Below are 123,409 nucleotides of genomic sequence, written 5' to 3' on the forward strand. Positions count from 1 at the left end.
CAGTGGAGTAGAGGAAAAGGACTGAAGGGGAGGGAAGAGGGGCAGGAAAAGGGAGGAATGGTGGAATGAAATGGACTAAACTATTCTATGTACATATATGAAAATGCCACAGTGAATTTCACCTTTATATACATCTATAAAGCACTAATTAATAAAAAAAAAAAACTGTAAATAAATAGAAGGAAGACCAGTAGAAGAAAGAAAACAGCAGGAAAGAAAAGGGGAGGGAAGGGAAAGTACTAGGGACTGAATTGGGATAAATACTATTCCATGCTTACATGATTATGTCAGAATGAACTCCAATATTATGTATAACTATAATGCAGTAATTTTTTTTTAATCAAGTCAAATAAATCCCACCATTCTCCAAAGAAAATCCAGATTTCTCTCTGCCTTACAAAGCCCTGACATGGGCCTTGCCTCTCAGACCTCTTTTCCCACTCTTTCACACCTCTGCATGGCTTTTCAGATGGCCACACCTGTTCATTTGTCTCTTATCTCTTCACCTGGAGTGTGCGTCCTCATCCCATGGTGGACTCCTTGCTACTCAGGTCTGGGCCTTAACGCTAACCCTCTCTTCAAGTGGAGGGCTCTTCCTACACAGACCCAATCAGACAGTTAACCAAGCTGTCACTGTGGGCCCAATGACAGACCCCAGGTGCTGTGGGGTTAAACAGCCCTTCAGTCAGGTGTGGTGGTGCACACCTGTAATCCCAGCAGCTCAGGAGGCTGAGGCAGGAGGATTGCAAGTTCAAAGCCAGCCTCAGCAAAAGCAAGGTGCTAAGCAACTGAGACCCTGTCTCTAAATAAAATATGAAATAGGGCTGAGGATGTGGCTCAGTGGTGGAGTCCCCTGAGTTCAATCCCTAAACAAACAAATAAAAAAACTAGCCCTTCAGAATCATCCTGATTTGGGGCAAGGATGGCTAGACCCCTTGTAAACCTGCATTGATCAGTTTGCATGGAACCTTTCCAGGTAATCTCTGGCTGAGATGGCAGCTAAGATCACCCCCAGGGGCTGGAAGCCAAAGGCCACATGCCAAACACATTTCCAGCAGCTCTGGGAACAGGTCCTCAGCAAAAGTGGGCTGTGCAGTATAGGACAGCATCAAGCAACCATCGCTTTCCTTTGCTTGAGAGTCTTCCTCACTACTCACATGGCTCCCTTCTAGACTGTAAAACCCATAGAAGCTGGACTTTTTGTCTTGCATTTTACTATAACTTTAGCCTAGCATGTAGTTAAGTGTCAAGTGGATGCTTTGTATCCAATTCTCACAAACTCCTGGAACAATTGGAATTTTTATTCTCACGGTGCAAATGAATTATAAGTCTTAGATTAAAAAACTTATCCAGGAAGTGGCGGAACCAGAATTTAAATGCGTCTTTTCTTAACTCCAGAGCCAGCATCCCTTCCACTACACTGGGATGAGGGAAAGGAGTTAATCAGGTAGTGGGTCCTGTGTTGAAGGATGAGGGTGTACATTCCATAAGTGGCTTTGAACCAGATTACAAGTTACTAAGGATGTGAGCCGTTCTTCACAATTCCTCTAGGTCTCCATTTTTAATACAATGCCCTGTTAACACAGAAATAGTGTTTAACATTGGTTGTTAAGAACTTCTGCATACCCTTATGCTAGGCGCACAGGTGAGTGGTCAAAACTGAATAAGGAACAATTCTTATTTCAAAATTGTTTCCTGTTTTGCTCTCTTTACTTCTTATTCTTTGCCAATTCCTTCTCGAGGAAGCCTGGCAAAAATCCCACTTTTGGTCTCAAGATAACTCTGAAGTATTTTCCTGGTTCACTCTGCTGAAAAAAAAGTCTTTTAGCCTGTGGGGTTTCAAGAATCCCCATCTCTTCCAAAGGGCATCTTGGATTTTTGTTGGTCCTGCCCCCATCCAAAATGTATCTTGGGAAAATCACTGAGATGATTTGACCCAACAGCCTGTTCTTGTCGGGGTAGTCTGGAGAATTCAGAATCTACCATTATATTTTTTAGATGTAGAAGTCATTATCAACATGAAATGGCACATGGTTTTTCTTATTCAAATAAACCACCAGCCCTGTTACTGGGAGAGAAGAGGAACACAGGAAAAGAAAAAATCTAATGAAGAAAAAGAAGTTTTATGCCTGAATTTAAGTGTGCAGTGCTCTCTGGGGGAGATGGGGACATTATTTATCTCCTTGGCAAGGAACAGAGCTTGACTCAGCCCAATTTCACCTGAAGGGTAGCATTCCCACTGCTCTCCAGACACATTTTTCTATAGGCAATATAGTTGGACTTGTGTATGTGATTTCTGGCTGCCAGGTCTGACCTTGATACCTCTGCACACTTGAAGGATTTATAAGACTTTTAAGGATAGAGCCTTCTTGGCTCATCTGCACACAACACTTAATCAGGCACATAGGCATGGAGGTAGTAATACTGTGCATAGTTAACATTTTCTATATTACTATATAAGTCACTATGCTAAGATTCTCATGTCCATTATTCCATTAATTCCTTGTTCAACCCTATTAAATTATCCCTATTTTACAGATGCGTAAACTGAGGGGTGGTCAATAACTACCTAAGGTCATGAAGGTGGGAGGTACTGGAGCTAGTGTGGGCCTGTGGCCGGCCTGGACCCTCTATCATTCCTCTAGATGTAGAAGTTATTTTAGGTATTTCTTGCCTTTGGTCTTCTATTGAAACAATGTTCCAGACCCCAGTGATCCCTAAATGGCAAAGGTCAATGAGAGCCACCTATTCATCTCATAGGTGGGCGGGTAGGCAGAGAGGGGCACCTTTGAGGAAACTCAAGAGGAGGGCCTTCAATCAAACTGGGAGGAGGGCAGGATGGCCAGCGTTCTTAAGAGATGGTAATTGGATTAAATCTTAAAAGGCAGGTAGCATGAGCCAGTAAAGGAGAGTTATTCTGGCCCAGGAAACATCACACATAAAAAGGTATATTAGTAACAGTATCAACCACTAAAATAGTCCTTTCTACATGCCAACCATTGGAATGAGTAACTTTGTAGATAACATCACTTAATTTCACAAAACTGCTCAGATTTCTTTTTTTTTTTTGGATGCTGGGGATCGAACCCAGGGCCTTATGCTTACAAGGCAAGCACTCTACCGACTGAGCTATCTCCCCAGCCCCCCAGATTTCTTGATTCCCAGATAGAATGTTAGTTGCATGAGGGCAGAAACCTTTGTGACTTCAGTATTCCTAATACTCACACAGTGCTTAGTATAGAGTACAGATCAATGAAGTTTTGTCTTCCCACATTCTCCAAGTATTCATCTGAATGTTTAAGTCCAAGAATCTGATATCAAACTGACTATACAACCTGAAAGTTTTTCAGTGACATACAGAAAGCCAAAAGTAAAAGTACTTGCACAAATACAATGAGATTTGATGCTTTTTCATAGAAAAAGAAACAAGGAAACAAATATTTGAGTATGTACAATTTTCAGTAACTACTCCCAGAAAAAAGCATGTCCACTGAGATTGCAAATAACTGGATTTCTTTGAACTTCCAAAGATTTAAAAAAAATTTTTTGTTTAAATTAAGAATGCCTAAACTGTGATTTTATATATAGCATGCTTTTAAAATTTTATTTTACATTGATTTCATATCTATTTTACTTCTATTCCAACTAAATCTGAACACTGGTCTAAGCATTAATCTAAATGCTGGGACCAGGTATACAAGGCAAGGATGTTTAGAGGTTTTATATATAAAGTATTTTGAGTTTTTTAAAAACCAAATTTTAGAAATTGAACTTTTAAACAGGAAACTTCACATCGAAGATTTTGAAATAACTCTTTTGAATAGTTCAGAAGACTCCTGGGATCAGATCACTGAGCCAAGCTGGGCCAGCAGTTCCTTGGACAATTAGTCTTGGTTGCAAAGCTCAAGTCAGTCTCTAAACCTGTGCAAGGTATCTCAGGAGATGCTGGGATGGTTTACAGTATGTATTATGGACTAAATTGGGTCTACTACCACCCTCTTAATGTTCTAATACCCAATAACTAGGATAAGATTGGTGTCCTTATAAGAAGTAAAGGATACCAGGGATGCTCTGCATCAAGAAAAGGCCATCGCAGAACAGTGAGAAGACTTCCCTCTGCAAGCAAAGGAGACCAGCCTCAGGAGAAACCAACACAGTTGACACCTCAGTCTTGGACATCCAGTCTTCAGAACTGGGAGAAAGAAATTTCTATTGTTTAAACCACTCATAGTCTGTGGTGGTATTTTGTTATGGTAGCTAGAGCTGACCTGTACAAGGAGGAAGAATAAAGATGAAGAGCAGAGAAAATGTTTTTCTCTGACTTCATTTAGTTTTAAAGCCCAGTGATAAAATAATTCCTGTGCTTAGCTTCATATTTTAGGATCCTTATAATATACTTTGCATTTAAACAAATTCAAATTTGGTCTCTTTCATTTGCAAATAAATAGCACACCAGGCCCTGCATGGCTCAGTTTACCCCTGAATATGTTAAAAAAAAAAAAAAAAACTTTAAAATCATTTTAGCTGGGTATGATGGTACATGCCTATAATCTAGCTACTTGGGAGGTTGAGGCAGGTGGATCACAAGTTTGAAGTCAGTCTGGGCAATTTAGTAAGACCTTGTCTCAAAATAAAATAAAAAGGATCTGGGATGTACTCAGTGATGGAGTACTTGCTTAGCATGTGCAAAGCCCTGGGTTCAAACCCCAGTACTGCAAAAAACAAAAATAAAAATAAACCAAAAAACAACGACAAAAAAAATTTATTAGGGGACTGAAAATATAATTTCATCTCTGTCTTTGTAATATCTTAAGATTTTTTATTATACTATGAAGATTGAATTTGTGGTCAGTTAGGAAACCTGGGACCTACCTCTCAGCACCATTTCCTTCCTACAGTAGTTATTTCTGCTAATCACAAAGCTCCTGAAACCTTAATTCTTAATCATCTTATACGAAAAGGTGTTAAATTATTGTACTTCTCAGGATGATTCCTCATCTACAAAATGAACCTTTCTCCCAATACTAATCATCTATTTATTCTAGGACTAATACTCAACTGGCCTATTGGGCGACTTGGGTTTTGCCTCCAAGAAGCCTATATCCTCTTTTGTGTATTTGTGCCTTGCTTTACAAGCCTGCCATTCCTGCCCCCACCTTTGCCTCCCCCACCCAGTTTTCTCATCTTTATTTGGTCTTCTTGCCATTAAATACCTCCTACAACCTTGCCTCTAGTTGACTGCTTTGTTGAATAGGTCAAGTTTGTAGAGGCTCTAAGTGAAGTCAGAGCATGAATAGGCCCATAAGGCTCTCCTATGAAAGCAGACTTACCTTGAGATAGAACCTTAGGCTGCCCTGAGGCCTTCTTCAGCCCTTCACTCCAGTCCTCAAGGAGGGATTACAGGATTGAAGGAAGGAGGAAGTGTGGCAAATATGTGAACACCTGCTTACTTTTGGAGGATCACAAGGGGGGAAGACCCCAAAGACCAATATAGTTATGAAAATCACTGCATTTTCCAAAATTCAGGAGGCTTTTCCTTTTATTTTTTTAAAAACATCTATAAACTTCTTGGTGGCTGGCACAGACTCTTATCTTAATATATGGATAATCTTTTGTCATCAGTAACCTATCTTTGTTATAGTAATTTAATGAATATAGTTGCAACATGGCTAGGAATCTTATTCGGTGTATATTCTTCATGGTTCTCAAAATATCACAGCTCTAAGTGATCTTATTTTCTTTAGATAAAAGGTGAATGAAGATGAATTACCACCGCATAGCTGATTATCATGCATTTTCTACCTTGATCATCATCATATATTATAAAGAGTGAATTTGGAGAGATCTCTGGCACTCTGCAACAGTTTTGAATCTAAAAACAATACAAACTTGTAAATCATTTTTCACAAGAGAACAGTAAGTAGTAGTATACAGGTCAGTGATGAATGTGGTGATAAGATGATAAAGCTTCCCTTAAGAGAAGGGAAATGTGGAAGCTTTTTAAACCGTTAAGACTATTTATAATTCCTTTCAAATTATGGCTATTGGTTAGATTTTAGAAATTTCAGGAATAGCGATCATAGTAATTTGGTATGGACTGTGCAAATCAACTTGGAATTAACACTGGGAAGCAGAAAGCAGAGATTCTTGCAGTTCCTTCTGACTGGCCTGCCTTGTGGTGCTCTCACCAGCTCTGTTGCCTATGCTTGGGTAAAATCATCAATGCTACCTCAGGAAAATGCAGTGCGAGCATTTTCCATGTTAACCAGTGGTAAAACTACTCTTAAAAACATTAATTCTACTATACTGCACAGATGACTTTTTGTGACATACCCAAAGGTAAACTAACTGAGGCACCTGAGAAGGTCAAGACATAGGGAATCCTAAGGGAGGAAACAATACTAGTAGTAAAATGCTAAAAAAAAATGTCTTTGAGGATGTTTTATACCGCACACAGACAACCCTGGAGAGCAGGATTGGTCGGTCCATTTGATAGGTTTCCAAAACCCAAACCAAATAAAACAAACCACACCAAATCTAAATTACAACACTTTATTGCAGCATCGGCAAAGGTCAGATTTCTGAAGCTGGTGAAGATTGGGCAGCATTTCCATGTGAAATGTTACAACTTTACAAGTTTTGTTTCTTACTTAAATCTACATGCAGAAACTGAAACGTGGTAAAAGAAAAATGCAAAATAGCTAGAAAAAAAGATGTAATCAAGTTGTAGCATACAGATGTGCTCTTTAACTAAATTTACTATGCCTATTGGAAAGCAAACGAAAGACAACTATCCTAATAAATTAACAGATTGTCAGAAACAGACTAAGAACCCTCTTTTCTATTTAGTGGGGGGAAAACAAAACAACAAAACAAAACGAAAACAAAAGCAAAAGAAAAGCTCTACTTGTTTCCATATTTTGTTTAGAGACAGAGGCTGTAAACCCATGAAGGTCAACAAAATATTCTGATCTATTTCTTGTTGTCCTTCGTTCATTTTCTGTGACATGCTGACTGGCACGTTTTGTTTTCAATGATACTTACAATGGGCTCAACTATATCCCTGTTCTTAGGCTGGTATCAGACTTGTCTAAGCCATCTGAATGAATGTTCTTTGTACTAATGTCTTCACATTTTTCTTTCACTCTAATAGGCAATTTTATATCACTGGCTCTGATGGATAAAGCAGATTTTTCTCCCTCATCCCTTGTTCCTTTTGAAACAAATTCCTAAACAAAAGCCTTCCTGGTGGATTATCTGGTATTTAGATATCTTTCATCATTTTGTTGTCCTGCATGTAAGTTTTTACTAGAAGATTTTACTGCTTGCTCTATACTTTTCTACTGTAGTCCTGGAGCCCCCAAATGTATCTTCTTCCAACATGGGATGTTCGATTCAGAGACACTGTAACTCAAATCAAGTTCAAAACTCAAGTTCATTTCCCCCATACCATTATCATCGCAACCATTTCTTCTCTGGCTCAGTCATCTCATTGCTGCTCTTCCTGGTGTAACTGCTCAGTAGTCAAGTGAACCATCTCATTTCTTGACTGCCATTCTCAAGAGAAGATTAACCCTCACGTGATTTCCATTACAAAAGGCCTTTTCCGCCTTGTCTGGAAGCGTGGGCTTGTTCCGGTGTTGGCAGAGGCTGCTGTTTCTGCCTCATGGCCCCAGCCTGTCCCAGGTTTAGATTCGCAACTCTCTAGACCGACATGCTGAGATGTGTCCACTGCTCTCATTCAATTGCTGGAGGACTCCACTATCCACAACATCAGATACAGGACCTAATGAAATGACACGTGCTGCTGGATCAACGTCTCCTAAAGGTACAAACAGGGTGATGTTAGAGACCTTACTGCTGCAGGGAAAAGATGGGGCAAGAAAGTGTTTCTCAAATACTACTAACTATCATCTGGTGAATTCTCTAAGAGCAAAACAGGAACAATTCTGACATTAACTGCCAGGGGTGGCTTCTGTATCTTCTCTGTGACTAACTGCTAAAGTGTCAAGAATTCGGTTTGTGTTATGGTTGAATTGTGTATCCTCAAAATTCACTTGTTGAACTTGAACCCCCAGTACCTCAAAATGTGACTTTAGGGGCTGGGGTTGTAGCTCAGTGGTAGAGCGCTTGCCTAGCACGACTAACGCACTGGGTTCAATTCTTAGCACTGTGTGTAAATAAAATAAAGGTCTACTGACAACTAAAAAAAAAAAAAATTTTAAATGTGACTTTATTTGGAAACAGAGTTGTTGCAGATGTAATTAGTTAAGATGACGCCATAGTGCAGTAGGGTGGGTTCGTGATTCAATATTATGACTATGTCCTTATGCACAGGATGGGAATGTACCTCAGCAGCAAGAGTGCTTGCCTATATGTAAGAGGCCCTGTGTTCAATTACCAGTACTGCAAAAAAAAAAAAAAAAAAAAAAAAAAAAAGGAAGGAAGAAAGAAAAAAAAAATAAGGCACACGCACACAGAAGAATGTAATGTGAAGAAGAAGGCAGAGATGCAGAGATCAGAGTGATGCATCTATAAGCCAATGAAAACCAAAGACTGCCAGCAAACTCCAGGAGCCAGAAAGGAGGCCTGGAACAGCCTTCCTTATAGCCTCAGACTCCTCTGTCTCAGCTTTCCTGCCATCAAAACTTTAAGACAAAGAACTCCTGTGGTTTAAGTCATTCAGTCTATGGCACTTTGCTAGAGAAGTGAAAAGTAAACTCATACAGTTTGTTTTAAACAGAGCAAGTTACATGAGCAAGACAATTTCAAGAAATAAAATGCAATTATAGAAAAGTATATCCTTAGCTGTCTGTATCCATAACTCTTCCAGAACTGAGGTGAATGTGAAAAAGCATCAAGGATACAATCATGCCCCCAAAGAAAGAATGAGAAGATGCAAGTTTCTCCTGAAGTCAAAACACAGCAGCTGTCTAAAACAGAATACTTTAAATAAACAGTGGTTGACAAGAAAAAATACTGAAAATCTTTGCTAAGTAAGATATGCTTCTATCACTAGTTATAGTGTAGGGTGTCTGTCACGTGACTGGCTTGTAGGCAATTACTCTAAATGATTAAAAAACTAAGAGCTTAAAAAGCACTTACAATAATACATTCTGGATTATATGTTATTCTATGAAGTATTCAACACCAAAACTATAACTTATTTATCCATACAGTAAGGGCAGAGATATTCTTAAAAAAAAGAAAAAAGCAAGCTGGATGCAGTACCATGTGCTCGCAGTGTCAGGCACTTGTAAACTAGAGGCAGGAACATCTCAAGCTTAAGAGTTTGAGACCAGCCTGGGCAATACATCAAGACCCCATCTCAAAATGAAAGCAAAACATAATGAAAATAACAAACAAACAAAAAAGCCACCAAAACAAAGCAAAAACCTGACAGCATAAACTCTTGCTATTCTAATTGTGATCTGCACACCAGCAGATTTGACATTACCTGGGAGTTTGACAAAAACGAATCAGAACCTACCTTTTGAGTCCAGATGATTCATACATATTTTAAAAGTTTGAAAAGCACCAGAATAATCTATATGAATTTGTAGCATCTAAACCATGTAAGCAGTAATACTTGCCAAAGATGCAAAGTTTGTTTTTCAACACTACTGAAGAAGAAAACAACCTTGTTCTGCACTACAGAAAACCTGAAGAATAATTTTACTTAGAGCACTACTGCTTACTCATTGAAAACAAATACCTGTAATTTGTTAAAAGGCTTAAGTTTTAATTTACATTCCTCTGATTAGATCCTCTGGTTAGAAAACATAAAAATCATCATAAATACTAAGAGTCTACCAACATCCACAAGTAAAAAAAATTTCAACTACTTTAATAACTAGTTTTCAAACTAATTTACCTTTAACTGACACCTAATATTACCAATGTTAATTGATTTTTTAATAAAAGCACCAGTCGCATTAACAATCAACTTGAAAACGGTTCCTCACATTTACTCATAGACTCACGGTTCCCCGCTTCCCACAGGACCCCACCTCTGGCGTGTTCTCCTTAAGCTACTGATGATGCAACTACTCCATACATCCACTAAAGCTAAGACTGGCCCAAGGTAAACAGAAGAAAATAAAGAGTCAATCACCATTCCATTCCATCAGTTTGTTTTTCAAATGACTGTATTTTTTCACTTAAAGTAAGTTTAAAAGTGGCAAAGAACATGTGGTACTCCAAAAGGCTCAAAAACTCATGTTTATGTATTTGACTGTTCTATAATGCTTAACCATACCTATGTTTCAGAAACACTGGCTATGAAAATAGCATTCATTATTCTTTACAGAGTGCCATTCATAAAGATGATGGACAGGTTAGGATTTTTTTTTTTAAAGTTACAATTTTAAGACAAGATTTAAAACAGGTTGAAAGGTTAGCTCAAGGGTTGGAACTCACAAAAATAGAAAACAACTTGGGAGCAGAACTGAAAGAAGTTTATTAAATGACTAAATGTAGACTGTAAATAGTTCCTTTGTCCATTCAACAAATATTTACTGAGCATCTTCTAAGTGCCAGGCACTAAGAGCTATGAAGGATATAATGGAAAACAAGATTAAGATGCAGTCCCTGCCCCTACGGTCTTTAGTCTCATGGAGGATGGAGATAAGCCAGCAGGTAACTAAGTAGGACACAGTCTATGGAAATACAGTGAGTTAAGGCAATGTACTCTCACTGACCTATGTCAGAGTTTTAAGAATACCAGTTGGGTCTCAGGGTGCAGCAGGAGTTATCCAGGGAGAAAAGCAGGAGAGTGCTCCACAGAAAGGCAAAAAACCAAGTTAATTAAAATACCAGCTTGGTTGCGGGGGAAAGGAATTGCAAGAGATGAAGCCAATAATGTAAGTATAGGCATATATGTCATACCTTGCTAGCCAAGCTGAGGAACTGGGAGTTTATTCTATGAGCCATAAGGAGCCACTAATGAGTTTTAAGCAGAGTCAGATGGCAGATTTGCATCTTAGAAAGAACACTGAGAATGGATTGAAAGGGGTTGAAACAGACTAAGAAGTAGATGAGGTAACTGCAGTTATCCACACTTGATCTTACCCAAAGGCCAAGAAGGAATCACAGCAGTAATCTAAATGTGAGGTGATGGTGGCTTGATCTAGAGTCTTGGCCATGGGGTGGAATAAAACAGGCACCTATGAGAACAATTTAGTATTGGAATGCAGAGAGTTATTACCCAGAGTGGGGAATTGAGGAAGGAGAAGTCCAACATGAAACCCTCTTTCCTAGTATGGACACTGGGGTGGGTACCGCTTTTGTTCACTAAGCTAGAATAGGGATGGACAGGGCACACACTGAGGTTTCTGTTTTGAAGAGGCACACCTGGACAGGCAGAAAACTCAAGTGTGAGGTCTGGGCTGGAGATCTCGACAGTAATGGAGTCATGGAAAGGATGATACCCCTTACAGATAGCAGAAGGAAAGAAAAAGACAGGACTGAACCCAAGGGATCTGGACATCTATAGGTAAGGGATGTGCACAAAGGAACTGGAAGTCAGGTAGGAATCAGAGGGGTCAGAGAAAAGGGAAAAGCCGGAAGCGAGAAGTCACAGAAGCAAAATGAAAGAGTATGTGGAAGAAAACAGGAAGACCCACAATGAACTGCTACTAAAACAATGCTCAAGAGATGGAAGGGACCCAGAGAAGGCAGTTTGAGTGGAAAAGGTAGGGTAAGTCACACAATGTGGGAGGAAAGGAAAAGAGCAAATGTGGCTGGTTCTTTCCAAAGGGAAATTAAAGGAAGAGAAATGGAAAAACAGAAAGTTAAAGAATTTTGAAAGATGACTGAATAACACTGGTAGAAAACTGAGAAGGGTATATCACATATACATCTATTGGAGTAATTATGTTTACACATCTGTTTCTCCATTTTTATCTTTGTTCCCTACTGCCTGAGAAATGCTTTGAACAAACAGCATAAATGACATATTTGAATAAATAGAAATAAATAGGACAGAATTTCAAGTACATATAGTTTGTTTTCTCACTGGACTCTAATGAGGATTTTCTTCTCCTTTTTAATTTTTTGTAATGAAGGGCTGGACCTGGTAGGTACCAGATGAATATATGCTACTGAAGATACCCATTATGTCATCAAACTTCATACTTATGGATTCTGTAAGAATTCTGACACTCCCACATTTAAAAATTAAAAAAAAGATACGAATATCTGAATTGAGAAGGAATTAGATATAAATGAAAACAATGTGCTATTAAGAGATGTTATAATGCAATATGGAAATGTGAAACTGATAAAAATATCAAGATAAAATATTCTAATATTTTTGGTTTCTGATGACAAGAGGGAACATGCATTATCAAAAACACTATAGCACATATTTAAAGCTGTCTTTTTTTTTTGAGGGGGGGTGAGGGTAGACTGGGATCAAACCCAGGGCTTCACACATGCTAGATAAATGCTTTTACCACTAAGCTACATAACCAATGCCTAAAGCTACTTTTTAAGATTATTTTTTTTGAGGGGTGTGGGGTACCCGGGATTGAACCTAGGGGTACTTAACCACTGAGCCACATCCCCAGCCCTTTTTTGTATTTTATTTAGAGACAGGGTTTCACTGAGTTGCTTAGGACTTCGCTAAGTCCTGGCTTTGTTCTCATGATCCTCTTGCCTCAGCCTCCCAAGCCACTGGGATTACAAGCATGCACCACCATGCCTGGCTCATATTCATGGTTAAAGCTACTTTTAAAAAATGCAAAAGTAAGAAATTAACATTTGTCATTGACTGTTAAGCTAACTAGTTTGTACATTTAGCAGCAATAAAACAGGTTTCAACAGAATTTTGCTAATCTTTAGGCTTCTGTCTATAAGTATAATCCAGAATTCTCTAATTTATTCATATGGATATTAGAAAAAAATGAACAGCCAAAAGAGAAGCAAGTAAAGACTGTTTTACCTCCCACCAGTCTTAAAGATTAGATCTGCATTAGGCGCTCCCTTTGGATGCTGGTAACGAGGCCGCCGCTCACGATTGGTGTTTGCTGGAGCTGGGCGCTGAGCAAGAGACTGCAACATTTCTGTGATTAGGAGCAAAAGAGAAAACGCTGTTAACTCTTACAAATGTACACCTCGATGAAGCAAATAAAATGTTAGGGAGATCAAGTTTATCAGCCTATTATCAGGTAAGTGACTACAGAAAAATGACCATTATACAAACTACCATGATTACAAAGTACTAAAAGAATCTATCAAGAGATGAGAATCTTTTAATATCCAGTGTTCCCAATAGTGAATTTGCTCATTACATAAGTGTCTTAAGAGACAGTTAAAAAGCCTAAGAGGCAGTATAGAATGACAGCTAATAATATAGTGTTTGGAGAGAGTTTACATTGGTTAAAATCCCAGGTCTGCCAATTACTAGTTAATGGTTCAGATTCCCTAAATATAAAATGTAGATAATAATGACATTCATTGCACAGAAGTGTTGCAAGGATAACATACTTTGAAAGAAACACATAAAACAGTGTTTGGTCATAGTAGGTACAGTTAACCATTTTTATTAAAAATGTTGCACATGAATTGGGAGAGGAGATTCTGGAAGTGGGATTAAAAACCACAAATTATTGATAAAATACAGCACCCCTTCATGCTCAAAACACTAGAAAAAATAGGGATAGTGGGAACATTCCTTAACATTGTAAAGGCCATCTATGCTAAGCCCATGGCTAATATCATTCTAAAAGGTGAAAAGCTGAAAGCATTCCCCCTAAAAACTGGAACAAGGCAGGGATGCCCTCTTTCACCACTTCTATTCAATATCGTCCTTGAAACTCTAACTAGAGCAGTTAGACAGACCAAAGAAATTAAAGGGATATGAAGAGGAAAAGAACTCAAACTATCCCTATTTGTTGATGATATGATTATATACTTAGAGGAACCAGGAAATTCCACCAGAAAACTTTCAGAACTCATAAGTGAATTCAGTAAAGTAGCGGGATATAAGATCAATGCACATAAATCTAATGCATTTTTATACATAAGTGATGAATCTTCAGAAAGAGAAATTAGGACAACTACCCCATTCACAGTAGCATCGAAAAAAATAAAATACTTGGGAATCAATCTCACAAAAGAGGTGAAAGACCTCTACAATGAGAACTACAGAACACTAAAGAAAGAAATTAAAGAAAACCTTAGAAGATGGAAAGATCTCCCATGTTCTTGGATAGGAAGAATTAATATTGTCAAAATGGCTATACTACCAAAAGTGCTATACAGATTCAATGCAATTCCAATTAAAATCCCAATGATGTACTTTACAGAAATAGAGCAAGCAATTATGAAATTCATCTGGAAGAATAAAAAACCCAGAATAGCTAAAGCAATCCTTGGCAGAAAGAGTGAAGCAGGGGGTATCGCAATACCAGATCTTCAACTCTACTACAAAGCAACAGTAACAAAAACGGCATGGTATTGGTACCAAAATAGAAAGGTGGATCAATGGTACAGAATAGAGGACACGGACACAAACCTAAATAAATACAATTTTCTCATACTAGACAAAGGGGCCAAAATATGCAATGGAGAAAAGATAGCCTCTTCAACAAATGGTGCTGGGAGAATTGGAAATCCATATGCAACAGAATGAAACTAAACCCATATCTCTCACCATGAACGAAACTAAACTCAAAATGGATTAAGGACCTTGGAATCAGACCAAAGACCTTGCATCTTATAGAAGAAAAAGTAGGTCCAGAGCTTCAACATGTCGGCTTAGGACCAGACTTCCTCAACAGGACTCCCATAGCACAAGAAATAAAAACAAGAATCAATAACTGGGATAGATTCAAACTAAAAAGCTTTCTCTCAGCAAAGGAAACTATCAGCAATGCGAAGAAAGAGCCTACAGAGTGGGAGAAAATCTTTGCCAATCATACTTCAGATAGAGCACTAATCTCCAGAATCTATAAAGAACTCAAAAAACTCTACACCAAGAATGCAAATAATCCAATCGACAAATGGGCTAAGGAAATGAATAGACACTTCACAGAAGATCTACAAGCAATCAACAAACATATGGAAAAATATTCAACATCTCTAGTAATAAGAGAAATGCAAATCAAAACCACCCTAAGATTCCATCTCACCCCAATTAGAATGGTGATTATCAAGAATACAAACAACAACAGGTATTGGCGAGGATGTGGGGAGAAAGGTACACTCATACATTGCTGGTGGGGTTGCAAATTAGTGCAGCCACTCTGGAAAGCAGTGTGGAGACTCCTTAGAAAACTTGGAATGGAACCACCATTTGACCCAGCTATCCCACTCCTTGGCCTATACCCAAAGGACTTAAAATCAGCATACTACAGAGATACAGCCACATCAATGTTCATAGCAGCTCAATTCACAATAGCTAGATTGTGGAACCAACCTAGATGCCCTTCAATTGATGAATGGATAAAGAAATTGTGGTATATATAGACAATGGAATATTACTCAGCCATAAAGAACGAATAAAATTACAGAATTTGCTGGTAAATGGATGAAGTTGGAAAATATCATGCTAGGTGAAATAGGACAAGCCCTAAAAACCAAAGGTCAAATGTTTTCTCTGGTAAGTGGAAGATTATACATAATGAGGTGGGGTGGTGGGGTGCAGTGGGAAGAGAAGAATGAAGGCACTTTGGATGGTGTAGAGGAAAATGGGGTGGGAGCGGGTGGGGGACAGAAAGACAGTAGAATGAAACAGACAGTATTACCCTGTGTATATGTATGATTACATGAATGATGTGAATCTACATTGTGTACAACCATAGAAATGAAAAGTTGTACCTCATTTATGTACAATGAATCAAAATGCAGTCTGTAAAAATTAAAAAAAAATTTTAATAAAAAAAAAAGTGGAAAAAAATGTGGGAAAAAAACCTCACACAAATTATTTATTTATATAACACTCTCGTATAAAGAGCAGTCTGTTCAATCAGTGCTATATAAATAGCTGCTTTCTGGCTCTAAAATCTGGACACTACAGGAATACCAAAAGGTTGGCTTATGAAATATCCATGAATTCTGTAAGGTTCCAATTAACCCAAGAACACTGGCTATGTATACATATAATTAAGAGTCCTAATTTGAATATGTGCTCAAATCTGAAGGAAGATAGACGAGGTCCTCAAGACCAGGACTCCAAACAGACAAATTTAGTGTTTGTTGAATTAATTTCCACAATTGGCTAGCAATGTAAAGCAATTAAAAATTATCTCACTTGCAAACACAGCTAACAGCAGGATCTAACTGAATTATGGAGTTAGAAAAATAAGATGAAAATTTATTATTATTTTACAAATAAATGAGAGAAAGTGGAGATAGAATAAAAGAATAAAAGTTACCTAATATAAACATATACAAATGTATGAAAAAAGAATAGCAACTTTGATAACTATATTTGAATGTTTTCTCTGATAAGTGGATGATGATACATAATGGGGGGTGGGACAAGAGGGTAAGAGAAGAAAAGACAGCAGAATGAGACAGACATCATTACCCTATGTACATGTATGATTATACGAATGGTGTGAATCTACATCGTGCACAACTATAGAAACAAAAAGTTGGATCCCATTTGTGTACAACGAATCAAAATGCAGTCTATAAAAATAAATAAAATTTTAAAAAAAGAACAGCAACTTTGATAACTAATCTGAAACACTCAAAAAGTATAAAAATTTCCCATTTCTTTCATAAATGATTTCATACCTTGATAATCTTCTTGTTCTTGCCGCTCATTGATATCTAGTGTGAGCTTTTTCATTCTCATCCTTTCTTCTTGTTCTGCCTGTTGCTGGTTCCAATGATTTGCAGCAAGTTGGGATGACATGGGCACATTAAGTATTTTAAACTGAGAGAAAAAAAAAAAACAAAAACAAAAACCAAAGGTCACAAACAGCCTGAGGAAACTGAAAGAAAAAACAGACTTCAAATAAAATAGTAAGTAAAAAAATGAGTTTAGAAAAATAATGTTTTTCTTTCACTGTAAATCAACAATTTATAAGAACATTTAAGAAGAAACAGTAGTATTATTCTAGTAGACAAAATCCATCAGATTTAGATGAGAAGTAAAAGTCTACCAAGTTCAACCTCCATGAAAAGCAGAAATTCTTCAGTGTGTCCTATTTGGAAGCATACCTCTAACAACACGGGATGCCTTTTTATTCTGTAGACCTCAACATGTAGGGTAGTCAAAATACTTCTACAGAAAACGGAATCCACCTCCTGTCAGTTCCACCCACCTCATGAACTACACAAAATAAATCTAGTCCATCTTCAGCATTACTAGGACTTCATATTTCCGAAGACAGCTGTGATTTTCGAAAGGAGGGAGAGGTTAAGTAATAACTATTAAGTAATAGTTCTCTGTTATAGGGGGAGAGTGAGTCCTTGTCTAGGAATGTCTTTGTTTTTTAGTGGGATGGTCCTAGCGTAGGACTGCATATGGCAAACGAACCTAGATGTAAAAATCTGTGAATTTACAGGTCATGGCTCTCTGGAAAATGTTAAGTAAGTTATGCTCACATCTAAGCACAACATGGAGGTGTTTTATAACCTAAATTCTCTGCTGTGCATGTCTCACTGAGAAGAATTCATCTGGACCATATCTGTGCAAAGTCAGGGTTCAGGAAGCAGTAGAACAACCTAGGTGTCATTCAACAGATGAATGGATAAAGAAAAAGTAGTATATACGCACAATGGAATATTACCCAGCCATAAAAAAGAATGAAACTATGGCATTTGCTGGTAAATGGATGGAGTTGGAGACTATCATGCTAAGTGAAACAAGTCAATCCCCAAAAACCAAAGGCCAAATGTTCTCTCTGATATGCAGATGCTAACACACAACAAGGTGGGGGGCGGAGGGGAAGAACAGAAGTTCAATGGATTAGACAAAGGGGAATGAAGGGAAGGGAGAAGGGATGGGAATAGGAAAGACAGTAGAATGAACTGGACTTAACTTACCTATGTTCATATATGAACACACAACCAGTGAATCTCCACATCATGTACAACCACAAGAATGGGATCCTAATTAGAATAAGTTATACTCCATGTATGTACAATATGTCAAAATACACTCTACTGATGGGCACAATACTACCTTTTAGGGTTGTTTAGAGAATTAAATGAGATAAAGTACACAATATAGCAATAGTAGCAGTTCACAAAAATATCACACAGTACTAAGGCATTTAAATAACTTTTAAAAAGTTCAGAATAAGTCTCACTGTTTCATTTACATTTTGAAAATAAAACTTAGCAAAATAAGTCACCAACTTAAAAAAATCATCTTAGAAAAATGAGATTTACAACCAATAATTAGAAAATTAAAATTGTTCATTACTTCTGATGTACCTGTCCTTATGCCTACTTCGTAATCCACATTAGGAGTATATGTATATAATACAGGACTTGTCCTGTTTTTATCCACAAAACAAAAATAATTAAAACATAATTAAAATAGTCATCATTCTTGGAAATAAACTTTATTTTTCAAAATTTAGGAAGATACACAAAAAAATAAGTAAGAGAAAAAGTTCAGCTTGAAATCAATTTCCTGTCAAACTCTTTACATATATCTCTAACATGTAAAGCAAAAACTTCGTAATTGATTTATTCTTCCTAAACAGTAAGGTTACTGACAATCACAGTAATTTGTGAATTTTTTTATTTTCAGCACAACTCATGTTGAAAGCAGTCTGTTATACCTGTATTTCCAAACCCAAGTGCTATGAACTATTAGGAAAGAAAAGTTCCACTAAAGGACATTATAAACAGAACTGGGCCAAATTATCACGACACACCAGGGACAGAGTTTCAAATTCTAGGGAGAAAGATTGCAACTTTCCCTCTTAAAAAATGAGAACATCCAGAATGAGGACTTGAAGCAAAACAATTTTCCAATCTTCCCTTAACAGACAGTTGTGAAAAGTAGTTAGCAGTACAAAAGAGATTATCTGTCAGTCTAAAAGCAACAAAGAGTCATGCAGACAAATACACTAATTTTAAAGATATGATTATATATAAAAGAACAATATCTGGAATATATTAAGAATTCATTCAATTTTAACTTACTGTTTTCATTATTATTTTTATTATAGGCTGAAATTCTGGACAATGTTAGTCTCAATCAAATATGAAATACCTTTGAGAATGACAGCTCAACTTTAGGTCATTTTCCATTCCAACTATCACATAAGATGCATTACTTGAGGTGGCAAGGGTAAAGAAAGAGGTGGGGGATGGGATTGTAGCTCATGGTGGAGTACTTGCCTCATGTTATGGTTTGGATGTGAGGTGTCCCTCAAAAGCTCACATGTGAGACAATGCAGGAAGGTTCAAAGGAGAAATGACTGGGCGGTAAAAGTCTTACACTCAGTGAATTAATTCCAGATGGGATTAATTGAAGTGGAAGGATGTGGCTGGAAGAGGTGGGAATTGGGGGCGTGGCTATGGGGTATATATTTTGTATCTGGAGGGTGCAGTCTCTCTCTCTCTGCTTCCTGATCACCATGATGTGAGCTGCTTCCCTCTGCCACTCTCTTCTGCCATGATGTGCAGCCTCAGCTTGAGCCCTGAGGAATGGAGCCGGCTGTCTATGGACTAAGAACTCTGCAACTGTGAGCGCCCAAATAAATCTTTCCTCCTTTACAGTTGTGCTGGTCAGGTCATTTAGTCACAGGAGTGAAAAAGCTGACTAAAATACCTCTCATGTGTGAGGCACTGGGTTTGATCCTCAGCACCACATAAAAATAAATAAATAAAATAAAGGTACTGTGTCCATCTACGACTAAAAATATTTTTTAAAAAAAGAAAGAGATGAAAGTTTCAGTGTAAATTACATACACCAACATTCCAATCCTCGGTTAATCAGTTATTGGTTTTCCTCTGAGTAGCTATGACTGACTGGTCTCGAATACTTATAAATTTATGCAAATAAAGGTCATATATTCTTTTACAAAACATTTAAGCAAACCTGACTGCTTAATAAGAAATATAGGTAGATAATAAGAAATATAGGTAGATAATTCCTTGATCATCATGAAAATGAAGGCTACAATTCTAGGTACTATTATCTGTCACCAGATCAAAATATTCTGAAATAAAACACTGGTGGTCATTTTTTCCCCTTTATTAGGTAATTGTGATAAAATTTGTGATTTGTCTTAATTCAGTTATGATAAGTCTAGTGATGATGGTGTTAATTATACTAAAGAAAATATAAAGAATACTTCACAATGAATTTCATTAAAAAACATGGAAAATATAAGTTGGATTTTTTTGGTTTTTTTTGGTACTGGGGACTGAATCCAGGGGTACTTAACCACTGAGCCATATCCCCAGTCCTTTTTTATTTTGAGACAGGATCTCACTAAGTTGCTTACGGCCTTGTTAAATGCTGAGGCTTCTGATCCTCCTGCCTCAACCTCCAGAGTCACTGGGATTACAGGTGTGAGTCATCATACCCAGCTAAAATATAAGTTTTCTATTCACTATTATAAGACTGACAATTTCCTCACTTAAATATTCCAAAGGGAAACAATTATAAGTAAAAGATGAACAAAAACACATTTTGTGACTTCTGAGACAAGTTTTAGAAAAGAAAAAGTTCTCAAGTAGTATGTATTTCAAAAGAACAGAAAATGCACAGTAGTAAACACAAATTTCCTATTGTTTCCCCTTCCCCAAAGCCTTTACAATAAAGCTGCTAAGCTACTGTTAGAAAAGAGATACTATTTTATATTAAGTTAGATGAAAAAATGATTGAAATAACTCAAACTAAACTTCCTGGAACATGTTAACAGCAAAGGTGATTTAGGTTGTATAAAAATTTTGAAACTATATATCTATGGGCTGGAAATGAGGCTCAGTGGTAGAGAGCACTTATCTGTCAAGTACATGAGGCCCTGGGTTGATTCTCAGAACCACACACACACACACAAACATATATGTATAAATATAATCTCAAGTTATGATAGATAAGTATCTATCAAACATTCAACAAATCATGACTCTTTATAACTATTAATTGCAAAACAATGATTTGTCTGCGAGTATTAAGCTGTAATACATATATTATGGATTTCATTAAAATAGTCTCAACATTATACAATGGTGCTATTTGAACTTTTACTTTCCACCATCAAAATATTTTATTTCAATTAATTATTCTAATTCACATTTAAATTGAGAAATAAATTACAAACGGCATTAGCCTTTTTCTTTCTCCTAACTACTCTGAAATTTCATTGGTGTAATTTTTTTCCCCTATGCCTAGAACAGAAAGTTATTTCTAAGCACACACTGGGTGCACAAAGAGATCTTTCACCGAACTTAAGAATTAAAGATTCCTATAAGGCAACACATTTCTCACTTGTAGAAAAACCGTTGCACCTCAAGGGCCAACACCCAAAAGTCAAATAAAGAAATAAAAATCAGAACAAAATACACTTTCTTTTTCAGACCACAAAATACCAGTGATATTTCTTCAAATAATGTTCCTAATATTGAACATTGTCCAAAATTCCAAACAAAGTTTATAAGAGTTGAAAATTTACTTTAACCAAGAACTTTCAGTTTTTATTTCATGTTTGCTAATATTTTTTAAAGCTCAACAAAAATATATTCTCAAATTTCACATTTTAAGAAATAGGACTTGAAATTCCTTATTTTGTATAAAGTTAAATGAGACACGCAGTGTTTTAAAAAAATAATCTATCCACTCTGAACCCAAAATAGTCCATACAATTTAGAATTCAGATTACTGAAGTGAATTTATTTTCAAAGGTCCCCAATTTTTTAAGATACAATCTTGATTTATTTTCACTTTTTTTTCTTGTGGTGCTGGGGACTGAACCCAGGGCCTAGTGCATGTGAGGCAAGCACTCTACCAACTGAGCTATGTCACCAGCACTTGATTTATTTTCAATGCCTACATTTTCTATAAGGATCAAATGGCATATACAATAATGAATATTCACATGGACCCCACCAAAGGGAGGAAGAAAGAGGAACACTTACTGTTGTGTAATTTGATCTACAAAAATGTTATTGCAAAGTCCCTTTTTAGTTAACAAAACTCAGGGGTCAAGTGTACCAATGTCACACCATTATTTTAGTAGCTGTGCATGAATGGTAACCAAAGAGTATCTAATTGTAATTGCCATGCATTACTCAAAAAAAAAAAAAAAAAAAAAAAAAGCAAGCCTCAGCCTCTGCAGCCTACAACCTGGGTCTAAGAGGATGGGCAACTGTACAGTGGGCAGTTTCTTACCTGCTGTTTATTGCCTTTTCTCGTTAACATGACAAATGGCATAGTGTCTGCAGACTCTGCCTCTCCTTCCCCGCCACCAAGTGGAGGTCCTTTCCTCAGCTGGCTTTTGAGATGCAAAGGAATAGCAACATCAAGTTGATGTACTTTAACAGATTCGCCACTTCTTTGCTTAAAGACAGAAATTAAAAAGTATATAAATATTCCAAGATATACATGGATATATGTAAATGTAAATTGCAAAGAATTCATTTGGTGCTATATTTCTTAAAACACAACAATCAAAAACGCTAATCTCTTTCTAAAATACAGGTGAACCAGGGATATTTCTCTTCCACTACCTAAAACCTTTACATATATCTTAGAAGGAACTATGTGGTTTGGCCTTGTTTATCGCTCTATGCGCTCCCAAGCACTCACTGCTGCACACCCTACAGAATATCCCTGCTCCTCAAACAGTGCCCTTTTATTTGCCCTCATGGCGCCACATCTGCCTTCATTCTTACAGTCTCATAATGACCTATTTATCAGTCTGACTTGCCCACCAGACTATGCAGGGTCAACACTCTATTCCTGTTCCCCAGCATTTCCTAGCAGTGCTCCATAAATGTTCAAGAATGAATGGAGGGCTGGGGAGATAGCTCAGTTGGTAGGGTGCTTGCCTCATAAGCACAAGGCCCTGGGTTCAATCCCTAGCACTGCAGAAAAAAAAAAAAAAGAAAAAGAAAAAAGAAAAAAATGAATGGAATCTATAACCATTCACATTAATTTCTTGGTTAATAAATCAATTATTCTTAACATTTACACTGAACTTTGCAACCAATTAATTAAATGAAACTTCACTGAAGATTTATTGTGTGTTAGGTTTGCAGATAGATTAAAAAGACTTAGTGAACCCTCAAAAAAGCTGATAAACTTGTTCAATAAGACAGATATATAAATAAATAAATTACGATACACTGGAGGTATGAATCACTTGTGTAGAGGATGGAGTGGTTATCTGCGCCTGGCTGGGAATAGGTGGGTACAGAGATCTGATGAAAGGTTTAACACAAATGGGACAACTGAGAATGTTAAAAACTTTATATGATGTCTTCCGAACATATGGAAAGCGCAATTTGGGGGATATGGAAGAAACTTAAGCAGGGGAAGAACAGGTGCAAATACAAGGACATGAAAACAGTACAAGGTGTTTATGTAACTGCAAGTAATTGTCTACATCCTAAGGCAGGGGGAGAACAACTCCTCCAAACTGGGCAAGTAATGCTGAGAAGGCTTAAAGGTCTTGAAACTGCTCTTCTTAAACAGTCCTTTATACAGGTCTCATATTCAAAAGAATATGAAGTGAAATGGTATAAGGTTTAATCATGTTTGCTTATAAAGTTCGAATTTATTAGTATCTGCATGAAGTAGTCTCAAGACTTATAAAGATGTTTTACTTAAAATTGCAAAGGGTTATTTTAGACAAATCTTTATTTGTAAAGCGTTTTTTTTCTCTTTATTACAAAATTAACACATTCTTTGCAAAATATTTAAATACAAAAATGTATTAGTGGGGCTGGGGAGATAGCTCAGCTGGTACAGTGCTTGCCTCACAAGCACAAGGCCCTGAATTTGATCCCCAGTACCAAAAAAAAAAAAAAAAATGTATTAGTGTTCTATGAATTCTTCCAGCTTATCTCTCTCTGCCCCACACCAAGATGTAACAATTATTAACAGAGTATATTCTTCCAGATTTTTTCTTCCATATACTAATATACACATATAAACACCAATAACCACTATTAGCCATATTATTCTATACTAAATAAACATAAACATTTTTCTCCTTTTTTAACTCTAATTTTGAGCATCCTTTTATACAGACCTAATTATATGCACACTCTTTTTACTGCAAAATTGTCACCACCAAATTAACATATATTTATAAGTACTGCAAATGTCCTAATCTTTCACCAAAGACAGTTTAGGAATAAATTATTTTTAAGTCATACTGGCACAATTTTTTTAAAACTTCACAAAATGGTCATACCCTACTTTTTTGTAAAAAAAAAAAAAAAAATCTGGCATAAAATCTGCAATTATTATGTGGCAAAATGTGGTATGTCCTGTTATTTAATTCACTCCCTACTGATAAATAAGTAAGACTTTTTTTTGCTATTACAAATAATGTGACATCTTTATATATTTAACTTTAAAGAAAACTGCTAAGTAGGGGTACATTTTTAGACCACATGCAAGGCCATTTGATGGGATTACTAAATTTCCCCTCAATTATGCTGGACTGATACACATTTAGCAAATTTTAAAACTACACTGAGCAGGGTGTGGTGGCACATGCCTGTAATTCCAGTGCTCAGGAGGTTGAGGCAGGAGGATCATGAGTTCAAAGTCAGCCTCAACAACTTAGCGAGGCCCTAAGCAACTCAATGAGACCCTATCTCTAAATAAAATATAAAAAAAGGGCTGGGGATGTGGCTGAGTGGTTAAGCACACCTGGGTTCAATCCCCAGTACCAAAAACCAAAAGACAAAAAAAAAATCACACTGAATATTATCACTTTATAAATCTTAGTATCTGATGGTCTGGTAAGTGAAAAAAGTTAACCTTAATTTGCTTTTTTGATTATTAGTAACTTCTAGCAAGATTTTGCCTATTATCTTTAATGTAATTAAAGATTGGTCATTCATCTTTTCTTATTGGTTTGCAGGATCTCTTCCTATTGTGCAGTTATTATCCCACTGTTGCACAGGTGTTATTTTTCCTTCTTGCCATTACTTTGAGTCTTTTATGGCATTCTGTGCTTAAAAGAAACAGAACAGAGTGGTTCAAAAGATTCCAGGAGCTCGAGGTGTAGCTCAGTGGTATAATGCTTGCAAGCTTGTGCAAGGCCCTGGGTTTGATTCCACAGCATGACAATAAGGAACCAACCAACCAACCAACCGACAAACATAAAAAACAAAACAGATTCCATCACTCACTAGCCATGTAATCTTAAGCAAGTTTCTGACCTTTCCAAGACAATGTTGTTTTAACTTAAAAAAAAGAAAAAAAAGAAAAAAAAAGGTAATACTAACAATATTTGACAGCACTGGGTGAAGAATAGATATAGAAGTCCTTGAATCAGAGTCTACATTTGTAATTAGTAAAGTTATCTGATAGATCAGTTATTAATTCTGGTTGTGAAAGTAAATTTTCACATTTATTTTTGTTTACTGACCACTTGTTTAATCCAGTGTTATTTCTGTTAATTGAGCATTTCCCCTTGATGTGAAATGTTATCTTTATCGTATTGCTAACTTGCCATATTTTGGATCTAGTTTGTACTCTTCTTTATTCCACTGATCTATCTATTCCTGTACCAAACTATTATTGTTAAATTTAAAATATTTCAATATTTTATAAAATATTTTGCTCCTTATGTCTCAGAAATTTCTTAGCTATTTCGCTTTTTCTTATAGATATTTTAAAGAATAATTTTAAGTTCATTCTAAATTCACCTTGGCGCTTCTCTTCCCCCTGCAAAAACAATTCTCCTGGCGAGATGTAATTAGGACTGCACTAAATTTAAGAATCTGACTTATGGAGAATCAAAATACTTTTAGATATTGCATCTTCTTATGACAGCTTCATCAAAACAGAGATTGTACAGTTGTCCAATTGATAATGTTTAAAATTTAGGGCTAATACAGGATCAAGTTTTCAGCGCACTAAGTCTATCTCCTACAAAAGTTTAAATCCAAACTTCCCTCCTCTGATCACATCTTTCTATCCTTCCAGCTTGCTTCTTCTTAAGATCTGCAATAAGTAACAATTACTGGACTATATCAAAGGTTCTATTCCTCTGATTTCACTAGTTTTTTACCTTATTTCCAAACACTGGGATGTCTCAGGGCTCAATCTGAACCTGCTTCTCTTCTCTCTCCATACTTTATACCTTGGTGATTAATTTATATTCCATGGCTTTCACTTCAGACATCTCTTCTTATCTCTTAACATTTCAACCTAGACAACTTACAGCCTTCTCAAACTTAACATAGTCAAAGTAGAACTCTTGTTTACTCTTCCTATTTTCTGTCATGGAGAAAGGCCAGTGGCCCAAGTTAGAAAACTGAGTTTCACCTTTTACTTCTTATTTCCTACAGACCCATATCCAATCAAGCACCAAATAAATCTAGTCCATTCTACCTCCTCAAGGGCTTTCAAATCCATTTGTCTGTGTCCTGTCTCTATACTCGACAGAGGACTATTTCCTCTCACCTGGCTTACCACAACAGCCTTCTACTCAGGCCCCTGGTCTTTAGTCTTGCCCCTCATCTGAGTCACTAAGCAAAGGACTGTGAGCTTGCAAGTGATCCCATCACAATTCTCCATTTTCATGTTATACCATCCTCCTATAACTATGTTCTCTTCATACTAGTCTTCTTCAGTTTTCAAATACAAGTCCTTTTGTGCCTCAAGAACTTTAACATATTGGATGGCTCCATTGAACCTGTCCTGTTTAAAATTCATGGCCTCAGAGATGCTTTCCCCACCATCCTACATAAAATAGGTCCTTCATTTTCTATAACCAAAGCATTCTGCTCTTATCAATTATCAAAATTTGAACTTTGGTCGTTAAATATCCACTTTCTCTCAGAAAAGGAACAATATGTTGTATTTACACTTTAAACTTAGCCTATCGTACACTGCTAGGCACAAAGTAGATGATCAATAGATAAATGCCAAACAAAAGAATAGCTGAGAGTAAATGGTACTGAATTACATAAGATAAGAAATTTCCTTCCTTCTTCCTTCCCTCCTTCTTTCCCTTTCCTCCTTCCTTTCTCCCTTCATCCCTCCGTCCCCCTCCTTTCCTTCCTTTCTTTTTTCTTTTCTTGCAGTACTAGGGATTCTACCCAGGGGCTCAAGCATGCTGGACAGGGGATCTGTCACTAAGCTACATCCCCAGTGTTTTTTACTGAGCCAGAATCTCTTTAAGCTGCCCAAGGCTGGTCTCAAACTTGTGATCTTCCTGTCTCAGTCTCCTAGGTTGTTGGGATTACGAGTGTGTGCTATACCTTGTGTAGTTGCATAGAAAGTTCCTTTAGGTAATCATTTTCTCTTTAAGGGGGTTGCAATGATTATGTTTTATTTGATGACTTTGGCTTCTAAATGATATAAACATATGATTTATTTCACAAATTAAGAGTTTTCTGGATATATGTAAAAAATATTTTAATATATGAAGGAAAAAATTAGACTGGCCTAAGGTAGTGATAACACTAATTTGTGTTTTAACATAATTTTGGCTTTAATAGCATCAAGTAAAATCCAGTATTTTCTCTAAAGCATCACTCCATCAGCATATTAACACTCAATAAGGGCTGTGGCTGTGGCTCAGTGGTAGAGTGCTTGCCTTGCACGTGTGGGCACTGGGTTCAATCCTCAGCACCACATAAAAAAAATATTGTGTCCATCTACAATTAAAAACATATTTTTTAAAGAAGACTCAATAAGATCTTCTGCCTTTAAAAGTCATTCTGATCTGCTCTAGTTACTTCCCATATATCTTTCCCTTGTAGTAAAATTTCTCAACAGTTAATATATATTCACTCCCTTCCTTCCATTCTCCTTTGAACCCATGACAATGGGCTTGCATCTCTCCCATTCCAACAAGCACTTTCCTTAAGTCACCATAGGGTTTAGCAAAAGTTACATTCAGGGCTGAGGGAATCTAAGAGATTTTACCTCTAATTACAGAAAAATGCTAATTACTCCAAATTACTGTGACATTTTAAAACTGCTAGATAGAAGACCAGGGATATAATATTGAGCTAAAAGCATGTGCCTAGCATGTGTGAGGCCCTGGGTTTCATCCGGCAACAGGAAAAAACAAAAATAAAATGAAAAACTCCCAGTTAGATGAAGCTTTTTATAAGCTTAAAATCCAGTTTATTAATGTTATCAATACACTAAAAAACCTAACATTTCTTTAAATATCAACCCATACTTTCTATTTACATATAAGTTATTCAAATAATCAATACAAGAATTTCTTAAACTAAATATCCCTAACTGTTTATCTTCTGCAAACTCTGGCTCCTAAACAAACATAAGGGACTTAGAAGTAATGAGATATAACTTAAGTGAGAAAAGGCAAAGATTGGCAGAATGAAATTAATGTTCTAAGTCTTATGTTAACTATATTTTCTCCCCCTATACGTCAAAGAATTTTAAATATAGGATGTATCTGACAGCTGCAAGCTGTGTACTTCAGGAAAAGTTGCTGTAGAGGTATATGTTCAGATAATTGTCCCTCATATTAAGCAGAATTTAATGTGCAATGATTCACACTAAGAAAATTCTTCAAAATACAGTGATTTTAATACCTGGAGATTTTCTAGCATCATTTTATCCAGAGCTTGAATGAAGTCCTCATCTTCTACACAAGGTACATGCTTAAGTCCACCTCCTTTAATCATTACCTCCTTATTAAAACAAAACAAAAACAAAATCAGAGCAGAAATTTTAACTGTAATGTTTTATAGTGCAGACCCTTTTTGTATTGATAACATGCTCAATATAACTTGAGGAATAAATAACTAAAATATAAAACCTTATTGTTAAAAAAAACTTTTTATTAAGAAAATGGCTAGAAATATAAATTGAAAATACATTTCTAGAGATATTTTTCAATATTCAAAAGAAAACTTCAGTCACTGAAACTCAAATACTAATAAAATGTTACACAATTTCAAAATGGAAATCTTTTAGCCATACTTACAGTATTCTCTTCATCAGTTTCATTTTCCTTATTGGAATCTGTAAGGTAATCTGTATTTTCCTCCTCCTCTTCTTCTCCCTCATCATCATCATCAGAACCTTCCTGAAATTGTTAACATTAATGGAAGATTAAAACACTTTGAAAAGGATCACTTTACTTTATATGCCTTGAAAGACTTTTAAATGCCTGTATAATTGTTTATTGTTCTCCAGCTTCAGTCTTTTATGTAGTCTGCTTACAATGGAGGGCAAAGTCAGCTGACAATACTTCCTACATACCAATAGCTGAACACCCACCTTACCAGCTCCCAATGATCTAACAATATAAAGATCAACTGTGGAAACTCTTCCTTGAATTCCACAAGGTACAAGTTTCCTGAACTTTTTGTGTTCTCTGAAACTAATCCTTGCAAGGTTGAACTTCTCACCATAGTTCTTTAATACCTACCTAAATCTGCAAAGTTCAACTTTAACATTGTTACTGGTTAAAAGCAATGATACTGCACTATATCTTAAAAAACGCTTTAAGTTTGGATGGCATTCTTGCATACTTGGTTTTGTTCACTCTTTCCAATTCCAAAGATGAAGAGTGAGTTTAAATGTTCCTATTTTACACATGCAAAAAACCAAGGTTTGGGTAAGTTAAGTGCCTTGCCAGAGGATATACTGCCAACAAGTGGAAAAGCTAGCTCTGCTGCTTCCCTAACCAGTGGTTTTCAAGTACTACTTCCCCTCATCCCACAGTTAGTCCTCAATTCTCTGTCAGTTGAAATTCCTTCTCAAACAGAAGAATCCTTATGGATAGTCAAAGGATGAAGCACACAGTGGAGTTCCATCTGTTAATCCCTCCACCCCAACAATATAATTCACCCCCACATGGTTCCATAGAAGTTAAAAAACACACAAAAAAAACAACTACTATCTAACTTTTCTCATTTCCCCCTCCCCACTTTCTTAGCAACCACTATTACTTTCCTCTCCTACCAGACGCATTGTTTTAGCTTCCACAAATTAACAAAACATATGGTATTTGTCTTTCAAATACCAACCACAGTCAATTCAGTTCTATCCACTGTGGCACAAAAGACAGTTTCATTCTTTTATATGGCAGAATAATATTCCACTGTGCAGACATACTACATTTTCTTCCAAACCCATAGAAATGGTTAATATAACAGGAGATGGTAATGCTAATAATGCTGATTTGGTCATTACACATTATATTCAGGTACTGAATTACCATACTGTATCCCATAAATGTGTGTCAATAAAAACAAAACCAACTAATTACACTAAATTAGACACTTCTCATTATGCTAAGAAATAATAACTGAGAAATATAACTGAGAAAATAATCTCTAAAACAATTTAAATTTGTAATACTTTTAATGTATATGACAATTTCCCAACTCCAACAGTATATTACTATTAATATAGACATTTGGAAATTCTTAAGAGTTCTTAAAATGAAAACACTTCAAAAAATACATAAACACAGTACCCTTTTACCTCAAATGGATCAATTTTTTTGAGGCAATTTTATAACTAAAACTTAAATTGGTAAGAAGATGCTCTTAAATCTGCCCTTGAAAAAATAATTATTTCTTAACACCTAAAAGATATTTCCTATTGAAAACCTAAGCCAAACTAAGTTAAGCTGTATTAAATGTTTTCCTCCTGCCTTTTATTTTTTATATTATTTCACCAATAAAGCTGTCCCTCAGTATCCAAGAGGTACTGGTGCCAGGATCCCATAGATGCTAAAACTCACAGATGCTCAAGTCACTTATATAAAACAGCACAGGATTTGCATATAACTTATGCACACCCTCTCATACTTTAAATCATCTCTGGATTACCTAAAATACTGAATACAATGTAAGTGCTATGCAAAAAGTTGTTATACAGTATAATTTAGAGAATAATGACAAGCAAAAAGTTTGTACGTGTTCAGTACAGATGCAATTTTTCCCCTGAATAATTCTGATCCACAGTTGGTTGAATCTGCAAAGGGCCAACTAGATATAATGTATTAATTTTTCAAAGTAATAACTTAAATAATTTCATTTTTCCCAATCCTACTGTATACTATATAATAATGGGTGAAATTAGCAAGGGTTTATCCATGTACCACAGAATCTGAGCTGGTGAGGGCAAACAGGAAGGGCAGCATGGCAAAAGACAAACTGCCCAAGTTCAAACACTGGCTCTGTCAACTACTACATCCTGAGACCTAGGACATATTACTTAACCTATCTTGTGCCTTTGTTTCTCAGTTACCTCAAGGGTGGTATTAAAAAAATAATAAGAAATATAAGAAGCCATCAAAAGCCTACCAACCAAGAAAAGTCCAGGACCAGATGGATTCTCAGCTGAATTCTACAAAACCTTCAAAGAAGAACTAATACCAATACTCCTCAAAGTATAGAAAAAAAGGGAACCCTTCTTAACCCTTTCTATGAAGCTAGCATCACTCTGTTACCAAAACCAGATAAAGACATTATCAAGGAATGAAAACTTCAGACCAATATCCCTGATGAACATATATGCAAAAATCCTTAATAAAATTCTGGGAAAATGCATACAAAAACATATTAAAAAGATAGTACACCATGTTCAAGAGGGATTTATTCCAGGGATGCAAGGTTGGTTCGACATCCAGAAATCAATAAATGTGATTCATCACATCAATAGACTTAAAGTTAAGAACCACATGATCATTTCAATAGATGCTAAGAAAGCGTTTGATAAAATACAGGACCCCTTCATGCTCAAAACACTAGAAAAAATAGGGATAGTAGGAATATACCACAACATTGTAAAGGCTATCTATGCTAAACCCACGGTCAACAACATTCTAAATGGAGAAAAACTGAAAGCATTCTCTCTAAAAACTGGAACAAGGCAGGGATACCCTCTCTCACCACTTTTATTCAACAATGTCCTTGGGGCTGGGGAGATAGCTCAGTCGGTAGAGTGCTTGCCTTGTAAGCACAAGGCCCTGGGTTCGATCCCCAGCACCCAAAAAAAAAAAACAAAACAAAACAAAAAAAAACAATGTCCTTGAAACACTAGCCAAGGCAATTAGAGACCAAAGAAATTAAAGGGATACGAATAGGAAAAGAAGAACCCAAGCTATCATTATTTGCTGATGACATGATTCTATATTTAGAGGACCCAAAGAACTCCACCAGAAAACTTCTAAACTAATAAATGAATTCAGCAAAGTAGTGGGATATAAAATCAACACTCATAAATCTAATACATTTCTATTCATAAGTGATGAATTATCTAAAAGAGAAATTAGGAAAACCATTCCATTCACAATAGCCTCAAAAAAAAAAAAAAAAAAAAAAAAAAAAACCACCTTGGGAATTAATCTAACAAAAAAGGTGAAAGACCTCTACAATGAAAACTACAAAACATTAAAGAAAGAAATTGAAGAAGACCTTAGAAGATGCAAAGATCTCCCATGTTCTTGATAGGCAGAATTATTATCAAAACGGCCATACTTCCAAAGGTACTATACAGATTTAATGCAATTCCAATTAAAATTCCAATGACATTTCTCACAGAAATAGAGAAAGCAATCATGAAATTCATCTGGAAGAACAAAAGACCCAGAATAGCCAAAGCAATCCTGGGCAGGAAGAGTGATGCAGCAGGTACCAGACTTTAAACTCTACTACAGAGCAATAGTAACAAAAACGGCATGGTACTGGCATCAAAATAAGACAGGTAGACCAATGATACATAATAGAAGACAGAGAGATAAACCCACATAAATACAGTTATCTCATTCTAGACAAAGGTGCCAAAAACATACAATGGAGAAAAGATAGCCTGTTCAACAAATGGTGCTGGCAAAACTGGAAATCCAAATGTAGTAAGAGGAAATTAAACCCCTATCTCTCACCCTGCACAAAACTCAACTCAAAATGGATCAAGGAATTAGGAATTAGATCAGGGACCCTACACCAAACAGAAGAAAAACTAGGCCCAAATCTTCATCATGTTGGCTTAAGACGAGATTTCCTAAACAAGACCCCCAAAGTGCAAGAAATCAAAGCAAGAATCAATAAATGGGATAGATTCAAACTAAAAAACTTTTTCTTAGCAAAGGATACAATCAATAATGTGAAAAGAGAGCCTACAGAGTGGGAGAAAATCTTTTCCACACGCACTTCTGATAGAGCACTAATCTCCAAAATTTATAAAGAACTTACAAAACTTTACACAAAAATACCAAGACCCCAATCAATAAATGGGCCAAGGAACTGGACAGACACTTTACAGAAGAAATACAGGCGACTGATAAACATATGAAGAAGTGTTCAACATCTCTAGTAATTAGAGAATTGCAAATTAAAACAACTCTTAAGATTTCATCTTACTCCAATTAGAATGACTATTATCAAGAACACAAGCAATAATAAGTGTTGGCGTGGATGTGGGGAAAAAGGTACACTCATACATTGCTGATGGAGTTGCAAATTGGTGCAGCCACTCTGGAAAGCAGTATGGAGATTCCTCAGAAAACTTGGAATGGACCCACCATTTGACCCAGCCATCCCACTCCTCAGTTTATACCCAAAGGACTTAAAAATCAGCATACTAAAACATTGAAGAAAGAAATTGAGGAGGACCTTAGAAGATGGAAAGATCTCCCATGTTCTTGGATAGGCAGAATTAATATTGTCAAAATGGCCATACTACAAAAAGTGCTATACTAATTCAATGCAATTACAATTAAAATCCCAATGATGTATCTTACAGAAATAGAGTAAGCAATCATGAAATTCATCTGGAAGAATAAGAAACCCAGAATAGCTAAAGCAATCCTTAGCAGGAAGAATGAAACAGGGGGTATCGCAATACCAGAACTTCAACTATACTACAAAGCAACAGTAACAAAACGGCATGGTATTGGCACCAAAATAGGCAGGTAGATCAATGGTACAGAATAGAGGACACAGACACAAACCCAAATAAATACAATTTTCTCATACTAGACAAAGGGGCCAAAAATATGCAATGGAGAAAAGATAGCCTCTTCAACAAATGGTGCTGGGAAAACTGGAAATCCATATGCAACAGAATGAAACTAAACCCCTATCTCTCACCCTGCACAAAAATCAACTCACAATGGATCAAGGACCTCAAAATCAGACCAGAGACCTTGCATCTTATAGAAGAAAAAGTAGGTCCAAATCTTCACTTTGTTGGCTTAGGATCAGACTTCCTCAACAGGACTCCCATAGCACAAGAAATAAAAGCAAGAATCAATAACTGGGATAAATTCAAACTAAATAGCTTTCTCTCAGCAAAGGAAACTATCAGCAATGTGAAGAGAGAGCCTACGGAGTGGGAGAAAATCTTTGACACTCATCCTTCAGATAGAGCACTAATCCAGAATATATAAAGAACTCAAAAAACTCTACACCAAGAATACAAATAACCCAATCAACGAATGGGCTAAGGATATGAACAGACACTTCACAGAAGATCTACAAGCAATCAACGAACATATGAAAAAAATGTTCACCATCTTTAGTAATAGGAGAAATGCAAATCAAAACTACCCTAAGATTCCATCTCACCCCAATTAGAATGGCGATTATTAAGAATACAAGCAACAATAGGTGTTGGAGAGGATGTGGGGGAAAAGGTACACTCATACATTGCCGGTGGGGATGCAAATTAGTGCAGCCACTCTGGAAAGCAGTGTGGAGATTCCTTAGAAAACTTGGAATGGAAACACCATTTGACCCAGCTATCCCACTCCTCGGCCTATACCCAAAGGACTTAAAATCAGCGTACTACAGAGATACAGCCACATCAATGTTCATAGCTGCTCAATTCACAATAGCCAGACTGTGAAACCAATCTAGATGTCCTTCAATTGATGAATGGATAAAGAAACTGTGGTATATATATATATACAATGGAATATTACTCAGCCATAAAGAATGATAAATTTATGGCATTTGCAGGCAAATGGATGAAATTGGAGAATATCATGCTAAGTGAGATAAGCCAATCTCAAAAATCCAAAAGGCAAATGATCTCACTGATAAGCGGATGATGACACATAACAGGGGATGGGAGGGGGGCAAGAATGGAGGAAGGAGGGACTGTATAGAGGGAAAAGAGAGGTGGGAGGGGTGGAGGGAAGGAAAAAATAACGGAATGAATCAAACATCATTACCCTATGTAAATGTATGATTACGCAAATGGTATGCTGTTACTCCATGTACAAACAGACAAACAACATGTATCCCATTTGTTTACAATAAAAATAAATTTAAAAAAAATCAGCATACTACAGTAATGCAGCCACATCAATGTTTATAGCAACTCAATTCACAATAGCTAGATTGTGGAATCAACCTAGATTCCCTTCAGCAGATGAATGGATACGGCAACTGTGATACATATACACAATGGAATATTATTCAGTCATAAATAAGAATATTATGGCATTTGCAGATAAATGGATGGAATTGGAGAATACCATGCTAAGTGAAATAAGTCAAGCCCAAAAAACCAAAGGCCAAATGTTTTCTCTGATAAGAGGATGATGGTACATAATGGAGGTTGGGGGGTGCAGGGTAGGAGAAGAATTTAGGATTACATAGAGGGAAAAGAGAAGGAGGAAGGGGTGGGGGTATGAAAGATGGTGGAATGAGACAGACATAATTACCCTATTTACACGTATGATTACACAAATGGTATGAATCTACAATGTGCGCAACCATAGAAATGAAAAGTTGTACCCCATTTGTGTACAATGAATCAAAATGCAGTCTGTAAAAATAAAAAACAAAAAATAAAAAACTTAATAATAATAATAATATAAACACAGAGCTTAGGATAATGACTATGAATACAAGTGCTTAATAAATAATGAATCAGCAAAACTGAATCCTGTATTTTCTAAATTATGGACATGCTACAGGAAAGTAGAGTTTTAGCAGAAAACTATTTACTGAGTTTACAGTTGCCTTTGAGTTACAAAGATGATATTTAGGAGAAAATACTCTGGTTGGGAGGTGCTAAGATATGTACAGTTTTTGAGAGTTGGGACCACAATAAAACCAGAAAAGTAGCTTGGTGGGGCGGGGGCAGGGATGAGATGGGGAATTGAACTCAGAGTCTTATACATGCTAAACATGTGCTCCACCACTGAGTTACACACAAAATCCCACTTTTTTGGGAAGAGTTGAATCCTAGCTTGCTCTTGGAGTAAATAGTTGTAGAATATTCTTCACTGTTTTTATTCCTTCATAATAAATCTTGCTTCTTCAATAATTCTCTCCTCCTTTTATTTGGATAATAGTCATTCCTCTCAAAGTAAACACACCTTCTCTCCTCCCAGACACAGGTATATGGATCCTCCAACTGAACATTTTGCTTGCATTTCTCCTTAGTAAACACACATATATCATGTACAATATTCACTCTTCAACTGGAAATTTAATAGCTTAAATGACAAAACTGTCAAAATAATAAAAGTTCAAGTTTGGAAATGAGAAGATGTATTTAGAGAGAAAATATAATACCTCAGAACTCTATTTTTTAAAAAATTTTTTTAGTTATAGGTGGACACAGTACCTTTTATTTATTCATTTTTATGTAGGGCTAAGAATCAAACCCAGTGCCTCACATGCCAGGTAAGCACTCTACCACTGAGCCACAACCCCAGCCCCTCACAACTCTTTAAGAAATTTATATGAAAATTAGTCCTCTTTAATATTCATATATACTGAGCATGTTGGATTTATTAAATCTGTTCGTATAATTAGTACAGCAGTAAAATCCAAAGACAATTATTACTATTAGTCTAGAAATATAAAAAGAAATACTTTTATTTCCCTTTGTTGTTATAAAATACTTAATCCAATTTAAATTTTATTACAGAATGTTTTTAAGACAATTCCAATTTGAAAACAAATCAATGCCATTTATTATACTGAAACTAATTATAGAAACACATTCCAGTTCTAAATTTTTATTAATTTATTTTTATCTACTTTAACTGTGTTCTAAGGTTGGAATAAGAAAATGGCAAGAAATAACATTTATGAAAGCGCATTTCCTACTGCCTACAAATAGTAGCCAGTTATAAAAAACATACATTATTGTCTATACTGTTTTTTCACAATCTTCTTTCCCCCTCCCTGCTCCTATGGGTACCCTACCACAGAACTATATCCCTAACCTTTTTCATTTTTTATTTTGAGACAAGGGATTTCTAAGTCACCCAGACTTGCCTTGAACTTGCAATCCTCCAGTCTTAGCCTCTGAAGTAGCAGGAATTGGAGGCAGGTGCCACCAAGCCCAGTTATAATCATTCATTTTTAAATAAGAGTAAAGCGATTTATTATGCAATCAAATCAGACCAGATATTCACTAATGTTATAAACTTTGAGGGCTAAAGAAAAAAGAGCCTTATCAATTTTTACTTTGTACTTTGGAAAATTTTAATTATCTTAAATAACTGGGTCTTTTCTTTAATTCTAAATAGAGTTTTTAAAAACCCACCTTATGAACTGTATGAATGCTATAAATAATATTGTTTAAAAAATCAAACTCACATTCTCCCAATATTTATATTTTTTATACAAACAAACAAAACTTTAAAACTTTAATTCAATTTCCTTACTTAAATAATTAAGTAATTAAAGTAAGTAAATTATTTAAGTAATTAAGTAATAATTTAAATAATTCAAATTCCTTAAATAAATTTTGTTTTAATATTTAATTAAGATTATAAATTATCACACTATCTTAAACACTTTTTTTTTTTTTTTTGCAGTACTGGGGATTGAACCCAGGGCCTTGTGCTTGCGAGGCAAACACTCTACCAACTGAGCTATATCCCCAGCCCTTCCTAAACACTTTTTAAAAAAAAATTTTTTTTAGTTGTTGATGGATTATTTATTTATTTATGGTGCTGAGAATTGAACCCAGTGCCTCACACATGCTAGGCAAGCATGGCTCTACTGAGCTACAACCCCAGCCCCCTTAACACTTTTTAAAGCACCCAAGGAACACAAGAAAAAGCACACACACTAAATTATAATGATTATATAAACTTACATTTACATGAAAACCAGTGAACAATGTTAATTTTTTGGTTTAAATTTTACTTTCATTAGTATTCTATTCCTATCCTTATTTATCCTACTTTGTTTAAACTTTTTATTTTCTAATTTTATAATTTAAACATATAAAAGTAGAGAAAACAGTATAATGAATCCCTACGTACCCATTACACAACTGAACAATTATTAGCTCATGGTCAGTTTTGTTTCTTCATATATTCCTAATCATTCCAGCATTATGAAATAAATTCCAGACATCCTTTATTATGGAGGCAACTTTTCAATTTAAGCAGGTTTGGAAGAAAAAAAAATGATAAACTAACTAAAACTATCGGGTTGAACCATATGAACATGTTAAAATTGGTAGGAAGAGCAATTTCATATGGTTTGACCTAACAGAGTTATAAAAACAAAAAGGGTATGTCAATTATTACAGTACACAATGTATTTCCCATTGGAGCTGGGAAAAATAAAGCAAAGCTTATTAATATCTAGCCAGTAATTTTGTTTTTAAGACTATAAAACCCAGAGGTTAAAAAGTTCATATTTAACAATGAAATTAAAAATACACAGAAGAAACATGGTTTTTCTCTGAATTGCTAAATGAATAAAAATTCAATGAGTGGTCTTTTTATTACCTTCTTTAAAAAATCTTAATTAACCAAAGGGTTTTATAACAGAAGTACTATTTATATTTACTCTAAAGAAATCAGGGGGAAGGGATCTTATTTTGACTATTAAAAAATTCTTGATTCATATAATCAAAATACTCTTATACAAATATACCTATTTGCTATAAATAAAAGTCATCACCTCTTCTTCTGGCTCATTTACTTCACTTTCATTTCCAGATTGTTCTTCTGTTTCAGCTCCCCCTTCTTCTTCTTCTTCATCTTCTTCAAGATTTTCTCCTTCTGTAATAGAATCTTTTGACTCTTTGTCATTTACAAGGCCTTGAAATGAGAAGAAAATGGAAAAACAATTTTAAAAGTTTAGTTTTGTACACTGTATCACTTCATTTAAAAGTATGCATTAAGTAAGAGAATTCAAAACCATTTTCTCAGAACAATTATAAAAGATCAGAACTGAAAACTACTGTGAGAAACATTTAAAAAACTAAATGTTTAGACCTATGTTTCAAGAAAGGACCACTGATAATATTTTCTAACCATTAGTAAAAAGGAAACTAACATGTATGTGTGTATGCTCTTTCCCCCCCCCTTTTCTTACAGTATCAGTACTTGTAGACTGCCCTGTTTAATCGCAAGTCTCAGATACACAAAGGCAAAAAGCAGCCACATTTTTTTTTTAAGGTTCAGTCTCAGGCTTATATAAGATACAGGCACACTCTACCAAATAACATCTCAAGAATCTCTAAAAACTCAAAGACATAAAAATCATGTTACTTGAATGGAGCTTTGATTCACTGAATGCTGCCAAATTAAGACAAAGAACAATTTTATAATAAAAAAATAAAGAAATAAAAAAAATAAAGAAATAAAAAAAAAAAAACCAAAAAAAAAAAAAAAAAAAAAAGACAAAGAACAAGGTGAAAAGACAGCAGTTTGTCACCACATAGCTTACTATTTTTTCTTCAATAACATTTTTTCCCTCAGGGAACTTCCCAGCCTGAGTACTTCCACCTCCTTGTGTCCATACCACATCTCAATGCAAATTCATTTCCTTATTGTCAGAATTTCAACCTACTCTACTTTCGAGATGCACATACTATGCACTTATGACTATTTCCCACTACTTCTTCCTAAACTTTCTCCTATATTTGGTTTAGACTCTTCCTGTCAGTGCACTGCCTTGAGATCTTGTTCATCTAACAGCCTTCTCAGAAGAGAAGAGACTTATTACGTTCTTTCAAATTCCATCCACTCTTCACATTCAGTGTTAAGTTTTACCCTCCTGTATAAACTATCACCAAGTACTTCAAACTCTTACTTTTTCTCCTGCTTGCTGCTAAGAGCACCTATTGTAAACACTTTACATTTGATAATATGCCATGCTTTTCTTAATGATTTCATAAATGTTATATCAAATAAGACCCTGAAGGACAAAGAACTTGTTTTATACATTCAAAACTTAACTGAGGCCATATATTGCTAAATACACAGTAGGTGTTTAGTAAATACTTGCTTAGTCACACAATCTTAAAGGACTAAAGCAGGAAGAAACTTTAATGATAACTTGATTTAACCCTCCCCTTTTATGAAGACTGACGGCCACAGATTGAATAACCAGGACAATCAATAAAAGTAAAAACTGACTACAGTGTTTTACATCTACGAAATTGACAAAAATATGGAAGTACAGAGTATTAAATTATACATGTTCAGTTTAGAAAGAAAAAAATGAAGATAGATGAAGCTCAGAGATCTACATCAAAAGAGCAATAATACTGAGAAAAAAGTGTCTCAGATTGCGATTCTAATAAACACTTTCTACTCATCACTTACTAGTTTTTGTAGACACAAATAATAGATTCCATGCATTTATGTGTTTATTTGGACTTTATAAAGCAAAATATTGGACTGTCAGTTATCAAAGGCAAATGATTCAAGTAAACCTCAGCACTCTTAAGTAAAAACATCAAAGTGGTAATAAATTCATACCTTGTGAAACATTATTATATCTTTCTTATATTTACTTAAAACATGCATCATGGGGAGAACTGGAATATATATGTAGTTTTGTTTTGACAGTCAGACTTTCAATTTGTAAGGAAAATATATGCTATTGCTCATACATTTTCAATTGCACTGCAATTTAGTTTCAAAACAATTTATTAGTATTATAGTTCGCATTTGCTAGCCAAGTTACTAACCCCAAGGAAAGTGTCAATGTAAAATAAACAATATGGTTGAAAATGACAACATATAAAAGACATATGGAAAATCAAAATGCAAAATACAGAGTAAAATTTAGAATATTTAGAGTGCTAGAAGTTTATGTGGGAACCAAAATAAAATACATTTCTTCTTGAATTTGAACTGCTTGGTGTCTCAATTTTCCTACTCCTAACAAAGATGATAATCATTGTAATCCCTCCTTTCAGATTTTTAAATTTATATTTCCCTGCTTAGTTGAACATTTTCCCCACAAACTTAACATCAGAGACAACACAGTCTTTTAATTCTGTCTTGAACAGTTAACTCAATTACTCTTCTGAGTACAGGAAGTACTCAATGAAAACACCCCCTGCCCTCACTTTCATGTCACCCTCACTTACCTATCTGTTGGGGTGTTCTATTTTATCCTCGATTTACTTGTGCTCTTAAAGTAATAAAATTTATCATGAAAGTGATTTTCCTTTTAATTTTAGTAATTTCTAATTGTCTGAAGTTTTTGAATACCCAAATACATATTTTTGTGTGCTCTCTTCTATTATTTTAAAATCTGGAAGCATTAGCACCTGTTCAAATATTTGATAAATAACAAGATCTAACTCTTAATCCATCTAATTCACCTGCATTATACTATTTTAAAAGTCCTAGGTTCATCATTTACTAAATTGTTTTATATTTAATTGTAACTATGTCTGGGCTTACAAATCTGTCCTATAAATTTTATTTCTTAACTTATAAAATACTTTTTGCTTTAAAATATAAGTTATTCTTATGCATTTTTTTCTCTTTTCATTTTTACTTCTCTCATTTCTGTTCCTTATATTTATAATACTAGATGAATTTTCCATAACAGAATTAAATATTCCTACTATCATTTTAGTTTTGTTCTTAAGTTAAAAAAATGTCTCAGCCAGTGTATTTTATCTATCGTGAGAAAATCAGAGGTACACTCAAAAATAACATAAAAATGTTATTTATAGTGATGCAAAACTGGAAACAACCTAAGAATCCAACAACAGGATTAAACAATTATGGCACATTTAAAGAAAGGAATATAGTCTATGAGAAAACAAAGATTTTAAAAGAATACTTAATGTATGGAAAAAATGTCATGATATATTAAGTAGAACCAATTCAGTTATAAAACTACGAACACACATCAAAAATTTAAAGAGAATAGAAGAATATACATGAAAATATTAATACATGATTAGCTTTCTATATAGAATATTGGTGGTATTTTCTCAGTATTTTTTAAAATTACTGTCATGAACATTTATTAGTTGTAATAATATTTAAAGTAATTTTTAAAAAAACATAAAGGAATGCTGTTGGGCACAGTGGCACATGCCTGTAATGCCAGCAGCTCAGGAGGCTATAGGAGGATCATTTCCAGTTCAAAGCCAGGCTAAGCAACTTAGTGAGAATCTAAGCAATCTAGTGAGACCCTGTCTCAAAATAAAAAATGAAAAGGGCCGGGGATGTGGATTAGTGGTTAAGCACCCCCGGGTTCAAACCCTGGTCCCAACAAAAAAAAAAATAAAATAAAAGCTGGGCATGGTGGTGCACGCCTGTAATCCCAGTGGCTCAGGAGGCTGAGGCAGGAGGATCAGGAGTTCAAAACCAGAGTCAGCAACTTGTTAAGACCCTGTCTCTAAATAAAATATAAAAAGGGATGTGCTCAGGGTGAAGTGCCTCTGAGTTCAATCCCCGATACCAATAAATAAATAAATTAATTAAATAAAGGAATGCTTTTAGTGTTTTCCTATTAACTACACTGTTAGCAGTGGATACTATAAAATGAAACAACAAATTTGAAAGTGCTACCAAAGGCAAACACTACATTATCTTACAGTTTTTCAACAAAAAATTAATTTAAAATAGTTATTTTTGTACTCATCTTCCTGATATTTAGACTCTAAAATCAGGAGGAAAATGGAGATGACTTGGAAGCATACTGACTGTAGCTGCTGATATGTTTAGTTTTACTCATAAATGATAACCTATTTTCCCCTCTCCAGACTCCTCCTAAGAAGCCCAAATCTTCGAAGGACAAACATATTATTCTCTTTACCACTACCAAACTGAATGTTACGCTAATATTTACTCATGCCCCTGTGCAGTGAGTATCATTCATGAAAAGTTTTTGGGCAATAAGGTTACAACTGAACAATTTTAAAGCATACAAAGTATATGAATTAACTAAGTTTATCAATTTATCAGTAAATACATTGATTGAAATGATCATTTATTCAATTAGAAATATAAAAAGAAAAACCAGATAACCTGGGACAATGTTGAAAAACCAAGAAGAATTACCTATGCCTTTGTGGGCTGAATAGTAGGGGAAAAAAAAAAAAAATCAATACTTGTATGGTAAGTAGCAGTACTTTGAAAAATACAGAAATCAAAGCTGGGCATGTTGGTATACATCTGTAATCCTAGCAAGCAATGTGGGGCAGGAGGATCACCAGCTGTGACAACTTACAGAGATCCTATCTCAGAATTACAATTTTTAAAAAGGGCTGAGGATGTAGCAGTGGTAGAGTGCCCCTGGATTCAATCCCCAGTTCCACAAAAAACAACAATCATATTCTGCAAAAGAACATTTATCTTTGGAGAAAGCAATCCTATTAATATACTCAATATAATATAAAAAATAGTTTGAAAAGAGAAAAAATTCACAAATGCCTTCACCATGACAATCAGTTCTTTAATCACATACAATGTAGTCAATTTATGTAGTTAATGTAACTGGTTAAGGTAAAGATTCACTAATGATAAGACACAAATGTACCAAGGGCTAATGGGGAGGAAAGTAATAGCTTAATAGTCTAAAAATGTGTCATTTTGAAAGGACCACAATAATGCATGCTAAGAGCTATTAGCAAGCAAACCAGACTGGTACAGCTATACCTTGTACCTGTTATCTCTGTTGACAAAGTTAGTCGGTTCCTACAGTCCCTAGGCGGAGATGTTTCAGGGCTAACTCTTCTCCCAGAACCATCTTAGAAGGATACTGAGAAGTATACAGATAATCCTTGGCACATTTTCTCTGGTCCTTAGAAACAGAGGCAAATCTACCAATGAATAAGGTCTGAAATTCAGTAGCGTTGTTCCAAATTTTTAACAGGTATTCCCTTCTGCAGTCTCTAGCCTGCACATTCTTAGAAATAATGCCTGCCGAAAATATACATTATAAATGTAAGAGATACTTTCATAAAAAGTAGAATTTTATAAGCAACCAAAAATTCTAAAATTAAAAGGCTGACAAAACTGTATTTTCCCATCATATTACTTGCTTCAAGTACTACTTGACTGTTTTACTCCAGCTTGAGATTACTTAATGAAACCAAGGTTGCCACACAGGTTTCATCAAATGCTATTATCATGATGGAAAACAAAGTATACAAAATGTAATACTCTGGTAACATTACAAAATAAATTCTAGAAACAATCTGCCAAAATCACCTTCATTTTCTCTCTGTAATTAGTTGCTTACCTAGTTTTATTAAGAATTCTCGTTCCAAGTCGTGTACCTGCCTTATGGATTCTTCCAGAGAATTACAGAGTTTGATCTTTGGTCTTAGCAGTTCTAGTGTATCACTGATCATGTAATCTATATCAATAGGAAATGGATGGTCTTTTGTCCAAACCTCCAAACTTTTCTTCCACCAAACATAACGCTGATAACAAATGAAAAAAAAAATTTAGCTATAATAACAAAAATATTTTAAAATAATAAATTATACTGTGATGTTACCTAGTTTTAATAACTAAGCTAAAAGGTTGTATAAGAAGCCTACTATTTTCAGTAATAGTCAACAGCATGGTCCACTTAGTGACTTTATTTAAATATCTTTTTATTATAACTGCCATAGGTTTTTACTTTTAAGACAAGGAAAATTATAAATAAAATACCAAGTAAAAATCAGGTACTCTGAAACCAAGATTGAAACTCCACTCCTACACCCCAGTTTATATATTTAATATTATAAAAACAATGAGATTCAAAGCCACAGTTGTGAAAATTTTCATTCATCATTTTCTCTGTACTAATTGCTTTGATTTTTTAAAAATCAAAATATGGATATATGATTTTTGAATTATATGAAATCAGTTATCATCAACAAGCATTTATTGAACATCTACTGTGTATATGGCTCCATGTAGTTATTTTTTTCTCTTTCCTTCTATCTTGATTCTCTTGTTCTATTTTTTTGTTTTTTTGCTTTAATTCCTAAACTTAGATCAACTAAAAGTCCAATCTAAGAATTTAATAGTATATGAACAGGTATTCCTCTGGGTGCTTCATTTTTTTCCCTCTCAAAGTATGGACCTAACCTGGGAACCTGTTAGAAATGGAGAATCTTGGTTCCCAACCCTAAATGGACTGAATCAAAATCTGCTTCATAACAATCTTCCTAGGTGATGTGCACACACATTGAAGTTCAGAAGCACTGCACCAGTGATCCTTCTAGCTGGTCATCTGAAATTTACTCTCTGGTATTCGAGGCAGAACATAATGACCTCATTTTCCCCAGCCTCACCCACTCCTGACTCCCATTTCCTTGGTGTATCTCTGCAGAGATATGCTCTGTGATAATCACTTTGGAAAAGATTTTTGCCTCTTTTGTTCCTGGATATTTCTGAATGTCTCTTTTGTCTCAGCCCAGGGAGGTAGAATCCAAATGAGGATTCTGTTATGAAAGAGACTCCACTTTGGATGCTGATAGTTATAGCTGCTATTTTGTAGCAATATTCTTGTTTCTCATAAATAGTCCCCTGCTAAGATAGTTCTTAAATATAGCAGGGAGTTTGAGCCCCAACTCTGTAAACTCTCTTCTCCATTTTTTGCTCACCAATTCAGAAAATAAAGGAGTAGTAACAAGTTATACTATATTGGAAAGATATAGTGGTAGGATAAAAGTAACAAACTTCCCAAGTATTTACCCTCAACTTAATACCAGCCTCTGTGTGGATTTATTTTTAATATCTCAAGTTATAATATTAATTCTATCTTCTTTATCAATGGGTAAAATGAAATTACTAACAATTATTGATTATGTAAAATTGTATATTATTGGTATTTCATTAATATCTTTTTAAAAATATTTTTTAGTTGTCCATGTATCTTTATTTTTATTTATTTATTTATATGTGGTACTGAGAATCGAACCCAGTGTCTCACACGTTAGGTGAGTGCTCTATCACTGAGCTACAACCCCAGCCCCTCATTCAGTAATATCTTAAGAACTTGATAGTGAGTTGTTCACCCTAGTCAGTATCTTATGGTAAACAGTGATTAGGTTCCAACCAATGAATCCACAAATTAACCTCGGGGTACAAATTATAGAAGTTGTAGAACTGTCCCTGTATTTGTACTGAATTTAATTTATAATGAACTTATTATAAATCACAAGTTTATATAGTTAACTAAAATTAAGATATGGAAAACACAACCCAGGAGTTTACTAATATAGAAATGAAATTTTTTTCTATGTTACAAATAACAGTTTTTCTAAAATAATAAGGTTTTCCTTCTCCAAAAAAGAAAAAAGAATCTTTTAGAAACAATAATTTTGGACTTATACCAGAACATAAATGAAAAGAACATTATAAACTGCATACAAATCATAAGTAATTTAATTAATAAATTACTGTTATTAGATACCATAATCCAGATTATTATGCCAAGTTCATAACTATATCAAAATAATTCCCAAAATTAATCAAACATAAAAGGAGTAAGCAATTAGAACATTATTATAAAATATAATAAAACTTTCAAACCTCTAAAAGCATCCTTACGTGAATAATAAAAATAACCTAAATATGAACACATATTATACAAATACTATAGTATTTCTTCAATAATGTTCTGGAACTCATGTAATGCATTAAGTGATGCCAAAATGCATATTCTGCCGATATACCTGAAAATACACAAGGAAGCAATCAAGTTTTCGTTTACTGGAACCTCTATCAAAGTACTGGCCGCAGGTATCCAAAATAGTGCATACTAGTCTAATTCGGAAAAGATGCTCAGGAGGGTCCAGTGAACTTGGAGAACCATCAGTGTTAACACCAAATGAAGTAAAAGAATAAAGAGTTCTGAAAATAACTGCTGATTCTACCATTCGGTAATTATAAAGTTCCCCTAAGAACTTGGCGCTGCTGATACGTCTCTGGTTAAACTTAGGTTGATTAACCTAAAAAACAAAACAAAAAAATAAATTTTTTCCATGTAGTATTTGAAAGGGGAAATTCTCTAGTTTAACAATATCAACTACTGAAAGAACACTGAACCGTGAGACAACAATGGTTTCTTTACTCCCTTCTAATAACAGGTTCTTGCTGGGGTTCTTTTACTGTCCCTAGGAAATGGACACCTTTAAAATGTTATAATAACAAGAATGTATTAGATATTAAATTATTAAGTTATCATTAAAGGAACTGTTTTTAAAGCAAGTAATTCTCCCTATCAGCCCCCATCACCTATTTTCTTTGTATTCTATGAAGTAAACAATATGCCTAAGTTTTATAGTAAGAGGAAAGTATTTATAGAAAATTCTTATGTTTATCAACTTTTTCTAATTAGTAAGCTTACAGATTCCTATAACTTAAGTCTCAAGAATGACCCAGAAATAATAAACCTCTAATACAGTGTGCTAAAATAAGCTTAACGAGAGCATCAGAAAACAGTTTAAAAACTACTCCAGTGCTAACTAGCCTGAGGTAACAGCAGAAAATTGGATACACCACAGTTTATTAACAATAAATCACATAGAAGAGTTACTTTGGATTAGACAGAAGGGAGTGAAGGGAGGGGAGGGGGTATGGTGGTAGGAATGATAGTAGAATGAATCGGACATTATGACCCTATGTACATATGTGATTACACGACCTGTATAACTATATCATGTACAATCAGAAGAATGAGAAGTTATACTCCATTTATGTATGATGTGTCAAAATGCATTCTACTGTCATATATAATTAATTAGAATAACAATTAATGTAAAAATATATTTATATATGATAGATGTGAGAATATAAATGTATTTGCCAAAATATCTATGCTTTTCATATAAATGCCCATGATTATACAGGCAAGGGTTTTTGTGTTTCGTGTTAGTTTTAGGGGTAGAAGTACATACAGGGGTAGGTCTAGGGTTAGGGTTAAGGAATGAACACGTATATCAATAAAAATGAATTAAAAAAAAAAAAATAAATAAAAACAATAAATTACTAACTCTGAAAAGATAATAGTAAATGACTATTATTTTCAATAATAGGATTCAAAGATTGTTTATATTCTCCACGAACTCCAATTTGGTTATGTTAAAGAAGTCCTTGTTACCTCCATTCCCAATCGAATATCTTCTAAAACTCCATCCACAACATGGATCCCAACATCCTCTTGGTAGAGCACTAGTCCTGCTAAGAGGTTGGCTACACAATGAATACTATTATATTTCACATTCCAGATGTTTATCATACAACAAATAACATAGTCTTTCACTTCTTGGTCCTGCCAGGGCAACTTTCGCATCTGTCTCAAAACCTAAAGGAAGATAAGTTTTTTCAAATTATTAGATAAGAATATGGTAGTCTGAACAAATAATACAGGTACTTTATTGTTAATGTACAGAGACACAGAACTTTGGAAATGGGAAATACTTTATAAAGTGCTTTTATCAGTCTTTTCACTTTAGGGATAGGAAAAATGAGATTTTCTAATGTGAAAATTTATTTTCATTTTCTGTAAACCTTTCTAAATTTCCTAGAGTTTCTATTCTTTTTTTTTTTTTTTTTTTGGTGGAAGTGGGAATTTAACCCAAAGGTGCTCTTCCACTGAGCTACACCTCCAGGTCTTTAATCAATCTAACAGTTTAGAGTCATACATTCAGGGCTGGGGAGATAGCTCAGTCAGTAGAGTGCTTGCCTTGCATGCACAAGGTCCTGGGTTCGATCCCCAGCACCACACAAAAAAAAAAAAAAAAAAAAAAAAAAAAGTAGAGTCATACATTCAGATCACTGAAATACCCAAGGTTTACCAAAAATAATATGTTCCATTCTGTGATATTATCTGATATAAATAATCTCATTACTTTAAAAAAAATCACCAATTTCTGACAAATAAACCCAAGGTCAACTAGTTAGAAGATCACATAAGAAGGCAACTACTACATCAAGACTGATGTTATGTGTTATGGTTTGGATATAAGGTGTCCCCCAAAAGCTCTTTGTTAATACAGAAATATTCTGAGGTGAAATGATTAGATTGTGAGAACTGTGGCCTGAAATCAGTTCATTTCAGTCTGAATGGACTAACTAGGTGGTAACTGAAGGCAGGTAGGGTGTGGCTGGAGGAGTGAGTCACTAGAGGCATGCTCTGGAAGCATGCATCTTCCCTATGGTCCCTTCCTTTCTCTCTCTCTCTGCTTCTCTGGTTGCCATGAGGTTAACTGCTTTTCTCTGCCTTGGCCTTTAGCCATGATGTCCTGCCTCATGGTGGGCCCCAAGCTATGGACTGAGACCTCTGAATAAACTTCTCCTCTAAGTTGTGTTTGTTAGGTATTTTGGGTGCGCTAACACAAAGCAGACTAATACACCGCACGACAACCTTAGTTTTCTCTTGTGTAAAATGGGAAATGACAAAAGTACTTATACTTCAATTTATAGTAAGGATAAGACAACCTAAATCATGTGAAGTAATAGGAAAAGTGGCCCATTATAAAGGCCTCATACATGCTAATTTTACTATTTGAAAACTTCTATTAGTAATAAAGATAATTATTAGAGCTCTACATCTATTCAAATTCTTTCTTTTTGATACTATTAACAGATTGCAAAATATTCCTTTCATGTTTATATAGTTCTATAATCACTGAACATGTTCTCATATCACCTTCACTGTAAAAGTCAAGGTCCTCACATAAGTACTCAATACTTTTCAAACTTTTAGCCAATTCTTGCTTTACCACTAAGACATATTCCCATCCTTTTTGAGACAGAGTCCCCTAAATTGCTTAGGGTCTCACTAAATTGCTGAGGCTGGCTTTGAACTTTCAATCCTCCTGTCTCAGCCTCCCAAACTGCTGGATTACAGGTATGCACCACCACACCCGATTTAGCCAACTCTAAAATTGTTTTAAACTACTGCATGTGACTCTGGAAAAAGGTTTCAATTTTCAAAACTGCACTATGAATCCTTATCACCTTCTATCCTATAAAAAATGATTCTGAACTGTATTGTGTCATAGAGTTAACCAAGAAATGTTCAGTTCAATATCTTAAAAGTGAAGTTTCCACAAGGTAACTACAATAAGCTAAAGGTCAGTAGTGGAAATAATTGTGGAAATTATTCCTTATTGAGACTCTAAAGAAAGCTATAGACCTTTCAAACACAGATATTCAGAATTTCAAAATTATGAAATTTTCAGAGGGATTATAGGCTTCTTAAAGTCCAGTGAAGGTTAAGATCCCCTGAACAAATGCAAAATGTTAAGAGCAAATTCATTATGGAATACCAGAGTTAAGGGCTATGGACATGACTCAGAGGTAGCGCACTTGCCTAGTATGTGCAAGAACCTAGATTTGATCCCTAGCATTGCAAAACAATAAAGCAAAATAATGATAAATGTATATATGACATCAAAATTACAGTTAGAAGTTACTATTTTAATCAGAATAAGAAGTTGTTATATAAAGAAAACAAAATGTCACAAATATTACGTATCACCATATGAAACTCTCCTTATGATGACTTATACAAAATCAATCATATGGAACCTGGAATCTATCCCTACCACTCCTGGAATTTATATAAGCTTAGCACTATCACAAGTCACAAGCTGACTATTAATAGGTAGCTGATTGATTATGACTGACCTTCTCTAGGGGCCAGGGATATAGCTCAGTGGTAGAGCACTCTGCTAGCATATATGAAGCCATGGGTGAGATTCCCAGCACTGGGGAGAAAAAATTACCTTCTCAGTGGTAACCTTAGAGAGATCCTTGTACAAAAGTTTCCGGACATATTCCTGGAGAGGAGGTCGTTTCTTTTTCACTGTCTTTTCAGCTGGAGGTGGGTTACAGTAGTAATATGCATTCTCCACCATTGTGACGTATCTTGCATCAAGATGCATTGCTTGTTTCTTTCTCATCATTTGCTCCTAAAATAAAATGTTCAAATTAACCAAAACACTTTCATTTCAAGATTTATTTGTTCTATTCTCAGTAACTACATTTCAGGATAAAGAATTAGAAAAGGGAAAAAAACCAACAATCACTAAGTGTTGAAGTACACTGTTATACTACTAATTATTTTTAGAATGAATTAGTCTATGACCAGTTGGCCTTAGGTCTCATCCCAGAAAACATTCAGAGAATTTTGTTATAAATATAACCATATAACTTTGCCAGACTATATGAACTCTAAGGAAACCAAGGTGTGACTGTAAGTGAATAAACTTAAGTACTAAAGATAAAAATAAAGGGGCAACTCTGGCTCTGATAGTCCTATGCAAAACTGAAAATAAATCCCTTGTCAGAGTTTGTACCATACAATGTTATAACAAATAAATCTGACATCTCTCTACAGACAAGAAAAAAAAAAGCCCCAGATTTTTACAATTTGGTTAGTGTTGCTCAGGAGTGACTTAAAAACACACATCTAGGGCTGGAGTTGTAGCTCAGTAGTAGAGCACTTGCCTAACATGTGTGAGGCCCTGGGTTTGATTCTCAGCATGACAAATAAAATACATGAATAAAGAAACGTCCATCAACATCTAAAAAAAATATTAAAAAGTAAATAAATAAATAAAATAAAGGTTAAAAAAAAAAAGAAAATGTTCAAAACACACACACGCATTTATTTAATCATCATCCTCTTCAGAGTTTCCAACTTCTTCATTATTGAATTTCAGATAATTTTTTTGGTTTGAGGGACTAATCTGTGAATTATGGGATGTTTTATATCCACTATGACTTCTACCCCCTAGATATTCAAGAAAACATTTTATTTGACACTTAGTATGTGCTAAGCACTACACTGGGTGCTGGAAACTCAATAATGAACACAATTCCTACCTTCAAGAAGTTTAACAGTGTAGTGGAAGAAGACAGAATAAACAAGTCAACAAATAAATTGACTATAACCTTTACAATAGTAACTGTAATCAGCGTTATGAAGGAAAATAGCAAGGTAAAAAGATGGAGACTAAAAGAAAACCTACTTTAGTTAGGGGCGGGCTAGGGAAAGGCTCTCGGAGAAAGTAACATTTAAGTTATGATTTGAAAGATGACAAAATGTTCATATGAAACCACAGGAAGAGCATTCACAGCACAGAACAGTAAAAAGAAAGTCCCCAAGAAGAAAAAGAACAAGACAGGGCACAGGAATTAATATAAGGCCAGTGTGGTTCCAATGTGTACCAGCATGCCTAAAGAGGTAGGGAGGGGCTGGGCAATACAAGATGCTGTACACTGTGGTTTCTGGGTTTGAAGAAGAGAAACTACTGGCCAGCTGCAAGTAGCTATTGTGGGCTGGGATGCCTGCAAATTTCAAGTTTTGAAAGGATAGTAGTGTAGGTAAGCTCAAGAAAGGTAAGGGCTCTGTCTTTTTTACTGTTGTATACGTAGCACCTAAAATAAATGCCTGGCATGGATGCAACTAATATTTAATAATACATGAATAAATGGGGCTGGGCTGGGGTTGTGGCTCGGTAGTAGAGTGCTTACCTACCCAGCACCACATTAAAATAAAAAACTAAATAAACACAATAAAGGTATTATATTCATGTACAACTAAAAATATTTTTTAAAAAACAATACATGAATAAATCAATTAATTTTCAAAACCACAACCTCTCCATGTCCTGCTTTTCCATATATGTAAAACCATCATATACTGGGACAAAATTTTGCTATTTATTAAGATCAACTGTGGGTATACCAAGTTTCATAACTGCTTCTCTTGCCCCCTAGTATACGTTTATGGTAGTTAAGCTCCAATACTGACATCTCTATATTGTATGTGCGTGTTATTAAATGTTGAATCTTTCAAACTATGAAAACAGAAATACAGGACACAATTCTGTGTTTAACTTGGCTGTATATTCTTTGAACAAAATATAATGCGTCATTTAACATCATTTATACACACATAATATAGTTTTAAATCTAGATTAGTTTCAACCCGTTAAGCAGATTTAAAACCATTTTATCCAATGCACACACACCCCAGACTAATTTTTACCATAAGCCAAGAATTTTGAATACAAAAAGTTATATGTATGTGTTCTCAAATAAATATGAATACATATTAGATTATCCTCTAAGACTTAACATGCTTCAAACTAAACATTCTCCATCTGTTTCCTTCCCTTCTTTTATCTCTGTAACTGATACCATCATTCACTCAAATGCCCATGGTAGAATCATGGATCTTATCACAGGTCACTTTCTTTTTCCTCACGCCAAGTTTTATTAATTTTACTTCCAAGAGCTTTTCACACAGCTAATTATTATTCTCTATTCCCTATCCCTACAATGTTCATGTCTTCACTGTTTTCCCCTTAGTTTTTTTTCTTTAATTTTGTTGTTTTAGTTATAGGTGGACACAATACCTTTATTTTATTTTTATGTGGTGCTAAGGATTGAACCCAGGGTCTCACACATGCTAGACGAGCGCTTTACCACTGAGCCACAAACCCAGTCCTTCCCCTTAGGTTTTTTTTTTTTTTTAAAGTGTATATTTTTTTTTTATTTTTTTATTTTTTTACGTTTACATAGGGTAATAATGTTTATTTTATTTTTCCCCTCCCACCCCTCTTTTCCCTCTACACAGTCCTTCTTTCCTTCATTCTTACCGCTCTCCTTAGCCTAACTCTAAACCTAACCCTAAACCTAATGCTAGCCCCTCCCCCCCCCCATTATATGTCCTCATCCGCTTATCAGCGAGATCATTCGTCCTTTAGTTTTTTGAGATTGGCTTATCTCACTTAGCATGATATTCTCCAATTTCGACCATTTGCCTACAAATGCCATTTCTCTCAGCAAAGGAAACTATCAGAAATGTGAAGAGAGAGCCTACAGAGTGGGAGAATATCTTTGCCAACCATACCTCAGATAGAGCGCTAATTTCCAGAATCTATAAAGAACTCAAAAAACTCTACACGAAGAATACAAATAATCCAATAAACAAATGGGCTAAGGAAATGAACAGACACTTCACAGAAGAAGATGTACAAGTAATCACCAGATATATGAAAAAATGTTCAACATCCCTAGTAATAAGGGAAATGCAAATCAAAACTACCCTAAGATTTCATCTCACCCCAATTAGAATGGCGATTATCAAGAATACAAGCAACAATAGGTGTTGGCGAGGATGTGGTGAAAAAGGAACACTCATACATTGCTGGTGGGGTTGCAAATTAGTGCAGCCACTCTGGAAAGCAGTGTGGAGATTCCTCAGAAAGCTTGGAATGGAAACACCATTTGACCCAGCTATCCCACTCCTTGGCCTATACCCAAAGGACTTAAAATCAGCATACTACAGAGATACAGCCACATCAATGTTCATTGCTGCTCAATTCACCATAGCCAGATTGTGGAACCAACCTAGATGCCCTTCAGTTGATGAATGGATAAAGAAACTGTGGCATATTTATACAATGGAATATTACTCCCCTTAGGTTTTTATAACAGCCTTTGATTCTTCTCCCTACCTCAGGACTAGTTTAACTCAGTTATCTCCTCCATGCTAACCTTACTAAAAATACAAATCTGACCATATCTATCCTAATTACTTAAAATCTTTCAATAACTATTCAATGACATTAAGAAAAATACTCAAGCTCCTTAGCATAGCACTCAGGGCTCTTTATAATCTAATTCTTGCCTGCCTCTCCAGTCAACTTGCAACTACTTTATTCAAAAGGTTTCTCTATTGAAATGCAAATCAAAACTACTCTAAGATTTCATCTCATTCCAGTTAGAATGGCAATTATCAAGAATGCAAGTACTAAATGTTGGCGTGGATGTGGGGAAAAAGGCACACTCATACACTGCTAGTGGGAATGCAAATTGGTGCAGTCACTCTGGAAAGCAATATGGAGATTCCTCAGAAAACTTGAAATGGAACCACCATTGACCCAGTTATCGCACTCCTCAGCATAAACCAAAAGGACTTAAATCAGCATACTGTAGTGATGCAGCCACATCAATGTTTATAGTAGCTCAATTCACAAGAGCTAAACTATGGAACCAACCTAGGTGTCCTCCAACAGATGATGGATAAAGAAAATGTGGTATATACATAATAGAATATTACTTAGCGCTAAAGAATGTAATTATGGCATTTGCAGGTAAATGGATGGAGCTGGAGAATATCATGGTAAGTAAATAAGCCAATCCCAAGAAACCAAAGGTTGAATGTTTTCTCTGATATGTGGATGCTAACTGACAGTTGGGCCCTAGGGAAGAACAGATATACTTTGGATTAGGCAGAGGGAAGTGAAGGAATGGGAGGGAAAATGGGGGGTAGGAAAAATAGTAAAATGAATAGAATAATATTACCCTAGGTGCATATATGTCTATAAAATGGTGTGATTCTACACCATGTACAACCAGAAGAATGAGAAAATACACTCCATATATGTATGATGTGTCAAAATGCATTGTACTGTCTTGTATAATTAATTAGAACAAATTTTTTTAAAAAAGGTTTCTGTCAATTAGACTCAGCTATCTCTAAAATATCACTTTGTTCAGGAAAACTTTCTTGGTATTGCAAGACTAGATTAGATGGCTTTTTTTTTTTTTTTTTTTACTTACACACACAATATCCTAAGCTTATTCATATTATTATGCTACACTTTGCGAGTAAAAGTATTTTAATCATCTTTTTTCCTTTTCTGTCTGACTTACTAGGTTGTAAACCACCTGACGGCAGACTATATCTTTCACCCAAGGGCCTGACATAGAGTTTTACCTCAAAAAAATGAAACCTATGGAGAAGATCTTTCCTGCTGGCCTAAGTACCTCTCCAATATCTGTTGTAGACTTCTAAAGTGGCACTTATGATGCCACCTTGGAAATATTTGTTTAGTTCTTGCTTACTAGATGTGGAACACTTTGAGGATGGGGTTATATTTCACATCTTTATGTGACTCCCACTGCCTAACTATAAAATCCCTGGAGAACTGATTAATTCTTGAAACTGTTAAATGATAAATAAACAAGGTACCCATGCAGAAATCAAGAGAATCAATACCAAAAGCTAGTTGTTTCTGCTATAAGGGTAGGAAAAAAATGTACTGAGCCACAGAAACTGGTCAGGTAGGAAAGAATCTGAATTTCAGCAATACTATGTTCATCTGTACCACAATAATTCACAAATATTTTCCTTAGCAAAAAATAAATATCAAGGATTCAATGTTATAAATAAAACATAGGCATTAAAAGTAAGTTAAGCTTTCCTGGCATCTATATTACATGTTATCTCGTTTAACCTGACCAGTATAAGCCAAACAGGAAAAAGAGGGTTATTTCCTTGTTATGATAAAATTTGAATTTATGATTAATCAAGACTTTTGCCATGCAATACACTGATAGAGTTAACAGTCCATGCCCAGGGATTCCTACACCAGAACTCTCTTTAATACCAATATCCCTCCTACCACATCTCTCTCTCTCCTCAAAGTCTGCATGCAAATGCTTAGATATTATCGATAAACCTAATAACGTGAATGCTTAATAAACTTGAAATGGTCAGGTCAACATCGTAATTAGCTTAAGAAATAATGTCTTCTAAATTTTTAAGTTCATTCATATTTTGATTTTTTAATTTAAAATTTAATTTTATCATTTTAAATTCACACTTTATATGACACATTAATAATGGCTTGAGATGTAGCAAAAACAAAGATGATTCTAACCTAGAGTATGTATTCATTTGTATAATTTGTTTGGTTTTATGGATTCAACTTAATTCCCCTTTACAACATTGTGAATTCACTAATAACCAAGTGAGAAAAATTCCTATAGCTCTCCAGGATGGTAATTTATTGTATGAAATGTTCTAATTTAGGTAGAAATGTTTGTATTCATGTGGCAGAAGAAGATGACCAGCACTGGGCAATAATTTTATTCCCTGAAGTAAATCAAGAACCTCAAGTTCTTACCAGGATTCTCAAGCCCTTACCAAAAGTACACTGGTCCTCAGGTGTGACTCTGGAGATCTGAAAAGAAACCGTCCACATGTCTCCAGCAGGGTACATGCCATTTCAATATGGTGATGAGAAAAGTCTGATAGAAGCATCTGGAATAATAAGAATGATAAAAAACTACAAAGACAACATTTTACTCCTAGCAGAGAAAGAAAATAGTATACACATCTAATATGTGTAACAACTTATAAAATGTCAAAGGTTAAAAAAACAAAATCAAATATCCTTTAGTAAGTTTCATTGCTGGGTACCTTTGTGTTGTACCATAAAATTTTATCAAGAAATTTCAATATATTTAATGTATTTCCTTTCATATATATATAGAAACTATGTCAAAGTCCTTTCTATATTCTACATTTATTATTAGATGTTAAGTATTTAAATACATGCCACATACAAAGATAACATTTTCTCAATGATTTTGTTTTGGTCCATACAACATTTATGTTGAAAAATTCTTACCACATAAGTATTACTTGCTTATTGTATACAATTTATAAACAAATTCCCATGCCATTTTAATTTTTATCCTCTCAATCTTTTCTGTGCATATTTTTTATAACCAAAAATGACTTAGACATATCATTTAATAACTTGGTTTTATTAGCTTAATATGAGTATTTTTCATGTCCTTTTAAAAAATCCTGTTATGGCATAATTTATAAGGCATATAGTATATATTACCACCATTTTTGGCAAAAATGGTATAATAAATGACCTGCAGATAAATCTGTGCTCATACTATAATTATGGATTTGTTTAAAATGAATTCTTAAGAGATCGAATTTCTATATCAAGAAATGTGTACCTTTCCTACATTTTTTAAGAATACAATATTAAATAGTTCATGGCATGACTCCTTTCCATTACAGTGTTCAAAAATTCCTATAATCTCTTTTATAATGCTGTTTTGAGTTGCCCTAAATTTACCAATCTCCTGAGATGCTCCAAGAAAGTTTAGGAAACTTAATTCCTTGAATATTTATAATGACTATTGGTTTTGTTTGTTTTTGTTTTGGTACCAGGGATTGAACTCAGGGGCACTCAACCACTGAGTCACATCCCCATCCCTTTTTGTATTTTATTGAGAGATAGGGTCTCGCTGAGTTGCTTAGGGCCTCACTAATTGCTAAGGCTGGGTTTGAACTCGAGAACCTCCTGCCTCGGCCTCTGGAGCAGCTGGGATCAGAGGTGTGCACTACCATGCCTGACAATTATTGGTATTTTAAACATTCTAAGATACCATGTAGTAAGACACTTGTTTACTTTTGCTTAACTTGGGGTGTTTTAAATGTACCTGAATTCATGAGATACATTTTGTGTGATATACATATTAAAACCCAAGAAAATCAAGTTGGTCGAAAATACGTTACAGAGAAAAACAATGTTAGTAAAAGAATGATCAATTTCAGGTGCAGAACTATTTTATCTTTCTGCAACAGTTTTACTACGTATAGTTACTTACTGTTACTGACTTCTGGTTTAATTTCATTGTGGACAAAACCCAAAATCTCAAAAATTTCAATCCTCTCAAATCTTTTCAGACTTTATGGTTGATTTTGGTAAATGATCCATGTATATCTGAGATTATAAATTCTGTTGTGTCAATTAGATGAAGGTTGGTAAATGTATTGTCAAATTCTGTGTAGTACAAGCTTAAGGATTTGTTTCTGCCTGTTTTAATAGCTGAAGGTATTTTCAAATCTCTCACTATAATTATGGATTTGTTTATTTCTCAATTACTTGCCAATTTTTGCTTTATATATTTTAAAGCAATGTTACTGGATGCATACTGATTCAAGTAACACTTTCCCATTAAAATGACCTCTCATCATTGAGAAGTACCCTTTATTTCTAATGTTTTCAACTTAAAATTTACTTTGAAAAACAGTTTAGTGAAACTGGTTTTAATTATTATTAGTATTGTATAGTTATCCAATTTTTTAATTGAACCTTTCTTGTTTACATTTAAAGGTTTCTTGTACATAGCACACAGTTGTTTTAATCAAATCCTTATGTTCTTATGGCTTTTTATAGATGTTATCTTATCCCTTTATGTTTCGTGCAGTTATTAATATAGCTGTCTTTATAGCTACCACATTATTATTTGTTTTCTTGCTCATATGTTTAATATTCTTTTTTAATTCTTTCTTCTACTTCTTTTGTATTTTTATTTTTTTGGTGGTACTGGGGATCAAACCCAAGACCTTCAGCATGCTAGGCAAGCATTCTACCAGTGAAGAGTACTTCTCCAGTCCTTTTCCTATCTTCTTTATATTAATCAAATATTTAATTATTTCAATTTATTCACTACTTATAACTTAAAACTATATTTTTATATTAAAAACAAACAATTCAGCACTTACCTTTAAACAATGTAGTGTATCATTTTTTGTGAACATCTTAAACTTAGTTAGTTCTCCAATAAAACGAACAGTTTTGTTCTTTGTTTCAATATTAATCTGGTCCTTTTTTCGTACCTACAAATTAAGAGAAAAAAGTGCTTAATTCACATTTTCAATTTCTGTAATAATCGTTAATGTTTGAATTTACTCCCAATATTTAAAATAAATGGAGCATAATTTCTTGCTATTGTATTGTAACTATATTTTGGAAAACGATGCTCTGTGTAGTGCAAAGGAAGTCCTAAGAAGTGCACTGTAAAACATTTCATGGTCAAATAATCTGGGGAAACTGCAGTTTTTTCAGGCTTTAAGAAGTCCTTAAATAAACCTTAACTTAATTTAAATCAAAGTTACTCAAATATATTCGACAAAATAAGCCCTTCTTTTGAAATGTTAACCACTATTATTTAATAGTCCATAAAATTAATGTTATAAGGAACACACTTTATGAAAATGCTGCTTTAAAAATATAAATGCCAAAGGTTCACTTAAGTAAAAACACTATTATAACTTACTGGAATTATGCTGCATTTTAAATTATTAATTCACTACAGTGAAACATGCAATGTAATCCCTGTTGTTTTTTTATTATCAGTCATTGTTATATGTTAAAGTTCAAATCCTTTGCAAATTTAAGTCCTCTACTTATGGCGCACATTTCAAGAATATATAATGTAACAAAACCCCATTAAAACAGCAGAATATGAATGGACACATTAAGATAAATGCAATTAGGTTTACCCTCACAATTATATTTTTTATCAGAAAATCAAACCTACAGTCTGGAAATATTTTATTTGAACAACAATGACCACAATATGGTAGCACCTTTAATTAGTTAAGCAATCTTTCCAGAAGACTCATTTTTCCCACATAAGAACATTCTGAGAAAGGAATTACAGTTATCATTTTGATTAAATAGTTATTAAAAAACCCCACCAAGCTATCAAATGACCAAGAATGGATACTAAGATCCAAATATTCTAATTGTCCAGTCAACTGAGAATTCTACTGCACTACCCCATCTGAAGGAACATCTAATCTCACTAGCAGCAGGGAACTTAATGATAGTCATTCATGTAAAAACTAAACTTTTATATACCCAAGTAGCTAATACTTTAATAGAATTTGACATCTTCACTTTTAAGGACCTATTTTCAACACAAAATCACATTTACTAAAAACTCAAAGCAAACTAGAAGTTTATTCTAACTGAATTTAAAGCATCAACGAAACAATCAATTAGCAAAATCAAATAAAATCACAAAAATTCAACTCTGACCCAAAATTTTATTTTAGTCACATCATTTACACACACAAAACAGTTTTTGAGACTAGAGACAAATAGAAAATATTACTAACTAGATTCTCGCTTTTAATGTTAAAAAAAAGAAATACTGAATAAACAACTGTTTTTAGCCTTACAATTTAGAAGAGGGCTTCATAAAGACCCTTTCAAAAACAAATGTTTAATAAGCACGGCACATAAAATTTTTGTTAATTTACCTTAGTGAACTTTTGAGGGTAGACTGAGTATGAACTCTAGACCAGTTTTATTAGGTTCACATTTCATCTTATGAGCTGATATCTAAAATCTGTGCCTTAATTTCCTATTCTGTAAAATGGAGCTAATAGGGTTGTTGTGAGTTTTAAGTGAGTAAAGCACAGCAAACAGTGCTTGGAACAAGAAAGATATCAGTAAAGTTAGTTATTAATTTTATCTATATTGTATATTTGTATATGTAATACATGGGCACTAAGTGTTTACAGATTAAACAAATAGATAAAATATTTAACCTTTATATATATATACAGCAAAGTGAAATAGCAAAAGATCTTTAGTCAGAGTATCAGCACTCTGTGTCATCTGGGGGAATATTATGGTTTTGGGCAAGTCACATAAACTCCCTGAACCTTTCTTTCCACTTGGTAAAATAAGGATAAATATTAGGACATGATAATGATGATAGTGACTACAGTTCCTTGATACGAATCAATTATTATACAGGGCAAAAGAGGTTATACCTTTAAAATGATTATTTTTCCTATGTACTACTGGGGACTGAACCAGGGGCGCTCCACCACTGAGCTACATCATCTCCAGCTCTTTTAATTTTTTTTATTTTGAGACAGGGTTTCATTAAGTTGTCAACTGGCCTCAAATTTGCCATCCTCCTACCTCAGCCTCCCAAGTAGCTGGGTTTACAGGTATGTGCCACTGCACCTAGTTAAAATGATGTTTAAGGAGTGTTTTAAATGACAAGGTAAAGTGTTTCTAAGTGAGAAATAAGAACAGAAAATTGTACATACAGTATAATTCATCCATGAAAAACTATAGAGAAAAAAGGGCAAAGAAAATACCAAAATGTTAACAGGGTTTGCTGTTCACTGATCAAATTGTTTTCCCCCCATCCTTTTTTCTACTTTACATATTTTCAAAATTACATTGAGTGTGCATCTCTCTTATAGTCAAGAGAATATTGGGGAAAAGCATAAGAAAGCATTTTAAAAACTCCATTCTGAAGCTCTATTTTTAGTGTTAGAACTGATTTTTTTCTAATCTCTTTGGGAGACTCTGGATGGGCATCCTCTTTCAACAACTGCTATGAAATACCAGACAATTTTAAGTATTATTGAGCATTATAGTTTTCAAAATACATAACACACTGTGTTACCCACAGTTGTATTTACATTAACTCTTCTTAAGATTACAAAGGGAAAACCTACCTAAAAATGGCAAAAATCATAGAATTTTAAAAATACATTTAAAACTTTTAATTGACTTATAGTAATTATACATATTTATGGGCTATCATATTTTTAACATATGTTACAATATGTAAATGTCTCTTAGGATTTTTTTTTTTCAGAGGGTCAGGGTGGGGACTGAACCCATTATATGCGAAGTACATGCTCTACCACTAAGCTATACCCCCTTTCCCTATTAGCTGTTTTGAAATCTAATTAATTGATTTAGTAAATGTTTACCATAGTTAACCTACTGTGCTACAGAATATTAGAAGTTATTCTTCCTCTCCAACTGCTCCTGTGTACCTGTTAACCATCTTCTATCTCTGCCCCATACCCAAAAAAACCTTTCCAGGCTCTGGTAACCAATATTCTACTCACTAATTCTATGAAGTCAACTTTTCAGCTTCTACAAAATTAAAGAAGTTTTAAATGAAGTATTATAAACCAATTATCTCATATTCTCCCTCAACCTTTCTCTTTCTTCTTTGCAGTTGTTAGGCATTGACCTAGGGATCCACACATGCTAGGCAAAGACTATACCACTGAACTACAACCCCAGTTCCACTCTCTCATTTTCAAATGATAAAACTGAAAACACTTCAAATGGTTGTAACTTGTAAAAGAAGACTACCTTATTCTAACTCCTCATTCAGTACTGGTCACTCTCATTTCTTGAAGTCTTATAATCAGATATGTCGAAATGCTTCTGCAAAACTAAATGTGAAATAACGATGTACACTTTTCTATATACTGTTAGCTCAATAATGGCTCTTGTAAGATTTTACTTAATTCATCAATCAAGCTTAGTAAAAATGTTGTTTGCAACTCATTTGTTAAGACAGATGAAATTTAAAGAACTGAATAAATCTGTACACGTCAATAAAACCTCCTGGATATGTTAACTCATAAACAATAAAGACTTATGTCTACCATTTACTATTTCCCTTTAGGAAGAACCCACTGACCTCTCTAAAAGGGCCAGATAGATACTCAACCAAGGAGGTACTTCCTTTCCTCCATAATTTGATCAATGTTTTACATTAAATTTATTCAATCATTCAATGAACTTTTCTGAAAACTTACTGTATTAAAAAACATGTAATGAGTACTAAGTCTATAAAGTAAACTTATCTTTCTTTAAAATTAATTTTCTTTTTTTATTCTGTGGACCAGTGATCTGAAAAGTGGAATGCACAATGTTCTTGATCTACTGGGATATGTATGTGTATGGGGTGGGGGGAATTGGAATTTCTATTTATATACTTTACTTTATAACTTTGTTTCCTTTTTTAAAAAAATATTTTCACCAAATCTTTATTTTTTATGTGGTGCTGAGAATTGAATCCTGTACCTCACACGTGCTAAGCAAGTGCTCTATCACTGTGCCACAACCCCAGCCCCTTTATTTACTTTTTAAAAAAATTTTTTTCTATAGTTGTAGGTGGACAGCATGCCTTCATTTTATTTACTTTTATGTTTTGCTAAGGATCAAACCCAGCGCCTCACACAACCAGACAAATGCTCCATGACTGAGCTACAGTCCCCAGCCCTCTATTTACTTATGTTCTATGATGTACATAAAGTATTTGGTACGATTACAAATATGTGGTATAATTTTAAATAAAGAACTTTGGGGTATGTGGCCAACAATTTTAATCAATAAAAAGGTTTTCTATCGAAAAAATTCACTAATTAAAAAACACAAATGAGAGTGATTTGATCATACGTAAAAAGTTGTCTCTTCTATCATTAAAGACGTTGCCTAGGGGCTGGGATTGTAGCTCAGTGGTAGAGTGCTTACCTAGCACATGTGAGGCCCTCAATTCAATTGTCAACACCACATGTAAATAAACAAAATAAAGGTTCATCAACAATTTTAAAAAAATTGTTTTTAAAAAGCAGACTATACTGAAAATCTGAAGAACAGAAAAAATTAGAAAGCAAAAATATTCCTCCTAGTTTCATTATCCAAAGACAGTCACTGTTAATCTATTCATGTAATTTTTTTTCTATTCTGTACTATCTAAACATTTTAACATACCTATAAATTTATTATACATGATTTTTTAATCTTGCTTTTATTTCCAAAAAAAGTATTTTCTCTATAATTTGAAAATGTTTGTGTAAAAATAAAAACTGGTTTTCTATCTCATCAGCACTGTGTTTATCTAACCACATTTTTAATTACTGTTGGGCTTTTAGATGATCATTTTTTTCTCATTACAATTTTTGATGCAAATAAATGCATTTGGTATACAGAACTGTTTATTTAGGACAGATTCTTGAGCTACTCAAAGTATGAATGCCTCCAAGGATCCTGAAAAATATTGCCAAAATGCCACTTCAAGTTCTACCTGAATAAATATACAAGAATGTTGGTTTCTCATTTCTGTTGCCTTTAGTAATCTGCCAAATTAGTAAACTCACTGTTTTAACTAGAATTTATTTAACTACCAGAGACATTTCATATAGTTTTGTTAACCATCTTCACTTATCAAGTGAGGTTCTTAAGCAAGTGGAAGTATAAGACTAAGGCAGTATTTAGTACCTAGATAAAAGAGACAGGGAAACCTGGTTAAAAGGCCTAGTGTAACTCAAGCTATGGATAATAAAACACAGAGGCAGCAGGTATGAAAAGAATATGCTAGGTTTGAGATGTTTTATAAAGAAGGAGTTAGGGAATTTAGTGAACACTGACTCTTGAAAGTCAGAGGCCTCTTAACAGTTGGATAAAATAGATTGTATGTTTCTCTGGAGATTACAGAAGCAGATTCAAGGAAGTAAAAGATAAAGACATTTTTAAGATGAAAAATAATGATTTTGGTTTTTTGGACATATTTAGCTAGAAGTACCTAAAAACTTTCTAACTACCAAGAAAGAGGTTTTGCTAAGAGATATACATTTAGGGATTTGGGTTTGTTGGAAAACAGATGTTAACTGAAGCCCAAGTACAATGTGTTCCATCAAAAAGGAGAGTGAAGGAAGAACAACAAGAAAATCCCAACGAATAAAACTCAGCTAGAAAAACAGTGAAGACGACTGAGAATATAATCATAAGAAAGAACCAGGAAAGAGGGCTGGTAGAGAAGGGACAATTATTATGATAATGATATTTGTGTTCAGGTACTATATGAAGAATCTGTATATGTATTACCTCATTCAACCCTTAAGAACAATCATTTTAAACGATATATTTATTATCCCCATTTAATAGACAAGGTAACAGGTTTAGAATACTTGAGTAAACTGGCCAAAGTTATAATGCTAAGATGTGGTGGAATCAGAATGATGGTTTCCTAAAAAAGCAGGTGAGTCCAACAGTTTAGAATCTGCAGGGACATCAACTAACAGTCTTAGGAAAATGTTGGTGGTCTCTGTGAAGGTGCTGCTATGATGGTGAATCAAAGGGCAAATTTATGAGAAGTAGAGAAAAATGTATTCTAAAACATACAAGTAAGAAGGAAAAGAAAGAGGTTGGCTACAGCGTGCATGTGTGGAAGGGGTGGAGAGTTTGACAGAATTTTTTTTTCTTGGCAGTACTGGGGATTGAGCCCAACAGTACCCAGCTACATCCCCAGCCCTTATTATTATTACTTTTATTTTGATATAGTCTAAGTTGCCAAGACTGGCCTCCAATATGTGATCCTCCTGCTTCAACCTCCCTAGTAGCTGGGGCTATAAGGTATGGGCCACTGTGCCTCATGAGACATTTCTTTAGCAGTTGTTATTTTGCTTTCGTTTGAGAATAGTGTTGAACATATTTATGGCCTATTTTTTGTTTTTTTATTTCTTTTTAGATATATATGACAGTATAGTGTATTTTGACATATTATACATATTATAGTCTATTAGAAACCAACAGATCCTGGTGGAGAAAGTGGTGATCAGTTACCTCAAAAATGCCTTTCTTCTCTCCTGAGAGCAATGGTTCCAAAAGTGTGTTCCTAAAATTCTCATACTGTTCCTACTGTAAGGAAGCATTGCAAGAGTAACAATAAAAATGCTGATTACCCCAACTCCCACCCCAATTTTCAGTGTGCAAAAGGAGTGTATGGGGATAAAATTTTCTTAATTTTAAGTGATTCACCAAATGTAATAATTATGCATAGTCCAGAAACTTGTTCTTCATTTAATTTGGGGTTTGGCTAAGAGGTGTATTTATACAACTCATATATCATACTTATACTGCCAACCAGTAAAACATTTCCTTGTCTGTACAATGGGATTAAACACATTAACAAGAATAATGTGACTTCTGATGTATCTGTCCCTGAACTAGCAGCATTTATCAAAGTGTGTTCTTTACAGGAATACATACTCACGTCCCTCCCAGGGGAGTCAGAGAGCATACTATCTTATTAAAGTTTTGAGAATTCTTATAATAGAAAAAAAAAAAAAAAAAAAAACCATTTAACTTTACTGTTGCTCAGTGTTTCCAAACTTCTCTAAACACAGATACCTTACCTTGCTTTTAATATTAGTTATGAAAATCTGAAATGTTTTGGCAAAAACTGGCCCAGAAAAATCTTAACCACAAAGCTCATACTAACAAAATTAACTTTTACAGCAAGAAGGATTTACAGATCACTCTGCCCCTGAGACTTTCTCCTTCCTCTGAACTCAAGGCACTTACTGTCCCATAATTCATTTGCTAGTTAAGCATGCAATCCTTACATCTATTATATTTAAGTGTTAGATTTTTATTTTCTTCTTGCTTCTGTGAATATTTATGCCTTGTTTCCCCAAATGTATCATGAAGTTCCTTATCTCAGGAATTATCTGCTCTTCTCTGAGTGTCAGCAATACTACTGATTTGTCTATAATGAGTGCAGTAAAGCGAGTACTGAGGACAGCAAACATTTTGTCTTTATTTGCACTCGCTTACTATAATGCTAAATTTTGTAAACACAATTTTTCCACCAGCTAATGTAAACACTTAACATTTCATGTCTTTCCAAAGTCTACCAATGCTGACTTTCAGTCACCTCTAGCAGTACCATTTTTACCCAATCATGTCTATATTGGAAACTCATTGCCACAAGGTGGCTGGGTAATGAGGGTTTGGGAGAACCACTAACATGTAGTCTCTTTAGACTCCTGAGACAGGAAAGGAAGGGAAGTCATCTGCTGTCTGGTAACAGACCCCTGACATTTGCCAGCAGGCTCTTTAAAGAACTCATCACTAGCCAAGGTAAAGATTCTTAAGGTAAGAATCAATAAACATGAGTGAAAGCAGCATTTAAGATCACAGAATTTATGGTACATTTTATACTCCACACCCAATACCTAAAGAGACACCCTATGCAGCAAGTCCCACCTCTTCAGTCAATCTTGCTTCTTCTGGGACCACCTATGAGGCCTCTGTCTTGACTTTAGAAAACATTTTTAATTTATAAAAGTAAAAAGTGCAGTTCCTACAATGGGGGAACAAGGTAGTAAAGACAGCTTCCTTCCCAGTTGAAATATCACTTATCAATTTTGAGCATTGCTAAATAAATTTACATTCAAAAATTCAGAATCCTACACATTCTGCACTGTTATACCACTATCAAATTTCAAAAATAACTTACCAATAAAACAATTATGTCTTAAAGAATCCTCACTCAACTTACAAGAATATATATATTACAAAATAAATACTTAAATACATACATGAAATCTGAAATCCCCCCTCAGCATGGAACAAAGATCCTCTGCTACATCAGACATGCAGGGATGCAATGTAGCAACCAATCTTGCATAAAATGGTAGCAAATCCAACCTGCAAAAGTTATATGTGATATGTGTAAAAGGAAAGACATACTGGAAAAAATTCATTTTTAAATTTAAACTTTCTCAGATATATTCACACATTAAATGTTTATAAAAACTAACATGCCTATTTATTGCCATCATGAAGTGTCTGGAAAGTCAACAAGCCTTGTGAAAGTTTACTAATAATCTGACAATTTCCATTCAGTGCATTTGTCACACATTTGAAAACTGACTACATACTTAATTCTGATAAAATATGAGACACTAAGTGAAGAAACAATTATTAAGTTTTGACATAGCTTTATCACATAAATACTCAGTAACAAACAAACCCAATGGTAACTAAAATAGGCAGAGCCCTTTCAAACCATTTCCTTCATTTAGTTTGGGGTAAGTTATTTGGAAATCTCAATGTCTAAAGTAAGAACATGACCAAGAACCAAAAAAATTGATCTCAGATATTAAAATAATTATCCCCAAATCCACTGACATATATTTCACTTATCACAGAACCCATGTGGACTCTCATACAGGATCTTACTTTAGACAATCAATGGCAATATGTGGCACCTCTTCCATTGTCTGAGCACTCTCACATCAAACATGGATGCAGCTCTAGATCCTACTTAACCACAGGTCAAAGATACAAGAGCTTAACTCTAGGCAGGCACTACTAATCAGAATCAACATACAAACTAAAACTTATTTTTCTTTCTTGCCAGATATTATTCTATAAAATTTGATTACTTAATAATTCAACACCTAGCAGATCAGAGGCTGAAGATGAGAAACAGTGACAAACTAACAAAGGCAGCAACACTGACAAGAGCAAGATAGCTGACAGAGAGAAAGGAAGCTAAAAACTGTAAAATGTAGACAACATAAGCTAAAACTATGACAGCCTGAAGTTAATTATAACAGAATCAAATAATACTGCAAGTCTTAATTATTCCCAAATATATCCCTATATAAGAGTGCATGAAAACAATTTAATACCAGAAAGACTACATATCATGAAAGGTTTAAAATTACATCTGCAAAGTTTCCAGCATGAACAGACTGACCTTGAGACAGAAGGGCCACAGTGAAGGAAGAATGGAGATACGTTTGAAACATGGGGTTAAGGGAAGGAAACTGATGAAACTAATGCCTAAAGTTCCCAAAACTTTGTATTCCTCTTTGATTGTTTTAATTTCTTTAAAAATTACCATTTATTTAGTTTTTACAAATATGCTAGGCCCAGTCCCAGGCATCTTACAGGTACTATTCAACTTGCTAATCCTAATAAGCACCCTATGAGGTGGATATTATAATCATTTCAGAAATTAGGGAATAGATATCAGATCAGTATGGGAGCTATTTAGTGGTACCTTAATTTTTTAAAATGAATCTTATCCCTCTTCAAAGAAACAGTGAAAACTATAACTATTATATAAAGATTCAAAATGTTTCACCATTAGAATACATAATGTTAAACTTTACATGTTTATTTAAACTATTTTAAGTTTTATCCATGAAAGGTTAAGCTTCTTTTGCAGGAAAAATGTACACAGCATGAGTCATATCACTCCTTGATACTGCAAAAACAAAGTATTGCTGTAAGGTACTCTGATAAATACTGAAAATAGTGTCTGGAACAAAGTATGTGCACCATACATAAATTTGTTGTGTAACTGAATGTCTCTGATATCTCACTTTTCAGTATATCTTTATTAGTATATTAATCTAGGATATTTTCCCCTATATTAAAGAAGTATCATCTCATTTTTATAATAATAATAATAAATGACCCAGCTATACCACTCCTCAGAATTTATCCTAAAAAATTAGTCATCATACTATTGTGATTCATGCATACCCATGTTTACAGCAGCACAATTTATAATGGCCAAACTATGAAACCAGCCTAGGTATCCACTGATAGATGAATGGATAAAGAAAATCTGGTAAATATACCTAATGAAGTTTTATTCAGTTATACAGACAAATGAAATTATGTCCTTTGTAGGAAAATGTATGGAAATAGAGATCATTATGTTAAGTGAAATAAGCCAAACTCAGAAGGTCAAAGGCTGAATGTTTTATATGTAGAAGCTAGAGAAGAAAAAGGGAAAGAAGGTGGGGGGATAGGGGGTAGGCAGCAAGAATCTCATGAAAAACAAAAAGAGATCTGTAGAAGAAAGGAATCAGAGATGGAAGATGAGGAGGGAGAGAAGAAGTGCTGTGGAGTGATACTGGCAAAATTATATTGTTATATTGTTTGAATGTACAAATATGTAACAATAAATCCCATCATTATGTATAACTATAATGCACCAATAAAAATATGAAGAGGAAAAACAAAAAGAATGTTTTATAATTTTGTATTTTATCAAACAAAGCTAATTTATCAAATGTTCCTTTTAAGCAATTGATGGGATATTCATATAGTTTCTTATTTTCCCAACTAGTGTTACATATATTAATAAGTTTCCCATGTTAAAGTATTTGTCCATTCCTAAGATCAATCTTTGATCATGACAGATTTTTATTTTAAAATATACTATTCATTTGAGTTGCTAGTGTTGCTAGTTTAATTTTTCTATCAACAGTCAAAAATGAGATTGGTTAATACTTTTAATTTCTTGCTCCTTTTTGTTAGATTTAGTCTATTTCTTCACACATGAAATGCCAAATGTTCTTTTCTATGCTCTGGAACTAGTCACATAACAGAGAAAATTCTTGCTCCATGGGACTAAAAGAACTCAGTAAAGCTAAAGCTATGGAGTCTAAGATGAAATTAACTAACAACTTCTTATATTTTCTTCAATAATCATTAATCTATGGGGGTACTCTTGTCTTGAGCCAATTCTAGAAATGTATTATCTTTTTCCAAATATTATGTTTCACTGAGATTTTAACGTGACTTTTAAACACTGCTAGCATATCAATCTGACCATTTCTTAAAATTTTTACTATTCTTTTTCTTCATAATATATCTTCTAGATGCTTCTGTATTTAGATTTTTCTAAGAATCAGCTCTCTAAATTTCACTTTGGTTGTCTTTTTGTGTTGTATTTCTTTTTAAACTAAGTTTGAGATCATAACACTTGGCATCAAAAACTCTTACATGCTGGGTATGGTGGCCACCTCAGTTGGCTCAGGAACAGGAGGCAGGAGGATGCAAGTTCAAAGTCAGTCTCAGTAATTTAGTGAGGCCCTAAACAATTGAGTGAGATCCTATCTCAAAACAAAAATTAAAAAGGGCTGGGGATGTGGCTCAGTGGTTAAGCGACCCTGGTTCAACCCCGGTTGGACCCCTAGTGCCACCAAAACAAACAAACAAACAAACAAACAAAAAAAAACAAACCAAAAAACCAAAACCAAAACAAAAACCTATGTCATTTCCTTACTCTATTCCTTGGTATGTTACTTATACTTTGCTTCATTAAAAAAAAACTTCCCTTCTAATTAGCCCAATCTACTGCCCAAGCTTTTTCCTAGCCTCAAAGATAGGTAGTATAGCTATCCATTTTCAAGGAAAACAGTTTGTGCTATCTGTTCAAGCACAGTTGGCAAACTATAACAACACAGGAAGAGCTTTCAGCTTTAATAGGGATTTTTTACATGTCTAAGAAAATGACCCTACTATTATGTATAATGCACTAATGGAAACATTGAAGAATATATTAAGGATTCTCAGGATTAGCTTAAATCTTTAAAGTCTTTTCATATAGTTAGTTATCCTAGTTTTTTCTTCCAGAATTGGTCATGTAGAAGCAAAGTCAGATATTTTATTTTCTCAGAATACTCTATAAAATGGATAGATGATACTAAATTTCACCTCTGTCCTATTTAAATCTTCAAGTTCTTTTGACTATTTACTCATTACTTCACAAAGTAAAATCCTTTGTGTTACAAATAAAATATATACATGTATGCTTACTCAATGCAAGTCCTGGTTTAAGAATTTTGTGTATCTTTTCTTCCTAAGAATGCAAGTCTGAAAGGGACTACAGTATGAGAGGGCTCATCAGTTTCCAGTATTAAAACACAACACCAAGCACCTTGGTCACACATAAAGAGCCAATTCCTTTGTTAAAATTAAGTTAGATAATTCATTCAATAAGCTTGATAGATTTCATCTGAGTTTTCTGAAAAGTAAATGGAAAACTAAACTTGGATTTTTTTTTTTTTTAAACGATCCTATGATCTTCTAAAAGAGTGGTGAGCATTTTTACCAAGAGCTAACAGTAAACCACTTAGAAAGAATTTTCCCCCTTAAACAATAAAATCTTGTTTATATTTTTGAGGTCTCTGATCACAAACCTTTATACAGCCTACCAGCAGTTAATTATCAGCAAGTTAATAAACACTCATTCACTAACCACAAATAACAAACTAACATAAACATGCTTGTGGCACATTTACTTTTGTTACTGAGACCTGCAAAATAAATTTTTACAGGTTTTTTAGCTGCTAATCAACAGGCTTTCTAAAAGAAATGTCAATCCTTCTCTAAAAATTTAAAGTATTTGACTCTTAAAAGTCATTAATTGTATTGTATGCTCAAAATGCCTGGAAAAAAATATGAACATGAAAAAAGCACTGTTACAACTGAATTTAAAAATACAAAGAATTTATTCATAGGAAACACCAAAACACATGATTCCAAAGAGACAAGATATACTAAAAGATGGGGGTAATTTACTCTGAAATCACAGCAAATGCCATGTTGATTTGTGCCACATACTGCTGATCCCAATTGTACAGTGCCATCAAGTGGTTATAACATATTAGTAGATTTTAAAACATTTTTTTTTGCAGTTTCAAATTTAGTAATGGAGGAGTTCCACTTGCAACTCTCACAAAACTGCTAGCAAGCTCTCCTAAAAGCCAGATCAGAAAAAGCTGTTCAAGAATCTAGTGTGGCATTTCACACCTTAAGGGCATTCTGTTAATATTCATCTATGGAGATTCTGAACATCACGGCCAACACCTGGCTAAATCCATTGACTTCCAAGTCACTAAAAACAACAGGGGGTGCATCTCCACTTAAAATAAAGAAAAGGAAGATTTTTTATGTAACTTTCCCTGATTCCGATTGACTTTAAAATCAAAATCTGGCTTGGGTAAGAAGGTTTTGGGTGTTGGGAATGTTCTGTATCTTGATCTGGGTAGCTGACATGTGTAGTTAAGAGGTAAATATTTAATGTGAAATTTCAATTATATATGCATATGTGGCTGTTATACATTGCCTATAAAATGATATATAAATACCTAATTAAGGAGATTTTCTAGACTTTATTTCTATGAACTTCTTTAAATATAGGTGAAGAGATATAATGACACACTTTAAAAAAATATTTCTTTAGTTTTGTTGGACACATATTTATTTATTTTTACGTGGTGCTGAGGATCAAAACCCAGTGCCTCATAAGTGCTAGTGTGATCGGCTCTACTGGTTGAGCCACAATCCCAGTCCCTAAGGACAGTCCATATATATATATATACTCTAGAAAGACAGATAGACAGACCTTTATTTTCTTCATTTATTTATATGCACTGCTAAGAACTGAACCCAGTGCCCTATACATGCTAGGACTAGACAAGTGCTCCATCACTGAGCCACAACCCCAGCCCTGTCTTTTGATATTTTTTCCACCACTATTTATTTAATGAGAAGAATACACTAAAAGTTAAAACACTGTGTTCAGATCACAAATTTAAAAATTGTAACGATTGGACTACATCAATTTTTTTTAAAACTGGAGCTGTAACTATACCACCAAGAAAATGAAAGCCAAGATGAGAGAAAATATTCCAAATTATATATCTTATAAAGGATGTTTGTCCAGAATACATAGAAACTAATAAGTCATGGTAAAAGATAATACAATTAAAAGGGGGAAGGGAAGTGGGGAGGAAAGACAATAACTGACATTTCCCAAAGATATACAAAGGGTCAATAAGTATTACGAAAAAAAAGCACAACATCACTAGCCTTAGGGAAATACAACATCAAAAGCACCACCTGGAACACACTAGCTAGGATGGCTATAATCTAAAATGGACATAAAAGTGTGCACAAGGAATGTGTGGAGAAATCAGAAACACACTGCTTTGCTGTGGGGACATAAAATGATGCCGCCACTGTGAAAAATAGTTCAACAGTTACTCAAAATGCTAAACTATATGGATTGCCAGCAATTCCCCCCATAGGTATAGTCTAAAGAAACCCAAAACAGATATCTACAAAGACTTGCTTGTGAACTGTCATAAGATCATTTAATCCTAATAGGCAAAAAATAAAAACAATCAACTATTCATTAACTGATAAATGAATATATAAAAGTGGTATATCTATACAATGAAATAATAGTCATAAGCAAAAAAAGTCAGACATGAAAGATCAAATATTTTATGATGCCCATTTATATGAAATGTTCAAGACAGGCAAATCTATAGAGAGAAAGCTGATTCATGGTTAGTCAGTTGGGGAGAATGGGACAAGAGACAGAACAGGATTACCTACTAAGATATGGTGTTTCTCTCAGGGGTACAAAAATGTTTTTATTCAGATTTTGGTGATGATTGCATATATTTAGAACACTGGACTACATACTTTAAATGGGTAAATTACATCTCAATAAAGTTGTGTTTTTAAAAAAGAAAGAATTATAAAGAACCTTAAGAGTTATTTAGTTTCATGTTGCCTAAACCAAACTGTACAAACCAAGTCAAGTAGCTAAATTCCCTACTACAATCTATATATAACCTATGGGGCCTCGTAATTATAGGCACTTAAACAACTATTAAATAAATAATCCATTCTGGTTTTGCCACTCTTTTTTGGTCATCTGAGGGTAGAGAGAAGAAGGAGAGAATCCTGGTTACAGAAAAAAATAAAAAGACATTTAATAGGATTCATGTCCTTTAGGGAGAGTGGGAAAACAAAATGTCACAGAAAGAGGGAGGTTCATCTTTCTACTTGAGGCACCAAGTGTCTAGATGTAGAAGGGTGCCTAGTGAGGCTAGGTAAGGGTGGGAAGCTAAAAGAAGTTGAAAGTATTTCTTTGCCCCTTTCCTTCAGAGAGGTCAAATTTGATCCCATCTCCAGAAGGCTAAGAGTAACTTGCTACCTCTAATAACTCTTAACCCAGGACAATATTCTATTCAGTCTGCTTACTCTAGGTGCATCCCTCTTTGCTCCTCTTATCCCTCCCCTTGTGGGCTACCAGCCATCTCTTTTATTCAAAGGATAGAGAAAGGTTTAAGAATTCAGAAGTAGGGAAAAGGAGAAACTGACAAGAGGCTTAATGGCACTTGATTATTATCTATTTCAGTATCCCTTGGGACCAAGCCATCTTCCTCAGGGACGAATCTTTCAGAGAGGGTAGAAAGATGTCTGGTGGTTAAGGACAAAAGAAGACCTTCAAATGAAAGGCTATTCGGATTAATAAAACATACAGTCCACTAGGAACACAATTTGGTTTAACACTCTCAATTACTCCATCTTGTGGACACGTAAACAAGGAAAAACAGACTAAAGGGACTTCAAGAGATTGAGACGGTTTTTATTCAAACAATGAAAAGACCTAAAGAGTTATAACATACGAAATCCATAAAAATTTGGAAATGTAATTCATACAAATCAGATTTTGATACATTGACTGCAATTTAATAAATATAAAAATATCAGTAAAAGAGTAACAAAGCTACAAATAAATAACATCTTACAACAACTGTTCTCTACCAGCCAAAACATAATGAATATTTTGTTGTTTCAATATGGTTAACAACTAGAGAAATAAAAGTGTAATTGAAGGTTATGGAAAAATAATATTCCTATAGGACAAATCCCCAAGAAAATGGAGGAACGTGTGGCTCAGTGAGAAGGGAGGAGAAATGGGTCAAACATTAAACCTCTCCCAGTGCATTCCTGATACAATGGGTCCTCTAAAGGAAAGGGGGCAGATATGGAATGCCAGACCCTAAAACTTGACACTACCCGCACTTCAAATTAGTCCTGAATGACAATGGGCAAGATTTGAGTACTCAACCCTCGGGGTCTGGTTTAACCTGTACAACTAGCCCCTGATGGTCAAAAACTGCACAGTCAAAACTGCAGGTGCATGGTTTCCAATGATTACATCATCCTCACTATTCCCTATAAAACCAGAATCCCTCTGTAACTGACAGCCATTTTCCCCATCTGGAAAATGGGCCCCAATGGTGTGGGAGTCTGCGAAGGAATAAAGCCTTCTCCGAATCCTTTGAGGTCTGCTTCCCATCCTTCTGCACTTATGGTAATGACTAAAAATAAATCCCTAGACAAGGGCCAGAGTGCTAACTCATTGTTCCTTCCACCATATGTTTCCCTATGTTTTCTGAATGTTTATGCTGGACTCATCAACGGGCTAAGAGTACCATGTCTTTTCCATAGTATCTAGGACTAGCCTCAGTTCACACACTGCCTTCCCATCTGACCCTGGAAACCATGGCAGTGAGATGAGAACAGTCTGGACCTCTGGGTCACTCCTTAGAAGTGGACTAAGAAATCTTTAATATTTCATAGGTTTGTTACCTCAGCAAAGTTTACCCTATTCCTAGTCATACATCTTCTCAGGAAAATTGATCTTTCTCACTCAAAAAGCTGAAAATAGTTTGGTTATGTTTTGGTGCAAGAAAACTAGAATATCAGTATAAAGAAAAGATGAACTTTGAAAAAATATATGTAAACAATTTTTGCTATTGTTTCAATAGTACTGGAAACTGAACCCTGGAGTGCTCCCTCACTGAGCTACATCCCAGTCCTTTTAATTTTGAGATAAGGTCTCCCTAAGTTGCCCACACCGGCCTCAATCTTGCGATCCAACTGTCTCAGCCTCCCAAATCACTGGGATTGTAAGTGTGTGATTCCCAGTTTGTAGATCAAGAATTTTTTAATCACTGCATTTCTAAGAGATAAACTACATTACCTGAAGGGGATGACATAATGAAACTAAAAGCTTGGAGAAAAGTGATGCAATCACCCCAGTTCATGAATACTAGAAGACACATGGAGAAACATTTTTAAAATGTTATGTTCTAGGTTTAAAACTGTATTGAAAGTCCAGTATAGACATGACAATTTGAGACAATTATTTTCCCCATTCCATCCAGACATCATACTACAGCAAGACGGTAGGGGTAAAGAATTCTGCCAACTTCATTTTCAGAATCAGATGCATATAATTACAAACCCAAATATTGCCTACATTTGACAGAAGTTATCAAATCAGTCCAGATTTGGAGCAAGGTAAATTAACGGCAGAAGCCAAAAGTAAAATGTGAATGGAAATCCAGTTCCAACACGTTAGATCTTGACACTACCAGTAGGCGGCTTAAGTGATAAACATATCCCTTACACAGAATAAAATTTGGGTTCAAAGATCAAACAAAAGTCAAAATGAGGGAGCTACAATAAGAATGAAGAATAGGGGAGAATTCAAGATGGTGGGATAGAGGAAGGCTGCATTCCTAATTGCTCTGTAACTCAGGATTTAAGCAGCAGGAGTACTGCTTTCTGTGAGGTGGGTAAAAAAAGGGATTTCATTAAAACTCAATATCAAACAGTCAGAGAGTCTTAGAGACTCAGAAATTTGGGTCCATTAGACAAAGAAAAAAGACTACAATGGAGCCAAGTCAGTTGTGCCAGCAGCAGTAGTGGCACTGATTTAGCACAGAGATATACAATGGACAGATTTAATATGGAAAATCCTGAGACCAGAAAAACAATCTGCCCTTAGCTGATCTAGAAGCTGCACTGTACAATGGTGCTTGAAAATTGCCCCATGTCTGAGGAGAGCTCAACTGGCTGAGGAGAGCTGAGACGAGACACATCTTGAGGTAACCATGCTATTGCAGGAGTTGGGAGATCTGAGCAAACACAGCTATGTAGTCCTGGCACACATCTGCTGCATAACCTAGGGTGTACCTAACAGAATGAGGGTTAAACAGGCACAGAGAACATTTCACCCAGGAAAATTCAAGTGAGAAAAGCAAAGGGGGAGCCACTGGCTTCCCTCTTTGAATCTAGTGGCTCACATAACCATATGGAATGGGCCAAGAATTTGAAGAGGGAGGCGTGAATATAATCAGGGACTAAGCCCAGGAAGGCTAGAAAGGTAATATTCATGGGCAGCAGAGTGGGGTGAAGGACTGGCTCCCCAACCCCACAAGTAGAATCCTAGGAAGACTCCTGAGATCCAGATTCCCAGCAGAGACTGGCAAGTGCCAGGCTCTAGGGATGTGTTGCCCTAATCTCTCCAGAGCAATCACTACCCAACCATGCCCTGGAAGCCTGATTGGACTTAAGTTCCACCTGCTGAAAGTTCACTCACAGAACTCTGCAGCGGCCCCACCCTGGGAGAGCGTCCCATCAACTATGCCTGACAGTACTTCCCATCCCATCATACTAGTAAGAAGAGAAGCTCAGAATTTTATACTTTAACTGGCAGGTTGGTGAGCAACCCAAAAAGAGGAAGGGTTTAACAACCTTCAGCCCTTGGTCTCTCGTGCTCAGTACATAGTACAAGACGACGCGAAAAGAAACACAGCTGATTTTTCATGTTCTTCCCTTTTTCTTCTTCTGTTTTTATGCATGCTTTTGCTATGCTGATTGGTTTGTGGACATATATACATAAACATATTTCTTTTTTCTCATTTTTAGCAGTTTGAAAGTATAGTTACTTTTCCTTGCCTTGTCTTTTGAGGGTTAGAGTTTTTGATTAGTATGTTTTGGTTTGGTTTTGTATTTTTTTTCATTTGTCTATTTCTCTTTCTCTTTCCTTCTAAAAGCCAAATTGTATTGTTCTTTCACTCCCTTTACATTGTCACTTGTATTTTTTTTCTCTCTCTTCCTTATAATCATCACATCCTTATATCTCTTCTGCATTCTGTTCACTTTTTGAAATTGTAAATTATTTTCTACCTTCCTATCACATTTTTTTATTTCTTAGTTAACTATATCCCTTTTGGCATTAATTGGTTTATGTAACTCCTACCCCCAACTTTTTGAAATTGTAAATTATTTTCTACCTTCCTGTCACATTTTTTTATTTCTTAGTTAACTATATCCCATTTTTTGGCATTAATTGGTTTATGTAACTCCTACCCCCAACATTAATGCTATCACAATTATTACTGCTTTTTTCTTGATACCGGTTGTTTCCTTTAATGCCAGATACAGCTTATGGTTACTTCTTGTTTTTTTTTTCTAATGGCAATTGCCGACACTACCATTTGTTTTTTGAGGCAATTAACACTGCTGAGGTCATAGTAGGAACCAAGCATCTAATTTAATGCTGTATATTGTTTGCATTGGCTGCTACTATTGCTTGTTTCACCTTCTTCTATGAGGTGCTGGGAACCTACAAGGACACTACAAGTTCACAGGGTAGAAACTATGTTGCTGAACCAAAATACAGCGTACCTTGTCCCACACACAAAATAATGATACTCAATCTTCAACTATATTTTAACACAAAGAATAAAAGAGACACAAGCCCAAACTGACAACCAGTCCTCAAGTAAGAATGGCTAGGGTAGAGCCCCCCGGTCCCACCCTAAGGAAATCACCTGCTATCAAAGAAACAGAAATAACACAAAGACTTTTGGACACCACACCTACAAGGGGATCTTAATCCAGATCTCTCTAGGTCACTTTAGAAAATAATGACTCTGCCCTCAAAAAGCCCACACATAAGAGTGGAAGAGAAATCCCTTCCAACACATGCATAAAACCCAACGCATGAATACAAGAAAGAGAAAAAACAAGCTAACACAATATATCCTAAAGGTCAAAATTCACCAGCAAATAACCCCAAAATATTAAAGTGGATGAAATATCAGATAAGGAATTCAAAAGAATCATTATTATAATAATCGAAGAATTTCAAGAGAACACAGAAAACAACTGAATGAATTAAGGAAGCCAGTACTGAAGATGAATTAGAAATTCAATAAGGAGATAGAAATATTGAAATAACACCAAAAGAACTCTTGAAAATGAAAGACTCAATAAATCAAATAAAATGTTCAGTTGAAAGTCTAAGAGAGGAAACCATGCTGAAGACACAATGTCAGAGTGGAAGACAAAGTGGCCAGCCTCGAACATTCAAACAGTATTAAAGAAAAACACAAAAAAGCAACCAAGATCAGAATATACAAGAACTCTGGGACATCATTAAAAGGTCCAAATTTAAGAACCACTGGAATTGAGGAGGGCTGTGAGATGTGGACTAATAGACTGGATAAACTCTTCAGGGAAATAATAAAAGAAAACTTCCCAACCTTCAGAATGAGATGGATATCCAGATACAGGAGGCATTAGGAACCCCAAAAAGAAAAGATCAAAAAAGAAACTCTGAACAACACATTGTAATAAAAATGCCTAACATACAAAACAAGGAGAGAATTTTAAAAGCCTTAAGAGAAAAATGTCAGATCACATTTAGAGGCAATCCAGTCAGAAACATGTCTGATTTCTCAGGACAAACTCTACAATACAAGCCAGGAGGGGTGGAAGGATGTGTTCTAAGTCCTGAATGAAAATAACTATTAACCAAGACTACTATTTCCAGCAAATCCATCATTCAAAATTTAAGATGAAATAAAAACCTTCCAAGATAAGCAGAAATGAAAAGAAACTAGTCCAGCACTATAGAACTTAAAGAAATGCTGCAGACAGAAAAAAAATAAACAGACCTCAGAACTGAAGAGCAGCTAAGCAAATAAGTAACAGGACCAAATTAAATATAATAAATCCAAAATGGCAGGAATTAATAAATACTAAATGTAAATGGTCTCAACTCTCCAATTAAAAGACATATGCTGGGAGAATGGATTTAAAAACAGCACAACTGTATGCTGTTTGCAAGAGACGTGCCTTACAGGCAGGCAGTCACAGGTTGAAAGTAAAATGGTGTAAATTGATATATTATGCAAATGGAGGCTGAAAACAAGCAGGGGTAGCTATCCTCATATCTGACAAAGTAGATTTCATACCAAAATTAATCAAGAAACAGGTGACCTCATATTGGAAAAAGGAACAATTCACCAAGAATAGAGAATTATAATAAATATGCCCCAAAAGTGGGTGCAACTAATTACATAAAAGAGATACTACTGAAATTGAAGACCCAGATAGACCCCAGTACAATAACACTGGGTGATTTAAACACATCTCTCTCACTATAAATAGGTCATCCAGACTCAGTAAAGACTCTTTGGACTTGAAAAATATCATAAATCAAGTGGACCTAACAGACACCTACAGAATATTTAATCCAACAACAGCTGAATACACTTTCTTCATAGCAACTCATGAAACCTTCTCCAAAATAGACCATATATTTTAGGCCACAAAGCAACTATCAGCAAACACAAAAGAACTAATATAATTCCTTGTATCTGGAATTATACAATGGAAAGAAATTTGAAATCAACACCAAAAAAAAACCCCTAGAGAAACTATATAAACACACAGAGATTAAGTAATGACTGATGAATGGATGATACATGCAACCAAGGGAGAAATTTAAAAAATGTTAAGACTCAAATGAGAACAGCGATACAACATACCAGAACCTCTGGGACACTATGAAGACATTTCTAAGAGGAAATTTTATAGCTGAGTGTCTGCATAAGAAAATCAAAAGAGTCCAAATAGGGCTGTGGTGGTAGCTCAGTGGTAAAACAACTGACTAGCATTTGTGAGGCACTGGGTTTCTTCCTCAGCACCACATGAAAATAAATACATAAAATATAAGTATTTAAAAAAACTGGGAGAAAAGAACCCCAAATTAAAAGAAAAACAGTATTAAAAAAAAAAGCCCAAATAAACAACTTAGTGATGTATCTCAAAGCTCCTGAAAAAGAACAAACCAATTCCAAAACTAGTAAAAGGAAGGAAATAAGATCTGAGCCAAAAATCAATGAACTTGAAAATAAAAATACAATACAGGGCTGGGGAGATAGCTCAGTTGGTAGAGTGCTTGCCGTGCAAGCACAAGGCCCTAGGTTCAATCCCCAGCACCATATTAAAAAAAAAAAAAAAAAAACTCAAAGGATTGATGAAACAAAGAAAAGATAAGATTGATAAGCCCTTAGTCAAAACTAATTTTAAAAAAGGGTGGGGTGAGAATCAATAAAATTAGAAGGGCTGGAGTTGTGGCTCAGTGGTAGTGTGCTTGTCTGGCATGTGTGAGGCCCTGGGTTTGATCCTCAGCACACATATAAAAAATAAAATAAAAGATCCACTGACAACTAAAAAAATTTTTTTTTAATTTAAAAAACAACAATGAAAAACCTCAAAATTAGAGATGAAAAAGGAAAAATAACCATGACATTTCAGAAATCCAGCACACCATTAGAAACTACTTTGAAAGTTTATACTCCAATAAACTGAAAAATCCAGAAGAAATGAATATATTTCTAGACAAGTACAATCTGCCAAAAACTGAATCAAGAAGACACAGAAAACATAAAGAAAACAAACTTATATCTTGTAATAAGATATAAAATCTTATATCTTAATAAGATATAAATGTAAGATATAAAATCTTATAATAAGATATAAAATCTTATATCTTGTAATAAGATATAAAATCTTATATTTTGTAATAAGATATAAGTAATAATAAAGAGTCTTCCAACAAAGAAAAGCCCAGGACCAGATGGATTCTCAGCTGAATTATACCAAACTTTTAAAGAAGAACTATTGCCAATACTCCTCAAATTACTCCATGAAATTGAAAAGGATGAAACACTTCCAAATTCATTCTATGAAGCCAGCATCACATTCACACCAAAACCAGATAAGGACACATCAAAGAAAGCAAACTACACACCAATATCCCTAATTAATTTAGATGTAAAAATATTTAATAAATATTAGCAAATTGTGTTCAGCAACATATTTAGAAGATAGTAAACCACACCAAGTTGTTTTTATTCCAGAGATGTAAAGATGGTTTAATATAAGACAATCAATAAATGTAATTCATCACATTAACAGGATAAAGGACAAAAATCACTTAGTAATCTCAATAGATGCAAAAAAGGCCTTCAACAAAATTCAGCACCCATTCATAATGGAAACACTGAAGAAACTAGGGATAGAAGAAACCTATCTCAACATCATAAAGGCTATAAATGAGAAGCCCAAAGCCAGCTTCATAGTAAATGGGGAAACACTGAAAGCATTTCCTTTAAAATCTGGGACAAGACAAGGTTGTTCACTCTCACCACTACTATTTAATACAGTGCTAGAAATTCTAGCCAAGGCAATTAGGCAAGGAAGGAAATAAAAGAGATAAAAATAGGAAAAGAAGAATTCCAATTATCACTATTGGCAGATGATATAATTCTATATCTAGAAGATCAAAATAAATTCCACCAAAAGACTTAGAACTAATAAACAAATTTGGAAAAGTAGCAAGTTACAAAATCAACATATAAAAATCAATGCTTTCCTACATACCAACGATGAATCTGAGAAACAAATCAAGAAAACAATTTCATTCACGATTGCCTAAAAAAAAAAAAAAAAAAAAAAAAAAAAAACCAGCAACAACAAAAAACCACCTAGGAATAAATCTAACAAAGGAGGTGAAAGATAACTATAGAACACTAAAGAAAGAAACTGAAGACAACTTCAGAAGATGGAAAGACCTCCCATGTTCATAGATAGGCAGAATTAATATTAAAATGACAATACTACCAAAAGCCAATATACAGCTTCAATGTAATCCCATCAAAATACCAATAATAATCTTCACAGAACTAAAAAAAAAGAAAAAGTCCTAAATTCATTTGGAAAAATAAAAGACCCAGAATAGCCAAAGCGATTTTAAACCAAAGAAGCAAAGATAGAAGCTCACAATACCTGACTTCAAATTATACCACAAAGGTATAATAACAAAAATGGCATCATACTGGCATAAAAACATATCAACCAGTGGTACAGAATAGAAGACATAAAGACAAACCCACAAAGATGCCAAAAACACACTGGAGAAAAGACAACCTTTTTAACAAATGGTGTTGGGAAAACTGGTTATCCATATATAGACAAATGAAACTAGACCCTCTCTCTCACCCTGCACAAAATCAACTCAAAATGAATTAAATACCCAGGAATCAGACCAGAAACTATGCAGCTCCTACAAGAAAAATGTAGGGTTAACACTCCAGCCTTTAAAGCACAGGCATTGACTTCTCAATAGGACCCTTAAAGCTCAGGAAATATTACCAAGAGTTCATAAATGGGACAGCATCAAATTAAAAAGTTTCTGCACAGCAAAGGAAACAGAAATGTGAAGAATGGGAGAAATCTTTGCTAGCTACTGTTCTGACAGAGGATTAATATCCAGAATAAAGATCTCAAACAACTTTACACCAAAAAATTAAATAACCCAATTAATAAATGAATGAATGAGCTAAACAGACACTTCTCAAAAGCAGAAACACAGAAGGCCAATACATGAAAAAATGTTCAACATCATTAGCAATTAGGGAAATGCAATCACAATTACACAGATTTTATCTCATTCCAGTCAGAATGATTGTCATCAAGAAAACAAGTAACAATAAATGCTGGCAAGGATGTGGAGAAAAAGGAACACTTTTACGCTGTTGTGGGATTGTAAGTTAGTAAAACTGCTATGGAAATCAGGATGGAGGTTCCTCAAAAGACTAGGCCTAGAACCACCATACCTGGAAGCTACATCACTTTTCAGTATTTACCCTGAAAAATTAAAGTCATCTTACTTCAGTGATATGTGCAAATCCATGTTTAGAGCAGCACAATTCACAATAACCAAACTATGGAACCAGTATAGGTATCCATCCATGGATGAATGCTTTAAGAAAATGTGGTATATATACACAGTGGAGTTATATTCAAACATAAAAAAAAAAAAAATGAAATCAAAGCATTTGCATAAAAATGGATGGAACCAAAGACCATCAAGTTAAGTGAAACTAATCAAGCTTAGAAGGTCAGGAGTTGTATGTTTTCTCTCATATGTGGAATTTAGAGAGGAAAAAAGAAAAACAAAGCTGGTGATGGATCTCTGAGAGATCAGTAGAGGAAAAGGATCAAGAGGTGGGTGGCCAGGAGGCAGAGGAGAAATGCTGGAGAGTGCTATTGGTCAAATATTGTTATATGTACACAACATTGTTATATTGTGTACATGTACAAATATGTAACAACAAATTCCATCAATATGTACAACTACAATGCACCAAGAAAAAATGAGGAAATAAAAAAGGATTAAAACAGAAGGTAGTTCTGAAGGGGAGAAGGAATAAAAAATAGGGAAATAGCCTCCAAAGCAACAAATATCAGAAGCAATGGTAAAAATTTACCCTTAGAAACCTGTTAATAATATAAGCCAGGGAAATCCTATCTTATAGATGTGGTTAAAAAAAAAAAAAGAAGGAGGAAACCAAAACTAGATAACAGAACAAGTAAACACATTTAAGAATGAAAATCATAAAAAAGTCCCTAAAATTTTCAACATGAAAACTGGAAGGGCATAGAGAATGACCCAAATCATCAAAGCCAAGACATATCTATTCTAGGAAAGTTACTGGATTTGTTAAAGAAAGAATTATTTGTGCAATCATATAAATGAACTATCATCAAGTCAATTTAAAAGGAGGAAAGAAACTAAAAACCAAAAACCAGGTTGGCTTCAGACATCATCACAATAATACCAAATGGCAAATGACTATCTGATAATTCCTATTTAAGGTAAAAACAATCTGAGCTATAGATCCTATAAGCAGCCATGTTGTCACTTAAGTAAAAAAGTAATGGAAATATTGAAAAAACAAGAACTCAAGCAAAATATTTTTCCCAAAAACCCTTCTTGAGAAAACAATTAGAAGATAAACTTCAGCAAAACCAATAGATACCTGAGTAAACCATAACAAGAGGACTGGCAGGGAGTACTGAGTATTTTAAACTGTAAAACTAAGTTAAAAACAGGAATAGTGGGTATAGCTCAGTGGTAGAGTTTGTGCTAAGGTTGTTCCAGGCCCTGACTCAATCCACAGAATCAAGCAAAACAAAACAAAAACAAGAATGAGATAAAAATAAACACAAGGGTTGTTAGCATGACAAATTTGAATATAAATATTTTATTTCATATCAGGATATGTTATCAACATAGAAATAAAATAATGAGGGGGAATGGAAAAGAAAAAAAAAATCATCATTTGCTGCTTGCCTACTTGTAATGCTGAAAGTTAAATATTCAAAATTGACAAATCAAATATAAAGATAAGCACATTTAAGAGTAAAAAGAAAAACATTAAGGAAGATATATTATTAATAGGAGATGGGTGAGGAAAGGAGTGAGAACAGAACACAAGCTAATTTTATCATTGCTCATGCTAACTGCCTAACAAATGATCACTAAGTAAAGTTACAATCACAAAGGTAAGTAATAAATAAAAATGCAAACCTTTCTAAAATCAGAAAACACACACACTAAATTGAAAAATACAGGGGCTAGAATGTGCCTCAGTGGTAGAATGCTTACCTACCATGCATAAGGCCCTGGGTTTAAATACCAGCACTGCAAAAAAAAAAAAAAAAAAAAAAAAAAAAAAAAAAAAAAAAAAAAAGAAAAGAAAAGAAAAGAAAAGAAACACACACAACACATAATGAACGACTTTAATTAAAACCAAAAAAAGAAAACACAACACAGTTCAGACCAATCATTAATAGCCTAGCTTAATTATTAAAAGGAACATATTTTGAAAATGGATCTGAAAGTAAAATTCACTAATACACAGAAGAGACTCAACAAAAGTGAACTGATTTGTAAATGACTGAATATAAAAAAAGAACAAAGGTATACCAGACAAAAAAGAAAAAGACAAAAAAAGCAGAAGTCATAATTGTTAAGACTAGATAAGGTCAAAAAGCATTAAAAAGACCAAAAAGGACACTCTAATGATAAAGATGCAATTCACAATGCAGATCCAAGTATTATCTACATACCAAATACCATGATCATTCTGAAAGCTGAAATCTTACTAGTAGAAATGAAACACATCAGCAATAGTATTCATTAATTCTCTCAGCCCAGAAACCAAGGGCAAGTGGGCAAAAACATTTTTTAAAAATGGCAGATCTTAATAAGAGCTTGCCTAGTATGTGTGAGGCTCTGTGTTCAATTCTCAGCACTGCAAAAACAAAAAATGTTATTTAATAATGTAAGCCTGATCAACACATTTAACTGCATCGGAGAAACAAAAACACACATTTTAACAATGTCCATGGAGCTGGACGCAGTGGTGCACACCTGTATTCTCAGCAATTCGGGAAGCTGAGGCAGAAGGACCACAAGTTTGAGTGAGACTGGGCAACTTAGTGAGACTCCCTCTCAAAATAAAAAATAAGGGCTGGGGATGTAGCTTAGTGGTAAAGTATCACTGGGTTCAATTCCCACAACCAAAAAAAAAAAAGGGAAGCCCATTCATGAAAATTAGCTACAGAATATACCACAAAAGAAATTGCAAAAAATTCTCAAAACTTAAAATCTCAGTACAATGAAATTATGAATTATTAACAGCATCACAAACAGTCCCATTATCCTAAAAGTTTCAAACTTCTAATAACTCCAAAGGTCACTTAGAAAATAAAAACTGAAACTGCAGAATTTCTAGAAAATGTAAGAAATCATCAGACATAAGAACTACAAGACAGAGCTAAAACCATACTCTACAAACAAGTCATACATGCAATTCCAGAAAAGGAATGAAATACATGGTAAGAACCAAAAAGAGGTAATTAATAAAGACAAAAGCTAAAAATAATGTGGGAAAAAAAAAAAGAATAAAATATACAATAGAGCTAAAAAAGCTGGTTTTCTTGGTAGGAAAAAAAAAAAAAACTAAAATAGAGAAATCACTAGCTAACATAATCAAAAGGATAAAGAGGGCCTGCCTCCCTGCCTGCTCACCCACCAGCTTCCTGACCTCCTGGTCCTACCACCATGCTCCACAAGGTCCTGATCCTCCCTGTCCTGTGTTGCCCTGGCTGTGGCTTTCTCCACACTGCCCCCAGGACCAATCACTAACCTACTAGATCTGAGTTCACCACAGATGTAGAAATAACCAGGGAACAAGATTCAACCACTAACCTAGAGCAGACCACGGGCCTAAAGTCAACCACAGATGTGAATCTGGAGAACACAGAGACTGAATTTTCTGCTGACATCTATACGGGCACTGCTTTATGAAGGAAAACAGTGAGGCCCCTGATGATTACAATACATTTGAGAGAGCTTTGTGAATAAGACTAGACCAGTATCTCCATGTAAAGTGAAGTCCACCTCAGTGCATCTTTAAAATGAAGCTAAGTCTCCATCAGCTGTGACAACACGTCACTCATGCTCTCACCACTTTTGAGAAGGGCGTGAACTTTTGAACTAGTCAACCACTATACTTACTCGATATTGCCTAATTGTAGAAAACTAGTGAAACTTGGCATGTACTCAGCTAGATAAACAGCAAGACATTGATCCTAGGTGGGGTGTTATGAACTGTACACAGATTGGAGAGAGGCATTTCTTAGCTCTCTCCCACTTCATATAGGTTTAGTAAATGTTCACTGGTATTGGGAAAAAAAGAAATATGACATTGTTTATAATGGCAAAGACTGGAAAGTCTGAAATGGTTAATTATAGTATATTCACAAAAAAGAAACATTGCCCCTTTAAAACAAGAACAAGGAACCTTTATGTATTAAGATGAAAGATAAAAATAATAAGTTGCCCTTTGTATAAAAAATAGGAAAAAAGAATCTATAATTGTGTTTTCTTGAATACACAAAGAAACTTTGGGAAGATATATCAGAATCAAGACACTGGTTTCCTACTACAAGAAGAAATTGGATGGATGGGGAAATGAGGATCGGAAAGATACTTTTCATCACATTCGTTGTATACTTTTAGGTTTTGAACTTTGTGAAAGTATTATTTATTTTTTGAAACTACATATAACCAACATTAATTTGCCAAATATTTTAAAGCATTTACTGTGCTTAAAAGTACATCTTGGTGTGAATATGTACAAAATTTGAAGTCACAGACTTCTGTCCTAAAAGCTAACAGTTTTTATATCTGTAGATAAGAAAAAACATTGTTATGGCTTGGATGTGAGATATTCCCCAAAAGCTCCTATGTTAATTCAGGATGTTCAGAGTAAAGTGACTGGACTGTGAGAGTTGCAACAAGATCAGTCAATCCTAGTTTGAATGGGTGAGAACTGTAGGCTGGTAGGGCATGGCTAAAGAAGTTGGGTCACCTGGGGGGTGTGCACTGGAAGGGTACATCTTCTCTGTGGCTCCTTCCCCACTCCTTGCTTCCTAACCCACCATGAACTGAGCAGCTTTCCTCTGCTGGGCCCTTACACCACAATGCTGGGCATCACCTTGGGCCCAGGGCAATGGACTTAGCCATCTGTGGACTGAGACCTCTGCAAACATGAGCCCCAAATAAACTTCCCTCCTCTAAGTTGTTCATATCAGGTATTTTGGTCACAATGACACAAAACTGACTAAAACAGGCATTAAGTACCACGTTACATAATTTTACCTCTTTCTTCATGTCAGACATTACACTAAGGGCTGGGGAGAGAAAAGTAGCATGACCTCTTTCCTGCAATTTACAATCTAGAGGACAATATCTAAGATCCCAAGAAGGGATTTTGTGCAATAGCTTGATGCCATGGCCTTTCCTGTTTCTGTCTCTCTGCACATACTTCTGTCTATCAGGAATATTCTTTCTATATTTTTTTCCCCACCCATCTTTTGTCTAGCTAATTCCTTTCTCAGGACTCAGATTAAAGGTTCCTTATTCCAGAGCCTTTTCTGGCTTTCTGACTAATGACTAAGTTCCCCTCACTCTATGCTTCAAAGTATGTTGGGCTTCTTCTTGATAAATGCACTTAGAATTGGAATTATTCATCTGCCCTCTCCAAATTTTAAGTTAAATGAATATAAGAACTAAACTGATCTTGTTCATTACTATATTGCATCTCCAGCACCAATCACAGTATACAATAGACCCACAATAATTATTTAATGAATGAACAGACTGTAGAGCATACATCATCTTTCCAGATCATCAGACTGATTAACAACCTAAAATCATTATATTTATATGCTTTAAGTATACAAGACTATGGGGTCTATTTTGTAAGGCTTTAGAATGCTATGCATTTTAAATATGGGGGATGTTTTATACTTTCTTCTCTCAAACCATAAACTGTCACTTCTTACTATTTTCTAATCTGTCCCTAGCAGATTCTAACCACTACTAAGTCCTATTTTCTACCCCTCAGAAAAGCAGATAAATTCATTTATAAAAGAGAACATTGGCATAAGGCCAAATAATTTTACACAACACTTGAAGGACTTTATTGGAGGTGTGGGTGGAACAGATTTGCAGGAAATATGATCTTTTACAGGTAAAATATGACTATCATTTCTTTTAATAAATCAGGTCTTTTTTTTTTTAACTTGGTATTCTGTTGTAACATGTGGTTATACATTATAAACCTAGATAATTGTTGCTATATGTGTCTTCATTCAAATAAAATGTAGTTGAAAAGAAAAATATGAAAGTGAACATTCTATCCTGTATAGTAAAAACAAAAAAAAAAAAAAAAATTTTTTTTAATTAGTTTCAAGATCCTGAAGGGAAAATGTGAATTTTCATCAATTTGAGGTGTACCTCTTCTCCCCACTTTTCACGTACAGGAAAGTAGAACATATCTCACAAAGACTTAAAATTAATTGACAATATTTCTTCCCTTTTAATCATATATAAGATAAAGATACACTTCAAATTGATGGTTCATTAGATTTGATAACGCATAATTCTACATCACATGACTATAAATCATGACTTTCTTAATTACACAATTCCTAATTATCTACTCACTATATTAACATTTCTTCTCCCTTGACCCATTAAAATGAAAAACCAAATGCTCATATTAATGTTGCTGAGATAAAAAACAATGAGAGAAAAACACAAGTGGATATTTGGTTTCACTCAGAAATCTTATCATTACTAAGAGATCACTGGCCTCCATCAATGAAATAAACCAAATTAAATTTTTGCTGAAGCAATTTCAGATTCCTCATCTTTGGGGAAATGATCTATTTTAGTTATGTTGTATATAATCATTCTAATAGTTATAAAAAATTCTTTATTCATTGGTAAAATAAACTGCACGGATCTCCTCCAGATTCCTAAGACGAATAGTCTGTGAATGGTCCAGAAACATTCAGGTGAAGTAGAGACTTTAGTGTAAGACAGAGCAGCAGGATTCTGTAAGAGCTTATGCAACTGAATGTGTCTTGAATTACTATCCATAATCACTAATGTGACTTCCAATTCTATCCAACGAATCTCTAGGCAGGTTATCTCATCTCTAAACTATGATAATAGCCCAAATACTTGAAAATTTTCACTGAAACCTAACTGTAAGAATTACATTCATTGAATCTAATTGTATAATATTTACACAAATAAAAACGCTCCAAAAACTTAAATCATTTATCATTTTTTCTCCTCAGAAGCAAATGTAATCAATTGCTTCTAGCCATTACTGAGTTTAACATAAAGTTATTTTTATTCTTAAACATCTTCTCTAAAGTAACAGGTACATATTAAAGAATATTACCATTAAACAAAAACAAAATAAATGAGAAAAAAATTCTAGAACATATGACAAAAACTAAGGCCTATTGAGCAAATAAAGTCAAAAAACAAGTGATAGTTTTAAGGGATGAATTAAATAAGTTAACTTTGATCTTACAATCACCACTGCATAGTAAAAACATTAATAAATAACTTTTATAATACCTACCTTTGTCTAGGAACTATGAAGAGTGCCCGTACCAACTTCTTTCTGTTTGCTTTTGTATTCATGTTCATGCAAAAATCCATTGCTGCCTATAGGAGAAAGAGCAAACTTTTCTTCTTAAAAACAAAAACAAACCAAAAAACCCAAACCTACCTTAAATTTAGCTACTAAAAATAGAAATTCTGGCTACTATATTTTCACTTGTTCCTAATATTTTAAAATGGTTTTAATTCAATCCCCAGGACTGCAAAAATAAATAAATAATAAATAAATAAAATAAAATGGTTTTAAGACACAGCATTATAAAATATCCCAACTAAAAGATCACTATGCTTAACAGCTTTCTCCTTACATATCTTAAAAAAAAAAAAAAAAAAAAAAGGTTTCCTATTTTTTAAAAAATGCAACCTAGTGCTGAGAACAGAACTTCAAGGGAATAGCTCAAAGACAGGTGTTTGGCAATAACTCTATGAAAAGTACAATCCATCTTTTTAAAGTCAATATTACTATCAGGGGCTAGTGGTGTAGCTCAATGTAGAGTGCTTGACTGGTTATGTGTGAGGGCCTACGTTCCTCCTCAGCACAAACCCACACACAAATCAGAAAAGAGTATTCTGATAACCTATAAAGTATCAAGAATATTTACCAAAGCCAAAAAAATTAATTTTTTATCTTATAAACTTTTATTGTTAAATATCTGACTAAAGCTTATTTGTAGCTATGTAATCATTTCTTTTTAAATTTTTTAAATTGTCAATAGACCTTTATTTTATTTATTTATATGTGGTGCTGAGAATCAACCCAGTGCTCACACATGTCAGGCGTGTGCTCTACTACTGAGCTACAACCCCAGTCCTACATAATTAAGTTGAAGAATTCTACTAAGTTTATTTACCTAGTTTCCCAAATACTTTTCCTCTTAAGCCATTTGGGTCTTTGCTAACAATATGCAAGAAATTTCATGAGGAAGCTACTGGGATCTAAAAGAGATGGTGGCCTCATATTTTTCCTCTGGGTTTCCAAGAACCAACTCAGAATTTAATATGTGATCAATACTGGCTACAGTTTTCAAGAACAGGCTGGGCATTAGAGGATACCTCACATTACTATGACCTGAGATTCTTAATAATAATGTTACTAATATACACTACTAATAAGATCATTCTCCACTTGCAATATTTCTGCTAGTGTTCAAAATGTGGGGTAGAAGTGAGCAGGAGTGTCAAAGTATCTCTCTCATCCTCTTTTAAAGTTAATGAATAACCATTTAGCAGGGAACAGATTCAGTCATATCTAAAACTCAGAAAAATAACTGACTGCTTAAGAGTGGTTTCTTGTCAGGTAGGGATAAACACTGTAATCCCTGTAACTCAGGAGGCTAAGGCAAGAGGATCTTAAGTTTGAGGTCAGTCTTGGCAATTTAGAAAGACCTTCAGCAACTTAGTGAGACACTCTAAGAAAAAGGACTGGGGATATAGATCAGCAGTAAACGCCCCAGGTTCAATTCCCCAGTACACCATGCTCCAAAAGACTGGTTTTCTGCTATATTTTGTAGAAGAAACAAAAAGGGGACCAAAAAAAAAAGAAAAAAAAAAGAAAAAAAAAAGAAAAAAGAATAAAAAGGTAGCTAAAATAAAGGCTGTAATTACTAAATTTTTGAAAACTACATTGACCCAATTACTTCACAATAAGACAATCTGGAATGAAAGTTCATTCGATTAAATAAACAATAACTAAAAATACATCTAAATTATTCGAAGAAAGGCTGCTTAAGTAGAAAAATAGCCTGATTTTTGCAATTCCCTAGAAGGACAAAAGGATAAAAGATTACATTATGTTTTTCAAGAAAAATTTACCTAAATCAAGTTTCACAGTTATGGTCTCAAGAGTCATTTATACTCTTAAAAATTATCAAGGAACTGAAAAAACATAATGTGGGTTTAACATCTTTTAGTGTTTATCATATCAGAAATTAAAACTGAGAAATCTGAAAAACATTAATTCATTTAAAATAGGAAAAAGCCTCTTATTAAAGGTTGAAAGAAAAAAATTCAAAATAAAAAAAATTAGTGAGAAGAATGGCAGGAACTCTAACAGAACAGCTAGTTTCTTTTGTTTGTTTATATATTCAACCTGTTGCAATGTGTTATTTGGATAAAAGTATATGATGAAAATATAGCTTCACACATATATTTAGGTGAAAAATGGAGGTGTATTTTAAAATATTTTTAGTAACTATTTTATTTTGATACTATACTAAAATTTAACAAGTGGTGATTTCTTAAGGATTAGCTGCAACACAGAATCAGACAGGATCAATAAACATGTCATGCTGTTAAGTTGAAATCCTTTGGTCTACCTTATACCTTGAGTGGATCTTTAACACCTACATTTGATTTTTAACACTATAAACTGGTCACTTAGAGTACTACTTCACAGAGCCAATGCATATCATCTAAATATACACATAATACTTTAAAATTACATAAATTACTATCATAGTAATTTCATCAGAAAATTCTTGTAAATAGTCTTTTTAGAAAAGAATTGGGAAACTGTCAAGTTTATGGTGGTAGACATAAGTTTTTGTAAGATTCAAATTGGTGTTGAAATGTCAATTTTTCTTTTTAATTTTTTTTAGTACTAGGGGTTGAGCCCAGGGCACTTAACCACTGACCCACATCCTCAGTCCTTTTGTATTTTTATTTTGAGACACAGACTCCCTAAATTGGTGAGGCTGGCTTTGAATTTGCAATCCTCTTGCCTCATAATCCCAAATCACTGGGATTATACGTATGTGCCAACATGCCCCATTAAAAAGTTATATTTGATCATTGGTAATAAGTATTATTCATTGTTTTCCTTGAAGTGATGGACTCACTCAGTTCATTTCAGAAAAATTTCTGCTAAGTACCCAAGTTAGAATAACCATAGTTTTATCCCTTAGTTCTTCAAGTAAAAATGGTATTCTATGATAAAAGCAACTATTTCAATTTACAACTCCATCACACAAGTAATTTTCCTTGAGACAACCTTAAGAAAAAAGTATTTCAATACATCATTCCCACTTGGTCAGATTCAAAAGATGTGTACTCAAAGACTGAATGTGGCAGGTGTTGTGGTGCATGCTTGTAATCCAGGCTACTTGAGAGGCCGAAGCAGAAGGTTCAATGACAGCCTGAGCAATTTAGTCAAGTGCTATCTCAAAAATTAACAAAAAAAAAGTGTGCAGGGGAGCATCAGGCTTGGAATATAGCTCAGTGGCAGAGCATCCTGGATTCAATCCCCAACACCACACACACAAAAAATTTGTGTGTGATCTGTTATAAAATCACTCATTTTAATTGAATTATCACAGAGATGAAGTGAAAGTGGCACTGTTTAATTACAAATGCATGGTAGTGAAGAACATGATAATAATGCCTGACTCACACTAAAATGCTAAGAACTTTACCACCATCATTTTTGCAAATATTAAAAAACAGTTTAAGGGAGAAAAAATCTTGAGTATTTTTATCAAAAGTTATAACCTCATAGAGGCCCTGAAAATGCCTTGTATGGCATCAGGAATCCAAAGACCACACTTTAAGAACCTCTCATCTAAGACACTATTTTCCAAATTGAAGGATCTCTACATGAAGGTGAAAGGTATCACACCAACAGGATCTGCAGCCAGTTTCACTTACAAACAAAACATCTACAGACTGGCTCCAACTTCATCTATGTTTATGTCGATTCCCATAAAAGACTCCATCTGAAGAAATAGTTCATTCTATTGTTTGAACAGTTTGAAAGCTAGACATTGCAAATTAGGAGATTCCTACAGGTCTATATGCTTGAGTAAAATTACACAAGAATCATGATACCTTGTCTATCAGATCTCGGTTGACGCAGTTGGGTAATTGCTGGAGGAAAGCATCTACAATGAGCTTGAGATGAGATCCAGTGCTGGCTTCCTCATCCTCTTGTTCTAATATAAAATTAGTTTAAAATAGGTTTAAAAACTACACAGAAACATATAGAATAAAAGCATCCAATTATCAGTTATTTGGGAAATAGATCATCTTAGAGTTATTTTCATAACGATGAAAACATTAAGAAATTTTAAAATATTTCTAGAACTTCAGGAATTTCTAGAATCATAACCCTAAATCACTACTGTTCAGACATCATCTATAAAAAGGCAAACCTTTTGCATTAAGAAACAAAACTTACTCATAAAATACATGTAACTTCATACTAAATCTAATACTTTTATCTGTCCAGCATTCTGTCCCCTATGTTCTTCAACTAATAGCATTCTCAAATCTTGCCTTTGAAGAACTAAGTCTCCCATTCCATGAGATTCTGATGGGGATAGCTGCTGCCAATCAAAGCACAATATGCTACCATTTCTCTGGGACGTACAGCATGACATAGAACTAGCTAAAGTCCTTTTGTGATATTTATATACATTTAGCAGGAGAAGTTCTCTTTTCCTCTGATGTCTCTAACTGGTGTGATTTAAGCCTGGGGCAGCCCTCACTTCATGAGTAAAGAGAATCTGCAGCAGGAAACAAAGGAGTCAACAGAGAAAAGTAATAATGACAAAAGGTCTATTTCTAATAAGAATCTTAACTAATAAAACTCAATAGGAAGTGTTTAGGGAATAATGATGTAATATTTTTATTACTAAATACAAAACCTTAATCATAAAGAAAGATAAAATTAACAACTGATATGCTAGTTGGATTTTTATCTTTTAATCATTTTACACAATTTTCAAATACACTTAAGTTTTAAAGTTTATCACAGAATTAAAATACTAGGACAATGCTGTAGCAAGTTGTCAGTAAAGTATAAGAAATATCTTAAGATGCTTACAATTAGATGATTGCTAAAGCTTATAGTCACATAGTATTGGACAGTGTTTTGTTCTAAAACTAATTCTAAAGTGAAGCCTGAATACAACAGAAATATAGGGAATTAAAAAATAGAGAATTAGGATCACAGGGATATAGCTCAGTGGTAGAGTGCATGCCAAGCATGCATGAGACTCTGAGTTCAATCACTAGTACTGTCAAAAATAAGAAAAAAGAGAATTAAAGAGAAAAGCTCCATATTTTAGGCAAGAGTTCTATGTACAAAATAACTGAAAATTCATGAAATAGTCCTTTACCTTGTTCATCAAGAAGTTTCTTTGTAAGATCTTCAGCTTCATCTCCACCCTCTAACTCCAAGGTGTCATCATTAATTTCTAGATTCTCTAACTCAAGTTCCAAATCATCAGGACTTGGTATCTCTTTATTATCCTTAGATTCTTTTAACTCTGTTAAAAACAAAGAACAAAGAGCTGCTCTCAGTTGGCAAAGCATTTGTCTAGCATGTGTGAGTTTGATCCCTGCCACTGCAGAAAATAAAAATTTAAAAAGCAAAGAATGAGTACACCTGAACTAAAAGTCACATAGAAATCTTGCTGCAAAAAGGTAAGGATTAACAAATGTGCATCACTTGACTTAGAAACTACACATACAGTTGGCACATTCATTGTGTGTATGTGTATGTATGTACATATGTATTGATTTATAAAATATAAATGTATAGTGTAAGGGATGTAGCTCTGTGGTAGAGTATGTGCCTACCAAGCATAAGGCCCTGAGTTCGATCCCCAGCACCACAAAACAAAATGTATAAAATACATTATGCTTACTGAAAACAATGATCACATGTCTTTGAGTAGACAGATGGATGGGCAACTACAGCATGAGGATCTGTGCTAAAGATGACGGGAATCAAGCTAATTTCAACTGGTCTCAAATTACAAAAGGTCTCAAATGCCAGATGAGAAGTTCAGACTTTCTCATATATATATATATGACCTTTGCAGGATAATGAGCAAGGCAATATTTAAATGTGAGTTATTAAAAAATTGACTTAGCAGCAATATAGAAAATACATTAGAAAAACAAAGAGTAGATACAAAAAGACTAATTAGAAAAAATATCCTTTTCATCTAGATATTAGGAGTTAGAGGAAACCAAAACATGGGACAAAGTAAAATAGCCAAAACCTTAGTGCAACAAGATTGGCAAAATGTTGAAAAATGTTGAATTTTGGTGATAGGTAAGTTCAAATTCACTACACTATACTATCTTTTGTGTTTAAATTTTTCCCCCAAGTAAAAATTAACAAAAAAAGTCTGAACTCAAGAATTTTATGCTTAGGGGCTGCAGTTCTGGCTCAGTGGTAGAGCACTTGCTTAGCATGTGTGAGGCACTGGGGTTTATCCTCTGCACCACATAAAAATAAATAAATAAAATAAAGGTATTGTGTCCATCTACAACTAAAATATTTTTAAAAGGAGAATTTATGCTTAAACATATTTCTCAGCTTTCTCTCTCATGTCCACTAATCATCTTATTTGATACCTGATGCCGTTATATATTTGGGAGAATGAGAATGAGTATGGATTATGCTGTTTCTAAATGAAGACAGACTATCATTTTCTCCTTCATTTAACTTTTCAAATATATTTACTCCCCAATGTTACTTGATGTCTTGCAATCAAAAGAGCATTTACTGAATTTTGACTATACATTTGGAACTACACTAGACTACTGAATATTAAAAAAAAAAAAGCTTAAAATGTGATCCTTGCTATCAAGATATTTATTATTTACCTAAGGAAAATAAATTAGGATACATGAGGAGTATAGTATAGTGTAGTGGGGAGGAGATTCCAAATAACGCAGAACAACCTATTAAGAACAAAAGGCAAGACGGGCCCATTTCAGAGACTAAAAGGGATAGAAAATTAAGAGTCATGTATAACAGACATATCTGGAGTGGTAGAATTCAGACAAATGATGCAGGGTCCTGAGACAAAGTTAACGATTTAAATTAATGTGCAATAGTGTTTCCACTTCCCCCAACAATCCGACTATGAATGTTAGAGTCTTATCAAGATCTCATATTAAACCATTCTGAGATATTAAAAATAAACATTTCCAAATTAATTCACACTAACTTAAATGTATTGGCTCTGGAAAAAGTGTATTATCACCCTTTAATGCTCCATTCCACATTATTTTGTCATTTAAAATATTGTTCATTTAATATAATGTTCATATTACAACTTTTGTTTTTTAAGCTGATTTTTGCAGCACTTAGTTTATTTCCTCTAGAATTTACCTTTGGAATCGTCTTTGCTAGATTCTTTGTTCTGACAACTTTTTTCATTGTCTTTAAACAAGATGGCTGGAACAAAAGCTTTCAAATCAATGAGGTTCTCATAAAAATTCCGAGCATCTTCATCTTCCCATATGCCACCTTCCAAGTCATATTCTCCAGGTTTACCAGGTGTAATATATCAATTCCAGGTCCATGTTCTATAGTAAATAAACCACAGGTAATTAATACTACTGCAGATATAACATGGTAAACATGACATTATATTTTTAATTTCAATTTTATAGCTACTGAATCTTCATTGCTTCAACTGACAGGTGCTTCTTCAATCAACAAGCACGTGGGATTGTACATGTGACCATTTTTTTTTTACATGTGACCATTTTTAACATCAAGTCAAATTGTGTTTTAATTAAGGGCCTAAATCAGAATGGATCAGAAGATAATAGCATAGGATAAGACTTTTTTCTCAGATTTGTTTTAAACAACCAAAAGGAGATTAAGTGGCCATTTGATATGTTGGGACTACCTTCATGAAACTTAAAACCAAAATGACAAAATATATAAGATTGGGCCATTTCTAAAACATTCAGCTTAAAGGCCCACACCCTCCATAAAGCATTTCTGAGATAACTACCAATTTTCTGTACCATTTATGTCACAATTGTATACTATTATATCTTCTTAAATAGGCCATACACATTTAATTAAGATGATACCTATATAAAAAGTTACTATTCATAAGATATATAATATAATAAAACATATGTGGTCTTTGTCCCTGGATCCCTGCACAGAACTCCTTAACACTTGGTGTGTCCTGAGTAATATGAGTCTTGTTACTCACAAGGAGCCCCACTGGATCTTACCGGTGATTGTGTTAATGAGGTGACTAGGGAGAAGGCCCTAAACCTGAGGATGGGACGAGTCACCAGAAAGATTAAGGGTTATCATTTTGGACTTGATACAGCGTGGTTTGACCTTTTTCCTTACCCACTGACCTCAGGGAAGGGTGGGGAGTAGGGATTAAGCTCTATAAAACCTCTTGAACAAGGAGAACTAATGAGCTTTCAAGTTAGTGAATGAACACATACATGTGCAAAGAGGGATGCCCCACCCCTACTTGACACAGACAGAGGCTTCTGCTTCTGGACTTGTACATACCTCCTCTTCCTTTGGCTGTTCATTTGCGACCTATACAATATCTTTAATAATAAAAGGTAAACTTAAATGTCCTCCCAAGTTCTGTAAGTCATTTTAGCAACTTATCAAAGCAGAGGAGGTATTCATTGGAACCCAGGATTTATAATCCATCAGTCAAATTACAGGAGGTCAGATTTGCAACTGGCCTCTTAAGTGGGGGTAATAATACCTGGGACTAAGTCCTTCACTTGTGAGAAATAAAGCAAATTCTAGGTAGACAGTGTCAGAATTGGATTAAATTTTTGGGATCCAACAGGTATTGTCAGTTTAGTGGGGGACACATTTGGCATCAGAAGTATTCTGCAACCGAGTATAGAAAAAATGTGTTTTTTTCCCCAGAAAGATCTTTATATACAAATATAAAATTCCAATGCAAAAATGGATAAAGCCTCCAAATAGGTAAGAACATATGAAAAGATCCTTCACTTCGGTACTAAGTATGATAAAGCTAAATAAAACATTTAGCACTTTAACTTTGAATTATAGAAATTTAAAAGACTGACTCTATCAAATATTGACAAGACAGTGGAGAAAAAGCACTCATCCTGCCAGGCATGATGTCACATGCCTCTAATCCCAGCTACTGGAAAGCTGAGGCGGGAGACTCAGAAGTTCAAGACCAGCCTGGGCTACATAGGGAGATCCTAGCTCAAAATAAAAAGTAAAAGAGGGTTGGGGATGGAGCTCAGTGGTAGAGCATTCATGGTTCAATCCTCAGTACCACAAAAAGAAAGAAAATAGAGAGAGAGAGAAATAGCACTCATGTTTTACTAGAGTATGCACTGATGGGGTGATTATTCCGTGTCTATCAATATTTAAAATAAGCATAATCTTGATCCTACAAGACCTTGTTACTTTTTAAATGTCTAAGAAATAACAGAAAATGTGAACCATGATTTACAAATATGTCCACTATAGCACTGTTTGTAACAGCAAATCTAGAATGAACCTAAATATCTATCAATAAGATAAAGGTTGACAAACCACATATAAACACTATTGCTATGGTGCAAATGTTTTAATATCCCATGTTGAAACATTAATGCTCAAAGTGAATAATATTAAGACCTGGGCTTTGAGAGAGATGAGGTCTTTGGTCAAGAGAACTCAATCCTCATGAATAGGATGAATGCCCTTATAAAAGAGGCAGCAGGGAGTTTGTTCATCCCTTCCACCATGTAAAGGCACAGCAACAATGTACTACTACAGGGCTGGGGTTGTGGCTCAGTGGCAGAGCACTTGTGGGCATGAGTGAGGCACTGGGTTCAATTTTCATTACCACATAAAAAAATAAAGATATTATATCCATCTACAACTAAAAATAAAAAAAATAAAAGAAGAAGAACAAGAAGAAGGTACTACTACAAAGCAGAGAGAGTGAGCCCTTCCCAGATACCAGATGAGCTGAGTCCCTGATCTTGGAATTCCTGAACTCCAGAACCATGAGCAAATTTCTGTTGTTTATAAGTTACCCAGTCTATAGTGTTTTGTTACAGCAGCTGGACAACTGTTACTTGGCCTCAGACAACTAAGTAATACCAATTAGGTATTAAGAGGAATAAGTTATTTCGACATGAACTCAGGAGGCACTCAAAATACATTATTGAAATTAAAAAGGAAGTCATGCAAAATAATATCCTATTTAAATTAATAAGAAAAGTATATTATAGGTACCAGAAGATAGATAGTTTGTGTAAAAAAAAAAAAAAAAGTCTGGACAGAGTCCTATAAAGTTGTTAATACTGGGTACTTTGGAAATGGAGTAGATCTGATAGAAAACTTTAACTTTTATTCTAAATATGCATGAATATTTTACATAACTAAAAAATAATGTATTAGCGCCAAATCATGAAAAAAAGAAATTTAACTTCTCAAGGCAAAAAAAAAAATTATCCCCCCAAAAAATTTGGGAAAAAAATATTTGTAATGCATATGAAAAACAATAATTTCTTTAAATATACAAAAGTGTTTTTTACAAATCAATAAAAAGACATACTTGGGAGAAAAAGTGGGTGGGGTGAAGAATGACAACAGAAATTCCACAGGGAAAAGAATATACTAATAAAGAGCCAGTAAACTTAAAAATAAGATGCAGGCTAAATCACACTTAGAATTTTAGTGAAGAATTGCAACAAGGTTAGGTGTAAAGGGAAACAATCATTCTTGTAAATAGTGGCATGTAAATTTCTTTGGAAGAAAATATGGCATTGTATATTGAAACTTAAAATGCATATACTTGAGGCTAGGGTTGTGGCTCAGTGATAGAGCACTTGCCTAGCACGTGTGAGGCACTGGGTTGGATCATCAGCACCACATAAAAATAAATTTAAAATAAAGGAATTGGTGTCCACCTACAAATGAAAAAATATTTTTAAAAAATGCATATACTATTAACCCAAGAATTCTACTAAGAATTTATCCTGAAAATATCAGTGTGTATATAGATAAAAGTTCAGAGATTTTGTTACAGCACTGATTGTAATAGTTGAAACAAGAAATAAATATCAATCAACAGAGTACAATTATAGTGAAATTATACAACATGATAATACAATGCAGCAATTAACAGAATGAGATGGCTTCGTATATATTCATATGAAGAGAAATCTAAACTACATGATTAACTAAAAAGTGCAGCTATAGAATGTATATAAAAACTCCACCACTGAACTACCTCCCAGGCCCAAAATAATGATTTTCAAACACTGGATATCTGGCAGAATAGAAAACTAATCCCTGAGAGAGGGCAAACAAACAAACAAACAAAAAAAACCTGAACCTACAATTGCAGTAGCTTACTATCTAGATTTTTCAGGTCATGGCCAAGTAAGGTGGAGCCAGGCAGAGCCCAGCAATCTGTCTTCCTGAGATGAGGACAACAAAGCTAAGACTCTGATAGGACTCTAGCCAAGGCAGCTAGAGTTCCCAGGACAGAGTACCAGAGAGGAGAAATCAGCCCAGAGGCAGGAAGACCTCAAAGATGTGCAGCGGGTCCTCCTTAACTGTTCACCTGAGTACTGATCAGCACCTATGTGTGAGAATGGGAAAATAACTATTCAAAGGATTAATATTTAGAGAGAAATGCATGTGAGGCCACAAACATCCGATAAGCCCATTAGGCAGACTGCAAAAATCTTCTAATTGTTGAGACAGTAGGTAGAGTCAAGGATACTGCTTTGGTATTAGGGAAAAATAGCCCTAGACTAAGGACTATTCTGTTCCTTTCAAATATGAAACTGTTTCCAAGTAACTCAACTGTGCCCACAGGATAATTCAAGGATATTTGTAAGAATTCAAAAATATCCAGCACTTCCAGTAAATTATGACCAGAGTTGTGAAGAAGTAGAAAAATGACTAGGCATACAAAAGAGATTGGTCAATTACTATCAATTAAAACAATACATAAATGACACCAATGGTAAAATAGTAAACAAAAACATTAAGTTATTCTAACTGCATTTCACATAGTTAGAAAGCAGAATGAACACATTCAACACAAGAAAAATATGTGCAGCTTCTAGAGTATGCCACAGAACTAAGACACTGTAAAACAAAAGATTAGCGAACTTGAAGACATAGCAATAATAAATTATCCAACAAACACACAGACAAAAATACTACTGAATAAAAATCCTGAAGAATAGCACACCACTAAGCTCTAGGGGATCACTTCCCACAATCTAATATAGTTGTAACTGAGTGCCCACAGGAGAAGAGACAAAGGAAACAATAGAATACATTTGAAGAAATAAAGTTCCATGAGACAAATAATAACATTAACGTATATACATGCATGAGTACACGAATGGTGTGAATCTACAGCGTGTACAACCATAGAAATGAAAAGTTGTACCCCCCCATTTGTGTAATGAATCAAAATGCATTCTATAAAAATAAAGAGTACATTGAAAAGAAAAAAGTTCCAGACTTTCCATATTGAATGGATGAAACTACACATGTTCAGATCCAAGATTAATGAGACCCAACACAAGAAATATAAAGAAAAATACCCAAGCTACTCATACTCAAGTTGCTTAAAATCAACTATAGTTAAAAAATGTTAAAGCAACCAGATAGAAAAACACGTTGTATAAATAAGAACAAAGAAAAAATGATAACAGCTTTCTCATTAGAAACAATGCAAGCTAGAAGACAAGCAACATCTTTAATTTATATTGAAAGGAAAAAAGTTCTCACCCTAAAATTCTATACGATATGAAAATACCTTTTAAAAATGATGCCAGAATTTTGCCAAGATCTATTCTCTCTGGGAAAGGTTTAAATATACCTTTTAAATTCATTTAAAATTTTAAAAACAGCCTAAATTTCAGTATAATTCATTTCATGAAAAACAGTAAAGAAACCCAACTAAATAAATACCAAAGGATGCTAATTATTATGAAAAGATCTCAGTTCTAAGATAACATAATAAATATACTGATAAAATTATAACAAACCAGCCAAATTCAATAAAAACACAATTCTACAATGGAACTTCTTTCAAAAAATGAGAAAGTTTGGGTTGGGGATGTAGCTCAGGGGTAGACAGATTGCCTAATATGCTTAAGGGCTGGGTTCAATCTCCAGCACTGCTGGGATAAATGAGGGTAGAGGCCCAGTTTGAGATTCATTCTTTTTTTTGTTGTTGTTGTTTTTGTTTTTGGTGGTACTGGGGATTGATCCCAGGGTCTTGCACATTCTAAGCTAGTACTCTACCACAAAGCTACATCTCTAGCTCTTTTTAAATTTTATTGTGAGACAGTCTTGCTAAGTTGCTGAGCCTGGCCTTAAATTTGCAATCCTCCTGCTTCAACCTCCCACTGAGACTTATTTCATCTTGGAAATAAAAAATTAGTAGGAATTATGCACATGATTATATGTAAATTTAATAAAACAAATGCATTCAGAGTATACAATAGTTATTTCTTTTTGAGAATGTAAAACACAATACTTCACTGAAGATTTTAAGTATATGGGATTGCTGGATTATCATCACTATTATTTTGTGGTACTAGGGACTGAACCCAGGATCTCACAAACATTAAGCAAGTGCTCTACCACTGAGCCAGCATCCCTGAATTACTTTCTTATTAGCTGGTTTTTATCCCAATAGTTTGAGAAATGATCTAGAAACAGTCTTGTCATTGGTTCTTTCTCCCTTCTTTGCCTCTGGTAAATAGGCATCCCACTCAAAAACTCCAAATTTGTGCTGTGGTTTCACTACTTGCTGATTAGTGTAAACCAGCTGCCTGCCTTTTGGACCTGCAATGGCACCTGTGGTAGAAGACCCCCTTCTAGACTCTAATGCAGGAAGCTCATCTGCATCTAGATCTGGAGATGGATATTTTTAAGATTAATGATTTGTTAATACTTATCTGTCAAATGTACCCATAATTATTTTATCAAATATTTGTTATAATGAGGTAAAAGTAATATATTAGGAACACTATCAACTGAAAGAGAATATGGAAGCTTAAAACACCTTTGAAATAATACAAAAATAACTCCTTTTACTAATAATTCATCTCATAAAACTACAAAGTAAGCTTTAGTTCTAAATAACACATTAAGATATCATTCAAAACAAATAAATCAAAAACAAAGATAGAGAAATATTAAGATCCCAATATCCAGTTCACCTTCTCATTACCTTAATAAGTAAATTTCTATAATCCCAAGTATGGCATAAGACAGGTTCCTGTTGGATATAATCTGAGGATATCTATTACAAAAGAACCTAAAGGAACTCACTATAATGACTTAATAATTATTAAGACTCTCTAGGTATAGAGTCTTTTCTACTCAAGGATGCAGTTCGGATAGTTTTTCAAGGTTATTTATTAGATCTTGATACCTTTTCTTCATCTGAAACATTTTGAAGCCATTTTTAAACTTAAAATTTCAATTATATATATTTGTCAAGCCTAAAGATAAGTGATAGTACTTATAAGGATACCTTACCTTCTGGTGTTGGTTTGTCCTGAGGAAGATCTGGCATATTTTCATCCAAAAGATCTGCTAAGGATTGAGAATTTGCCAGCAGTTTCTGATAAGACATAGCAAATTCTTCATACTGTTTATGTCTATCTTCACTTAGCTCCCCTTTAGAATGTAGAATACGCCTATAAATAAATGATGAATAATCTGATAAACTCATCAAAGCACATATTTTATGTGTTGTTATATGGAAAAAGTTCCATAAAAATCTGATCTTCTCATACAAATTTAGTACAACCTTCTTTGCTAACATAATTTTATTATATTCCTAGATATATCTTAAAATTAAAATACACAAATGACCTAAACAATTAAATTCCCTCAAAAAATGATGTATTCAAAATACCATTAATATTTAACCATATACTACTAAATAAAACATTGAGTATTTTGTTACATCTATACTCCTCTGTGACAGTTAACCAAAAAATATTTAATTTAATGCAATTAACAAATTAGTTTTCAAAACAACAAGTTATGGAATCAGTTTTCCTTAAATCTCCAATTATTTTATGCATAAATATCATGTTTAATAATATACTATAAAATAATTTCATATTGTTATGCCATACTTATACAGTTAGCCAAAAGTCAGATTACAAAAACGATAGTTCTAAATAGGTTCAAAACCAGAATCAGTTAAACCTCTATAATGGTATGAATCAAGAGTATATCTTGAGAAGCCCACATCACTCATATATTCAATTCTCAATATACAGTACAAGTACTGGGTATTTATCCATTTCACAAATATTAACTGAGCAACAACCCACTTACCCAAGTCCAGGCCATCTTGAAGAGACTAGAAGATACAATTACTCTTTCACTTTACAACAGTATAGCAATAGGTCACCTATGATTACAAATGCAAAACTACTGGAAAATACCAAAATTTTTTAAAAAGTCAAAATTCCCACCATATCAATATAAATAATTGAAACTTATACAGGAGGATCCAATTTTTTTCTATATTAAATATTTACATGGTGGTATAACATTTGAAATTTATAAATCACAATGTAATACAACACAGGTTTTAAAGTCAATCATAAATTATAAATTGTCATTTTCAAAAGTAATACTCAGATGTTTTTTCATTACTTGTCATTTTTCTTATAAACCATGAAGAAAATAAGTTTTTAGCTTTGTTTTTTTGAGATACTATCCTCTTAAAAGTAATAGAAAATAAAGTAGAATAATTGTGCCTACACTTATTCTTCCCTGCTTATCTGGAACAATTCCAAACTTTCCTGCGTTAACCTATTTTCACCCACAAAATCTTTTGTTGAAATTCTGTAACAATCCAAATACATTTTCTACATGAGGAAACCAGTTCCTATTACGAGCATGTCATTAACTTCAATAATTCCTTTTTCAAATCTGGCTCTTCAGGGTCTAAAATTAGAATTGTTAAATTTCACTTTCTTATGATTTAGATATATATTAGACAACATCATTCTACCAATATATTAGCAAAATGTCAAATAGTTTAACAATGATAATTCAGTGTTTCTCTAAAAACTCTAAAATTATTAGAAAACAATTTTGTCCTCTCTTATTTCACACTGGTATTATAGGCAAAAGCAAGCTTCATTTAATAAGTTTACGAATGAATTTTAAAACTTAAAAAAACCAATAAAGAAACCACTAACATTACTACAAATGGACTTGTTAGAGACTTTATATGATTGATTGATTGATTGATACCAGGGACACTTAACCACCAGCCACATCCCACACCCTTTTTATTTATTTATTTTAATTTTGACACAGGGTCTAACTAAGTGCTGAGGGCCTTGCTAAATTACTGAGGCTGTCTTTGAACTTGTGATCCTCCTGTCTCAGCCTCCTGAGCTCCTGGGATTAGAGGTATACACCACTGAGCCCAGTTAGAAATTCTAACACAGATCATTTTGGAAGTTGTTTTTTTTCTTAAGCCATTAAATAAGTGATGTTCAAAAATAAGCTACTTTGAAATGTTTGCAATGTATTACTAGAAAAAGTGTTAACTGATAAAAATTGAAGAGTTCTTTTTGAAGCAATTATTGTGGAAGGGATAATGATTCTAAGAGATTTCAAAACCTCTAATGACAATTAAAGATACGACATTAATTGGAAATATCCCAGAATAACATAACCTGAAAAATCATTTATCTAATAAGTTCTGACATTCTGTTCATCTAAAATATACACAATTGGTTAAGATAAACAATACTAAGAATTTCTGACATATATGCAGTATCAAGTGATGACTACTAAGATAGAAAAAGAACAGTCCTACTCCAGGATCAACTGTGCATTCAAATATTTGCCTGGTACTCGGTACTTGGTCATGTAAAAGTGATTTAATTCAATAATGATTGTGTCTAGTTACAGTTTCTTTTCAGTTTACTGGTATCAAAATAAAACTTAAAAGCTTCAAAGATACACCATGTCCTCCCCACTTATCAACTGATCAAATTCTTTAGTAGCACGAACTTATCTAACTACCTAAACAGAAGGTACTCAGGTTATTAGTCATTAAGATAGTTCTCAAGGAAAAAGTTTACATTTGGTTGGTTTGTCTTCTAACCTATCTTACACAGAGTACTTAGTAAGTAGGACAGGATACAACTGCTATAAATGAGGAGTTTATAGCAAAAAAGTTTATAGCAACTTTTATTTGTGTTTTCCTTGACCATTTCATATATATCTGACTAAATCCGTAGCATGTAATGTGACTAAATATAAGACTTAAGTAGAGAACAGGGGCTGGGAATCTAGCTCCTTTGTGAAGTTCTTCCTCGCAAGCACAAGGCCCTGGGTTCAAAGCCCTAGCATAGCAAAAAAAAAAAAAAAAAAAATAGAGAAAACAATCTATCATAGTGCCTGTTTTAAAAACGTTCAAAAATCCTAGAATCACTCAGGAAAAAAAAAAAAGAATAAAAAGAAATTCTAATGAAATTAAAATGAAACATTTATAATTTAGGTACGTATGTATATGTCAATTTTTTGTAACTTATAAAACTGAAAATATTTTCAGCTATACTAACGTTTTAGAAAACCCCTGTGAGGGGGGGGCACAAGGCCCTGGGATCAATCCCCAACATTGCCAAAAGAAAAAAAAAGGAAGAAAAAGAAAAGAAAGCTCCTCTGTGAAGGAACTAAACTTCACACAACATTTGAACAAAGAGTACCTATATTAGTGTTATTTTTAAAAGAACGGGAAAAGAGAAAAGTAACGATTTTCTTTGTAGTGCTGGGGATTAAACCTGTGGCCTCAGGCATGCTAGGCAAATGCTCTAACACTAGGCTACAACCACCAGCTCTCATCAAAATTTCCATGGGAATATAACACTGAAAATATAAGCAAGTTAAAAATAATTCGTCATGAATCATTTTAATTACCATCTGTTTAGAAATATCTTTACATAAAGTTGAACGGAAATCATTCTTTTGAAAATGTCACAGATCAGAGGTCAGCAAATCTTATCTATAAACAGACAGTAAATATTTTAGTCCAGGAGTAAATATGTTAGGTTTTACAGACCAGTCACTGCAGAAACTACTCAATCCTACTATGATAGCCAAAAGCAGCCACTAACAATATGTGAACAAATGAGTAGGACTATATTACAACTTTAATTATGAACACTGAAATGTGAATTTCAGGTAATTTTCATGTTCACAAAATATTCTTTTATATTTTTGAACATTATATTTCTTTAAAAATTTTTTTAGTTGTAAATGGACACAATGCCTTTATTTTATTTATTTATTTTTTATGTGGTGCTGAGGATTGACCCAGTGCATCACATATGCTACCACTAAGCTACAGAACCAGCCCGCAACCATTTAAAAAGGTACAAAAATTACTAATGTGACTAAGCTGGCCCACCAGCCACAGTATGCCAATCCCTGTCATGATAGGGGTTAACTAAATTAATATCACTATTAAATATTTATGAACTCATTCATTCCCTCTCATGTTATTACACAATAAGGAGGTACTGGTATCCCCTTACAGATGTGAAAAGCAAACAATAAAAAAAATCATTTTAAATCTTACTCATTATAATAAAAATACAAAAATAGATGGTCACCTTTACCCAACTTATATGAGCCATCACTACCTGAAAGCATGTAATATATCAATCTTAGGTTTGTGAAGTGCTTTTTATATTTTTATATTTATTAATGTTGTAACACGGTTGAAATATCAAATAGTCCATTCTTTAATTAAGCATTATAGCTCATAAACCAGAAACTATTAATGCCTTTTATTAAGAGACTTTTTTTCATTTTTTTGTTAGTTTTAAATTTTGTATAGATTACCTTGTTGCTTTGGATTTTCTTGAAAAACTGAATTTTTTTTAAAAAGGCTGTTAAGATTTAATAAAAGTTTAATGTTCAAATTCTCAAATCAAAAGTTTTTCAGGGCTGGGGTTGTGTCTCAATGGTAGAGTGCTTGCCTAGCACATGTGAGGCCCTGGGTTCAATCCTCAGCACCAAATTTAAAAAAAAAAAGAGAGATAAATAAATAAAAGGTATTATATCCTCCTACAACTAAAAAATATATTTAAAAGAAGTTTTTCAGAAAGATTAAGCAGAAAATATAACAGCTAACATTTACTGAACACTTACCACGTGCCAGATACTGTTAAGTGCCTTTTTTTTTTTTTTTTTGCAGTACTTGGGGATCGAACTCAGGGCCTTGTGCTTGCGAGGGGCAAGCACTGTACCAGCTGAGCTATCTCCTCCAGCCCTGTTAAGTGCTTTAATACTTAAGAATTCATTACATAATTCACATCTCTCTCAGAGGTAGAGTACTACTGTTATCCCCATTTTACAGATTCGAATATTGAAGCACAGAAACATTAGGTAACTTGCCATAGATTACAGAATGATGAGTAAAAGACAGGTCTAAGATGTGAACCTAAGCAGTCTGGCTCCAGATCCATGCTACTAAACATTGGACTAGGCTGACCTTCAAGCTAAATTCTCCACTTCATACTATATGCTGAAATTATGTCTCTCCAAATGCATATATCAAAGGTAAGCCTAACCAGCTCAGGGTGCTTATTTATAGTCTCTTTTGGGTCCCTCATTCGCATATACTTGATAAGTACAAAGAGGCTAACACTCAAGACTATTTAAAAGAATATTAAATACAGTTAATGATGGGCACAATATAACTGCAGAAAGTACAGCACTGAAGCAAAAAAACCTGATCTTGCTACACTGGGGAAGTCCTTAAATTCCTAAATCTATCACCTTCAAAATGTAAGTATTTCTTTTGGGAGTAATACGAAGATCAATTAAGATCATACAGATAAAGCATTACAGCAATGTAAAATGGTGTTTTCAGAAGAGGGAAAAAAAAAAACCCTGCCAAAGCACACTGTAAAAAAAAGCAAGATTTTTCAATGCCAAGTATTATTTTGATCTTCATTATCCAAATTAATAAAGAAAAAAAAAATCTCAGCAAGATACAGAACATCTCTTTTAACTTTGCCCTTCTGTCATCATACAAATAATATTGAACACATGGCCAAAATCTTGAAAACACGAATCATGAAAGAGATTCAAGAAAAACTACTGGGTGTTACCTTTTATCTCCTCTTGTATTCTGTCAAATTGTCATAAAAATTTGCTCTGGAATTACCTTAAATTTTCTTCTGGTCTCGTGTTAGAGTTAATTTGATTATGGATGTATTATCTTTTGAAAAGATGCATAAATATATAGTAATGCCTAATTGTACCCATTAAGTATTTATTAAACAGCTACTATGTCAAAAATTATTTAAGCAAAATTAGAAGATCAAGAAGGAGGTAACAAGTTTAGAGCTCGTACATTTTTAGAGCTTCTTTAAGTCTAAACTACAGTGAGGTCACACCTTATTAACGCTTAAATACTACCAATTGATCAAACAATCTACCTCTAAGGACAGATACGAGTCACTTGAAAGAAAAGGAAAAGCACTATTTAACTTTAGTCAACATATTTCAAAGTTAGTCAATTAATGAATTGCCTGAATGAATAATAATTTGCCTGAACGAAACAAACTTGTCTGATTTTATACAATGAGGAAGAGAGAAAAGTCTGCATTATACCTTTTTTTTTTTTAAACTAAACTTAAAATCAAGCTAGGTATGGAGAGCACGCGTGTGAACGCAGCAACTTAGGAGGCTGGGGACAGGAGGATCAAAAGTTTGAGGTGAGTCTGGGCAACTTAAAGAGACCCTGTCTGAAAAATAAAAAATAAAAAGGGTTGGGGATATAGCTCAGTGGTGGAACATTCCTGTGTTCAATCCCCACTACCAAAAACAAAAAAATCAAATTGGTCACTGCCATTGGACTGAGATGTAATCAAGAATGTAGTAATATATACTTGCTACTACTTCCATCAAGTAGGGAGAAAAAGGAAATAAGATACTTCAGTATTATTCAAGAATTCTTAATAGCTGTATGCAAGATTTCACTAAGCTGAAAGAAACAATGTTACACAACATTAAGTTATATTCAGTAAAAACTAAATCATTTCTTCAACCAACTTCTACTAATTGCCAAAAAATACTAATTATAAGACCTCTATTATCAAATTACAAAGCATTTCAAAGAGCACTGAACATAACAGAAAGCAAACCTTATCAACAAAGTAAAGTTATTACAATTGGCAATTACTAATTTTAAATATATGAATATTCATTGTAACTCCCAGATCACTTAATCAAAATGTTTATAAAACATTTATTGATTCAAATTTATTAGAATTCACCCAACCCTAAGGTCAACTGGATTGTTTACTTAAACTGCAAATTCCTCAGGTACTTAGAAATAGTACCCAGTTACCTAATTACCTATGAAATAGGGCCAGATAAGTTAGAAGGCCCAATATGACCTCATTTAATCACTTCTTCTGTTCATTCACTCTGATGTCTTTAGAAAGGACCAGAGATTTTACTTGTCTATTTAAAAACTGGTTGAAGCCGGGCACAGTGCCCACGCCTGTAATCCCAGCAGCTTGAAAGTTGAGGCAGGAGCATCAGGAGTTCAAGCCAGCCTCAGCAATTTACCAAGGCCCTAAGCAACTCAGTGAGACCCTGTCTCTAAATAAAATATTAAAAAGGGGCATGGGGATGTGGCTAAGTGGTTAAGTGCCCCTGGGTTCAATTCCCCAGACCAAAAAAAAAAACAACAAACTGAATTTTTAAGTACAAACTTTACTGCATCATGACTTCACAATCTCTAATACTGCTATCTCCCAAGTAACATTAAAATGGTCAAGAGTACTTATAATACTGAAAATAATTCCACATTTGACTCTGTTTCTAAAGATAATGAATAAGGCTTAAAGAAATTTAACTACATATAAGACTTAAATATGAGCTAGCTTCGTACTTAGTTTTCAGTATTATCATACCTAAAGGAAACCTTACTGGGAGAAACTACTGCCAGTGACTTAATCCCATGAAAACTCCTACTGGATAATGAATGAGAAGAAACTATTTTTTCCCTACTCCTGAAAAAGGAACCCAAGGACCCTCTATCACTGAGCTACATCCCCAGTTCTTTCTTTGTTTTGAGACAGGTTCTCACTAATTGTCCATGCTGGCCTTGAACTTGCACTCCTCCTGCCTGAGCCTCCCAAGTAGCTGAGATTACAAAAGGTATGCCACCTCACCTGGCTGGAAAGGACAATCTTTAGAAAGTGACATTAAGTTAAGCAGGATTATGCTTTAATCCATTCCTCAGGTCTTTTTAACTCAGTCAGATATCTGCATCCTTCACTATAGAAGCTGCTTGGACTTGAAGGTATCCTATGTCATGAGTGATTTATGAAGCCATTTGCCAAATATTTTCAATGATGATTAAGATTAAAAGAAGCCACAAAATTGTTTATCAACAATTTGAATAATAAATGAGTAGAAGATATGCTGTCAAAGCTTAAGATCAGCAGATAGGTTCTCAATATATTATCTAGGTACTTACACATATTCACACATATTCAAAATTATCAGGTTAAAATAGTATGCCAAAAGCATATTTTAAAGTTTAAAGGCATAAGTAAGTACATACCTTCAGGTTAAAAATTATTAGTTCAAGATGAAGAACTAGCTTGAGAGCAGTTCATTTGAGAGATCTGGCTTTAGTGAAAATAAGCCTACTGAAAAGTCAAAAAGAATGAGAAGGGAATTACAAAAGTTAAAGCAATATAGGTCACAGAAAAGAATGCATCATAAACAAATGTCCTCAGGTTGGAGTTGTGACTCAGTGGTAAAGCGCTTGCCTAGCATGTGTGAGGCACTGGGTTCGATCCTTAGCACCACATAAAAAAATAAATAAAATAAAGGCATTTTGCCCATCTACAACTACAAAAAAAAAATTTTTTTTAAATGTCCTAAGGATAGTGAAGTACCTGGAACTCATGGAACAAACTGAAGAAATGAGGTATTTAATATGGAAAACAGGAAAACATGTTGGTGGTCTACAAATATCTGAGATAAAGTTACATGTCCCATACCAGTGCTTCTCACACATCTGTGGTAAAGAACTAATTTTCCCCTAGTCATACAGATATTTTCATAAAATACAGAAAGAATATCATGGCAATGGAAAATTGCTTTAATACTTCTAAATATTGACTCAGTATCTACACAATTCATCGTGAACAAGTAAAAAGTTCATGACTCCCACTTTAAGTAGCTTTATTCAACTGTACCAGAAAAAAAAAACTAAATTAAAATGAATCATTTTATGGGGAGTTAAATTTCAGCTTGATATAACAAAGAATTCATAGCAAATAGATGTGTTCAACATTGGAATGGCTCAGAGAACACTGAGCTCCTTTGGGAGGTATTAGAATATCAATATTAGATAAGATCGTTATGAATCTGTAAAACAGATTTCTGAATTGGAGAGGGGACTGGATTAAATCACTGTACATTTTCTCTACTAAGATTCTGTAAGACCAGAAATATACAAACACCCTCAAAGTAGCCAATAAACTCATCATTAGCATACTGACAAAGTCAGTCAGTTATGAAATATTAGGTAGAAAGTATGGGAAAGGACTATGAAAATGATAATTTTGGAAATCACAATTAAGAAACCTCAAATATGTGAGAACTATTAAAATTCAAAAATATAAGTCAAGGACAGCAATTCTTTTTTTTTTTTTTTTTTTTTTTTGAGTTGGGGGGGGTCTTGCTATGTTGCCCAAGCTGTCCTCAAACTTATGTGTTCAAGTGAACCTCTCAGCCTCATGAGTAGCTGGGACTACAAGCATCTATCACCACACACCTGGCCTTTTTTTTTTTTTTTTTTTTAAAGAATCATAGATAACATTATCTTAAATTCTCACCTGAGTGACATCTGACCAGGAGCTTTCACCACATAGTTTCTGCACCTAAATGAACCTGTCCTAACTATACTACTACTAGGATATAGTTACTTGTCTTCTCTTTTGGTTAAGTCAATCATCTTCTAGAGGTAATTACTGGCATGCTTTCGGGAACAGAAAAAGGTACTCCTCTCCCACCATACTAAACTTCTGATCAATAGTAATTCCAGATTCACAAGGATGCAATTTAAGTAGTTATAAAGTATTCAGCTAAAAGATATTGCTGTTACCTCCTTTCTGCACCCCCTCAGCCCTCCTCCAAATCCACCCTTTATAAAATTGACTCAATGTCCACAAACTGTATCAACCTCTAGCTTGTTGATACAACACATTTCCATGCACATTCAACTGAGTCTACTATATCTTGTGAAAATCAAATTCAGCCCCTCCTTCAGGTCTTTTCATCAATTTACCACAGCCACAGCACATTATTCCTTTAGAATTTCAAATGGATGCCCCCAGGAAAAGGCTCCATAAATGCATTTTACAGTTTTGCAAAAAATTTTTCACAGGTAAAAATTTTATGCATATTTCTCAAATTCTGATCTGAATACCACTGCTAATGAATGACTCATTTTCTTAAAGAGAGCAAGTAGCAGCAGTGACATTAACAACTTAAAAGTATAAAACAATGAAAGCAAACCTGTTATAGAGAGAGAACATAGAAACATACAGAAAATAGTAACTGGGAAGTTAAAGTGACAGAAAAAAAATTTACTCCTCAATATTAAGAAGACTTTAAAACTGCAGGAAGAAAACAGATCCACAAAGCAAAAATTACCACCTACTTGCAGACTGATTTTAAAATATAAACAAAATCTGTCAATTCATATTTAAACATGAGTATTTAGACTACTATACTTTGAAATTTCCCTGAATGTAAAAAATCACCTGTAAGGAGCCCTTTTCCATAAGTTCTTTCAGTGGCATGAAGACTTTAAACATTTTAAGTATGAGCTCCAAAATAAATTCTCAATTCTGAGAAACATTGGAAAATCACCTGTTTTGTCTCTCAGTATTCTGGAGCTCCCTGTGGTCCCTTTTTCAGGTGTTTGGTCAAAGACGTAAAGACTCTTTTAAAAGATTCTGGAAAGGCTGTTGTTTCTCTGGACTAATTATCTCACTAGGAGGAAAATTCAAACTAAACTTCTCTGCAGCACTCTTTACTCTCCTTGGTACAAGTCCAGCAATATCATCTCCACCAATGGCGACAGAAACTAATCACCACAGAAACATGAGTGTGGGACTCTCGATCAGCATTAATAATATTTTTTAGCTGTTCATAGATTAAGGAAAGACCTTCCTTGTCAGTGAAAATCCCCAACTATTGTCAATTCTGCAATGAAACGCAAATCAGTTCTGAGGTTTGGTAATGTTAGGTGTTTCTCCTCCTTCCTTGCCTCGAAGTGTTTTTTCCAGACCTGAAGAAGCGAAGGGGCAAAGTCGGCATAGCGCTGGTGAAAGAGGGAGCACAAGTGCACAGCACAGTTCACATCCGAGATTTTTAGTTTTGGCTTCCACAATGGAAGCTACAGCTTCCGCAATGTATTTGCTTAAATTTAGGCCATTAAAATCATGGGACAAGGAGTCTCTCTGTTGTTCTGTAATAGTTTTTAGTTTCTTGACAAAGCAGTATTTTTCTTCAAGCTTGAGTCTAGGCGGCTAAAGAAATTTCCTCTGGCCTGTTGTCTGGAGCATTTGGTTTTTGCTACGGAGTTCCTTTCTAACTGATGCCTTTCCCAAGCCTCCTGATGAAGCTGAAGGGATTCTTCTTTTTCTCTAAATAAAAACAAAAACATAAGTAAATGCTCTTTACATATCAAAGCATCATTGATAAATCCATCCTATAAGAGTAAGTGCCATTGAAAAAATAATCATGTAAGTATATCAGAATCCAAAAGGAAAAAACAAAATTGCCTTTTCATTACTTTTGAAGACATTTTTATTACTGACTTATTGAAAACAATGAGAGCTCAATATATTGATTAATACCACATGTGAGTAGAGTGGAGGATTGTGGAACAACTAGATCAAATTTAAAAACATGGATGTGGTGGAGTGCTTACTAGTATGCACAGGTCCTAAGGGTTCAATCTCCAGCACAGGAAAAAAACAAAAATGAAAAACAAATAAAAATTGTTCTGCTGCCATGAAAAATAAAGTATGTTATGAAGGATGTAAGATGTGAACAAACAAAAGCAGTTGGTAAACAGACAAAAATGTTCACTAATAGTCATTAAAAGGCTAAACATGCAGCCCAGAAACAAGAGTGCTTGCCTGGACCAGGTTGTGGTGGCGCATGCCTGCAATCCCAGTGGCTCAGGAGGCTGAGCAGGAAGATTTGAGTTCAAAGACAACCTCAGCAACTTGGCAAGGCCCTCAAGTAACTCAGCAAGATCTTGTCTCTAAATAAATATTAAAAAGGGCTGGGATGTGACTCAGGGTTAAGTACCCCTCGGTTCAATCCCTGGTACCAAAAAAAAAAAAGAAAAAAGAAATGCTTGCCTGGAATGCATAAGGTTCTATGTTTGAGTCCCAATATGGGGGGGGGGAAATTAGCATTATAAGAAAATTTATAGAAAATGTTTTGAGAAAAAAATTAAAAAAAAAAATTTTTTTTTTTTGGAGGGAGTAAGGATTGAAGTCCAGAGCTTCTCAAAAGCTAGGGCAGGTGCTCTACCCTAGCACAAAAAAACTGTTCTGAAATACTTGATACTTTTTTCCATACTGAGCATTGATGAAACTTTAAGAAAGTACTTGCTAAAAATTCAGGCATGATTTTAAAAATTTGGAAGAACCAAATCTATCCGTAAAAACCCTTTAACAGAAGTGAATGAACTCATAATTAAAATAACATGATGCTTGAAAATATTCCGTGGGTAGAGAGGGGGGAAAAGAAGAGCTAGTTCATTATACCATTCTGTTCCAACATACTTGAAATTTTCCTAAATAAAAAAGTAGGGTTTTGTTTTTTTAAAGTCCTTTGAAGGGAGCAGAAAGGGAGAAAATGTTATTATAAAACTGAATATGAAATAATTATTTTTAAAAAGAAAATTAAAATAATACGAAACTCTCAAGAACAAGGTTGGAAATATTGTGAGGTGGTCACTACTATTGCCTTCCACCCTAAATTTCATGAAAATACAGATACGAAAAAACTTGGTGAAAAGGGTAACTGAAAATAGAATATTATCATATTCCATGCAAAGTTTCAAAAAAAACAAAACCCAGATTACCACATACTCATAAAATAACTACTATTATTTAAATAATTAAAGGAACTTAAAGCATGGCTCTACTTAGTAGAACTAAGAGATCAAGTTAAGATACTCCCAAACCTCCAGAAGCTGCACCTAGTCAGTTTTACTTCAAATAATCATTTTCTTCCTCCAAAATAAAGTCATTCTTTCACATCAATAATTAAATTTTCTTACTTCAATTGAGCAGCTTCTTCTTCTTGCTGACGTTTTGGCTGCTCTTCTTGCTTTTTCTCTCTTCCTCTTCTGTTTCCTTCTTCTCTCTTCCTCTTTTGTCTTCAACTCTTCCTCTGCCTTTACCTTTTCCTATTCTTTTTTCTTTCGTTCCTTGTCTTCCTTTTTTCTCTTATCTTCTTCCAGTTTCTTCTTTTTGTCTTCAGGGAATCCTTTACTGACCCTCCTTCTTGGCAGTGATCTTGAGATCGTCCTTTATGGTTTCTCCTTGCTGCTCACTGGCCGTCTTTCACTGCAGCTTTTTCTTTGTTGTTTAATAAAGATTCTTTTTCTCCATACTGCTGGGCTGAGTTTTTTACGCTCAGCTGGCATTATGTGACCCGGACAATCTGTAAGAGTAGACGGTAAGTACTACAAATTCAGTGACTTTTATTCAGTGATGTTATTTTTTAAACAAAACATATTAATGCAACTTGGTAACTGTGAGATTAATAATAGCAAGCAAAATGACTCGTATTTCTGTGATATAAAAAACATTAGCTTGGTCTCCTTAACATTCTATAATTATTAGTTATGCCTATTTCCAATTATTTTTAAAACTTTTTAATTAGGGAAAAATTCAAAATAGAAGTGACAGCACAGTATCAGGAACTTTCGTGTACCAATTACCCAGATTCAACCATTATCAACTCCAAAACAATACAATGTCTCAATTAATTTTAAATACTTTAGCATGTATTGAGAACATTTTAATATTTTCCCCCCATCCTGCAGTGCTAGAAAATCAAACCCAGGATCTCCCAAATGCTAGGGAAGCACTCTAATGCTGAGCTACATACTCAGGCTCTTGAATCAGTTTATCCCAGCATTTAAAAACCCTTAAGAAATACTGGTTCATTATTTCATATAATATTCAAACCAAAGTTATCAAACTAGACAAGGCTAGCAAAGCAAAGCACTTGCCTTCCTACACATCAATGAACAAATAGAGAATATAGAGAACTCATAAATTTCACCTCATTGCTATAACCTTATTATGAAAGGTATAAAATCAAAAACTTTACACCAGACCTTTAATCTCTTTGTTAAAGTTAGTCAATATTAATAAACATAATAATGATTATAAAATCTGTTTATTCTGTTCTATAACTGCTTATAGAGCAGCCACCAGCCTAGGGTTTCTAAACTGTGGTCCTACAGACATTTGAGTAAGATAATATATGCCTTTCTTTTTTGCAGTGCTGGGGACCTAACCCAGTGCCATGTACACACTAAGCACTAGACAAGCACTCTACCAATGGGCAACATGCCCAACCACAAGATAATTATTTGGAGTTAGAGGATTATGCACTTTAGGAAGTTTAGTGCATCCCTGCTTTCTATGCAGTAGATGTGAGCAGTACCTTCCCAGTATTGACAACCAAATATGATTCGAGATACTGTCAAATGTTCCTGAAACCAAAATCACCACTAGCTGAAAAATCACTGAACTGGTCACATGTGGCTACTTAAATGTAAATTAATTAAATTAAATAATACTTGAACTTCAGTTCTTCAGTCACCAGCCACATGGGGGGGGGGGGGTACCAGGGATTGAACTCAGGGGCGCTCGACCACTTAGCCACATCCCCAATCCTATTTTGTATTTTATTTAGAGACAGGGTCTCACCGAGCTGCTTAGCACCTCACTTTTGCTGAGACTGGCTTTGAACTGAAGATCCTCCTCCTCACTCTTCCAAGTCATTGAGATTACAGGCATGCACCACCATGCCTGACTAACCAGCCATATTTAAGTGCTTAATTCCAAATTCCACACAACTGGTGACTACCACACAGGATAGCATAGATATAGAACATTTCCAGCATCATGAAAATTTCTATTGGACAGCACTAGTCTACAAATGTAGGCCCAATACTGGAAGGAATAAACATTGGAACAAAAACTATTTTCCCAGTAAAATTCAGGATTTTCCTTTTCTAAAAATATATTTCTTGGGTTGGGGTTGTGGCTCAGTTGTAGAGCACTTGCCTGGCATGTGTGAGGCACTGGGTTGGATTCTCGGCACCACATATAAATAAACTAATTAAATAAAGGTCCACTGACAACTAAAAAAATATTTTTCTCTCTATCTCTTCTCTATATATTTCTCTACCTCGGATTTAGTTTTTAATATAATTTGTTTTATGGACAGTATTCATGTTTTAACTCTTAAATTTGAAGACTGTATACAAGAAAATAAAAATTCTACCAAAGTATATACATAGCATTCTTAATAATTTCAAATGTAGGTTTTAAACAAGAGTAATAAGATTCTCAATAATAAATATTTTATAAAGAGGATTTAACTTCTGCAAAAATGGAAAGAAAAAGTATTATCACAGAAGACAGCATAGGCCAGTAGAAGTAATTTTTAAGACACAGTAGTTTAGTGGCCACAGTCTGCACCTTCTCTCAGTCTTCTCCCTTTCCTCCTTTACTTCCTTATTCTCCTGCATTTCCATGTTCTATGATTATTTTGACAAGATGCCCAAAAGCTCTGGGTTAACCCCACTGGTAGAACTCAGAACAAATAATAGCTGATACTGCTGTTTAAACAATCACTATTAAAATGAAACATGTAACTATTATTTATGGGTCAAGACAACATTAGTATTTACATTATCTGGAAGGATAATTATCAATTCTCACACATCTTCAATTAAATACCATCTTTAATACGAAGATATCATACCCTATAAATAAGCAAACTTTCAAACTATTTAATACCAACAGCTACTCATTGGTACCATACTAAACATTTTATGTATGTTTCCTCATTTAATACTAAAATCTTTATGAGGTGGGTATTGTTTTCCCTATCTCATAAATTAGTAAATTGAGACTTGACCAAGTAACTTGACCAAGGCCTTCACAGCTGGTGACAGAGCTGGAATCTAAACCCATACTATTAACCAAGGTTAAGAACCCTGAGAGTACCAAATTGTGAGATGGAAGACTTGATCACAGATGCTGACTATGACAAATCATAGAATTATGAATCCTAAAAGTAGGAAGAGTCCCTGATAATGATTAGGCAGTTTTACATGTTTTCAACTTTCTGGCAGACTGTAGACAAGTATGAAGATAACATAATATATAAGATCATAACACAATTTTATTTAGGGATAATAGTGATTATGTTCAAAAAACAAGACAGAATAATGTTTACATAGACTTTGGTTGGTTGTTGTTGTTTTGTTTCTGCAGTACTGGTGACTGAACCTAGGGGTGCTCTCCTACTAAGCTACATCCCCAATCCACCCTCTTTTTTTGAGACTGGGTCTAAGTTACCAAGGCCTCAAACTTAGGATCCTTTTGCTTCAGCCTCCCGAATCTCTGGGATTACAGGTATGTACCACCACGGCCAGGTTAGAATTTGTATTTTCTGATGTGAAACATCAACAAGTGACATTTTGGGTTACAAGAAACTACAATTCTCAGACAACTAAAAAAAATGAAATCAGAATTTATAACTGATGTCTTAAGACATTTAAAGATTTAAAGAGATAAATCAAAATTCTTCTAAAACATTAAGAAATTAACTTGATATCTGACAAGTTCTTAAAGAGTCATCATTATTAGCTCAATGGAGTCCCAAACTTTTTGTGAGGCTACAATATTCTTTTATTCAAAAAGCTTTAAATACCTACAAATTCTAGAAGTCATTCACAAATTAAGATATATCCTGCTCTAGAATATGATAGAACAGATTCTCTGTAAGACCCCTTAAGTCTTGGCATAGGCATCTCCTTTGAATGACTACATCCTTATATTAAAAACATACTTCCAAAGTACAATTAGAACTAAATTTCAGTGAATAAAAATGACAAAAAATCTAAAGGGTCATGCAGAAACAGTAATGCAACTTCTGGAAAAGGCATGCTGCACTTTCAAGTCAGACTTTAATATGAATCCCAAACTCTGCAACCTGCTAGCTATAGAAACTGGGCAACTTTTCTAATAATTCCAGTTATTCATCAATAAATGGAGATAATGCTATTTACCTTAAAGAGTTATTAAATTTCTAGTATAGCAGCTAGCAAGAAGAGGCCATTTTCAATTCTTTCACACAGGTCACA

The 123,409-nt window shown here is 34.3% G+C and overlaps 1 protein-coding gene and 1 non-coding gene across 2 annotated transcripts; both read right to left on the reverse strand.

The window, feature by feature from the left end:
• Window positions 1-12,939: 12,939 nt before the first annotated feature.
• Window positions 12,940-119,662, reverse strand: Upf2 (UPF2 regulator of nonsense mediated mRNA decay). Its single transcript, XM_053743280.1, is given in 28 exon segments — window positions 12,940-13,064; window positions 16,747-16,888; window positions 22,316-22,483; window positions 28,684-28,782; window positions 29,079-29,180; window positions 38,998-39,137; window positions 44,542-44,725; window positions 46,976-47,251; window positions 48,403-48,606; window positions 51,035-51,220; window positions 57,256-57,372; window positions 59,647-59,760; window positions 68,089-68,197; window positions 92,113-92,198; window positions 95,976-96,079; window positions 97,268-97,417; window positions 99,280-99,453; window positions 99,456-99,476; window positions 106,441-106,601; window positions 116,860-117,059; window positions 117,061-117,180; window positions 117,182-117,370; window positions 117,372-117,490; window positions 117,493-117,638; window positions 119,294-119,353; window positions 119,355-119,512; window positions 119,514-119,546; window positions 119,549-119,662. Coding segments are annotated over 28 exon segments (3,801 nt in total).
• Window positions 37,890-37,963, reverse strand: Trnaa-cgc (transfer RNA alanine (anticodon CGC)). Its single transcript has one exon. It is a non-coding gene; the product is annotated as a tRNA-Ala (tRNA).
• Window positions 119,663-123,409: the final 3,747 nt, after the last annotated feature.

Source organism: Sciurus carolinensis, chromosome 12 (genome assembly GCF_902686445.1).
Source record: "Sciurus carolinensis chromosome 12, mSciCar1.2, whole genome shotgun sequence".
Classification (NCBI taxonomy): Eukaryota; Metazoa; Chordata; class Mammalia; order Rodentia; family Sciuridae; genus Sciurus; species Sciurus carolinensis.